At 36.8% G+C, this 144,179-nt stretch overlaps 5 protein-coding genes and 1 long non-coding RNA gene across 18 annotated transcripts; 3 read left to right on the forward strand and 3 right to left on the reverse strand.

Moving 5' to 3' along the window:
- Positions 1 to 10,556: 10,556 nt before the first annotated feature.
- On the reverse strand, positions 10,557 to 103,072 carry LOC116245945 (DNA polymerase delta catalytic subunit). 8 transcript variants are annotated; one of them, XM_031617583.2, is made up of 31 exons: positions 102,694 to 103,065; positions 102,468 to 102,578; positions 100,031 to 100,137; positions 99,780 to 99,939; positions 97,389 to 97,584; positions 97,150 to 97,285; positions 96,704 to 96,841; positions 96,380 to 96,457; positions 96,107 to 96,198; positions 89,308 to 89,374; positions 89,148 to 89,219; positions 85,630 to 85,716; positions 82,006 to 82,125; positions 81,813 to 81,911; positions 81,239 to 81,346; positions 81,065 to 81,160; positions 80,849 to 80,914; positions 80,147 to 80,203; positions 79,917 to 80,004; positions 79,691 to 79,770; positions 79,456 to 79,569; positions 78,367 to 78,481; positions 78,116 to 78,288; positions 77,748 to 77,819; positions 76,414 to 76,488; positions 76,238 to 76,327; positions 75,987 to 76,147; positions 74,880 to 74,953; positions 74,716 to 74,803; positions 74,548 to 74,639; positions 74,054 to 74,409 (listed from the first exon to the last, which is right to left on the reverse strand). In XM_031617583.2, exons 1-30 carry the CDS (start codon positions 102,977 to 102,979, stop codon positions 74,552 to 74,554), a joined length of 3,294 nt encoding a protein of 1,097 aa, XP_031473443.1. In that variant the 5' UTR covers positions 102,980 to 103,065; the 3' UTR covers positions 74,054 to 74,409; positions 74,548 to 74,551. The 8 variants fall into 8 exon arrangements, 3 of the variants coding, with proteins under 3 accessions (XP_049931623.1, XP_031473443.1, XP_031473442.1); XM_031617582.2 differs by having other exon boundaries at positions 74,506 to 74,639; positions 102,694 to 103,064; XM_050075666.1 differs by lacking the exons at positions 74,054 to 74,409; positions 74,548 to 74,639 and adding an exon at positions 10,557 to 10,659 and having other exon boundaries at positions 102,694 to 103,066.
- On the reverse strand, positions 15,578 to 16,026 carry LOC116267956 (uncharacterized). Its single transcript, XR_007572336.1, has 3 exons — positions 15,938 to 16,026; positions 15,712 to 15,791; positions 15,578 to 15,592 (listed from the first exon to the last, which is right to left on the reverse strand). It is a non-coding gene; the product is annotated as an uncharacterized LOC116267956 (long non-coding RNA).
- LOC116245948 (uncharacterized) lies at positions 58,120 to 58,710 on the forward strand. The gene has a single exon (XM_031617585.2). The coding sequence runs from the start codon at positions 58,144 to 58,146 to the stop codon at positions 58,399 to 58,401; it is 258 nt and encodes an 85-aa protein (XP_031473445.1). The 5' UTR covers positions 58,120 to 58,143; the 3' UTR covers positions 58,402 to 58,710.
- A 5,123-nt stretch (positions 103,073 to 108,195) lies between the features above and the next one.
- Positions 108,196 to 110,976, forward strand: LOC116249513 (uncharacterized). Of its 6 annotated transcripts, none has more exons than XM_031622904.2 (3): positions 108,210 to 108,305; positions 109,678 to 109,732; positions 109,820 to 110,976. In XM_031622904.2, exon 3 carries the CDS (start codon positions 109,845 to 109,847, stop codon positions 110,691 to 110,693), a length of 849 nt encoding a protein of 282 aa, XP_031478764.1. In that variant the 5' UTR covers positions 108,210 to 108,305; positions 109,678 to 109,732; positions 109,820 to 109,844; the 3' UTR covers positions 110,694 to 110,976. The 6 variants fall into 6 exon arrangements, with proteins under 6 accessions (XP_031478848.1, XP_031478522.1, XP_031478764.1 ...); XM_031623057.2 differs by lacking the exon at positions 108,210 to 108,305 and adding an exon at positions 108,342 to 108,491; XM_031622988.2 differs by lacking the exon at positions 109,678 to 109,732 and having other exon boundaries at positions 108,196 to 108,305.
- A 13,204-nt stretch (positions 110,977 to 124,180) lies between these two features.
- Positions 124,181 to 127,522, forward strand: LOC116257919 (GATA transcription factor 4-like). Its single transcript, XM_031634944.2, has 3 exons — positions 124,181 to 124,420; positions 126,717 to 126,919; positions 127,012 to 127,522. The coding sequence occupies exons 2-3, from the start codon at positions 126,722 to 126,724 to the stop codon at positions 127,513 to 127,515; spliced, it is 702 nt and encodes a 233-aa protein (XP_031490804.1). The 5' UTR covers positions 124,181 to 124,420; positions 126,717 to 126,721; the 3' UTR covers positions 127,516 to 127,522.
- A 932-nt stretch (positions 127,523 to 128,454) lies between these two features.
- On the reverse strand, positions 128,455 to 133,409 carry LOC116257926 (uncharacterized). The gene is made up of 5 exons (XM_031634950.2): positions 133,122 to 133,409; positions 132,414 to 132,552; positions 129,996 to 130,027; positions 128,901 to 128,987; positions 128,455 to 128,716 (listed from the first exon to the last, which is right to left on the reverse strand). The coding sequence occupies exons 1-5, from the start codon at positions 133,335 to 133,337 to the stop codon at positions 128,564 to 128,566; spliced, it is 627 nt and encodes a 208-aa protein (XP_031490810.1). The 5' UTR covers positions 133,338 to 133,409; the 3' UTR covers positions 128,455 to 128,563.
- Between the last annotated feature and the right edge of the window lie 10,770 nt (positions 133,410 to 144,179).

Genomic DNA, 144,179 nt, shown 5'->3' on the forward strand with positions numbered 1-144,179 from the left:
TGATGTGGACGTGATATGGGATGCTTTTGCTAAGGATCTTAGGTCAGACATTACTGTTTGAAGAGGAGGGTGGGTTGGATTTTAAATCTTACTGTTTTCAAATCCTTATTAAGGAACATGGCTTTTGGGTGTGCGAGACATTCTTTCTCCATTAATTTTATTTTCTCTTTTCTTCTTCTTCTTCTTCTTCTTCTTCTCTTTTTAGTTAATGTGTCCGTAGTACCAAGTAACCAGTCGCGGAGCTACTTGTTGGTTGGTGTGGGCAATTGCCCACATGAACCCCACAAAAATCTTATTGTAGCGTATCAAGATCACATTGTCATGACTCGATAATTACACGTTATGCCCACCCCAAACTTGTGTCGCCAACTCAAGTGCCCCTTACCAAAAAAAATCTGGCTCTGTCACTGCAAGCAGCTGATAAGTTTGACACATGACGGCTAAGCCAATCAGTTACAATACGGCAGATCAGAACAGATATATATATATATATATATATGAATGGTGACTCGATATCAGCTTACTTATGAGGGTCATGTGGTTCATGGTGACAATGAACAGTTAAGAGAAAAATGCGATAAATATTTTTATCATTTAGTATTAGCTCATACTTTTTGTCCTTGTTTTTCTTTTGACCATCTATTACGATGGATCGGATGACCCTCATTGGATGATGTTAGATATCCAAAATAACGATTCACACTCGCCACACACACACATGGGGGTAGTCAATCTTTTCTCTCACTTGTACATTCAAAATATTGAAATTTGATTAAAAAATTCATGAAATTCATATGTATCTATGAACTAAATTTTATAATGTTTCAAAAATAAATGGTTTCTGATTCTTCTGCTCAACACATTTTCTAGAGATATGATTTTCATGATTTTTATGTCATGTACTTCTCATTCGTATATATGGTTAGGAACTAGACAAATTAAAAACAACTTTAAATTAAACGACAAGAAGCACGCATAGCTAAGCAGCGTACGTGTGGAGGCATAACCCAGAGACCCTTATATATGTATTTTGAATTAAACATTTATACATGAATGTTGCCTATCCCTTTCCATTTCATTTGTTATAAGCTAAAAACAATGGAGCAAAGAATAATGGTGTGTTCGGTAGGCTTCAGATTTCAGATTTGAAGTTGATCTAATAGGAATCAAAGTGTCAAAAAAAAAATACCGGATTTTCATATCCTCATCTTATAACCAAAATTTCTGATATAACATAAGATCTGCGAATTTGTGACTTTCAATAATTTAAAACCATATTGAATTTCAAATCTGCGGCTATTAAATGCCCACTCACTTGAAAGCAGCCATAATTGCCAAAAGTTAACTGGCCGCCAACAGTTTTGATATAATCCGCTTGCATTGAGCAGTTTTGACCAACAAAAGAATGACAATGTGAACACGAGAAAAAAAACTTTGAAATTGACCAACTAATTGCCTTTGAAGATCTACGGCTTTGAGAATCTATAAAATTGGAAGATTGTTCAAAAGCATTCAGTTTTGTCCCCTGCAACTTGTCCAAAGTCGGTCCAAAATCGTGTAAATGTGCTGCAGTCTTTTATACTGTCAAGATATATCTATCAAACATGTCAAACTGAAAATGCCACAAACGTGTGGAACTGTATGCAATAAATAGATATTATCGTGCATATATATGTTCATGAGGGGAAAAAGTATCCGCTCTTCTCTTGTTAAGCAAATCTGGATCCTGCCCATCATGCGCAGATCCAAGATCAGAAGCCCAACTGTATCAAACTTTTTCATGCTCTATTTGCCCTCCCAATCATTTAACTTTCACTAAAGCTAAAAAGTTCATTCTTGTGGATGCATTTTTCTGCCAAGATCAAAAGCCCAACTGTATAAAACTTTTTCATGCTCTATTTGGCCTCCCAATCATTTAACTTTCACTAAGCTAAAAAGTTCATTCTTGTGGATGCATTTTATTTCAAAAAAGGGAGGGATCGATGATGGAAATTGCTTTGGTTCACCAAAAAAACAAAAACAACCAAGTCTAGAGATAATTGGGTTGACATCTGATCTGGTGCAGATAAAAATGTCAAAGACTTCGGCGTCAGATTCCGGCACTTCTGCACCCAAGAGGTGATAAGGACGTTCTCATAAGAAGCGTGGTCTGCAAGGAGTAGCGTGTTGTTCCTTTTCTTCTTCTACTTTTCTTTTCAGCAGGTAGTCAGCCACTTGTTAGTTTTTCACACTGTTCTTATCTTAAAGAATGAGAAGGAGACTTATCTTATACCTCCATCTGTTCACAGTCGTGGGATTCGTTTTGTGCCATTTGGATTTGGATCCAGCTCTTTATCATTTTTATGATTTATATGACTATTTGTGTATTGTTATAAACACTCATTAAGTATTAGAGCATTTACTGTAACCGTTTCAATTAGGACAATAACATTTATTAATGTTAAACACCACAGCCATTCCATCAATTGGATGTGTGATTTTTAGGCATATGTGAAGACAGTAAGGACAAGAATGGAATAGTTTGGAATTTCCTTCAGTATAGAGGAGTCCTATCAACAATGTAGAGATGTCAATAGATCATATTCAAATGAGATATATGCTTCATATTATTCATTTTTTGGATATTCACATATTAGGATTCGAATTCAGTTTAGGATATAAACAAAGAAAAATTATATCTGAATCCGAATCTGAAATCCAATTTTACAATGCAGAACTGTTTTTTACATTCATATCCAAATTTTGAACTGAATTTGGTGATTTTCAAAATGTAAACTTTTTATATATAAGATATTTATTTAAAGGTAAATTTGATCAGAATCTGAATCTGATCATGTGTGTGTGTGTGTGTATCCAATAGATGTCATGTTTTGAATTTGAATCTGGTCTAATTTCTTAATTGAATATTAAATTTTTTTCCCATATCTCATACTTTCGAAGTTGCTTCGCTCGAATATCCAATCCAAATCGAATATATTGAAATCCCTACTCCAATGGTACTTTTTCAAGTATCTCAAAATCCTTTTTACTGCATGAAACCCAAGAGATTACCTTAGACTTTTGACTTGTAAGATCTATCAATTTAGCAAACTTTTCACAAGGTGGACTCTCCCAATAGGTAGAATTTCAACAAGTTTATGCATGATTTGCCTTCTACCAAAGAACAGATTGATGAGCTGTTTGATTACCTCTTATTTACTCTGGTCTAACTCATTCAAAGTTTCAAATTCATAAACTCTCTTCTTATTTCGACTATGAATCTTAAGACCGACTAAGATTTTATTTGATGAACCTTTGATGTTTAGTGGATACATTTAAACCCATGTTCATTAACAAGTAAATTGAACTTCATTTTTTTATAGTGTAAGAGCGTTGAAAAGCACTTTGAACACTAGCAAGTATATTCAACTTCATCTTTTTCTGGTTTAGGTGCGTTGAAAAGCAACTTCCAGGGAAATGGCAACAAAAGTGCAACGCTAATTGCCAAGAGTTAACTCGCTGCAACAGTTTTGATATAAGCCGCTTATATTTGAGAGGTTTTGGTCAATAAAGTAATGACAATGTGAACACGAACTTCAAAATCTACAAAAACTGGAACAATAATTCATGTGGTTTCAGTTTTCTTCCCTCTTAAAATATGTTGATGTTGGAGCAAGAATATATATATATATATATATATATATATATATATATATATATATATATATATATATATATATATCAAACATGCCAACTGAAAATGTCATCAACGTGCAATTGCACAGCCCAATATGTTGTTGAGGGGAGATATCTGAAGAGGTCGAAGCCCTTCTAACTTTTTCCCCACCTTTGGGTCACTTGAATCGTATTACTTAAAGTGCTTAATGCTTTCCAAAGATTTTACTTCTACAATTGGTAGGTCATATGAAGGAAGCTATATTTTTTTTGGTGGGGGCACTTATTTAATACTTTTAATTTTTTTGAGGCACTTATATGTATAACAATCAAATATATCAAAACATTAACATATATATTAAACTAATTTTGTGAGATTGATGTGGGCAGCATGTTGTGTGGAGACTTAATTGGATAATTGAACACATATAAATAAGAGAGAAACCAGGATTTTTTTCAAGGGCGGGCCAAACAGTCTGACACATCGAGCCAAGAGAAGCGACGGGTCGGGCCAAACTAAAAAAAAATGGACTTTTTCAATATAAAAAAAAATTCTGCACTCACAAGTTACAGTACAGTGAATAACCAGTTTGAGGAAAGATCTTGCTTATATTCATGTGCCTTCTATTTTGGAGAAGTAATGTCTTTAAGGGCAAAGATAAGTGAGGTTTTCATGGGGCCTATGCCCCATAAAGCCTACTTTTTGGAAGCTTAATTCAATAGTTAGATCTGGGTAAACTTAGGTCCAGTTATAAGAGGCAGTCCTTTAAGACCTAAGTCATTGACCCATCATCGCTCATTAAAAATTTGTTAATTATATATTTAGTGTCTCACAAAAAACAAAAATTCTAGCTCTAAATGGCTTTTCTCTTGTTAATATATATATATATATATATATATAAAAAGCTCCAACAGTATAAAACTTTTTTTATGCTCTATTTGGCCTCCCAATTATTTAACTTTCACTAAGCTAAAAACTTTATTCATGGGGATGCATTTTATTTCAAAGAAGAGAGGGATCGGTGATGAAAATAGATTGGGTTCACGAAAAAAAAAAGTCAAAAACTGCGGCGCTGAAGCAACACTTTTTGCATCTAACTGATGAAAAGTGGTCCGCAAGGAGTAGAATGTTGCTTCTATTCTTCTTTTTCCTTTTCTTTTCGGCAGTAGTCAGCCATTTGTTAGCTTTTCACACACATTGATATCTTATCTCAAAGAATGCAAAGGGAAATTTGTGGATAGTCCAGGTTCATCAGGGTACACTTCCATCTGTTCAGAGTCGTGGGGTTTGTTTGTGCCATTTGGATCTGGATCCAGTTCTTTATCATTTGTATGATTTATATGATTATTTTTGTGTATTGTTATAAACACCCATTAAGTATAAGGGCATTTACTGTGACAGTTTCAATTAGGACAATACCATTTGTTAATATTAAACATCACAGCCATCCCCTCATGTGGATGTATGACTTTTAGGCATCTGCGTAGACGGTGAGGCCGAGACTGAAATGGTTTGGAATTTTCTCAAATATATAAATTTTATCAGATGTTAACGAATCAGACAATCCTTAATTGTATCAATTTTTTAGGATATTCACATATTAGAATTCGAACTCATACCTGAGCCCAAAATCTTATTTCACAGTCTGAATCTAATGCAAAACAAATCTTTATATTCATATTTGAATCTGAATCCAAATTTTGAACCGAATTTGGCTATTTTTCGAAATGTAAAAGTATTGGATGTATGATATTTATTTAAAATTAAATTCTACCCAAAATCCGAATCCGATTGAACAATTATATATACGTGAATCGATTGGTTGTCATTTCTTAAATCTGAATCCAATTCAAATTTTTAATCATTTTTTCATATGTGATGCTTTTCAAATGGTTCGATTAGATATTGGATCCAAATTGGATATATTCACATCTCTATAATGATAGTTTTTCAAGTATCTCAAAGTCTTTTTTTACTCATGAAACCCAAGAGATTACCTTAGACTTTCTACTTGTAAGATCTATGAATTTAGTAAAATTTTCACAAGTCGACTATAATGAAATGTAGAATTTCTACAAGTTTTTGCATGATTTGCCTTCTACAAAATGAACAAATTGATGAGCTGTTTGATTACCTCTTATTTTACTCCGATCTAACATATTCAGGATCTCAAATTCATAAGCTTTCTTCTTTACTCAATGAGAATCTTAAATCCGACCTAAGATTTTATTTGATGAACCATTGATTCTAGTGTCGATCTTTGGATACGTTTAGATCCATGAACTTAAGGTCAAAGATACTCGCACACTATGATGCATTTGATGGTACTCTACAAATCCTTTTTCGATTCAAAGCTAATCCAAATATGTTTAGGATTTTCCATGCCAAGCCTGCATGAGTTATTTTGAGTCTTTTTTACATTTTTTAATTAGGACAGTATTTTTTTATTGTTGCATATTGTATTAAATATTTAATTTATTTCGTCAATAACGGTTTTTGATGATCATTTTTTTTAGTTAGTTATTTTTTAAGATTATATTTTATGGTATCTTGTATTTAAATAGTTTTTAACTAGTCTAATTTTGAGCATATTAGGGGCTTTATCATGAGTTAAGTTAATTTTTGTTTTCTTTCCCCTCCTTTCTCTTCCCTTCATTAATTTTTTTTCTTTTTCTTCCCTTCCTTTCCTTTCATTAAATCCTATCCTTTCCAATGCTTTCTTTTCCATTGGTTCAAACGTTTTGAACAGGTGCAAAGGGAAGTTGCGTACGCGATCAAATTTCCTCTCAGCGTATGCCAAAACCACTCTGCTGCCAATGGTTTTGTGTTAAGCGGTTTTGGCCAATTAGAAGAAGTGGTAATGACCCAACCACAAAATATACTTCGAATTACAATATGCAGCTAATTTAGAACGCATAAATCTGTTTCATTCAATTGATGAAAGTTTTAGATGGGGGCCGGGGCTCTGGTTTGTCATAGTAATTGCAAAACAGAGGCTGTAAAATGATCTGCACCATCTTATAAACGTCTGATTCTTTTGAGTTTTCTCCTACTTTCTCTTAATGTCTCAAAGTAGATAGATAGAGATACAGAACTCAATATTTTAAATTCTTTGACACAGATCTAAAGTAATGATAAGACTTTTGTGTTGAGCAGATCTGCAAAGAGAGGTAATTGGGTGTTCTGCACTGCTTAGAACAAGGCACGGTAAAAATGCAGTGGCCAAGTTAGCAAGTTTAGCATGGTTTTCATAATTAAGAAAGAAATATTTATATGCATTAGTCGTTGAGCTTAATTTAGCTAAATTGAACTCAAGATAATGGCCAATTCGAAAGTTTGTGTTTTCTTTTGCAGTTTCAGGACCTGCATCAGGAAAACCAAAGATGTGAAACCCTTTTCTAGTTTTAGGTTCATAATGTTGGTCCTTGATGAATGTTGAAAGTCTCGCTATGTAAAATAATTTCCTGTCCCTGATTCTAAACGATGACTTCGTACCGAAGGATGGAATGTCTATTACTCCAACTGTGCCTATAAAGCGAAGAAGCAAGCTCAGTCAGTTGCGACTCTCAGCTTTCACTCTGCACACTTCTTAGACTTCCGACTCTCAGCTTTCACTCTGCACACTTCTTAGACTTCTGTCACACCAGGCATCACCGCATTACCATGGACAGATTTCAGAACGTAAACAGAGGTTTAGAAGCTCCCCTCCAGTCCAGTCCACCAAAGAGGGGAAAAGTAAAGGCAAACATTTGGAAGAAGCTCAAGGCAGCAGTTTGCGGCAAGAAGGTTCATGCTGCAAAGTATTCTGGGTTGCCATCGTCCTCTTTGAAGGGTAAAAGTTGACAGATATTAAAAGAAAAACTCTCAAATACTATGTCCTTTATTTTTTCTTTTGAATGCATGTCTATATGGAATCTTAGTGAAAATTTGGTGATCCAACAAGAATTGTGTGGCGCGTGCTTCTGTACTGCGGATTCTTGTAGAAAGGGTATGACTCTGTTCAAATCTTAGCAGATCATTGTATACAGTTCTATAGCTTAAGCATAAAATTGGGAAACTGGTCGAGTGAACTTTCTTTAAACGAACTGCCATGGCAAGTTTTGACAGATCAACAGGCTTTTCCGTATCTCATTTATCATCTTCCATTTGAAAGTGACAGGATTTCTTGAGAATAGAGAACAGGGACAAAATGTTGCAAGAATTTTCTCTGTTATCCATCTTTTCTGGAAGAAAACCTATGAAGAAAATTTCCTGGCTTAGAAGGTTGACCATTGGGGTAAAAGGCCAACCTCCCCGTGTAGCTAATGGAGATCTAAGTCATAAGACATATCAAGAAGCAACTCATAGGTTTTGAACTTGCGATGATTCACCGACTTGGCTACCTTAACATAAAACTGCCTCCATCAAAAGACGCGAGTGGTTGAGGAATTTCCTTCCTCTGCAGAAACAGGACAAAAGGAATTATCACAGAAGCAATCGAATCAATCGATGATGAAAGTCCTGAATGTAGTTTGATGCACAGCTGATAGTGGCAAAACTTAGAGACTGTTATTAAGCAGATTGCAGAAAATTTTAGAGTCAGAACATCCTTGCAAGTAAACATGACAAGCTGACTCTGAGAATGAACTTTAAAAGATGGCATCTGTTCTCATTCTCAGACAAAATCTAGTCATTAGATTTTAAAATTGTCCGTGTCTCACTTTCCGAAATGAGGACTTAGTATGTTTATGAACGATTTCTTGAATAATGGAAAAAACAGATGTGTGCCCTCCGGTGATGAAACAGTCCAGGATTTGATGATTCAAACTAAAGGTGGTCTTTGTAAGCTGGCTGCGTCTAATTTGGAGGCGGGATGATAATTATGTGGTTGACAGTGACTCCCTGCTTTTCAGTATCTTTGGTTATAGCTTATCGTCTTCTCACGTGTAACACAATAAGCTGATCGCCAGCAACAATGGATGGAACTGTCACTGCAGCCACCACCGTAGGTTCCCATGAAAGCTTTAGATGCAAGTGGATTCATATATACATATATATATATATATATATATATATATATATATATATGAGAGAGAGATTATAACTCCAAACCTCGTCCAACCATTGATTTTCTAAGAGTCATTCCCTGCCAATTAGGGTTGGAGTAGTAGAAATAGTTAAGTGTTCAAGTAGTAGAAAGCAGTGTTGTCAAGGTCCGCATGAATAAGCCGGATTGGTGGCAAATCAATTCAATACACCTATCCTCACGTGATACACTATTCATTTTAAAATATTTCATGTTTTTTTTTTTTTGTAGATCTTTTCATTTTTGTAATAATATACTTGGCAATTCTTAGCCGTTCAGCTAAATCACATCTTTTACTATTCGTCTTTTACTATTTGTAAAATATTTTAAAACTTTTTGTTTAAAAAATTATTTTGCCAACATTTTTCCTTCATTTGTTTGAATAGATAATATATTTGGTAATTCATAGCCGCCTCGGTTGCAAAATGGTCAACAGTCCACCATCCAGTCTGTCTCCACTCTGTTGGCATAATCTCATAAGAATCTGATTCACCATAGAATTTCTATATTTCCAACCAAGCTAGAATGCCTATATTTACTTTCGGAAAAAAATGATTGTAATAACGTTCAAGGCGCTAAGAGCCGAATGTCAACGATGCCAAGGTGAATATTTGCGCCCTGAATTTTACCATTATTTTGTAAATATGACATTCCCAATAGTGTAATTAATTTTCTATTTCTATTTTTTTTATCATAAACATGATAAAAACACAAGTCTTTCAAATCTTCAATGATGTAAACTGTACTGTTCTCTGACCACGGGCAATCAATGGCGTGTTCTTGAATGGTGACCAGCTTATAGGAAAACGTAAATTTTTTCTTTCATATGTAAACATGTCGAATAAGTTTGAAAATTTTCGAAAAAACGTGTTCAAAAGTTAGGTTGGAACGAACGTAAACTTTGGAATTGCCTAACTTATGGGCGAACAATATATGAAACAAATTCAAACATAAATGTGTTGTTAGTATAGCACCAAAAGTTGGGTACGCTTTTGTAAGATTTTACAGAAAAGCTTCTCCGAGAAGCAACGAAAAGGAGCAATGAATGAAACATTTTAAAAAAATGAACAGGACCACAAGCCTATCTAAAAGCCCTACGGGATAATGCGCATGCTTTGAACTCATTTTAACTCTTTATGCTGGGACTCCAAGCTTCTTATTAATTATTTTATAGTATCTTTCTGGTATTTGATTTGAGAATCATGTCAATTTTAAATTTCTAATGTACTGGATCAACATTCCAATCCTACCTGTAATGCATTTTTGCTGTCCCAGATCCAATACATTTGCAACCCATTCTCTCTCTCTCTCCCTCTCTCTCTGTCACAAGATCGGATGGACATCAGTTATCTGGATTTGTAACAAGAGCAGGAATGCAAAACTTGTGCCCAGTATGATCCATTATTACAAGGCTTTTCAATCAGCTCATGTTCATCCCTTTTCTCGGTACACCATTAGCAGCATTTGCTTCTCCCTCTCTGACCAGCTTGCATGTCAAAGAGGCCTGCTCCACGAAGCAAATGATAAAATAAAGGATCAAAACAGGAACCTGCTTCCTTCATAACTCCAGCTGATCCCTTCAGGAGGTGAGCTTGCCCACCCCAGAAACTAGCTTGAGTTTAGCAGCCAGGGATGCCAACTCTGTGCCAATCTCAGAAAGAGGGACCAGTGCTTATCAACAAACACCCATTTACGCCACAGACTGGCTCCCTGATGCAAACAGCAAAGGCATCAACATGAGATCAACACTACAGTTCAAGTAAATTGATGGTTCCACTTTGACAGCATGAAAGGAACTATTTGCACGAACCTCCTTGGCAGAAAAGTTCCATAAGCAAAAAGATTACCATCTCAAAGCTTCCACCTATGTAATTGCAATTCAGCTTCTGCCAAGTCCTTCTGGGCTTTCTTCCTCCGATAAAATATAGGACAATCACGACTGTGAAAAGGAGATGCCATAATTAGCAATAATGATCATGTTTAGACTTTAGACATACATGAGAAAATGATGCAGACCTTGTACAAAGAACATCTTGGTGTAGAGATCCTTGGCATATTTGACACTCTGTCCATAGTCTACCAAACTGTACCTCTAACTCTCTCACTGCAAAGCCAAAGCCAAATATAAAAGTAAAAAAAAGCTGGAGGTGAACACAAGTCATAGTTCTCTCGCAGTAGGTACCGTTGGAAACTGTTTTACTGTACAGCTCAACTTCTCTTACCTTGCAGTGTATGCAAATTGTTTGCTCTGCATTACTGCCAATATAGAAAAGAGAAAAGGCTCATCAGCTGCATATCAACGCCGCATGAATGGTTGCTATTCAATAGAGTCAACAGAAAACAATACTACAAAGGCAAATCATGAAGACATAATGTCTAAGAAAAAAATTGCCTATAACACTTAAAAAAATTATGTAGATTCAGCCTAAATGCACCAAAGGTATGTGAGAAAATCGCATTCCTGCAACTTCATATGAACATGAGAAACCATGTAATCTACGTCGCATGGCACTTTAGTACGGTCCCCATTCCAGTGTTGCCATAACAACACAGCAAACAGGGTCCTTGGACACACCTCAGTAATTTTTGGATAGAAACCGATCCAAATTGGTTACTTTAACTAGATTTAGCTTGTCTCTAACTCAGTTTTCATTCTGTTTTTGTGAGTTATTGGTCATTAACATGTAGTGTTTGAGGTATTATATATATATATATATATATATATATATATGAGGAGGTGAAATCCTCCAGCCATCCAGATCTTCATCCAATCATGTCCCTCGATGCAATGCATCGAGCAGATGTGCTTAAACACACAGCTTGATGAAGTGCATCAGGCAGTATGCTGTTAGAGGCTGGAGGATTTCTCCGTCCAAACCCAAACAAAGAAATCTAAGAACCCTATACATATATATATATATATATATATATATGCACACACACAAACACACCCCCATACCCACATCTCCGTACGAGTACCCAAACCCCAACCATGTAACTTAGCATGTAATGCTTAACCAACAAAGTTACAGACCAATCAACTCGAAATGCATGTGGTTTGACCTACAACAACATAGAAGAAATTTCATAGCAGGCAAGCTGCTCAAACATCATCATCTCATTATAAGTACCAGTCACTTGTACATCACCACTAAGCAGAATGTCAGACTCTGGTGCTTCATTTCAGGGCAAATTAAAGTGTGCAACATCAAAAATTTATTTGCACTGCAACAAAAAACCAGTCAGCTACCTGATTGGAGTCTTGCAGCCAATACAGCTAAGTTGCTTCTTTGCAAATTTCATTATACCACTATTTGAAGGAGTTGAGATGGAAATAGCTCTTGTGTGACTGCCATGAAGAAGCTCCTCTTCTGCATTCTTCAAAATTGGCTCGAATATTCTCAAGAGAGGCTGCAAGACAAGAATAAAAGGTGCGTGAACTTTTGAGAACAGAGCATGCGAACGCGAGAGAGAGAGAGAGAGAGAGAGAGAGAGAGAGAGAGAGAGAGAGATTGACCTTACTAATTTGATTCTCAAGATAGTATTGATGATCTATAGGAATATTATTCTCCAACACAAATATAGGATCCTCTGATTTTTCATAGGCCTGTTTAGCACCAGAGCAGTGTTCCCAAATGAATCAGATCTTTCACATCTATCAGATAGTTCTCAAGTCCATCAGACTAAAATCTACCTTAGCACCTTTAGCAGCTTTAATAATTACATAAGGAACCCGATCACCAACATTTGGTGCAGTTGCAGCATCTCTCTATCATCAGAACCAAAGTGTCAGATGCAACTAATCATGTCCCCAAAGCACAAAAACAACCAGCATGATTGAACACCTTACCATGGAACCACTATGAAACAAATTGAAAAGTACAGACTATTTACAATCAAATCCCAAGGCTACAATATCAAAGAGATCACTTTTAGATTAGGGTACTCTATCACAACCAATAACTGAATAAAGTAGTTCAGACTATGGTAATCAGGCAAGCCATAAGGCAGTTGCATAAACAACACAAAGTAGCTGCTAGCTTGAAAATTTAAAGTACCAGAAGGACACAGACAGTATAACCCCATGCTGCACGCAAGCAAAAAGGAGGGAGAAAGAGAGTCCATGCGGATTTGGTCAATGGATGCAACAACAATTTCCTTAGCCATTAGGTTTATCAAATCCCTGTCTAGATCCATGAAGGTGTTTGCAATTTATTTAGCTCCAAAAAGATGTATCTCAACTTTCACCCATGCGCTTTTGCCCTTTAACCATTATGGTTTAGGGTTTAGAGCACTTAAGAATAATAAACAGAAATTTCCAGAAAGTGGATTTTTGTTCTGGAAAACTCCTAATTTAATTTGTAAAAGCAAGAAAACGCCCATGATCAAACCATCAATATTTGAACCTAAGTCCATCGAGGTTTCCAGAGTTACTATCAGTGTCCTACAGCTGTAGAACACTAAAAGTTAACATCAGTATTTGCGAAAGAGACTTCAAGATGTTCAATATATTCTGCCCTTAATTTCAATCAAGTAACAAATTCCTCCTGAGATCTTGTTAACTCATCAGAAGAAATTGTTAGGCATGATCCACTAGGTTTCAGTTTACGCAAGAATCAGATAACCATCTTAAGCACGTCATGCCAAAAAATTATTGTACGAACGGCATGACTTGCACTGTGCTAATAAAAAGGAGAAAAAAATACAGCAAAAAGGCTTTGTTCTGAGACTTTGAGACCCATTAGGAAATTGACATAGAAAGGAGACAGATTATTTCACATGAACAAGAAAACCAAAAGATTAAACTAATAACCATAGAATCACCTAACCCCCATGCTCATCACTAGCACCCCTTGTAAGCCTCTTGTTGTTTAATAAAAAACCATAGAGTTGCTAAAATTGTGTGCTGAACTAGATTTAATTTGAAAAGACAAAATTTAAGGAGACATATCTTCTGGGAACATGTGAAAAATGATTGAAAGAAGAAGGTGCTACAGAAGTTTCAACCAAAATTCAGAACATAACTTTTGGTAATTTACCTTGCGCATGCGTTCAGCAAGTTCAACATGTGCAGCCTTCACCGCATAGGCATCTCCAGTTTTTGTCAAGCCCTATTAGCCATCATATTTAACCCCTAAAAACTATTAAATCATCCAGACCAAAAAATTCACACGAGTTTATTGTGACAGCAAATAAAGCATATGATACTGGTTGGCAGTTATTAGTAGCCACCAGCCACACAGGTAATTCACAATTAGCTGTGTCTCAAATTGCCCAGTCTAACAACTGCAGAGGAGAGGATCTCTGAAGTAGAAAACCACCACTAAACCAGAGACACTAGTTCCCGTGCCCATATACCTCATAGTGAGACATAGATTTTAGACGCCAGTTAAAATAAGAAAAAGCACTAACCTTTGTTATCACCAAAAGAGACAAATCCATGCGATTCAATAGAAGATCAGCTATTGTGTTTTTAACATACTTAACAGCAGCTGGAATGTCCCGTTCAATCAGTATTTTATGAAGGCATCCATTCACCAGGTTCTTTACCAGAAGACAGTTGTCTCTTCTAACTGTTTCAATGCCTGCTCCATGCAACTTGGCAAAATTAATAAGGAAAATAGAGGAAAATAGTAAGTCTAAAATATCCAGATCAAACCCACCCTTTGTGTCCATCTTATCATATTTTTCTGGTTTTGTCCACAGAAGTCCTGCATACCTCTTCTTACTGATAAGAAGATATGGATAATACACTTACTTTCTCAAACTCCAGCTTGATGGGCTAATAGTCAACGCAAACACAAAAATGCCATCCATCAAATTTCTATATTGCGATTGTAATATAAACTTGGTATAAGTAATTGACAATATAGTAGAGATGAGGATAATCATTGTGCTTATATAGACCAAGATCCACTTTAAAATAGTTATCTAGTCTCACTTTACACAATTTTATGCTCTTCAAAACACATCAGTTAATTCATAACCAAGGAGTTGTTTATTTATATATATATATATAATTTTCACTGAATTGCAAAGGGACGTCAGTCAAAGTTTTATCCAGTTTTTTGTTATGAAGTACACACAGTTTCCATGCTGGGCACCAAGTTAATCATGGAAAAAAAGGACGTTCAACACAGATAAACTTATGAAGAAATATCTGGGATCCACTCTTCTGAAACAATTAACATTGAAAGCTAAAAGACGAACAAAATTTTTAGACAAAGGTTTTCCTCCTTGAAGAGATAATCAATTTTTCAACAAAATCAGCCCTTCTGGAAAAAGTATTCCCAGGCCAAAATGTAGCTATGTTCAAGTTATGTGAAAACAAAAAGGAAACACATCTATCATGTACTTTTTTGCAATAGAAAGTAAAATTTCTCCTACAGCACCTACAAAGTTAAAAACTGAACCAAGCTGCTGATTAAGCTACCAAGTTTAGCATTAAGGCATCCAATTTCTTAGTTCTTAGTTGGCAAAGAAAATAAAAATATTACTCCATGTAGTAGTTTCAAGATAACCACATACAGAGGGTTATCCAAAATTGATAGAGGAAGTGGAAAATATAACAGGTTCGGGCATTCAGGGTAGTTTTCTTCTGAGTACTTATGAACCCTATAGACCATATCTGTAGGTGGTCAAAGACTCTAAAACAACTCCCTGGGATATCCTGCACTTGGGAACAAGGGGAAAATGAACCTGGTGATACTTCTGTTTTTCACCTCCACCAATAAAAATAGGAAGCTAATGCCATGCATACCTTCGTGAATGTGTCGCTGATATACTCAGCCCTCTCTACCTAATTTCATTGCAGCATCTACAGTTGGTACTCCAAACTGTACCATGACTGAATCGGTGTCTCCATATACAACCTGACATTAAAGGGTTTGTTCCTCAAAAAGTTTCAGATATTTACTTGTACATCTGACTCTAAAAAGAATAACATTTTAGCCAGCATATGTAGCAGTCAAGAAAGCGGAAGAAAAGGTACCTCAGCATTATGCTCATAGCCACCTTTAGTAGTAAATCGTGCCTCAACTAGCTTCTTGGTTTCCTCTATCATCTGACGACCTCTGTGATGTTCAGAACACTATTCCGTGAGGCTAATGAGTTACATCAATGAATGCTTTACACGTCCATTTAATTGCAGAAAATAGACAAATCTTGCACATTCACAAGTAGGACATAGACAGTATGAAATTGATCTCACATATTACCATAGCTGGTCACACTAGAAGATATTTCTAGACAAGGCAGCTGCCCAACAGTAGCTCCAGTAAATCCATAGACAGAGTTTGCACTGACCCAGAATTTCCGGTTTCATAGTGTCAAACAATATGAAGCATTACAAGATCATCAAGACCCTTCTAAAAATTATCTTGCACTATATACATTTAAAATTTTAAAAAAATAAGGAATCTGAAAAAAGGAAATTTCCAAGCAATACCTTTAAAGCCAGCTGGCGACCATCCAACACAGCCCTCTCAAATGGATCTTTGGCTTCCTGAAACATAGTGTAAGATACTGTAAGGGACAAAGAACTAGATTGCCTTGTGAAATTCATTACATAGTACCACATGAACATATGAAAGAAAGACAGCATATGTCAACTATCAAACCTAATATTTCTTTTACTTTGTTCGTTAACAAGATATCTGCAGCCAAGTTTGTGGTTTTCTAAAGATTTCCCTTTGAATGGGGAAACAGCTCCCATGGTTGAGATTTGAGAGCGTTAACAAGATATATGCAAAAAATTCATTTGCCGAAGAAAACAGGAAAATTCGTGTTTCTTTAAAAAAAGGAAAACATGAAAAAGACACAAAAAAAATGCATTCTTCTTGTGTATTTTTTTATGCGTACATGTTTTTTGGAATTCGGTGGCATAACTTCTAATATTTGAAAATCATAATGGCTTTGAAACTTAGTTGTCAGGCGACGCCTAGGCATGGACTAGTCGTCTGTCTACATCCCATGCCAAAGTCCATCACTTAGGCATGGGGGTTGGGTTTGGCATTTAAGCTGGACTAGGCATGCTGGCGCCTATTTGGGTGACTTCCTCTAATACTTTATTTGTTTTGCTTTCCAAGACCTGTTATCCCTTGAGTTTAGTTTAATTTTACTGTAGGGAGTCTGATTGACCCAGTGATTGCAAAATTTATGTTGAAAACAAAGAATTTTTGCTACAAGTAACTCAGAAAATTACAATTTGTGCAGAAATTAGATTGCTTACAATGTATATCATTTACCTGAATTGATTGAGTTAGTAGACAACTTAAGTCAAAGTCATGTAGGCGTCTTTCACAGTCTTCCAAATTTGTTCATATTCAGTTGCCATCTACCATAGGTACAGTTTAAAGAGCACTGATTTCAAAGTAAGTATTATTTTGATTATTTTATGTTTCATGTATGATGTATATTGTTTAGAGCTCAGTTTCAGTTCTCCAATAAGAAGTCTATCATCTGGTTTATTCTTCACTAAGCTTTTTCCTCTCCTGTTTTACAAGTTGATTTTGACTAATCCTAACTTACTAACATGGTAGCTTAACACATAAAACATAAAGCTAACATTTTAGAATTAAAAATAACTAAACAAAATTGCAACAACTTTTGGACACCTTTTTAGGGTAGGCACACCTAGGCAGCGCCTAGCCACCTTGACAACTAAGCTTTAAAGTAAAAAAACGTTAAAAAAAAGGTCGACTTCATCGATCATGCCTGAATCGATTTATTTGGGGAGGAAGGAGCTGGTGCGTTCTTGGGTTTTGGAGAAGACAAGTTATGCCGTGGGAGTTGGAGAAAACAACTTCTGCTCACTCAGTCCATTGAGGTAGGCAACAGATTTCATTCTTGATTTTCTTTCTCCGGTCTTATCCAAAGTTTAAATCTCCTCTTCCCCATCTCTCTTTCTGTTTGTTCTCCTCCCATCTCTCTCGATTTATGTCCATTCTTTTCCTCACCTCTCGGTTTCTGCCATTGCTCTGCTGGGTTTCCAGTTTCCACACAACCAGTGCGTCTCTCAGTCTCTCTCACTCCTTGTTATGTACAGTATTCTTTTCTAGTTTTTAATCTCCCACGTTCTTATGCTGATGGGATACATGTTCAATGGACTGCACACATCGTGTTGAAGCATGTCCATTAATTTTACTGCATATTTTGAACTTCACCGTGATTACTAGGTTTGTCACATGGGTGCTCACCACGCTGCAAATTTTCTGCTACACAAGAAATCAGGTGCACACTGGGTGTGCAATGCTGTTGATAATTGATGGTTATTGTGGGTCAGAAACACAATTACTGGCAAAGAAGCAGATGAAATGTGCTTTATTTTCCTAGTGGGACCAAGAGAACTTTCTAAATTATACAGGAAGGCAGTGTTTAATAGAAAAATGAACTTCAAATTTCTATAATAATTTGCCGGACAAACTTGAAGATGTTCAGGACTACAAAGAAGCTATTGATGAATCAAAGATACAAAGTGAATGGCAGCAACAATTCTAGGTAGCATTTCAAGGTAAGAGGAAAAATGCATGCCTTCAGGCAGTACACTGCAAGCCGCCTCCTTGTCTCTGCGTTCCCGTTTTGAAGATCAGAAATTATTGAGTGGTGAACATCCTCTTTCTGTTTCCAGTGAAAAGTAAAATCATATGCATAGATATTCTCAACCATAAGATGACAAAATGGAAAATTTGAAGTTCAGATGTGTTCACATACTAGAATATGTGTAATTAAATAACTAAATCATGCATATCTTATAACAAAATGTAAACAAAAGAAAAAGAAGTCATTGAATGAATGCCCATCTATGTGTGTGCATTCAAGTGGTATATGGTTGAGAACAATGTTGTAAAAGGTGTGGTGTAATGCCTATCAATTGGGCTGACCTGTACACTATATCATAACGTACTATAAGTCTATAATGTATGGTAAATGTATCATAAAATTGATTTTTTTAATTCATGAAAAACTAAGAAAAAAACAAGAACAATTATGAAAAAAGTGTTCCATATAAAAAATTCATTACACGTAATGACCATGTTACATCATTCATAAGCCAGATATGTTAATAACACATTAAGAAAATAAAATAATATGTTCATAAAAAAATGGTAAACTTTAGAAAAAAAATAAAAATATATGTAAATTTTAAAGTTGAGAAATTGTATATGGAGAAAAAACAAAAAACGCCAAAGCCCTCTTTTCCAAACACGAATGGGTTTTCCACCAGTGATTTTCCTTCAAATCGATGATTAATTTGGCAATTTCTCTCTAAAACCAGGAAAAAAAAACTCCCTCCTAGAGCGCTTAGAAGTGTTAGCAACGGAGGGAAAGAGGCGGTTTTGAAAAAAAAAATGATCAAATGGGGAGTCAAGTCCCTTTTTTAAAAAATTACACCATATCGTAAGGTACCAGTCTATATACCTACATAAAAATGTGTATCGTAGGTGTATCGTACAGATTTTTCCGACCTATATGTTATTATGTATCCGTATCATGTGATATGGATAACACTGGTTGAGAGTACTTAAGCTCAATGGCAAAAAACCAGTTTTCCGGCAAGCCTAGTCAATACGTAAGAAAGACTAAAAAGGAAAATAAAAAGCAAAGCACTTAAGCACATGTATTTATGGCTATAATAATAAAAAAATTTGGAAATCTTGTAAACCATGATAACAAAAGATATGAAACAATTAAAAGAAACGAAAGGAACAAAGAGAAGGAAAATGGCATTCCTATCAAGAAACAGACGAAACCACTGCTAAAAAATATCTGCTCGTGTTTGCACTTTGCACACACCACAAACCTTAGTTGTTAAGGCATGGACTAGCCCACGTCTAGGCGTGAGTCCACACCCGTGGCGCCTAGGCTGGACTAGGTGCTAGCACGCCTAGTCAGGGCAAGGTGAAAAGTCACCTTCCCTTCAAATTAGGTCCTGTAATTTTATTATACATTGTTATACCGTATATACTTATATTATATAAAGGTAGATTATCTGTTCTACAGTTTGTTGTACGTTAATTACATATTCTATATCAACTCATGAAGTGGAAGTTCCAGCCATATGTTAAGTACATATTCTATAAAACCAATGAATTTCTGTATATATCTTATGTTCTCTAAAACATATTTTGTGCAACCGATCCCAGCCTTCTTACCCATGTTAAAACCTAGGTTTATGGTAAAAAGACCACCAGTTTCTCTTGTTTAATGCATGTCTAGTAAAAAGAGAAATACGTGAAGACCTCATTTTTGCAACCTGAATACGGATTTATTTTCTCATTTGTGAGGGTGTTTTGTATTACATGTATATTATATGTTATATGTACAATCTGCTGTAAACTTGTAATGTATATGGTACGTATTGATTTGATATGATTTTTGTTTGAAATGATTCAAATGAAATAGTTTATAAGGTCTATAACTGAAATAGTCTATAAGAAATGCAAACATTGTCCTGTATGTAAATAAGAATGATGTGTTTTCTTTTGTGTATCGAATTAAGGCATCAGTTGGAACAGAACAGCACAGTTTTTCAGTATGTCAACAAGCTGGAAATGTACTGTTAATCTGTCAAGTAAACAAGAACAGAGCAGTCCTTTATGTTTTACTTTTTGGCTTTACTTTCGAAGTATAATCATTCAATTAAAAACAGAACAGAACAATTTTTCAAGTTTTACTTGGAATAGAATCTTACAGTTCAGTCAGTAAGTACATAATTTTATTATGTAATGGTTAACATAACTAAAAAAACAAGAGCCTAGGCGCGCCTATTCTCGCTTAACAGCAAAGCCACAAACACTTTGAAAAGCAAACCAGAAAATCAAATAAAAATTTATTTGTTACAATTGCCATTAAGTTCGACATATAAACTCAACTGTCCCAAATTGAAGAGATTTGAGAAGGAGCAATGGTGGTCAAGAAAATCAAACAAATTGAATATAATGTATCAATGTTGTAAAGCGTAAACTGTCCATGAAATCAGTATGACTTAGACTGATAATTAAATACATAACATAACATATAGTAATGTACAAAACATGAAGTCAAGTTTTGGAGTTTTAAGCCTATAGTTTTGTTGGCTGATTGCAGTTTCCAACCATAGTTCAGGTGGAGGAGCAGAAAAGCAAATATATCTGAAAACTATTGGGAGGAGAATTGGTGGCCTTACTGTGTTTTCTATGTGTTCTGTATTCTTATTTATCCTTTAATCTGTTTTGTTTACGTTGATATACTGGATGTGTTAAATATATTCAACAGAAATTTATATTGGTTCTGTCTTTCCAATATATATATATATATATATATATATATATATATATATATATATATATATATTGTTCTGGAACTTTTCTCTTTACTTGCGAAGGATAAATGTTTTACAGGTTATTTGTTCTTATTCTCCTTACTATTTACATTGTAATAAGTATGTTTTATGTGAACAATGGTTGTAGTTTGTGTCATTACTGTATGAACTAATTCAGATTTAATTTCTGTTTTATTCTTTTAAATTTTAACTACAAAGGTTTAAGTTTATAATTTTTTAAGTTTGCAGTTTGCACACCATATTCTGCTCTGTCAGACTGCTTGTTTCTGTTTTCCCAATTTTTATTTTGTTGCTTATGTGGTTACCTTTTTTTATGTTATCTTATTAGTTTATCATTTATTTATTTTTTCCTATTTTCTAAGATTTTTTAAATTTTTAAAAAATTTGCTGTTGTTCCCATTCTTTTCCCAAAAAAACAAGGTTGCCGTATTATACCCATACAAAATTGCATCATTTAAAAGCCAAAAACGCTATTTGTGGCTATGCTCCAAATATGCACATTGTTTACTACAAGATTTGAATCTTTAAAAAGACTTACAATGAGCTTACCATCTCATCCTGCTATACTTTCATGTTGTAAAAGAAATTGGAGAAGATATCCTCAAATGCACAATATCAAAAGTGGCAAGCATGCAGAGGATTTCGATTTTGTGTATTAATTTCTTCATGTTTGATTTTTTGCAGTAAATTGGATTATGCTCTTATAGTTATTATTCAATTTTCCAATTTTTATGTTGCAATTACATGCGATTGTGGGTCATCCAAATTTTGGGATGTAGATCCAAAAGAATTTCGCTCTGTAGGAGGGAATGACTTCCACATTCTTAATGTGGATTTAGATCCAGTTATTCCTTCTTTTGATGATTATGAGAACATTGAATGCATGGAAGATATTGATGAAACGACAAAAAGGTCATGACTATGATTCTCATGAAGTATGAACTAAGAATAACATTACTTGATTATGTAACAATTTGTTGGTTTTCCATGAAATCATTGATAGAATAATAGCTTGCTAATTGTAAACTGATAATTTTTGTTATTTGTAAACAATTTTTGTATTTCAAAATCGCCGCACCTGAACCCCAAACCTGTGACATAGTGTGTGACCAGTCAACAAACTAGTTATGCAATCAAACCCAGGCATATAATTAATTAGGCCTCCCTAATCCACTCAATGTCAACTACTCCAGTTGACCTGGCCGAGGACTAATTAGAGGTTGAATAGAGTTCATCAGAGTGCATTGTTTTTAGAGATTGAATAGAGTTTATCAGAATGCACCCACTCATATTCACTAAAATCTAAGTGAATCAAGTAGGAATCGCTACCATGATTAAGTCATATTGCGACAAAAAATTGAGCACCTCACTTATTTTGACGCAGAAACACAAAATTTTCAACATAGTTATAAAACACAACATAAGAAATCAATTTCAAAATGATTCCATTGGATTTTTCTCAAAATCAAACCGATTTTCAAATCCAAAAATCTACTCAAGCAAATTTTCATAACCTTGAATAACATTCAAAGAAAAAATCAAAATTTCAATTTTTTCCAATCAAGAAAATTCTCCTAAAACTAGACTTGGACTCTCAATTTCCAATTTTCTAATCCCATTTCAAGATCAAATCCAACCAAATCAAATCAAATCTCTCAAAATACCAAAACTGGATTCAAATATCAAAATATTAAGCCCAAAGATGTTTTCAAAAATTTTGAATTGGTCGAGCTCCAACCATTCCAAACCCAAAATTTCAATCTCAAAGATCTGAATCTCAGAAATTTCAGCTGGAATTCAATCCAATTTTCCCAAATTCAATTTTGGCTTCCAAATTGAATTCAGGTTCCAAGGCTTCCAAGAATTTTCAAGTCACATTTCAAATCCCAAAATCCAAACTATCTTTGAAATTCTAAAGTCTAGCCCAAACTATCAATTTTCAATTCCAAGATCCTAGTTTCAAGAACAAAGCTTCAAATTTACCCAATCTCTAATTTGATTCAAAATCCAATATTCTGATTGTCAATTTCCAATTTTAAATTTTAAACTTTGGGATCAACTCAAGGTTGAATTGCTAAAAATCCATGATTAATTAAAAATTCTTTTTCAAGGATGAACTCCCAATCTTCAAAATTTTGAAATGCAGAAATATTTTCAAACAAATCCAAGTCTTTGCTTAAAATGAAGTTTAAAATCCGAATTCCAATCTTCACACATGGTGCAGAGAAAAAAAAAAACTTGTCAAGCTACAGAAAACTCAGATATTGGATCGATTACCCCTATTTATGGTGGCAGGGGCAGTTCCCTTTCTCTTAAAATCTATTTTCAAGCAAAACTTGATGTTTGCTGCTTCGTGCAAACTTCCCAGCCCACACGGCTGGAAGTGGGGTGCGAACATAAAATCATAGATATGTTCAACCAAAATTTTGTTGTTAAAAAAGGCCAAAATTTTAAACATATTTTTAAGATGTAAAAGTTATGTTTTTTTAACTCATCAATCTTTTATGCATTGCGATCTCTTGAATTTGTTTGCGAATTTTGAAATGGTTTTTATACATTGGGACAGTGAAGAATGGACGAAGAACATACTTGCTTTCAGCCATCGGCTCTGTCTCGATCAGCTTTGTTTTCATCCAATTGTAATAACCAATCAATATAAACTCAGCAGATAGGAGTAAAAATCAATTGCAACCAGGAAAAAGAACACCAAGTCTGATTGCAATCACAAAAGCCATTGGTAGGAGTAACCAAATACAGAAATAGAAATTTATGGAAGAAATGAAGAAAATTATTCCAAAAATTTCACAGGAGAATTGAATCAATGAAGACAACCACAAAGAAATGAAGAGTCTCAAGATGATTGGAGAAGGCAATAAAGAAGGGAAGCCAAAAAACGAAAAATCCACAACTCTCTTCCTTGTCTGGAATTCAACACAAGGAAATCCACCAGCTGAAGGCAAACTTACCAATCCGAATCGCAAGTCGCCCAAGTCAGTTAGGATCATCCCTTTATTGCAAGTCGAAGCCGCCGAGTTAGCTGGGATTGTCAACTAAGTTCGTTTCCTTTTTTTATTGTGCATTGGTTAATACTGAAGTTTGTATTTTTTGAGTTGTGAAATATAGTATACTTTATTACGTATACAAACATACTCATATTATATGTCATTCACTTTTATTTGATGATAAAATCAAATATGAAGTCTCAACAGACTTACCACTTTCATTTATTAATTATTCCAATGATATAACTTAGCCGAGTTGCCGAGCCACTCTCTCTAACCCCATAACCCAGTCTTCAACCAATCCGAGTCTGAGTCATGAGTTTACCAACTATGTGCTCTCCTTTTAGTTCCCACTGAAGGTAAGAGGAAAAAAAATTGGTTTTTAGCTTAGAAAAGGAGCAATGAAAAGTTTGTATCCACCTGGTTGAATTGCTCTTACGGGTATAGGCTGAATTTTTATGAAACAAAAAGAAGCAAAATCTCAAAACCATAAGGGTATTTGGTTAGTTTGCATTTTAATTTATATATACATGATGTGGTAAATGTTTGTTGGTTTGAGCATTTCTTGATATGACAAAAGATCCACATCAATAAATATAGTTCATCAAACTAAGGATCTTAAATCAAACAAATATATGTACAATTGAGATCCTCATTTTACTTCTTGCATTAGCAAAAGACTTGATCTAATTAAGATTGGTGAGAAAGCTCCCATACTAAATCTATGGACCTCAAATCCTGAGGGTCTTCCCCCACATTCACTTCTTTGAAACTCGAGGCACAGGATCGCTGATTTTCCAACGAGTCCAAGTTGAACAAGTCTTCCCCGATTTTATGATCTCCAATCACTGGTATTTAGACCTCAAAAAAAAAAGACAAATTACATGTAAATTTTTACAAAAATTTCTGATGTAAAAAAAAAAAAAAAAATATGTTTGCTGTTGTTAAAGATTTTGAAACTATATTTTGGCCCTTAATGAAAAATTCCTTACTCTACCCTGCTTGTATCTTCAGTGGCAACAAAGAAATAAGGAAAAGACAAATGAGAGAGGAAAAAAAAACACGGTCGATAAAGTCACGTAGAGGGAGAGAGCATGAGAAGCTAAAAGTGAAAAGGCGAGACCATGCGCAGTGGGTACTTAAAAGGGCGTAGTTGATTAAAAGTATGTACCATTGAATAACTTTACCGATATAGATCTGTCTTTTACGTATAGTTTGATCCTTTGGAAACCTTTAACTGTAAATTGTTTCAAGGAATCACTGGAATGGAAACTGTTGTCCCCGTTTTAGTTATGAGGCATGTGTGATCAGGGGTAGAACCAGAAATTTTTTGTCGCAAGGGCCAAACTATAGTTTTAAAATTTTAACATAGGCCAAAATAGAAAATTTCAAATTTTTTATATATATTAAACTACAATTTTTTAGATTTACATATAAATTTTTAAAATCTGAGGGTGGGTCAAGGACCTTGCAGGCCCCTCCTTCCCTCCACCTCTGTGTGTGATGGAATGGAATGAAGATTTAAAAATTTATATATATTACTTCAAATGTAGATGAGTGTTCTCATGTTTGATGAAAAGAAATGGGCTTGGTGTTGGTGCTGGGCGGACATTCACCCAAATCCACGCCCACCACCCCCCCCCCCCCCCCCCCCCGTCACCCCTCAAAACACAAGACCAAGAACATCTTAGCGAAAAAGCCTATGGTTAAGCGAGAAGATATATTCATGCCCATCTGCAAATAGGCAAACAAAAACATGCAGAAATTAGCGTCCATCGTCACGTCCATCGTGTTGGCCATACAACAAGAGTTGCTGACCTGCATCCACTGAAGGAAGGTGTTCATGTACACTGATTCTATCATAACACTTTCTGAAAAGGACCCATCTTAATGAAATGGTTCTGCGCCCTTCAATCGTGGCTCGCATTCTTCGTTTCCAGTCGTTGTTAGTGGATATGATTGTAAGGCGTCCTGAGCTGTTCATCATCTTACCTAACCAAAACTCCAATAGGTGCATTTCAGTAGTATCCCCCCCACTGTGGGCCATTCTACTGACCGACTTGTAACCTCCAGCATCCCTGTCCCACCATACTGCAGCCACCATTAGCCTTGATTTAATTCTACTATGTACAATTTGAAGAGTATGATCATCCTTATGTATTTCTTCTCTTTTACTACAAAAAATACCAGTGGACCACCAAAGTTGGATCAGTTGCCAGTCTTCCTCCTGTGAAAAATTTGCCTCAGCCACCCTCTGACCTATCTTCCAAATCCTATTCGTGATGCTACGAATGGATGGATGCTGCCAATTATCATGGGCAGCTTGGTTGCGAGTCCACCAGAGTTGCCATACTACAATATGGAACATAACATGCCAATACTTACTGATCCATTTATGTGGAAACTTAACCTCGTACCAGTATTTAAGCTCCTCATTAATGTTCCTCCAAGGGGTTCTCCTTCGATTGAATTTACTCACTGCCCAGCTCCACACATTCCTGGCCACTGGGCAGGAAAATAAAATATGATGATTACTCTCTTCCTCAGATTTACAAAGGAAGCATCTATTAACTAAGGGCAGACCCATATGCTTCAAATGGTCAGTAGTCAGCAGCCGATGTTTGGAGGCTAAGTAAACAAACCAATTGGCGCGCGCCGGGACATTAGCATCCCAAACCAGCTTCTTCCAAGTCTCCTTGTTTCCTTTGTTTCTCACCATGTTCCAAACAAGTGAGCTAGTGATTTCTTGGTTAGCATTAGTTTTGAAAACCAGTCTGTCATCCCCGTTAGAGAGATGAGTATCTTTGATATCATTCAGCAAGAAGGAGAAAGAATTCTCATCAATTCTGTAGTCGTTAATGGCATCCATCAGAGAGAGGTGACGGTCGTGCTTGACCTTCTCATAGAGTTCTCCTTGAACTCTATGTAAGAGGATACCATGACTCCAATCATCCACCCAGAATCTGATCATTTTTCCGTTGCCAGCTTTCCAAAAAACGAGATTTTCTATCAGTATCCATCCCCAGCCAAGGCTGACCCATGCCCAAGAACCTTTCCATGGCTTCTTAGCAGACTAGAAGCTCCTAATATTCCTGAGATACCGCATTCGAAACCACAAAGCTAACAAAGAATTGCCCTCTAAACTTTTGCAGCATCTAATAGCCATGAGTGTTGCATTCCACTCCACAAGGGCCCGAAGTCCTACACCACCCTCCTCCTTAGGCTTACACAAATCTTTCCAAGCAATTAGATGGATGGCCCTGGAGGCACTATTGTGAGCCCAAAGGAAGTGCGCCATTGTCCTTTTGATAGTGATCAGAGTTTTTTTTGGCAATCTAAAACCTTGCATCCAGTAGACCCCCAAAATCGCAAGATTATGTTTGACTAGGCACAAGCGCTCTGCAGAGGAGAGGAAATTAGTTTGCCATGCTGTCATTTTTTTTTCAAGTCTACCAATTAGATCAGTACAATGATCTCCTTTATTTTGCCAACAAAAAGAGGCAGACCAAGATACTTGGAGGGAAGCTTATCAGTTTTCCATTCCAATACAGGGGACAGGAGGATGGCTTTGCTATTGCTGACTCCAAACATGAAAATGGATGATTTCCTCCCATTGATCTTGAGGCCTGCGCATCTCTCCAGTTGACCAAGGAAAGAGGCAATTTTGGATAGAGATCTGCGAGTAGCTCTGCAGAAAAGCAATACGTCATCTGCAAAAAGGAGAGAGTGGATGTTAGGCAAAGAGTGCGGCATTTTGGGGAGCTTGATGATTCCCCTATTCAACCGATTTTGAAGGCCACGGCCAAACAACTCCATGACTATTATGAATAGGTAGGGGGAGAGAGGATCTCCCTGTCGAAGTCCCTTTCTGCACTCAAAGAATCTACCTTCTTCCCCATTAAGAAGGATGGAGAAGGTCACTGTCGACACACATGTCATGATACGAGTCACCCATGTGGGGTGAAAACCAAGCCTTAGCGTGCTATTTTTGAGGAAATTCCATGAAACTCGGTCATATGCTTTGGAGAGGTCCATCTTGAGCATAATTGCTTCACTCTTCCGTTTGTGAAGAAAGTCCACCAAATCATTAGCTAGAGCGACTTGATCATGAATAATTCTCCCCTTAAGAAAAGCTCCTTGATTGAGGCAAGTAATGCGGTTCAAGATATTTTGCATACGGTTAACCGTCACTTTAGAGATGATTTTGTAGAGGCTGTTACAAAGAGCAATAGGCCGGAAGTCCTCAACTCGAGTGGCCCCGCGAAACTTGGGAATGAGCATTAAGTTGGTACGATTGATGCTTTTGACGAACTTCCCACAATTTAAAAAGATACTGATAGCTAGGTGGATGTGGTGCTGGATGGTAGACCACATAATTTGATAAAAATCATTCGCAAAACCATCAGGACCTGCGGCGCTGTCCTCATCTAGACCAAAGACTGCCTTTTTTACTTCCTCCAAGGTCGACCTCATCCGGGAGAATTCCGTTTGCTGGTACGGTTACGTGAGGAAGAAGAATTGTGGCTTCTAACACGAGTTGGTGAAGATCGGGTGGAAACCAAATTATCCTACCGAGTGAAGTGCAATAAGCAAAAACAGAGGAGATGGCAATGGTAATCGATGCATTTGCAGAAACAGCCATATCTATTCTAATGGGGGTTTGTTGGAACCAAAAGGAAAAAACACTTGAATTTGATCAAGACAAACTTCTGGGTCAAAATCAGGAGCATCTGACCCAACTATGTGTTGTAAACTACCGCTGCCTCTAGATGGTCCTACAGCCTTTCAACCTTCACTGCCTCCACTGATTTGTAGCCCAAGCCCTCATTTGTTTTTCACCACCGTCTCTGCCTGACCAATAGTTGTTCCTTATAATTACCTCATCTCGGTTGCTCATAATTAACAAGTATCACAATACAATAAAACATCATTTTGCATTTTATAATCCATATTTTTCGTTAGTTTTTATGTGGTTTTAAAAAAGCAAATAGACGAACATTAAATTACGAAAAAAAAATATATGAAAAACATGTCCCTAAACTGAAGAAAATTAAATATAACTATAACGTTATTGCAATTTTAAATATAAACTAAGTTTAAGGATTACAGTAAAATAAGGTTCTTCACAATGATAAGAAAATCGAAAACATGAATATTTTTTTCATTATTTAATGCTATCAATCTTAAAACTTCATTTTTTTCCAAATTTAAAAGAATTAAGTGAAAAGAATTCAGTATAGGAAAGAACCAATGAATTTTCTAGCTAGGTACCATCGAGTATTTACTTTGTTTTTTTTATTAATAAAAAATCAGGTTAAGTACAATATTTTTTAGAAATAGACAGGTAGCACTATTGAATCAGTTCATGTAATCAAATACTCTTACTTAGATAATAAGTTCAAATATTAAGGGCATTATTGTAAATCAATTCAAATTATCTCTTTTCCTTCCATTTATATCCAAACAAGGTTTGCTTTTAAAATAATATATTTTTTCTTCCTGACATGCGATCTGTTTTCTTGTGTAGGCTGCCGACATGGATGAAGCATTGAGAACAAGATCTACTTGGAGGTCTAAATGAAATTTTGGATTTTGAAAAAGAAAAAGAATCATGCATCCAAATTTTTTAAGATAATACAACGAGAAATCCGACAAACGTCAGAAAAAGGAAGTGCGGGTGATGTAAAGTTTGTGGTTTGGGAAATTTGCAGGATTTATTTAGCATCAATCATGGACCTTGCCAGCCTGTAGAGCACATGGGCAGGATGCATCTATCCTTAGCTTTTTGCCTTTATCATTACTTCTTTGCCTTTCTTCCCCTCCCTTGAAAATTGCTCCTCTTCCTCTTCCTCTTCTGCCTACTAAGAAATCGAGCATGGCAATAGTAATCGATGCACTTGCAGAAGCAGCCATTTCTAATCTGTTCCGGTCTGTAACGAGTTTGTTGAAAGACAAGGTCGACCTCATCCGGGATGCCAAAGTCCAACTCCAGAAGCTCCAGGAGAAGCTGGAACGCTTGCAGAATGCCATCAAAGTCGTAGAGCGAAAACCATTTTTCAGCAATGAGCGCAACAGAGATCTGGAGGCACAGCTGAAGGATGTTTTCTATGATGCCCAGGACTTCATTGAAAGATACCAAACCACAATTGCACTTTGCCAAAGGGACAAGCATTCTACAACTTCATGGAACAAGGTAAGCAAGCCCTGGATCACTTTGTGCTCTTGCTTTAAACAACATGTATCTGCTTCTTACCAACTTGGGAATGAAATTAAAAAGATCAACCAAAAGCTTAATGAAATAGAACAACGTAAGGAAATGGTGGATTTGCTCAACCCAACACCAAAAGTTAAGAGTGAGGATCCTATTGATGGTGAACATGACAATCCTCGAGAGACAACCCATCTCATAAGTACTGCACAACCACCCATGGGAAGGGCAGATGATAAAGAGAAAGTAAAAGAACTCTTGTTTGATGGCTTTACAAAGAGTAGTGCGCTAGGAAAAGATGGTGTTTCTATTATATCCATTGTAGGTCAAGGTGGGATTGGGAAAACAACTCTTGCAAAAATGGTTTTTAATGAAGTTGAAGAACAATTCGGGAACCGCAGGTGGTGGGTTTGTGTTTCAGAGAAACCAAATCGTATGGGTTTGCTGCAAAAGATACTAAAGGAGGTATGCAAGGAATCAAAAGGAGAACCCCTTAAGGGCAGTACTTCCTTCCCTGATTTGTGCACACAATTACAGGGTGAGCTGTCAAAGAGCAAGTTCTTATTAGTCTTAGATGATGTATGGGAATTAGATGGGTGGTGGGGAGACGTAGAAGGGATCCTGTTGGGAGGTGCAATGGAAAGCAAGATTTTGATCACTAGTAGAAATGCAGAAGTCTGCCAAGGGATTGGTGCTAGAATGCATAAATTGCCAAAAATGTCATTGGATGAAAGTTGGAGTTTGTTTCTACGTGTGGCGAAGAAACAAGAACATGAATTGGTGACTCACAATTTGAAAGGTATTGGGGAGAAAATAGTGGCAAAGTGTGGTGGGTTGCCACTTGTTGTCCAGACGGTAGGATCCTTAATGCGTACAAAAGGGATGACGAAAGACGACTGGGAAAGCGTTGAGAAGAGTGAGATCTGGAAATGGAAGATGCCTGCCTCATCATCATCCTCTGAAATATCCGGTAGCATTCTTCCTGGTCTCATCCTGAGCTATGATGACTTGCCACATTATTTGAAGAGTTGTTTTGTATATTGTTGCATTTATCCCAAAGACTATGAGATAGAAAGAGATACATTGGTCATGCAATGGATGGCGCATGGACTGATTGACCAAGATAAAGGCATTGATGTGGAAGTGAGTGCTGACCAATGGATTAATGATTTGATAAATCGATTTATGATTGAAGAAACTGAATATAAGAAACTCAAATTGCACGACATTTTGCATGACCTTGCCTTATATATATGTGGAAAGGAATGTAGTCATGACTCTGCTACTAAGCACACCCGCCATCTGTCATTATTTGGTGCCGACGATGCAGAAGTACACAAACGTAATGCCTCGGGAGCAGTAAATAAGTTGCGCACATTGTTGGGCGATTCTGATTCCAATTCCGATTCCAAGTCAGACTTGTCTTTGATTTATATTAAACACTTCAACAATTTCAAGTGGTTGAGGGTGTTGTCATTGAGAGGATGTCAAATGGATGAGTTGCCAAAGTCCATTGAAGACCTTTCACTTCTAAAATATCTAGATCTTAGCAGTTCTCATGTGAAACGGTTGCCCAATTCAATCAGCAGACTCTGTAACTTGCAAACATTGGATTTAAGTTATACTAGCATTGAAGAGTTGCCCAAGGAAATGGGCGAACTGTGCAACTTGAGGTATCTTGGCCTATACAAGACAGTGTCATTGAAATTTGTAGCCGAAGGTCTGGGGAAGCTTACTAATTTACGGACCTTGCATAGCTTTGTGGTATGCGATGACAAAGGGGAGACAAGAGGTTGCAATATTAATGAACTGAAAGACTTGAAGAAACTAAAGGGGGAATTGTCAATTGAAGGTTTGCGTGGGGGAAGGGTGAAAGTGAAGGATGCAAAGAAGGTATTTCTTAAGGATAGGCATGAGCTAAATAGGGTGGAATTTCATTTCAAGGGGCAAGAGGATGATAGAGCGGATAATGCTTCTGAAGAGAGGGGTTTGCTGGAGGCTTTGGAACCTCCACATGGCATAGAGAGCTTGGAAATTTGGAATTATAAAGGAGATAGGCCTGCGTGGTATTTGGACAGCAATTATGTGAAGCTGCGGACACTACGGCTGTACTCTTGCCCATTGTGGGCAGCAGTGATGGGAATTAAATCATTGGAAAAATTGGAGGTGAGAGAATGCCCAACATTTGGTGCATTGCCGAGCATGCCTTTGTTGAAGTGGTTGGAGATTTTGAAGTGTGATGGGCTCAACAGGATTGGTGACTTGCCTGCATTGGAGTCATTGGATATTAGGGACTGTGATGGGCTCAACAGGATTGGTGACTTGCCTGCATTGGAGTCATTGGAGGTTTCGGAGTGTGATGGGCTCAACACGATTGGTGACATGCCAGCTGTAAAGGAGTTGAGGTTGTTTGATTTGCCCAACTGGGAATCAAGATTTACTTCTATGCCATGCTTAAGAGAGGCCTTTATTTCGAATTGTCCAAAGACGCAGATGGAAGGTTTGAGTGATGAGTTGGCAGGGCTGGAATCGCTGACAGTGTGGAATTGCCCAAGTGCAAGATTGGGATGGAAATTGTTGGAGCAACTGCCTAACCTCATTTGGTTGTCATTGGATTCAGAATCAGCAGTAGTAGTGCCATCGCCATTGCCATCACAGGTATCCACATTTCTACCCTCCCTCAAGGGTCTGTGCTTGATAGACAACACGAATGGTGATGAGGAGGTCAAATGGAGAAGGGTGCCTGAGTGGGTGTGGGGTCTCTCCCAACTGGAGGAATTGTACCTACACTCTTTCTCCGAGGAGATCAGCTTGGGAGGCCACTGGCAATGCCTCCCCAAACTGAAATATCTAACACTTGCTGAATTCCCCAATCTGAAGTCTGTGGTGGAGGTGGATAATACTATTACTGCCCAACAACAACAACAAAATGGAACCATCATTTGTTCCTCCGATGCACAGCAACAACAGATCGCCTGCCTCTCCAACCTTCAAGAGTTGAGCATTTCCTCATGTCCAGCACTCGATCTGGCGCAGGAGTTAAGGGACCATCTTGGGAAAAGATTACAGATATATTGATAATGTTACTCAAAATCGATGGCAAATTGTAATTAATTATTGTGGTTAAATATGTGTGTTTCCATTTCATTGCCCCTTTTTTCTCTCTTTCTCTCTCTCCCTCTCCCTCTCCCTCTCCCTCTTGTTTGATTTGGGTCCTGTAATTGTAGTGTTGTTGAAATGAACTGGCATACCTTTTATGCATCAACATGTTCTCATGGCATATTTAATATATTATGTTTTCATCAAAATGAAAAGTCTTAGGGAGAGAAAATACTTGAATGGAAAGAAAAATGGGGCAAAAAAGCTGCACCATAAATAAGAATATATAAAAAATTCATAATATTGTTCTATTTTGTTATTAAAATAATATTATTCAGGTATCATTATTAGGTTATTATTTTTTATATTTTAAATTATTACCATCATCATCGTCATTTGCTTCTTGAATACCCTACTGATTTTCTTATTGAAGATTTGGATATAAAGAATATATCTAGGCTCGGCCCAGCAATCAAGATCCAAGTCCATGTTTGGCGCAGCTTGCAGCTTGGCTTGACTAGTAATGAAATTAAAAGAACATATGTAACCTGACCTGATTTGACTGTAATAAAAACATGTATATATATATATATATATAATTTCGCTGGGTTGGGCCGTGCAGGCAGCGACCAGATGGGTCCACCTTACAAGTTAAGATTTCTCAAGGGCAATAAACAAATCTCAATCGGACCCAATTCCAGATCCTTTGATCACTTTTTTTTGAAAAGCATCCAATTAGGAAGCTTTCCTCTCTTCTTTGGTTCCAATTTCTACAACTGTCCAGCAAGCAGAGACGTCCAACTCAAGGGAAGGGGAGTGGAGAGCTTAACAAATAGAATTTGTTTACATTAAATTTACTTATATATGTCACCTGTTGCATGTGCTCTCTACCCATGGCAATGCACAATTACCAGGTATGTGGTAGACCTCAATATATCCAATTTAAATCAGATATCGGATCCATTTGTTCCGAAATAATTAGATATGAAAAAAAAAATTGAATAAACATCCTATATCCTATGCTCTTACACTTTGATATTTGAAAATCAGTTACACTAATTGGATTTAGATTCGGATATGAATGTAAAAATCAGATCCGATCAGACTCGGATCATGAAATCAGATTTTGGATTCAGATTCAGATTCGGAAATTTTTTTATTCGTAGTCGAATTTGAATGTGAATGTCAATATGTGAATGAAGGGATGTAGAATAGTCCCAAAGGACCGTAGCATAGCGGCTTCGCAAACACACGTGTAGAATGCATGTCGCATGTTCAATTCTTATGGGTGCTACTTTAAAAAATGTCAAGTTGAAGGGTATATCATACTCCACCCAGGTTCCAATGTGGCCCAAGACCCTAAGGTAGAGGGAATGTGGAAGTCTGAGCGGTTGGTTATTGGTGGCTGCTTTGCATCCCATCTGTCGAGGGAGTAAACAAACCATGTTGAAAAAAACACCGGTTAAGCGGTTGGTCATTGGTGGCTGCTTTGCATCCCATCTGTCGAGGGAGTAAACAAACCATGTTGAAAAAAACACCGGGTTAACTTTAGTCATCGTCACAAAAAATTATCTTTTCAAAAAAAAAAGTGCCCCATAATAAAAACGTCAAAATAATTTAAACAGGAAAAGACACTTTTTTTTACTTCAAAATAATTTTTTTTTGCATTTTTATCATGTTTTCCCATTATTTTTGTTTTTACTTTTAAAACTTTAAGTTAAACTACTTGTATTTGTTTTTATCATTACTATAAGATTATTTTATCAAGTTATATTTTATGTTTTCTTGCTAATTTTTGCATTTATTTCACTTTTTCATAACTTGTAAGGTTTTCTCTTTTATAAAAAAATGCCAATTTTTTTTAAATTTTCAACTTCGCCCAAAAATACTCAAAACAACTTCACCGTTTAAAACCGATTAACGATATTTATGACCATCATCGAAGTGAGATTTTCTGATCTGTCGTTTCATTTGACTCTTGTAAATAATTTTTGAGGGGCAAGGTTTTCACCCATTTTGTGTTACAGCCTTCTACGGATTTAATTTGTACATATACATATGCAACATCTGGATCTTTTGATTGGATCAAATTAAATGAGGTCTACAAATGAAACTACTGAATCGATATATATATATATATATAGAATCGGTAGAATGTAAGCATGCACATTATCGCTTGACATATGTGAGGTAAGTTTGTCAGTATATCATATTCGAATTGCATATTAGACAGAACCGTTTCCAAAAGTCAGAAGCTCAAAAAAATTAATATCCGACTACGAAACCGGATCGAATTGCGATTCAGATTATATATATATATAGATTGGATTGTGAGATTCGATTTCAAATTTCAAATCAGAGATTACTTTTATTTGTTTCTATCGATCCGAACGTATGAGTATAGACATCCCCATTAGTTTGCAGGAATTTGACTAATTGGCAGTGGTGTGTGGGACTATTACCTACTAGAAGACTGCCAAACCAATATATAGCTCTCCTGATCAAATAAATATGCTTCTTATTTAAAACCAGAAAAACTGATAAGTAGATAACCTCCTATTTTGCTTGCCCCGCATAACAAGACATGTATGTTAAGATTCATGAGTCATCGGTCTCGCCCAACCATTTGATTTACCTCATACCTTTCCATTACTAGGGATCTACACGAGCCGAGTCAAGCTCACTCGAACTCCACTCATATCTTGTTCAGCCCGAGCTCCAGTTGAGTTGTACTAGGTTAGCTCGAGGTCAACCCGAGTAGACCACCCAGCTAGAAATGAAAATGATAACATAGATTAAACAAACTTACTTGAGCTTAGGGATGTTAATATATTGGATTTGAATCAAATATCTGTTCGCACCCATAAAAATCAGATGTGAAAAAAAAAAATATCTGATTAAGAAATCAGGTCCGATTTAAGAAATGACATCCGACCTGATTCAGATTCGGATATACATAAATACCCAATCGGATTCGGACCAGATTTATTTTTTTATGGGTTCAAATTTTGGATTTCGGATATGAATATAAAAATCTGATTGCAAATTCAAATTCAGATATGATTTTTTTTTGTTTTTATTTGAATCTGAATATGTGAATATCCAAAAAAGTGGATATGGTTAAGGATGTATCTAATTTGCGTTGACATCCCCAGCGAGTTTAATAGAGTCAAGTTCCTGTTAGAAGGTTAATGGAATCAGGTTCACTAGTTAGAGTCACGACTCAATGTCCTGCCCAAGATCATTAGTTATCCTAATTGGATTTAAGTGCACCGGTAGCTAGGGAACCTCAATTTGGTTAAACGCAAGATCTCTATAAATTTAGATTTTGGAAAACCTGATTCGACAACATATTATGTTAATGTGTATCCGGAAATCATCATAACCATTAACTGCTAACCGTTGTCACATATCTCATTCTTTGCTTTTTATGGGCAACGCTTTTCTGGGGTACTAAAAAAAATTGTTTTCCTTGAAAGATCTCAAAAATTCAGAATATGTAAAAATATATAAAACTTACGAAATCTCGAGTTTTTTTTACTTTTTAATGTGTTACAAACATTAATAAAAGTTTAAAACAGTTATTAAGAAGGTAAATAAACCAAGAAAAACTAAAATATGATCATATTTTTTAGGGAATATTGCAAAAAAAAGAAAAAAAAATGCAATGCTTTTGATCCTTCCAAAATATCATGACATTATTTCGCCTTTTCTTATTTCCTTTTCTCTTCTGTTTTTAACACAAACAAGCCTATAATCAGACAGTATATATCTCATGCAGATCCTCTTCGAAAGTAAATTTGTGAATATATCCTCAATTAATGTGAATTAACAGTTAGGAATGTTAATCAAAAGTCGAGCCAACTCGGGCTCCATTCGAACTGGCTCAGTTAAGCTAGACTCGAACTCTACTGATATGCTAAACGAGTCGAGTTTGAGCTTAAACGATAACTCAAGTTTGTAAATGAGTCGAGTTCGAGTTGGATGAACTCGATTCAATTAAACTTGTTTTAACAATCAATTAAATTTGTTTAACACTAATACTTATTTTTGTAATTTCAAAAACATTAAATTGAATATATATGAAATTCTTCTTATTATTTACTTCCACCAGTGACTAACCTCTCCTCCTCCCCCACATGTATCTACTTTACCGACCCCTACATTCTTTTTCTAGATTTTGTGTACAACAAAATGATCAAACTATTCTTTACTTACCAAAAAAGAAAAGAACCACCCGGCTGACCCCTTGCCATAAAACAGAAACAGATTTTAGACCAAAGATATTGGGAATTAAAAGTTTAGACTTTGAGAGATAGAAAATAGGAGGGAGAGAGAGGAAGAGAGAATTAAAAATATATGTTTAAAAGAGAGAGAGGGAGAGGGAGAGAGAAGGAGATAGAGATTTTAAAAAGGAGAGAGATTCGTTGATAAAAGAGAGAGAGAGAGAGAGAGAGTTTCAGAAGAAATCAAAGAAAGGAACAAAGAGAAATCAAAGATAAAGTAAGAGAGGAAGAGACATTTTAAGAGAGTGATCAAAGAGAGACAGAGAAAGTGAGACAAATTGAAGAGAGTGTGTGACAAATAAAAGAGAGAAAAAAAAATTGTAAAAGAGAGAAATCAAATATATATATATATATATATATATATATATATATATATATATATCTGTGTGTGTGTGACTAATAGAAGAGAGAGAGAGAAAAAATTGTAAAAGAGAAATCAAATATATATATATATTAATAAAAGGGAGAAAGTTCTTAAGAGAAAAGTCAAGAGAGATAAAGAGAGACATAGAGATTTTAAGTGAAATGGAACAGAGATATTAATAAAAGAGAGAAAAGAAGATATATAAAGAGAAATGGAAAAGAGAGATGGCGGAGAGAGTTTTAAAAAAGTAGGTAGATTGAAGACAAAGAGGGAGGGAAAATAAAGCAATAAAGAAAGGGATTTTCTAAAGAGACAGATAATAATAAAAAAAGAAAGAAGTTTTAAGAGAAAAATACTATAGAGGGGAAGAGAGAAAAAAAGATGAGGAGAGAGATATTAATAAAAGAGAAAAAAATTAACAGAGAAATCAAAGCGGGAGAGATAGAAAAAGGTAACAATAAATATAAGAACAAGAGTGATTTTAAGAAATCTAGAAATCAAAGAGAGAGAGATTATAAAAGAAGGAAGATAGAAAAAGAGAGATTTAAAAGAGAGATAAGTTGAAAAGGGAGGGAAAGAGATTAATAAAAGAGAGAAAAATAGAATTTAAGAGAGAAATCAAAGAAAGAGAGAGGAGTTAATAAAAAGAAATGGAAAGAGAGACTTTAAGTGAAAAATAGAAGAGAGAGAGAGAGAGAGAGGCCAAAGTACTAAACAACAAACTTTAACATAGATGGTTGGGAGGAAAACCACCAAAGAGGCTGAAAAGTTTCCCATGGCCCCTCCTAGGGTCCAAGACTACTTTCTAATCTTGGTGCACTTGCAGTTACTTCCTATAATTTGAAAGTGGTATCTGCCATTATTTGCAGTTTAAAAGGTAGAAATCAAATTAATGACGAAGCTTTTGGGTTTCACAAAAGGTAGAAAAAGACCATAGCAACAATGACTCTCAAGATTAATGAAAACAGGAAACAAGTGGCCACAAAAATTAGGTCGTATTAGGCATTCAATATAGTAATGAGTTATCTAACAACTTACTTGCTGCTCACATGCACCACAACTCTGTGGGCCCAAAAGCATGTGATTCTTAAAAAAGAGGTAATGTTGGTTGGACATTAGTGGCTTCTTTGCGCCCCATCTGCCAAGGGAGTTAACAAACCATGTTGGAAAAAGGCACCGAGTTAACTGCAATCATAGTCACAAAAAAAATTGTCTTTAAAATAAAAAATGACCCCATGATAAAAACGTCAAATAATAAAAATAGGAAAATTCAGTTTTTTTTTTACTTTAAAATAAATTTTTGGCAGTTTTATCATGTTTTTCCATGATTTTGTTTTAAATTTTAAAACTTAAATTAAACTACTTTTATTTGTTTCTATCATTACTATAAGATTATTTTTATTATTTGATCAAGTTATTTTTTATGTTTTCTCACTAATTTTTTTATTTATTTTACTTTTTTATAACTTGTAACGTTTTCTCTTTTATAAAAAATGCCATTTTTTGTTAAATTTTGACTTCAACCAAAAATACTCAAAATTACCTCACGATTTAAAACCAATTCTCTTATCTGTCGTCTCATTTGAGTCTTGTAAATTATGCCTTCAGATTTAGTTTATACATACACATATGCGACATCTGATCTTTTGATTGGATCAAATTAAATGAGGTCTACATATGAAACTAGTGATCAAATGGATAAATGTATATATATATATATATATATATATATATATATATATATATATTATCGTTGGGCATCACATTGTGATGTATGTTTGTCAATATATCATATTTGAATTGCATATTAGAACAAAACTGTTCAAAAGTCAGATGCAAAATATATATATATATATATATATATATCCGACTAAGAAACCAGATCTGATTCAGATTCAAATCAAATTTAGTTACCACAATAGGAAGCTAAATTCAGTCATTATACATTGCATGTAATTGAAGCCCGATTTAGCTTCCCAGTAATAGAATTTTTGAAGAGAGAGAGAGTGGATTTAGCTTCCCTGTAATAGAATTTTTGAAGGAAATGGGCACCACAGCTGGATGCTTGTGCTTACACGTGGACAAATCTCGGACCAAAGAAACACAATGGAGTTATCCTAATGTATGGGGCACACTTAAGAATGTCAAGGGATATCTGCTTTTTTGGATATTTATATATTCATATCTGAATTTGAAATCCAATTTCACAATCTGAATCCAGTCCAAAATTGATTTTTACATTCATATCCGAATCCAAATTTTGGACTGAATGGGGCTTATTTTCAAAATGCAAGAGCATTGCATTTAAGACATTTATGAAAACTAAATTCAATTTGAATCTGAATCTCCAAATCAGATCTAATATCATTATTTATTGCATCTGTTTATATGTGTGAGAGGTTGAAGGCATGTGCATTTATTTATAAGAGTTCAAATGTATATAATGTCGGATGTTGCGCTGATACCAAGTCAGAGCTTACCTTGTTTGCTAAGTAAATATGATCACATCACTTGGTGACTGGGTTTGGATTCGATTAGATTTCCAAACCATTTTGGACTTGAATTAGGGTTTTTTAGATATTGTGACAATATGCAACTGTTATTGATATACCAAACCCTAGAAATCAGATTCAGTTGAATGGGTATTCAAGGATTGTGTCTAGATAAACCCTAAATGGACTTATGTACATGGAGGAACTGGATCAGGATTTGCATTAGGGATGCAAGACAGTAAAACATACCAGAGTTTTGTATTATTCAATTGACGGGGGAAGCTCTGACTTAAACAAAAGAATTAGATTATGTTTGAAGCTTTAGTGAATTGGATGGATATGTGAGTTCTGATATATAACAAAACTACCCAGATAGCTATGTCAACCAAGTGAACCTGATTAACACAGTTTAGTAAATGCTGCAACTTCTGATCCAATTCTACTTCATGTGAAAGATCTTGTTGGGCAAGACAGATCCAATTGTAATGCATTGGATCCACATTAAGTTCTCCATCCTTTGTTTCTCTATGATGTTTTTGACATGCAAAAGAAGAGTAGGGACCAATTGCCTCGAATCTGATCCGACATTATGGACTTGAGATCCACACAATTAACTGGATCGAAGTCAAGAGTTATCAACTTGGACTTTTTGGCTGTATTCCAAACCCTTGTACTAAATAATTGTTGTAGTGGGATTTAATTGGATTCCAACCCATCATCTTGGTTCCTAAATAGTTGCACTTGGAATTTAAGGTGTGCAGCTTGTGAACAGCAGTAGGGACAAAGTGTAGCCCTCTTGTTGGGCTGCCATCCTAATGCTTTGCTCTCTTAACTTTGCGCACTCTAGAAATGTTGGAATAACATGCCATGCACCCTATGTTTCTCACTCTCTCTCTTTGCAGATTGTTTTTGTACCTTTGAAACTTTTTGTTCCCAAATTTTGTTATGCATACTCATTTTATTCTCTCTTTCTCTTATTTGAGAATTACACAGTTTCTGGATATCTCTACTTCACAGAGATTTAAAAGTTTCATTGCTTAATTGAATATATGATGAAAGAGGACGAATTAGAGGAGAAAAGGCAAACAAGTGAAAACTATATTTTTTAGAAAAATTTCAGAAATTTTTATCTGAAGGCTGATTTTTTTTGTTGTAATTCGAAAAAGAAGAACTGCGACTTGTGATTTTCTTATTAAGAGCATCAGTTTTTATGAAAACTGTAAAATAAGGGTCTGAAGTCACAAAATTTGAATAACTTGAGAAGCAAACCAAATCTTTTTTCAACGTCGCCAGCCTTCCTTCTACCACTAATTTAATTACAAGTTCAGCGTTTTAGGTGAAGTTATCTAAGGTCAGCACAGATGTACTTCAAACCATCATTTGGTGGTTTTTATGAAAAGTATGGTTCTTATCAGAAAGTTGCATAGATCTCTTTTTGAATTTAGAGGTAAAGCTGAAAGAGGTAATTTTCATTTCCATCAAGTTTTAACCAGTATGCGTGTTTTTCTTTTTCTTAACGTCTTGGATGCAAGATTCTCCCTATCGATTTAAAAGTTAAAAAATATGGTTCTTAAGCATTGTTTGAATGTGCCACCAAAGTAGACATCAACAAATTGGATTTGAATTGGATATGCCCTTAGCTGTATCTGATTTTTCTGATACTCACATATTCGGGTTCGACTTCATATTCAATACAAACAAAGAAAAGTCATATCCAAATCTGAATTCAAAATCTGATTTTACAATCTAAATCCGATATAAATATGATTTTTACATTCATATCTGTATCTGAATCCAAACTTGACCAATTTTCATATGTAAGAGCATTAGCTGTAGGATATTTGTTTAAAAAATAAATCCAATCTGGATCCATATCCAAATCCGATCAGATATTTATGTCCATCCTAATTCAAATCCAATCGAAACTCATTAAATCCAAATCAGATCTGATTTCTTGATTGGATTTTTTTTTTTTTCGTATCAGATTTTTTCGAAAGGTTTGGTCAGAGTAGGTTCTTTTGTATGAACGATGTTCAACTAAATTAGTGTCATTGCACCCTTAAATTAATGTGAAAGAATGAGGGCAGTTGTGAGTGTGTAATATTATAAGCACATAAACCAATGTTTCATGCAGTCTTGCGCTGGTCCGCATATATACGTACTAAGGTTGCAAGTGGTTCAAACCACTCTAGTTTGAGGATATTGTCAATTTCTGATGTACAAAAACCAATTCGGCCTCCAGTATGCATTTTATTTGCCCCATATTCGATCCGTTAGCAACACTATGATGCACACATGCACAGTCATTGAATGAAAATTCATGGGTTTCTTCTCCAAGTTCGCAAAATCATGGTAATTTTATAATGGCAATTTTCGAGATGCTATAGATCTTCTTCCCATGTTGAACTGGGTCGCGTAGTTTTGTATTTGAACCACATGTAGTGATTCACATCTATAATTGGAGTCAAATATGATCAAAACATGTAAACCTTATAGGATCATTTTCTTCTTCTTGCTATCAATTTGTAGGTTATAAGTTCTTGGCATGAGTCTTCTTCTTCTTCTCTTGTTAATTAATGTGTCTGCAGTGCCGAGCAGCTCATAACTTCTGACAGACACGCCTCCATAATTCCTTTAGAAAGATGCTCCTTTTCTTTCATTTTAAGCCAATCAGTTACATAGTTCTGCAAACAAATGTGACAGATCACGACCGGCTGAGATGCTTCCAAAGAAAGTGCTCTTATTTTTTTTAAGTTTACACTTTTCCTTTTTTTATGGAATATATATATAAGTACATATGAATCATGATTCTACTTTTACCTATACATCTACGGACATCAATTCAGAACCGTTTATCTAAAATCGAATGGTTCAGATTTTGAAGCTCATTCTCCCTTCCTTTCCTCCCTTCCCCAATCTCTCTCGTCTCCAATCCTCAGCTCTGTGTCGGAATTATGTATGGATTTTGGATCTGTGTCTACATAACAGGACCAAATCAAAATCAGAACATTATGTGCGACTTAACTAATTTTTTTAAAGCCTAAACAAAACTAAACACAACAAGAAGGTAATGCAGGAATGATTTGAGTAGAAACCAGGCAGGATTTGTATCGAATCAGATGATGGGTCAGTGCAGGTTTGAATCAGTTCAGATCCAAATGAGTGCTGAAACACGTTCGACTGTCAACAAGACAAGGCAGTAAAGGATTGGATTCACTTATATTGCATGCAAAAACCTATCTCACAGAACTATGCTTTCAGAGTAGATTTGGATTTCAGAATATCTATATCTACACAGGATCAGATCACCTTTGATATGCCAAATTTACGGGATTCTAAAACAGCTTATAAACCCAGTTTTAAACTTTCATCAATCTTTCTTTTTCCATTTCTAGCAACAAGAAACCACACTTGACCCCACGCACCATAAATGTATAGGGGAGACATTAAACCACATTCGGCCTCAATCGAATGGTTCAGATTGAGGTCTACCCGGATCTAATCATTAAAAATAAGGTTTTATAGTTTGCTCTATAAAAGATAAGCCCCACAAAAACCCTACATATCTCCGCCCCTGGTTTCTAATCATATTGAGATTCAGGCTACTAAATGCCCTAAAGTCCCTCTTGTTCGTTGGCAATCAAATTCATTTTCTTATAGTTTAGGAGCGTTGAAAATCACCTTCCAAGGAAATGGCAGCAACTTTTTTTCGCCTGTTTGATTTCCCATACCTACTCACTTAAAAAATCAACCACAATTGCCAAAAGTTGACTGGCCGCCAACAGTTTTGATACAATCGGCTTGTGTTGAGTGGTTCGACCAACAAAAGAACGCCAATGTGAACACGAAGAAGAAAACTTTCGAAATTGTCACACTAATTGTCTTTGATAGCCTATGGACTTGCAGGAAACATTCTAAAATGTCATACGGAGATGGAAGTGATAACAAAAGAGATGAACTCAATTTTAACATGGTTCGGTACTCTGTACCTACATCCACAGTAGCTCTCAAAAGTATGAGAGACACACTATGTGCATCGTTTTAAATACAAGATGTATGACAAGGAGATTTACAATTAACGTTGATCTCCTTGATTTCAGCCTTGGAGGTTACAGTATCTATCTCCTTGATTTCAGCCTTGGAGGTTACAATGTTAATCTCCTTGATTCTAGCATTGGAGATTTCAGTATCGTGAGTGATTTCAGCAATAGCCGTTTCATCTACGCCAGCATGCTCGGTGGTGATTTTGGCAACTTCATTATCATCAACACTTTCCACATATTTGATTCTTGCCTTATTGTTGACATTGCCCCTCAAACTGGTGGTGGATGCAGTCCATACGCCAAGTTTGTTGTGTAAGTTTTCAAGTTGAAGTCTAGGCAACGGCTTGGTAAATATGTCAGCAATTTGCTTAGGGGAAGGAATGTATTTGGTGATGAGAGAGCCAATCACAACTTCCTCACGAAGAAAATGATAATCAATATCGACGTGCTTCATTCTTGAATGTAACGCTGGTTTGATGGAGACTTGAAGGGCTGAGATATTGTTACAATATAGTGTTGGAGGTTGCGAAATACAAATCCCAATATCCCGCAATATGTAGGTGAGCCAGATGAGTTCAGCGGTGGCAGATGCCATAGATCTATATTCTGCTTTTGTACTGGAGTGAGCAACGGAATTTTACTTTTTCGCACTCCAAGAGATAGGATTAACTCCAAGAAAGGTGCAAAATCCTGATGTTGAACGTTTGGTGAGGGGACATCCTGTCCAGTCCGCATCTGAGTAGGCTGATAGGTCAATAGCGGACATCTTCATAAGTCGAATCTCATAATCAAGAGTTCCATTGACATATCTCAATATTCTTTTCACCAAAGAAAAATGAAAAGTATTTGGATTTTGCATAAATTGGCTCACATAATTCACACTATATGGTATACCAGGCCTTGTGATAGTGAGATATTGCAAACCTCCTACCAAACTTCTATATATGGTGGCATCAATTTTTGTTGGTTCCTATGCTGAAGACGGGCGAAAGTTTGTGAGCATGGGCGTGGGAACATCTTTGGCGTTCAATAAATGGGCTTTGTCAAGTAGCTCGTAGGCATATTTCCTTTGACTGAGAATAAGATATTGGTCATGAAAATGAGCCTCTATTCCAAGGAAATAATGAAGAAATCCTAAATCCTTCATGGTGAATTCTGAGCTTACTTGTGAAATAAAATCTTGCATCAGCTTTGTGTTATTCCCGGTAAGAATGATGTCATCAACATATAGTAGTAGAATAAGAATTCCATGTTTGTTTTGGCACACAAAAAGAGATGGATCAGCAACACTTGCAAAGAATCCCAATGAGAGAAGAAATGTACCAAATCGATCATACCAAGCTCGAGGAGCTTGTTTTAAACCATAAAGAGCTCGCTTGAGCTTACATACATAATCTGGCTTGAGATTCGGAATCCAGGAGGTTGCTCTAGATAAACTGGTTCTTGTAAAAGACCATGTAAAAAGACATTTTTGACATCAAGTTGACGAATATCCCAAGCATAATGAAGAGCAATAGATAAGACAATTCTAATAGTAGCGGGTTTTACTACTGGTGAAAATGTCTCAAGAAAATGTATTCCAAGAATTTGAGAGAATCCTTTAGCAACAAGTCGAGCCTTGAGGCGTTCGACTGTTCCATCGCTTCGGAGTTTAGTTTTGAAGACCCACTTGCTGCCTATAACATGCATGTCCTTGGAATATGGAACTAGATCCCATGTGTAATTAACATGAAGAGATTTTATTTCTTCCTGCATAGCTGTCGTCCAGTTTGGATCTTTGAGAGCCTCTTTGATTGTGCGAGGCTCTTGAGGAATCGAGCAAGCAAGGAGATATTTAGGATTAGGTTTCACGATCCCATCCTTAGAACGAGTTACCATGGAATGAGAGTTGGTTGCTCCACTGGTGGTGATGTCGTCATGAATAACTTGCATATTCATATCTTCAGCTCTATCAAAGGTGTTATCATTGTTTGACATATTTTCTTCTCCTTGATCATAGGTCGTAACACCATTCAGCCCCTGTAATGTATGAGCACTTGTTGTAGCTGCATTCATATTTCCAGCATTGGTGTCATTATTGTTTGACATGTTTTCTTCTGCGTGAACATGAGTGAGATGATCATTTTGTCCAGCTAAGGTAGTGCCCATGGTGGCTGCATCATTAGGAGCATTTAGCAAAAGAGAACCATGAGAGTTATGATTGTCATAGGACGTGAGCCTTCGTGGATCGTTATTGAACTCTGAGCACGTGGTTTGTGCACCTGCACTTTCAGTAAAACTTGTTACCTCTTGAGTCGAATCCATGGGAAGAAACAATTTGCTTGACCGTTTGTATGGAAAGGTTTTCTCATCAAATACAACATGACGTGAGATGAATATTCTTCGAGTTGGTGGGTATAGGCACCAATATCCTTTGTGTTGCTCCAAGTAGCCAAGAAAAATACATGGTAAGCTTTTTGGTTCAAACTTGTTCTTGGCATAGCTACCAAGAAAAGGAAAACACTTGCATCCAAAGCTGCGAAATATGGAATAATCAGCCTGTTTGTGAAATAATTTCTCATAAGGAGATGCCATGTCAAGTGTAGGCGAGGGAAGTCTATTTATTAACCAAGCTGCAGTAGAGAACGCTTCTACCCAAAATTGCATAGGAAGAGAACTATGAAACAAAAGAGTGAGGCCAAGTTCAGTAATAGAACAATGACACCTTTCTGCCATCCCATTGTGTTCAGGCGTTTTTGGGCATGCTTTATAGTGAGTAATGCCATTGACCTTCAAGTATGATGCTAAGTTTGCACCATTAAATTCCCCTCCTTCATCTGTTTGGAAGATTTTAATCTTCCCATCAAACTGATTTTTCATCACAGCATGAAGTTCACAAAAAGTCTTGAATAATTCTGATTTGTTTTTCAAGGGATAGAACCATATAAATATTGTGCATTCATCTACAAAAACAGCATAATAATGGAACTTTTGATGAGAAATAATCGGTGTTGGGCCCCACAAATCACAATGAATTCTTTCAAAAGGCACTTGAGAATGTTCTTCGATATCAAGAAAAGGAAGTCGACTCATTTTCCCTAATTGATAACTCTCACAAATATGCATGACAGCATTCTTTGAGGACACATGAATCTTATTTTGTTTCTCTAAGAAACTTATTACTTGAGAATGAGTATGGCCAAGTCGCTCATGCCACGTACTTCTATCTGCAGACTTGAATTGGGTGGAAAAGAGAGCTGAATGTTCATCTTGCTGGAGTCCATAGAGGTCACCAACTCTAGTTCCCGTTGCCACCGTTTTGTTGCTCACTTGATCCTTTATCATAAAACCGTTAGCATCAAACATAACAGAATATGGCATATCAGTTGTCAATTGACTAACGGAAAGAAGATTCTTCTTTATTTCAGGAATAACCAAAACGTTATTTAGAGTAAGCATTTGACGACTAGTAGGGATCTTGGTCATTCCAGTATGAGTAATAGACAGTTTCCATTGCCAACCATCACTTTTTCATTTCCATAATACTTTTGTATGGAATAGAGGTTACCTGGATTATCGGTGATATGGTTTGATGCGCCTGTGTCTATGAACCAGGTTTCATCTTGTCCATCTGAAATTTTTAAGGCAGCAAGGGCCTTTGGAACATCTTCAGCTTGGAAAGCTTGATTAAATCTATGCCAGCAATTCAACGCCACATGATTTGGTTTATTGCAGATTTGACACATCATTCCTTTATAGGGATTTGAGGGCTGTTTCTCCTTCTTTGGATCACCTTTGTTTTGAAAATTTGTGCTCATATTATTACTAGCTTGAGTGAAGCCTCTTCCAACTGAATTAAACTGATGCCTATTATGTTTGTTGTAGGTGCGTGGCTGCAGACTTTGTTGTGCGACAAAAGCTAAGTGATGATGTATTCCAGCTTCTTCAGCATGAAGTGCTCGCATGGTTTCATGCTCCTGCAATAGGGCAACTACTTTTATATATTGCATGGTGGGAGGTCGAGTGAGCATAGAGGTGACAAAGGCCTCATAGCCACTGCCTAAACCATTTAACAACCAAAATACTTTGTATTGATCATAAATAGGCTTGCCTATGGCAGCCAACTCATCACAAATAGCCTTGAGCTCTCTTATATACTGAGCAACAGATAAATCTTTTTTTCGATGGAGCTGTAAACGCTGGGTTAACAAGAATTCACGTTATCTGGATTCATGAGCAAAAGCAGTAATCAAGGCATCCCAGACTTCTTTGGAAGTCTCCAAGCCAACGACTAAACCAAGAACCTCTTCTGAGAGTGTTCCGGTGATCCATCCTCTTAGGAGACAATCTGATTTCTTCCATTCAAGAAAATCAACATTTGCAACAATTTCATTATTTCTAGTTATAAACTCAGCAGACATGGAGTGATTCCCATTAATAAAACCACGCATGTTTTAACTCTCAATAAGGCCAAGAAGTTGAGTTTTTCATAGAAGAAAGTTGGACTGAGTCAGCTTTAAGGAAACAAAAGTTGCGACATTGAGATTATAGGGGTAAGGGTACTTAGCTTCTCTGGAGGCTTCCATGAGATGCAACAATAATAACACGTCCGCCCTTAAAACCAGAACTCAGTTTCTGTAGATGGTGGTGCTTGCAATAGAAGAGACGGACAGAAATCTGGTGATAGTGGCCGGCTCAAGTCACCAATCCAATCGAGCTTATAGTCGTTGAATTGGTAATAGATCAATGATCCCCTCTGTAAATTTTTACACAGAGAGAGCAATCGTGAAGACCAGGGCAGATGATAGAACACAGCGATAGAAATCTGTAAGGCCCTGCAGCAAAAGACCAGTTGCAGGGAACTCCTCAGAACAGTTGGTACTCAAAAATTCGTAGCGCCCTGATACCAACTCCAAAAATTCTGAAATTTGGAGGGAAGATTGCTAAGAAGAAGACGATTCGGACGGATCTTTGCTCGACCAAAATGGTGGCCGGGGTAATCAACGCCTGCATCCAAAGTTGAGGCAGATTCTGGTTTTGTCGTCGACTGAGAAGGCTGAAGTTGAGGCAGAACTTCTGTTTGTTGTTTGTTGAATAAGCAAATCACATTCAAATTGAGTGAAACTTAGACACAATGAAGCTCAAATCTATACGAACCAAATGATAAATGTCCCGTCCTCAAATGACTGGCGAGTCGCCGGATTCCAGCGTCGGAACTGGCCGGACTGTTACAGCAGATAGAAACAGAATAGGTTCAGACGTGCTTCCAAGAATTTGGGATTTTGCACCGCTTTGATCACCAAATTGGTCAATCTTAGAGCCGCTGGATCTGTAACACAGAGAAGATCCTCCCTGTAAAAGCTCAGTTCAAAAGTTTGTCTGTGCAGAAGACGCTGGTCAATGAGGTGAGGGGCGACAACAACGTTCCCTGTTCCTTTTCTTCTTGACTGGGGCACTCAAAATCCAAGCGGTCCCTCCTTGATACTTCAATTTTCTGCAAAGATTCTGGAAAAATCTCCAGAGGTTTAGGAGTCATTTGCTCCTGTGCCACAGCTATATGGATCGGCGGAAGTCGTTGCTGTGAACAGATGGAATGTGATCTGTTTCTTCCTCTGTTTTATGCCTACTTCAAAGAAGCTCTGATACCATGATAACAAAAGAGATGAACTCAATTTTAACGTGGTTGGGTACTCTGTACCTACATCCACGGTAGCTCTCAAAAGTATGAGAGACACACTATGTGCATCGTTTTAAATACAAGATGTATGACAAGGAGATTTACAATTAACGTTTATCTCCTTGATTTCAGCCTTGGAGGTCACAGTATCTATCTCCTTGATTTCAGCCTTGGAGGTTACAATGTTAATCTCCTTGATTTTAGCATTGAAGATTTCAGTATCGTGAGTGATTTCAGCAACAGCCGTTTCATCTACGCCAGCATGCTCGGTGGTGATTTTGGCAACTTCATTATCATCAACACTTTCCACATATTTGATTCTTGCCTTATTGTTGACAGGAAGGGGATCTTGGACAGTTGGAAGAAGGTTAACCACTCAATTCAATGGCAGGTGAGTAACGGTAACAAGACGGAAGTTTGGTTTGAGAGCTGGGATGGGGAGTTTTATTTTCATAAGCAAAACTAGTCGTACTAAATGTGAAGATCATTTCTTGAAGTTGTCTGTCCAAAAAATAATACTCATTTTCAGTAATAGTGAGCTGTCTCCCTCTGGTTCTCCATGGATTTCTCATGTTGTGACTACAAGTAGATTGTCGGAAGTCGACGATATTCTGACATGGGATTCTAGGAATGTAAAGGATATGAAAGTTGTGGACTTTTATGTGAATACAAGAACAAAATTCCCTTGCATGGAGTGGAAAAAATCTTTATGGAGCAGTAAAGCTCTCCCTTGTGTCATTTGGTGTTGTTTCCTTGCTCTTGAAGGGAGGCTCTTGATGCAGGACAGACTTAAATCTTTTGGTCTTTTCATGCCCAGAAAATGTGTGCTTTGTGAGAAGAAAGAAGAATCTCCGCCACATTTGCTTGGAAAATGTGAGTGCGTTACTTTCGTAAAGAAATCTGTGGCTAAAAAATTCACTGTTCGCATCCCCTCCTTCAACTCTGTAAAGGATGAATTTGATTGGTGAAGATTGACAAGGTTTGGTAGCAGCTGGATTAAACGATGCTGGTATCTTTTCTTTCCAATGATTATCTTGACAATATGGAAAGAAAGAAACCAGCGGGTACATTCAGGTCTTAAAAAGTCTAAAAAATGTGTTTTTCTTAATCTTTGGAGAGATTTTTGTTTGTTGGTCGTTTCTGCGGGTTGGATGTAAAAGAGAGATGGGTCTTTGGTTTTGCTTTCGTATTCACCCTAATCCATACAGAAAGTGCATTTCAATTGTTGACTTCGTGGTCGAATCTATCTCCTCTTTTCAGAATGTCTCTCAACGAGTGGCTATTGCTGTCAGTTTCAAAGATCAAGAACACACCTAGATGGGATTACGCCATTCAACCTGTCATCTTGCTTGGACTGCTGAAGATTTTGTGGATCGTATTTTCAATCATATTTCATCCTCTAGCCAATGAATCTGTTTCATTTCCATTCCTCTTGGGTGGAGAAACAAGGTTGGGAAAGCCATTAAATGCAATAAAGTTGAAGGTGAGGGAGCTTTTTCAGGATAGAATAAGGATAGGATTGCTATTTGTAGAGATGGCAATCCCATTGGGTTCTTTAGCTGTAAATTTAAAATCTCCTTCCTTTTCTACCTGTAAATTCTTTTTGCTGGTGGATTGCTTAACTGATTTCCTGGTTCTTAGTTTTGGGGATTCCTGTCACTTTTTGTAGGGTTTTTTAAGGCAGTCCTGTTGCTTTTGATCTGTTTGGTTCATTCTTGATTCTTTGTTAATAAAAGGGAGGGGATCATACACCCCAGCCTATTTGCATTGGAAGCAAGACCACTTTTCCACAGCCCAGCCCAATGTACAATTAAGAGAAGATACCTTTAAGAGGCTGAAGCCCCTCTCCTTTTCCATGTCGATGAGGAGAAGAACACTGGCACCCACTTTTTATGGTTCAGTCGAATAACTACTTCGATGAAAGTACAATAAATAGATAAAGATATTGCATATGTTCATGTGGGGAAGCAACGGCTCTTGCCTTGTCAAGCAAATCGGGTTCATGCAGATCCAAGATCAAAAGCCCAACAGTATAAAACTTTTTAATGCTCTATTTGGCCTCCCAATTAATTAACTTTTTCTAAGCTAAAAACTTTGCTCTTGTGGATGCATTTTATTTCAAAGAAGAGAGGGATCGATGATGAAAATAGCTTGGGTTCACCAAAAAACAAAAACAACAAAATCTAGAGATAATTGTCTTGATATCTGATCTGGTACAGCTAAAAATGTCAAAAACTTCTGCGCCAAATCCAGCACTTCTGCATCCAACAGATGAGAAGGGCGTTCTAAAAAGAAGCGTGGTCTGCAAGGAGTCGCATGTTGCTCCTTTTCTTCTTCTTCTTTTCTTTTCAGAAAAGAAAAGGTGGTCAGCCACTTGTTAGCTTTTCACACTGTTCTTATCTCAAAGACTGAGAAGGACACTTTCGGAGTAGACCGGTCTATCAGGTTCTACTTCCGTCTGTTCACAGTCGTGAGATTTGTTTTGTGCCATTTTGGATTTGGATCCAGCTGTTTATCATTTTTATGATTTATATAATTATTTGCATATTGTTATAAACTCTCATGAAGGGGTAAGCCGGCCAGAGACCGGGCGACAACGTTGCCCTCCGAGAGCTGCCACAACTCTCTTATCTCTTTCTCTCTGTCTCATTATTCAGGCATCATTATTAGGTTACTTTTTTTATATTTTAAATTAATACCATCATCACCATCATCATCAAATTTGCTTCTTAAATACCCTATGGATTTTCTTATTAAAGATTTTGATATTAAGCATGTTTCGTTTAATTAATTTGATCGAATAACAATCTCAGATCCAATTGGATTCAACCAATTCGCAGAATCATAAGCCTTCGGATTTGATTCAAGAACGATTTTATGATACCGATTTAACCAACTAGGCTTCACGTAAAAAAAAAAAACATGTCAACTTAGTACACCATACTTTGAGTGAGAAAATTATTTGCTAGTGTAATTGGTAATAAAATTGAATAGTAGCGGCCCAAGAAATGAGGATTATATCTCGAACTCGGCCAAGCCATCAAGACTAAAGCCTCTAGGCTCGGTCCTTTGCCATAAAAAAGAAATAGATTTTAGACCAAAGATAGTGGGAATTTAAAATTTAGACTTTCAGAGATAGAAAAAAAGAAGAGGGAGAGAGAATTAAAGGGATATGTTTAAAGAGAGAGAGAGAGAGAGCAAACAAGATAGAGATTTAAAAAGGGGCAGAGTGTGGTTGATAAAAGAGAGGGAGGGAGATAGTTTCAGCAGAAATCAAAGAAAGCAACAAAGAGAAATCAAACATAAAGAAAGAGAGGAAGAGACATTTTAAGAGAGAGATCAAAGAGAGAGAAAAAAAGACAAATTGAAGAGAGTGTGTGACTAATAAAAGAAAGAGAAAAAAATTGTAAAAGAGAAATTGAAAAGAGAGAAACCAAAGTAATAAAAGAAAGAGAAAGATCTAAGAGAAAAAACAAGAGAGATAAAGGATCTTATGAAAAAGGATACGAAATTTTGAACAAGTATAATTTCTCAAGGACAATAAACAAATCTCAATGGGGCACAAATCCAGATCCGTCAATATATCCATTTTGAATCGGATCGATTTATTCCGAAATGATTGGAAATGGAAAAAAATTTTAAATAAACATCCTATATCATATGCTCTTACACTTTGAAAATCAGTCACATTTGGTTCAATAATTGGATTTAGATTCAGATATGAATGTAAAATTAGGATCTGATCGGACTTAGATAATGAAATCAGCTTTTTTATTCAGATTCAGATTCAGATGTGACTTTTTTTTATTTGTAGCTGAATTTGATTCTGAACGTCAGTATGTGAATATTTGAAAAAATTGATATGGTTAAGAATATATCTGATTCAAATCTGATCCATTGACATCTCTACCTGGAAGTCAGCAATACGTGCACACCTCAACGAGATAAAGTGGTTGAGAGTATCGCCAACAAAGGGATGTAAAATAGTCTCAATGACCGTAGCATAGCGGCTTGGCAAATGCACGTCGCATGTACAATTCTCATGGGTGTTACTCTAAAAAATAAGTTTGTGATGCTTAAGTTAAAGGGTATATACTATACTTCACCCAGGCTTCAATGCAGCCCAAGACCCTAAGATAGAGGGAATGGGGAGGTCTCCTTCTTGTAACCTTTAATTTAAAGGGTATACTATATTCCACCCAGGCTCCAATGCAACCCAAGAACCTAAGGTAGAGGGAATGGAGAGGACTCCCTCTTGTAGCTTCAGCGGTTGGTCATTAGTGGCTGTTTTGCCCCCTATCTACCAAGAAAGTTAACAAACCATGTTGCAAAACTGCAGTCATAGTCACAAAAAATTGTCTTTAAAAAAAAAAATGACCCCGTGATAAAAAAAGGCCAAAATAATATAAATAGGAAAGTTTAACTAGTGCTCATCAAATTGTGGCTACAACCTATACTGACTGCTTTGTAATTTTTTACTGACGCATTCCTCCCAAGGTAAAACTATTGTTTTTTTTTTTTTGTAGTGTTAATCAGGTTTTCCATTGAAAAGAAAACAAGGAAAAGAATAAAACTGAACCATTAAGCCGCCATCTTAGACATTTCAGAACTGAAAAATAAACATAAAAGATCAAATCGTGAGCCACTTAACTTTGGAACGATAAACAAACAAAAAGATTTGTTGACGAAACATAAAAGATCAAATCTATAAGCTCTATTGAATGTAAAAGAAGGAAATATGTACAAATAAAAGCAAAATAAGTACAAATGAAAGCAAAATAAATTTAGGGTTTCCAATTAATTATAGTCTTCACCCACTCCAAATGAACTGCCCGTTCATTTAAATAGAGCTTCCTAACTAATTGGATCTTGGATCCATTCTAAGATCCCATCCGTGTGAACGTGCCTCATTGATCCATTCTACAATCATTTCTAAATGCAGTGCTGTTGTCACTCACTCTCTCTCTCTCTCTTTCTACACACACGCAAAGAAATATATATATATATATATATATATATCAGGAAAGTTGGTAAAAAGCAGACCACTTGGTAAGAGAAAAAAACTAGACCTATTAAAATATTTTTTGGGCAATCTAACCTCATAGATATGATCTTAAGAGTAATTTGATAGAAACATATATTCAGTTAGTCATTTTTTATTTAAATAAATTTTTTAATAATAAAAATATAACCGACTCTTATAACATAAGATTTTGACTTTGAAGTGGGGCAGAATGGTTTCAAAGTATTGTCACAAAAAACTCCGTTTTTTTAAAAAAAATGCGTTATTTAACGTCAAAAATACTTCTTTCGTATAATACCCGTATTATTCTCGTTTTTTTTAAAAAACATCAAAAAACAAAAAACACGTATAATACCCATTTTTTGCAGTTATTTTCCAGTTTTTTGCCATTTTTTTATTAATTATTAATTTTTATAATTTTTAAGATGTATTAAATGTTTAATTTTAAAAAAAAATTTATCAAACTTTTCTCGTTTTATTCTCGAGATATAAAACTTTATCGTATTATACCCGTTTTTTTCTCGCCGTTTAATACCCGTATACGTTTATTGTGACAATGCAGTAAAAGGTATAGTTTGTTAACTGTTTTGGATGGAATTCTAATATATTTCATTCATGAACCGTGTAGCCATGAGTTAACCTCGACAGTTTTTTTTTTAACATATAAAACGATAAAGTTGAAAAGCCATTTAAAATTGTTGAGATTTATTTCCGAACATATGAAACCTAGTTGTCTTTAGGAGCGGTATGCAAAATATGGTTAATTATAAAAATAAAATGAATAAAGAATTTTCATCGAACCAACCTTGGAAACATGATACACCAACACGCGTTAACAGCTTTCCGAACTACTGAACTTGAATCTTGAATAATCTCAACTAAAATTGATATGGAATGGTATAGACGCTCGATACTCCACAGGGCTTACATGAAGACGCGCACACACAATATATATATATATATATATAACCACTGACAGGGTAAATGAATTTTATTAGATGGTTAAAATTTAAAAATTTGTTCTTACACACAAATATTAACGTGCGGGAGTAGGTGTGGGTGTTGCCCATATAAGTCTACAAAAAATATTTTATTTTCAGAATGAAACTTCACTTCATTTTTTCTCATTCACGCCTTTAAAATTTAAAATTACATAATTCATGCCCCTTTACCAAAATTCTCTGGTTCTGCAGTCCACAGTTTATGATTGACTTTATTGATGAATTTTTAAAGCTACCTGGCATCTATTGATTTTTCATATATATATATATATATATATATATATATATATATATATATATATATATATATATATATCACGCCATAACTACCTCATCTTTGCATAGGCCCCAAGCATTAAAGTTCGGCTTTGGCTTGCACATTAACCATTGATGCGTGATTGCGAGTGTGACGACATGGTTCCTACCATATTAACTCTTTCATTTATTTCAACCTGAAGGCCTTGAATTGAATCTCTAGCTAACTGCGCATAGTTCTTGCTAAACACGTGCTAATAACACACACCAAACTAATAACTTTAAGTATCTTCAATACACCATATACTATAGACTTCCAGGCGTAAAAAAATCAACAATTACATTATTAGCTGAGTAGACGATAATATATTCGGGATATATATATGTGTATATATATATATATATATATATATATATATATATATATATAGAGAGAGAGAGAGAGAGAGATTATTTTTCCAAGTTCAATTATGGAAAAATATATATAAATGCAAACTACATGTCTAAAACGTAAAGGCTTAAAAACCATGGTTTTCAAAAATGTATGACCAATTAAAATAAAAAACCAGCCTCGTTTTAATTTTTATGTAATATTATCTACCCATTTCAAATATGGGATTTTTAACCCCACCGAATTTTAAATGCAAAGACCACGTCCTTGAAGTAGATCGCAAAAAAAAGGAAAAAAACAGTGGAATTGTTCAAAATGAATATGGTACATCACATATATGTTGTGTATACTACTAGATTTTGTCTTAAGGTTACATCACATATCTGTTGTGTATACTACTATAACCATGGCAATTAATGTTATCTCTTGATTTAATGAGTGCTGGAATAATTTCAATTATCGTAGGCCTAGTGCTTATGTGTATATACAAAAAGTATAAATACAACTTACTTTTGCTAGATCTTAGGCCCCAGACAAATTAGTAAAAGCGCCGTGGTCGATCGAAAGTACTAGATGTGTCCTTCCATTACAAAGAAGTAATTTTTTTTTTCCCTTGATCACAGCGGGATTTGAGCCATGTTAATCTGCACAGAAAATATCAAGCATTGAAAATAATCTAACAAACGACTAAGAAATCCAAATTTTTAAACGAAAAGCACTAAAACTTTTCTTTTCTGCGTCCAAACTATCAAGACTCGCACATGAAATATGCAACGAATCCTCCATTATTGATCCAGAATATGCATAAAATGGTGGCTTCAATGCTTCGTTGTTAAAAATTTCAAGGTATATGTTCTGCCATTACTGAGGAGGCAAAGTATCGAATGAAAAATGAAACCCCTCTCCTTTCTGACATCACCACATCATCATCGTATTCCAAACAGAATCCGAACGGTGCTCTCTATTTTTAAGGCCATTAAAGGAATTTGAAAAGGCCTGCATGATCCTATTTTTCCCCGTTCCAGTAGAGAGAGAGAGAGAGAGAGAGAGAGAGGCATCCCTTACTTTTTCTTCCTTCACTGAGTAAATCCGTCAATTAAATTTAATTTTGGTTCATCAAAACGCGTTAACAGCTTTCTACGGTGGAGCATGGCACGTGTTAGGACATGCAACCACACACAGGCAGAAACAGGAGACAGAGCAAAAACGACCTATAAAGCCACGGCGAGCTCCATTTCCCCTCCGTCAGAGGCACGGGGTAGTCGACTCACCTGGGGAACAATGGCGAGCAAGGATCAGCATCCTAAACAGCAGCAGCAACTCAGGCGGCCGGAACAGGCAGCCGGGCAGGAGGAACTTCCGCTGGAAAGCAGCCCCTACGTGAAGCACAACCTAGAGGAGTACAAGCAGGAGGCCTACGGGACGCAGGGCCACATGCAGCCGGTGGACAGGGGCGCCGGCAGCACGGACGCGCCCACTCCATCAGGCGGCACGTTGCCGGAGAGCAAACTAGGCGCCGTCAGGCGTGCTGCTCCTTAGACCTAGTGGGTCTTTCCCCCCATATTTATATGTTTCACGCCTTAATTTCCTTCCTTCTTTCTTTTGTTCCAGAGAGAAGAACAAATAGCAAATAGGAGAGATGCATAAGTCGAGCATTAATGGCAGCACTTCAATGATGTGGTGGCGTTTCACCTGCCATAAGAATCGACTTTGCTTCTTCATCTGCTTTTTTGTGAAGTTGCCATTGACGTACTTATTTCTGCTTTACAAACTGTGCATAGATTCAGGCTAAATCATCCCCTCATGACATGCATGGCTCTAGCTCTATAAATATTGACCAATTCACGCTAGATCATTGGCTCAGGCATTTAAAATTAGGTCCTAAACCTTCATATGTTGATAATTTTTTTTTTTTAGAAAAATGACGTACATACGCCTGGAAAAAATTGTTCTGTAGTTCAAGAAAAATGACTAAATCCTTTGTTGTATTGGACATGCAACCGTATGATTGAAGTTATAATTGCTAAAGATGATTTTTTTTTAAGTAGGAAACTAAAAAAATGATGCCAACAAAGAGAAATCAAGTGTACACATAGAAATCAAGAGGCCAGCCAAAAAAAAAAAAAGCAGAACACCATTCAAAAGCGGAGCTGCTCAAGTACTTCCACTTATTACCATAAGCATCAAACACCTTCCAGATCTTAGTTTTGTTAATTAATCCATATCACAAGAATGGCATTTTTGAGAGCGGTCTGAAACCGTTGCTAAAAGGTTGGGCGACCGTTCCTAAAGGTAATTAGGAAAGGTCAACCTTGACCTCCCTTCCTACTGCTGGTCAAGACTTTGATGGGTGTCGAGTCTGTCTCTCTCTCCCTTTCCGCAACTGAATTGGATGGTAATCTTCCCCGTTCATACCATACCGACCATCACCCGAGTCACCATCACTTCCGTTGGACAGTGGGTTTCCTTTTTATTGTGTTCCTTGTATACTTTGTACACTTCTAAAAATGAATGTTAAGGATGTTATTGTAAAATAATATAAATTCTATCATTTCCTTACCTTTCTATCCAAACAAGCTTTATAATCACATCTTTTCTTTTCTCTCCTTTCCTTTTCCTTCCTTTCTCATTCTCTTTCCCTCCCTTTCTTTTCCTTATCTTTTCACTCCTCCCTTTCCTTTCATTTCCTTTCCCTCCATCCAGACAAAGTGTAAAGAAAAGAAATTAAGTCATGTTATCTTAGTATATATGCAAGTTTGTATTTAAGATTATCATCAAATTTAATACAACAAGAACCAAGTTTATCCATATTATGGATGCTACGAAAAAATTACATGACCTAATTTAAGATGTTAGATGATTGAAAGCCAACTATATGAGTAAAAGAAATAATATTACACTCATTTTGAACATGTCACTAGTGGAAAACCATTGCTTATAAAAGTTTTTCTTAGTTATAGAAACAATTAAAACCATTTCAAAACTTGAATGCTACAAATTTAAGTTCTTTCAAAATTTTAGTGCAAAATGAATCTGGATTTGAAATTGGTTGTCGCACTCCCTTTGTTTTACACTTATCTTGCAGAAGAAGAAGCTCACATAAAAAGAGATTATTTCCTTCCTCCCCTACATTATAGGACTTAAAACGGATTTTTTGACATAAGGTACTATGGCTTTTGTGCATAGATATTTGTCCTTATTTATAGGCTAGCAACCATGAAGCTTTGAGAAACGGTGACAAGTTTTTTTTCAAGTCAGTGGACCTCAAATCAGTCTCGTCTTTGCAGCTCCTTATGTAATTCTCTTTTATCAAATCACAAACATTTGGTTTATGTCATTTCTTTTCTGCGGTGTAGGATTTCAACCTTTTATTTCTAAAATTTTTCCCTTCTCTGTTTGAAACCAGATTCACTTTCAGATTGATTTCTTTAAGACTTAAAATTAGATTTACTCCACTTTATTGTTTACCTGAAACTGACACACACATTTAATGTTAGACAGTTGAATACTAAACAGATAATGAATAACTCTCACCCTCAATCTTTTACAAATCCACACAGAGAAAAAGGTAGTTGGGCTTTTTTGTCAGTGTTAGTCCACACCTTTGTTTTTTGTTTTTCTCTCCATCGTCGATCTGAAAAGCAAGGGTTAAAATTGTTCCTTAGTCATCTATGATCTAAATTTCTAAAACCTAGCAGTCTCTCTCTCTCTCCGTACATAAGAGTTCAACACTGCCGTGTGCCCATGTTTTTAACAGCTAAAATTTAAAAATTTGTCACACGAGAAGACAACCACTGAATTGGTATTAGCCATGATTTGTGATGTAAAGATTGTATGCATTGGCTTTAGTGACAATTTATTGTCTTCTTAGCGTTGAATTTTAAATTTTGTCCATTTGGCGACTACCCATCACCCAGCAGAATTCACCGCTCCCATATATGAGAACTTAAATCTACCTAGAAGCACTGCAAACCATCGATAAGCATCATGAACCGTTGCTAGACTATAAACCATCGCTAATTTTAACTACAAATTTTTTTATTTTTAGCAATTTGCCATCGTCCAACATCCAATAGGTTTGAATTCCCATATAAACAAGGTATTAAGCATAGAGGTAAGTTCAAAGGTGGCCTTCATTAAAATTTCTGTCACCTCAGTTATGATTTAAACCAAAATTAAATTTAATTGACGGATTTTGATAAGGCAGGCAACCTTTCAAAAAATAATATTGAACGGACACATTTTCACAAAAAACTTATGAAGAGTCATGACTTTTATAAAGTCAGCCGCTTTTTCATGACAGGCGGTCTTCGTAAAGTTTAAAAATGTAAAGGCATGTATCTTTAGAATTAATATATTGTGACCAATATTCTTAATTTTTAAAAATGATAATATTTTCATTACTGTGTTTTAACGCCCGTGTATGCAAGTGGTGGAAGACCACATACAAGACAAGGCAAAGATTGTATGAGGGTATGGCCATGCTACTAGGTTTAGAGTTATTCATATTAAATTCACCAATTACAATCGAATCCAGAATGAATTTTTTTAACCATTTAAAACAACTCTGTGCTCACACCCATATTGACAGGTACACACCCCTCATGTTCGTGAAGGATCGCGGCTCATTCTTCACCATTGCAAAAAATGGAAACTACTTCAACTGATTCAACATTTCCAGTTAGCTTGCTACCAAAGCATGCCAACAAAACTATGATATTGAGCTTTTGACCTCAAATCCAACTCTCTAGCCAAACAGGTGGTGGTCAACACAATATATTAAACACATCCACATGCTCAGAAGCGCTCCATACTTCAAACTGAGCAGGCCGCCTTAAAAGAATTCCAAGTAAAAATTAGTCCCCGTTTAATAACAAACGTTCCTATACTGTAGAAACAGCAAGATAACTGAATGATTAAGGCATTTATGCTTGAGGAAAAACCAGAATATGCATCGTCAGCATGTTTAGGATAATAAAATCCAACAAGCTCATATGAATAAAGAAATTGATTGTTTATGTCACACACTTGTGGAAAAACCAGAATATGTATCACGAACTTGAAATTTTCCACTATGCGTCTATGCCCCTCAGATTGTCCTTGCTGAGATCTTGAACTTGATACAGTCATTGCTTGTATGTATAATGTATTCCAAAAATTGTTGACAATTTGAACATAATTAATGTCAGGTGGTTTTATATATCTTTTTGATGAAACTTTTAGCAGTAATACAATTGGTTTGATTCAGTAAACGAGTTAAACGAGTCGAGCTCGACTATTAGTTTAATTCTTAAACGTTAAACGAGTTAAACGAGTCAAGCTCGACTAAACGAGTTAAACGAGTTGAGCTCGACTATTAAACAATTAAACATTAAACGAGTTAAACGAGCCGAGCTCGAGCTCGACTATGTATAGTCGAGTCGAGTTCGAGCTCGTGTTAGGAACTCGACTCGAGTTCGAGTTCGAGTTCGAGCTCAAGTATTTTGAGCCGAGTCGAGTTCGAGCTGGGCGAGCTCGAGCTCGACTCGGCTCGTGTGCAGCCCTAAGGCCTGGTACCCGGCCCGGCCTGGCCCGACAATATTATCGGGCGGGCCCGGGCTTTAGGCCCAGCCCGATGCCCACCCCTAAAACGACACATAGAATTCATAGACATATAAAGGTTTACTTTCAAAAGAGCAATGAACAATATACCACAAAATGCACATCAAAAGTCCAGTCAGTTTGAGTCAAGAAAGTATTATTCTACTTTGGGTTTGCTCTTCACAACTTAGTAAAACTTTAAATGAGAGTCAACAATGCATATTACAAATACAATACAATGAACTCATTAAAGGTTCAATTTGCCTAAACAATTACAAAAAGTTCAATGAAAATTAAAGCAGCCAACAACCCACTGCCTCGAGCCAAGCCCAAAATCTAAACCCAAACTCTGTCCAAGTGTACAAGGGATGCCAACCTCCACACATGCATGGTTTGACATTTTATGCATATCTAGCATTAGTTCATTTGGTTCACGTCTTTCATCTTCAAACAATAAGAGTGTGCTTGACAATTAATCTCAGATTTCAATTCCAAAGCAGATCTAGCTAAGATCCCTTTTATGTGGGATGCACCGTGGAAACAAACACTGGATTTTACTACTATGTAGAAAAAAAATGATTTGTTTCCCATGCACTTATGGCAAAAGCATCAGATTTGAGGTTGAATGGAATGAGATCTGTCATCAAATTCATGAATCTGAGATTCTAGTGATCTCAAATCTGAGGTTACCAAACGCTCCATAAAGGACTTCACTTATTGTCAAACAGAAGTTTTTGTTCATTACACAAACAACATGCAAGTAATACACAAAGTAGAAACAATGAAGCACTTTACCTCTTATTAGTTTGACCTAACCTACCTCAAGAAGCACTTAAATGTTTTTTGAATTTCCAGATCAGAATACAAGGAATTCGACTGCCTTTGTGTTCAAAAATTGACTGGTATGTTGAGTGCTATAATTAAAAATAAGTTCTTGCTGCATTGATTCCTTGACTTGAACAAACTCAACAAATTGCATACGGTCAAATCAAGTGTGCCACTCTTAATTTCATACTCTAAGTGTGATATTAGGCAATGAAATTGATAAAGTTGAGATTAATGATATGTTAATTGAAATTAAACACTTAATGGAGTTGGTAATGGCTGACTTAGCCATTACCTAGTGATGGCCTTGATCAATCTAGGCAACTCAGGTGGCCAGTCCATTTCTACCAAGTTCATGGTGTGCAGTCGGGTATGTGGTGGCCAACTATGTCTAGCAGTCACCGGGTTCGTGTTGGTGGACTTAGTTGAGGTTGGTCAGACAGGCTTATCTGGTTGGGGATTTAAATTGTTACTTCACCCAGATTTTCTTCTAGCCTATGTACTTCTGAATTGTCCATGTTTGCATGTTGTATTTGGAGATGTATTAAGTTCTTAGAGGACATTTGTTTGACTTGATCTAAAATCCCCAGGATTTAATAACTATGGACTTAAAATCAGTCAGACTTTCCTTATTCTGATCTTAAATTTGACATCTTCTTAATGTAGAAAAAAGGTGAAGGATTTGAGGATCCTTAGTTTCATGAATGATCAGTTGTACCATAGATGTTTTGTCACATCAGTCAAAAAACATGTCATATCAGATTTATATCAAATAGTCCAAATTTGAAGGAATCAAGTGACTTCTGAGAATTCACCCATTGCAATTGATTTATAAAGGAACGGGTTAGGTGTTAAACACCTATAAATTTGTTGTCAATTATGACATGTATTTTCTTCTTATTCAACTTTTACTGACATCTTACTCCCATTTATTTTTATGTCATACGTAGGTTAGTAGATTTGGTGGATCTAATTTTTACAATTGTGGAAAAACTTTATATTGGTGGATCTAGTTATTTATATATATTTTCTGGAAAACTTTATATGTTGGTTATCAAGATAGCTAGTTGTTGATAGAAAACGATCTTTATATATATATATATGTGTGTGTGTGTGTGTGTGTATTACATTTTGAATAAAAGACAAATTTACATGTGAAAAATATGGTCCATCTTTTTGTTTTTATGGGTCATGTCACATATTCTCCTGTCTTGCCCTAATGTAGGTCATGCACTTTAACCATTTTTCGTGATAAGTAGTGCAACCGGTTAGGTTGAATGTGATATTGTAGTTATATTAGTAATTCAAATCTTGGAAGGTGCTATTCACCCTTATAGATGTTCTTGTCTCTCTCTCTTCGTTTTTAGAATACAGAAAATAAACAACCAAGCATCTAAAACAAGCTCACCATCACCATCATTTTATTTATCAATCTCAATAATAACATTGAGCGCTAGAAGTTTTTTATTAATCAAATGAATAAAACATGGAAATATGACTGGTAAGACACATAGAAAATAAAGATAGCCCATGCTTGCTACCTGCCTTTTACTTTAACAGGCCAAAGGAGACAAACCATATTACCCTAAAAAATAAGGGAAAAAAAAAAACTCGTTCAAGAACTCATTCCAAGTGTCGGGCAGCCCGTGCAGGCACCAACAGATACAGTTAGCATAAGTCTTGGGGTCGGCCTTCTGCTCGGGGTTCAGAAGCTTGCCTTACCGGATTGTGTAAACCAATGTATGTGCGTCTTTCCGGTACTTGGACAGGGTCACCAGGTTTACGAAAAACACTGGAACCTTCATTGAGGAGCTCAAGTTCTCGCCACCACTAAGAGTCGCTGGTCCATTCCCACCTCCAAGTGTGAGATGTTTTTCGGGATCGGCGTGGTATCCAACGAGTTCGGGTTGAACGAGTCCATGCCCCTACAACATCCAACATTATTATTAAGGGGAAAAGTTGCTGGCAATGCCGGCCGTGCCCCTTCTACCTGACCAATCTTCTTTACAAATTAGTTTTCAAGAATATGTTACATTTTGGCGACAAAAACAGTTTGTTGCAATTTGTTCTAAAGTTAGTGTATTTATGTAAAACATTGTAATACAATATTTTATGAGTCCGCTTCATTCTTTAAAACAAATTTATGAAGCCATCGGGAGTAGAAAAATGAGTGCTTAGGCCTTCAACACTTTTTAGCATATTTCATTTGGTTTAGTAACAAATGAAGTTTTAATTTGCAACGTAAGTCTTACAATAATAAATCAGAGAAGTCCTTATGGACAGGGGCAAAGCAAAGGAGCCCCCTTAAGATTTTTGAAAAATAAGATGTTATATGTTGGAGAGAATTTACATGACACTTCAAAACCAGGTTTTTTGGAATATTTACACGCTCAAAACCTAATTTTGTAAACTAGAGCAGAAAAGCTGGTAAAAATTCATATAAACTAGATTTTGGGTGTTCCACCCAAACAAATAAACAAATTTTGAAAACTCATTAGAAACCTTAGGTTTACATAAAAAACTTTTCAAAATTTGTTTGGAACATGGTGCCATCAGAATGACCCTTTAAAACTATATATATATATATATATATATATATATATATATATATATATATATATAGATATGTGTGTGTGTGTGTGTGTGTGTTTTGTGCCTTATAAAAAAAAGCCCCTAAGGATGTCAATGAATCGGATTCAAATCCGATATATCCCTAATTATATATGCTATTTTGGATATTCATATATTCGGATTCAAATTCAGATTCGAACACGAATAAAGAAAAGTCATATCCAAATCTGAATCTGAATACGAATCTGATTTTTGTATTCATATTCAAATCCGAATCCCAATTTTGAACTGGATTTTATCAAATTTCAAAATATAATAGCATTAGATACAAGATAGCTGTCTAAAAATGAATCAATCCAAATTCATCTCCATATTTGATTGGATATTTTTATATATCCAAATCCGAACCAGATCGAATGCCATTTATTAAATCTGATTCCAATCTGATCCGATTTCTTAATCAAATATTAAACTTTTTCTATATTCAATCGAATATCTGATTCAATTTGACATCGTTAGTGGCCCATGTAAAAATATTTTGAGAATTAAACTCTGTGTTACTATTATAAACATGGATTGAGACATATGTGACCGCGGGGATGTATATTAGTTCATCATGGACCCATCGGGTCAGAAATCTGATCACATTTAGATCCAAAATCTTATTGGTGGACCAGGACCTGCCCCTAGGGAGAATGAGACAAGCTCTGAACTGTCTGATTACGGATCGAACCTGTTGCATTATGGACCCATGCAGACCCGGAACCATGACAGCCGACGCATACAGGATCTCTCTGTCCCCCATTACGTGGATCCCCCTCACTCCCCATGTGCAACATTTTTATTTCTCCTCAGCTAGATATTAGAAAAATGTGATTTTCCACGTAGATCTTAGGTCATCAAGGAAGAAAAAGAATGAAGCGGTACACTAAAATTTTATTATTTTAATATTATAATTTTTTTTAAGGAGATATGGTGCTTCGAGACTCGGGATCTTATGTACCGAAAACCGGATCCATAGATTCCCTTTGTTTTGGTAGAAAATGGTGACAAAGAACAAATTAAGAAAGAGGAATAGAAACGGATTGGGACCCATTGGGACAAAGGGGATTTGACCAAATTTTCAGCATCCTTTCATACGCCACCGGCCTCTCGATCTCGTCATATTCCGTGGAGCCATTCTCTGCCGGTTTCGGCGAGAAAGAGATCAGTAAGAGGAAACAAATATGAGTCACCCCCAGCAGTTCCCTTCCTTATGAACTTCAATCCAAAAGCATAATAACTTACAAAACTTTCTTCTTGAATGTGAATGTGTTCTTCCACCAGATATATGTATTGAAGATCAGGTAACACATATATATATATAATAACGAGCTATGCCCAGTAATGTACTGAATATTGCCAAAGCAACTTATTTTAGAGGATCCTTTTCCGCATTAAATAGTTTACAGCAACAGCTAAAATTTGGCTTCTTTCATGCATATTTGATAAGTATGCACTCTAACGGTACATGTTCTCATGGTATATTTAATATATTATGTTTTCATCAGAATGAAAGGTCTTTAAACAAAAAGAGAGAAAACATATGAATGGAAAGAAAAATGGGGCAAAAAACTTTCCCTATAAATAAGAATATATAAAAAAAATGATGATATTTTTGTATGTTGTTATTAAAATATTATTACTCAGGTATCATTATTAGATTACTATTTTTGATATTATAAATTATTACCATCATCATCATCAGCTAAAATTTGCTTCTTAAATACCCTATTGATTTTCTTATTAAAGATTTTGATATAGAGAATATATCGTTTAATTAATCCGATCCAACAACAATTTCAGTTCCAATTGGATTCAACCAATTCTTAGAATCATGAGCTTTCGGATTTGATTCAAAAATGATTTTGTTGACATTAACGATACCGATTTAACCAGCTAGGAGACATGTCAACTTTCAACTTTGTACACCATACTTTGAGTGAGAAAATTATTTTCTACAATTAGTAGGCCGCACGCCAAGCTTTTTTTTTTTGTATAGTAGGGGTACTCATTCAATACTTTTAATTTCTTTAGAGCACTTATATATATAACAATCAAATATATCAAAACATTACATATATATATATATATATAACTAATTTTGTGAGGTTGATGTCGGCAAGCCAGTGGCGTGTGGAGCTTCAACAAAAAGCAAAAAGCATTACCTACTCTCCAGTCACCACAGCTCTTTTCAGGACTACTTTAAGACCTAATTGGGTAATGGAATACCTATAAAAGAAGCACCGCACGCCCACACTTTACAGTCCAACGAGTTTCAAGAAAGTGCACACAATAGAAAAGTTGTTGCTTATATTCATTTGCCTTCTATTTTGGAGAAGTAATAGCTTCAGGGGCAAAGATAAATCATGGGGCCTATGCCCCATAAAACCTACTTTTTGAAAGCTTAATTCAGTGGTTAGATCTAGGTAGACTTAAGTCCAGTTATGGGGGCAACCCTTCAAGACCTAAGTCACTGCCCCACGACTCATTAAAAATTTCTTAACTATATATTTAGTGTCTCCTAAAAAACAAAAATTGTGGCTCTACACTTGAATGGCTTTTCTCTTGTTAAGTGAATTTGGATCTGCCTATGATGGGCAGATCAATATATATATATATATATATATATATGTATGTATGTATATAAAGCCCCCACAGTATAAAATTTTTTATGCTCTATTTGGCCTCCCAATTATTCCTCCCAATTATTTAACTTTCACTAAGCTAAAAATCTAGTGATAGTTGGGTTGATAATAGATCTTGTACAGCTAAAAATGTCAAAAACTACGGCGCTGAAGCCAACACTTTTGCATCTAACTGATGAAAAGTGGTCCTCAAGGAGTAGAATGTTGCTTCTTTTCTTCTTTTTCCTTTTCTTTTCAGCAGGTGGTCAGCCACTTGTTAGCTTTTCACACAGATTGATATCTTATCTCAAAGAATGCAAAGGAAAATTTGTGAATAGTCCAGGTTCATCAGGGTGTACTTCCATCTGTTCAGAGTCGTGGGGTTTGTTTGTGCCAGTTGGATCTGGATCCAGTTCTTTATCATTTGTATGATTTATATGATTATTTTTTATTATTATAAGCCCCCATTAAGTATAAGTATAAGGCCATTTACTGTTACAGTTTCAATTAGGACAATACCATTTGTTAATATTATACATCATAGCCATCCCCTCATGTGGATGTATGACTTTTAGGCATCTGCGTAGATGGTGAGGCCGAGACTGAAATGGTTTGTAATTTCCTCGAGTATAAAAAAGTTTTATCTCTACATTGATGTTAACGAATCAGACAACCCCTAATTGTATCTATTTTTTCGGATATTCACATTTTAGGATTCAAATTCAGATTCGAATGTGAACAAAGAAAAGCCATACCTGAGCCCAATCACAGTCTGAATCTGATCCTAAACAGATCTTTACATTCATATTTGAATCTGAATCCGAATTTGGCTATTTTCCAAAATGTAAAAAGTATTAGATGTGTGATATTTATTTAAAATTAAATTTGATCCAAAAAATGAATCCAATTGAACAACTATATACTTGAATTGATTGGTTGTCATTTCTTAAATTTGAATCCGATTCAATTTTTTAATCGAACATTAAAAAAAATTTCTTTTCAAATGGTTCGATTAGATATCGGATCCAAATTGGATATATTGACATCTCTAGAATGATAGTTTTTCCAGTATCTCCAAAGTCTCTTTTTACTCATGAAACCCAAGAGATTACCTTAGACTTTCTACTTGTAAGATCTATAAATTTAGTTAAATTTTCACAAATCGACTCTAAAAAAATGTAGAATTTCTACAAGTTTTTGCATGATTTTCCTTCTACAAAGTGAACAGCTTGATGAGCTGTTTGATTACCTCTTATTTTACTCCGATCTAACATATTCAGGATCTCAAATTCATTAACTCTCTTCTTACTCAAGTGAGAATCTTAAATCCGAGCTCAGATTCTAGTGTGCATCTTTGGATATGTTTAGATCCATGATCTTAAGGTCAAAGATACTCGCACAAACGGAGTCTTACATGAACTATGCATTTGGTGGTACTCTACAAATCCTTTTTCACTTTTTCAAAGCTAATTCAAATATTTTAAGGATTTTCCATAACAAGCCTCCACGAGTTGTTTTGAGTCTTTTTACATTTTCCAGTTAGGAAATTATTTTTTGTTATTGTTGCATATTGTATTAAAGATTTAATTTGTTTTGTCAATTACGGTTTTTCTTTGTCATTCTTTTGAGTTAGTTATTTTTTAAGATTATATTTTATGGTATCTTGTATTTAAATAGTTTTTAACTAGTATATATTTGTCTATATTAGGGGCTTTATCATAAATTAAGTTAATTTTTTCGTATCCCTCCGTTCTCTTCCCCTCATTAATTTTTTCTTTCTCTTCCCTTCTTTTTCCTTCCTTCCCTTTCATTAAAATCCTATCCTTTCCATTGATTCAAACATTTTGGCCAATTAGAAGACGTGGTAATGATCCGACCACGAAATATACTTGGAATTACAAGATGCAGCTAATTTCGATCACAGAAATCTGTTTCGTTCAATTGGTGAAAGTTTTAGATGGCCCTCTGGTTTGTCATGGTAATTGCAAAACAAAGGCTGTAAAATGATCTGTATCACCTTACAAACGTCTGATTCTTTTGAGCTTTCTCCTACTTTCACTTAAGTGTCTCAAAATAGATAGATAGAGATACAGAATTCAATATTTTTAGCTCTTTGACACAGATCTGAAGTAATGATAAGACTGCTGTGTTGAGCAGATCTGCAAAGAGAGGTAATTGGGTGTTCTGCACTGCTTAGAACAAGGCACAGTAAAAATGCAGTGGCCAAGTTAGCAAGTTTAGCATGGTTTTCATAATTAAGAAAGAAATATTTATATGCATTAGTCGTTGAGCTTAATTTAGCTAAATTGAACTCAAGATAATGGCCAATTCTAAAGTTGAGCTTTCTTTTGCAGTTTCAGGACCTGCATCAGGAAAACCGAAGATGTGAAGCCCTTTTTCTAGTTTTAGGTACATAATGTTGGTCCTTGATGAATGATCAAAGTCTCGCTCTATAAAATAATTTCTTGTCCCTGCCTCCAATCGATGACTTACTACCGAAGGAAGGAATTTTTATCACTCCAACTGTGCCTATAAAGCGAAAGAAGCAAGCTCAGTCAGTTGCCACTCTCCTCTTTCACTCTGCACACATCTTAGATTTCTGTCACACCAGGCAGTACCACATTACCATGGACAGATTTCAGAACGTAAACAGAGGTTTAGAAGTTCCCCTCCAGTCCTTTCCACCAAAGAGGGGAAAAGTGAAGGCAAACATTTGGAAGAAGCTCAAGGCAGCAGTTTCCTGCAAGAAGGTTCATGACTCCATGGCTGCTGCAAAGTATTCTGGGCTGCCATCGTCATCTTTGAAGGGTAAAAGTTGACAGAGAAAAACTCTCAAATACTATATTCTTTATTTTTTCATTTGAATGCATGTCCATATGGAATTTTAGTGAAAATTTGGTGATAAACCAACAAGAATTATGTAGCGCATGCTTTTGTACTGTGCTTTATACTGTGGATTCTTGTAGAAAGGCTATGACTCCGTTCAAGTCTCAGGGGATCATTGTATACAGTTTTATAGCTTAAGCATAAAATTGGGAAACTGGTCGAATGAACTTTCTTTAAACGAACTGTCATGGCAAGCTTTGACAGATCAACAGGCTTCTCCGTATCTCATTTATCATCTTCCATTTGAAAGTGACAAGATTTCCTGAGAACAGAGAACAGGGACAAAATGTTGCAAGAATTTCCTCTGTTTCCATCTTTTGTGGAAGAAAACCTATGAAAAAAATTTCATGGCTTAGAAGGTTGACCATTGGGGTAAAAGCCCAACCGCCCCGTGTAGCTATTGGAGATCTAAGTCATAAACATCAACAAACAGCAAATCAATGGTTTTGAACTTGTGATGATTCACCAACTTGGTTACCTAATGGTTAAGGACGGATTTTCCTTCCTCTGCAGAAAGACAACAAAAGGGATTCTCACAGAAGCAGATCAAGATGATTTGCATGTTTTCCGCGTTAATTTAATCGAATCAATCGATGATGAAAGTCCTGAATGTAGTTTGATGCACAGCTGATAATGGAAAAACTTAGACTGTTATTGAGCAGATTGCGGAAAATTTTAGAGTCAGAACATCCTTGCAAGTAAACATGACAAGCTGACTCTGAGAATGAACTTTAAGTATTTGCAGATGCCATCTCTTCTCATTCTCAAACAAAATCTAGCCATAGATTTTAAAAATTCTCTTTGTCTCTCTTTCCGAAATGAGGACTTAGTATGTTTATCAACGATTTCTTGAATAATGGAAAAAACAGATGTGTGCCCTGCGGTGATGAAACAGTCCAGGATTTGATGATTCAAACTAAAGGTGGTCTTTGTAAGCTGGCTGGGTCTAATTTGGAGGCGGGCTGTTAATTATGTGGTTGACAGTGACTCCCTGCTTTTCAGTATCTTTGGTTATAACTTATCGTCTTCTCACGTGTATGACATAATAAGCTGATCCCCAACAACGATGGATAGAACTGTCACTGCAGAAACCACTGTAGGTTCCCATGAAAGCTTTAGATGCAAGTGGATTCTCTCTCTCTCTCTCTCTCTCTCTCTCTATCTTTACTTATATATATATATATATATATATATATATATATATATATATATATATATATATATATATATATATAGAGAGAGAGAGAGAGAGAGAGAGAGAGAGAGAAAGAGAGAGAGAGTATAACTCCAAAGCTGGTAAGTTTTAGTCCTACCGTTAATTTTCTAAGAGTCATTCCCTGCCAATTAGAATATGGGCCACCTAGCTAGAGGGTTGGAATAGTCAAGTGTTCAAGTAGTTGAAAGCAGTGTTGTCAAAGTCCGCCTGAATAAGTCGGGTTGGTGGCGAATCGATTCAATTCACAGGCTGATCTGAAGTTGCCTCACGTGATACACTATTCATTTTGAAATATTTCATGTTTTTTAATTTTTTTTTGTTGATCTTTTCATTTTTTTTAATAATATACTTGGCAATTCTTAGCCGTTCAGCTAAATCACAACTTTTACTATTCGTCTTTTACTATTTGGAAAATATTTTAAAACTTTTTGTTTAAAAAATTATTTTGCCAACATTTTTCCTTCATTTGTTTGAATAGATAATATATTTGGTAATTCATAGCCGCCTCGGTTGCAAAATGGTCAACAGTCCACCATCCAGTCTGTCTCCACTCTGTTGGCATAATCTCATAAGAATCTGATTCACCATAGAATTTCTATATTTCCAACCAAGCTAGAATGCCTATATTTACTTTCGGATAAAAATGATTGTAATAACGTTCAAGGCGCTAAGAGCCGAATGTCAACGATGCCAAGGTGAATATTTGCGCCCTGAATTTTACCATTATTTTGTAAATATGACATTCCCAATAGTGTAATTAATTTTCTATTTCTATTTTTTTTATCATAAACATGATAAAAACACAAGTCTTTCAAATCTTCAATGATGTAAACTGTACTGTTCTCTGACCACGGGCAATCAATGGCGTGTTCTTGAATGGTGACCAGCTTATAGGAAAACGTAAATTTTTTCTTTCATATGTAAACATGTCGAATAAGTTTGAAAATTTTCGAAAAAACGTGTTCAAAAGTTAGGTTGGAACGAACGTAAACTTTGGAATTGCCTAACTTATGGGCGAACAATATATGAAACAAATTCAAACATAAATGTGTTGTTAGTATAGCACCAAAAGTTGGGTACGCTTTTGTAAGATTTTACAGAAAAGCTTCTCCGAGAAGCAACGAAAAGGAGCAATGAATGAAACATTTTAAAAAAATGAACAGGACCACAAGCCTATCTAAAAGCCCTACGGGATAATGCGCATGCTTTGAACTCATTTTAACTCTTTATGTTGGGAGTCCAAGTTTCGTATTAATTATTTTATATAGTCTCTTTCTGGTTTGTGATTTGAGAATCTTGTCAATTTTAAATTTCTAATGTACTGGATCGACATTCCAATCCTGCCTGTAATGCATTTTTGCTGTCCCAGATCCAATACATTTGCAACCCATTCTCTATCCCCCGCTCCCTCTCTCTCTCAAGATCGGACGAACATCAGTTATCTGGATTTGTAGCAAGAGCAGGAATGCAAAACTTGTGCTTAGTATGATCCATTATTACAAGGCTTTTCAATCAGCCTATGTTCATCTTTTTTCTCGGTTACACCATTAGCAGCATTTGCTTCTCCATTTCTGACCAGCTTGCATGTCAAAGAGGCTTGCTTCACGAAGCAAATGATAAAATAAAGGATCAAAACAGGAACCTGCTTCCTTCATAACTCCAGCTGATCCCTTTAGCAGGTGAGCTTGCCCACCCCAGAAACTAGCTTGAGTTTAGCAGCCAGGGATGTCAACTCTGTGCCTATCTCAGAAAGAGGGACCAGTGCTTATCAACAAACACCCATTTACGCCACAGCCTGGCTCCCTGATGTAAACAGCAAAGGCATCAACATGAGATCGACACTACAGTTCCAAGTAATGGTTCCACTTTGACAGCATGAAAGGAAGTATTTGCACGAACCTCCTTGGCAGAAAAGTTCCATAAGCAAGCAGAAAAGATTACCATCTCAAAGCTTCCACCTATGTAATTGCAATTCAGCCTCTGCCAAGTCCTTCTGGGCTTTCTTCCTCCGATAAAATATAGGACAATCACGACTGTGAAAAAGAGATGCCATAATTAGCAATATGATCATGTTCAGACTTTAGACATACATGAGAAAATGATGCAGACCTTGTACAAAGAACATCTTGGTGTAGAGATCCTTGGCATCTTTGACACTCTGTCCATAGTCTACCAAACTGCACCTCCAACTCTCTCACTGCAAAGCAAGCCAAATATAAAAGTAAACAAAAGCTGGAGGTGAGCACAAGTCATAGATCTCTTGCAGTAGGTACCATTCGAAACTGTTTTACTGTACAGCTCAACTTCTCTTCCCTTGCAGTGTTTGCAAAGTGTTTGCTCTGCATTACTGCCAATATAGAAAAGAGAACAGGCTCATCAGCTGCATATCAACACCGCATGAAAGGTTGCTATTCAATAGAGTCAACAGAAAACGATACTACAAAGGCATATCATGAAGACATAATGTCTAAGAAAAAAATTTCCTATAACACTTAAAAAAATTAGTTCGATTCAGCCAAAATGCACCAAAGGTATGTGAAAAAATTGCATTCTTGCAACTTCATATGAACATGAGAAACCATGTAATCTACGTCACATGGGCACTTCAGTAAGGTCCCCATACCCGTGTCGCCATAACAACATAGCAAAGTTGCAAACAGGGTCTTTGGACACAGGTGAGTAATTTTTGGATAGAAACCGATCCAAATTACTTACTTTAACTAGATTTAGCTTGTTTCTAACTCAGTTTTCATTCTGTCTTTGTGAGCTTTGGTCATTAGCATGTAGTGTTCGTATTTATATTATTTGTACGCTTAACTGTTGTTTTAATTTTGTAGTTTTTTGAGGAATTATATATATATATATGAGGAGATGAAATCCTCCAGCCATCCAGATCTTCATCCAATCATGTCCCTCGATGCAATGCATCGGGTGGATGTGATTAAACACACAGCTTGATGCAGTGCATCAGGCAGTATGCTGTTAGAGGCTGGAGGATTTCTCCGTCCAAACCTAGACAAACAAATCTAAGAACCCTATATATATACACACACACATACCCACATCTTCTAAAGTTACCATGCCCAGACCCACATCTCCGTACGAGTACCCAAACCCCAACCATATAACTTAGCATGTAATGCATAACCAACAAAGTTACAGACCAATCAACTCGAAATGCATGTGGTTTGACCTACAAGAACATAGAAGAAATTTCATAGCAGGCAAGCAGCTCAAACATCATCATCTCATTATAAGTACCAGTCAGTTGTACATCACCACTAAGCAGAATTTCAGAGTCTGGTGCTTCATTTCAGGGGAAATTAAAGTGTGCAACATCAAAAATTTATTTGCACTGCAACAAAAAACCAGTCAGCTACCTGATTGGAGTCTTGCAGCCAATACAGCTAAGTTGCTTCTTTGCAAATTTCATTATACCACTATTTGAAGGAGTTGAGATGGAAATAGCTCTTGTGTGACTGCCATGAAGAAGCTCCTCTTCTGCATTCTTCAAAATTGGCTCGAATATTCTCAAGAGAGGCTGCAAGACAAGAATAAAAGGTGCGTGAACTTTTGAGAACAGAGCATGCGAACGAGAGAGAGAGAGAGAGAGAGAGAGAGAGAGATTGACCTTACTAATTTGATTCTCAAGATAGTATTGATGATCTATAGGAATATTATTCTCCAACACAAATATAGGATCCTCAGATTTTTCATAGGCCTGTTTAGCACCAGAGCAGTGTTCCCAAATGAATCAGATCTTTCACATCTATCAGATAGTTCTCAAGTCCATCAGACAAAATCTACCTTAGCACCTTTAGCAGCTTTAATAATTACATAAGGAACCCGATCACCAACATTTGGTGCAGTTGCAGCATCTCTCTATCATCAGAACCAAAGTGTCAGATGCAACTAATCATGTCCCCAAAGCACAAAAACAACCAGCAAGATTGAACACCTTACCATGGAACCACTATGAAACAAATTGAAAAGTACAGACTATTTACAATCAAATCCCAAGGCTACAATATCAAAGAGATCACTTTTAGATTAGGGTACTCTATCACAACCAATAACTGAATAAAGTAGCTCAGCCTATGGTAATAAGGCAAGCCATAAGGCAGTTGCATAAACAACACAAAGTAACTGCTAGCTTGAAAATTTAAAGTACCAGAAGGACACAGACAGTATAACCCCATGCTGCACGCAAGAAAAAAAGAGGGAGAAAGAGAGTCCATGCGGATTTGGTCAATGGATGCAACAACAATTTCCTTAGCCATTAGGTTTATCAAATCCCTGTCTAGATCCATGAAGGTGTTTGCAATTTATTTAGCTCCAAAAAAGATGTATCTCAACTTTTACCCATGCGCTTTTGCCCTTTAACCATTATGGTTTAGGGTTTAGAGCAATTAAAAATAATAAACATAAATTTCCAGAAAGTGGATTTTTGTTCTGGAAAACTCCTAATTTAATTTGTAAAAGCAAGAAAACGCCCATGATCAAACCATCAATATTTGAACCAAGTCCATCGAGGTTTCCAGAGTTACTATCAGTGTCCTACACCTGTAGAACACTAAAAGTTAACATAAGTATTTGCCAAAGAAACTTAAAGATGTTCAATATATTCCGCCCTTAATTTCACTCAAGTAACAAATTTCTCCGGAGATCTTGTTAACTCATCAGAAGAAATTGTTAGGCATGATCCACAAGATTTCAGACTTTCAGTTTATGCATGAACCAGATAACCATCTTCAGCACGTCATGCCAAAAAATTATTGTACAAATGGCATGGCCTTGCACTGTGCTAATAAAAAGGAGAAAAAACTACAGCAAAAAGGCTTTGTTCTGAGACTTTGAGACCTATTAGGAAGTTGACAGAATAAGGAAACAGATTATTTCACATGAACAAGAAAACCAAAAGATTAAACTAATAACCATAGAATCACCTAAGCCCCATCCTCATCACTAGCACCCCTTGCATTTATTAAAGCCTCTTGTTGTTTAACAAAAAACCATAAAGTTACTAAAATTGTGTGCTGAACTAGATTTAATTTGAAAAGACAAAATTTAAGGAGATTGAAAGAAGAAGATGCCATCAGTAGTTTCAACCAAAATTGAGAACATAACTTTTGGTAATTTACCTTGCGCATGCGTTCAGCAAGTTCAACATGTGCAGCTTTCACCGCATAGTCATCTCCAGTTTTTGTCAAGCCCTATTAGCCATCATATTTAACCTTAAAAACTATTAAATCATCCAGACCAAAAATTCCACACAAGAGTTTATTGTGACAGCAAATAAAGCATATGATACTGGTTGGCAGTTATTAGTAGCCACCAGCCACACTGGTAATGCAGAATTAGCTGTGTCTCAAATTGCCCAGTCTAACAACTGCAGAGGAGAGGATCTCTGAAGTAGCTCACTAAACCAGAGACACTAGCTCCCGTGCCCATATACCTCATAGTGAGACATAGATTTTAGACGCCAGTTAAACTAAGAAAAAGCACTAACCTTTGTTATCACCAAAAGAGACAAATCCATGCGGTTCAATAGAAGATCAGCAATTGTGTTTTTAACGTACTTAACAGCAGCTGGAATGTCCCGTTCAATCAGTATTTTATGAAGGCATTCATTCACCAGATTCTTTACCAGAAGACAGTTGTCCCTTCTAACTGTTTCAATGCCTGCTCCATGCAACTTGGCAAAATTAAGATGGAAAATAGAGGAAAATATTAAGTCTAAAATATCCAGATCAAACCCACCCTTTGTGTCCATCTTATCATATTTTTCTGGTTTTGTCCACAGAAGTCCTGCATACCTCTTCTTACTGATAAGAAGATATGGATAATACACTTTCTCAAACTCCAGCTTGATGGGCTAATAGTCAACGCAAACACAAAAATGCCATCCATCAAATTTCTATACTGAGATTGTAATATAAACTTCGTATAAGTAATTGACAATATAGTAGAGATGAAGATGATCATTGTGCTTATCTAGACCAAGATCCACTTTAAAATAGCTACCTAGTCTCACTTTACACAATTTTATGCTCTTCAGAACACAACAGTTAATTCATCATCAAGGAGTTGTCTATTTATATATATAATTTTCACTGAATTTGCAAAGGGATGCCAGTCAAAGTTTTATCCAGCTTTTTTCTATGAAGTAGATATTTTCCATGCTGGGCACCAAGTTAATCATGGAAAAAAAGGGATGTTCAACACAGATAAAGTTATGAAGAAATATTTGGGATCCACTCTTTCTGAAACGATTAACATTGAAAGCTAAAAGATGCACAAAATTTTTAGACAAAGGTTTTCCTCCTTGAAGAGATAATCAATTTTTCAACAAAATCAGCCCTTCAGGAAAAAGTATTCCCAGGCCAAAATGTAGCTATGTTCAAGTTATGTGAAAACAAAAAGGAAACACGACTATCATGTACTTTTTGGCAATAGAAAGTAGCATTTCTCCTACAGTACCTACAAAGTTAAAAACTGAACCAAGCTGCTGATTAAGCTACCAAGTTTAGCATTAAAGGCATCCAATTTCTTAGTTTTTAGTTGGTTATTACTTTACAAAAAAAGAAAATAACAGTAGTTTCAAAATAACCACATACAGAGGGTTATCCACAATTGATAGAGGAAGTGGAAAAAACAACACATTTGGGCATTCAGGGTAGTTTTCTTCTGAGTAATTATGAACCCTATAGACCATATCTGTAGGTGGTCAAAGACTCTAAAACAACTCCCTGGGATATCTTGCATTTGGGAACAGGGGGAAAATGAACCTAGTGATACTTTTGTTTTTCACCTCCACCAATAGAAATAGGAAGCTAATGCCATGCATACCTTCGTGAATGTGCCGCTGATATACTCAGCTGCCTCTCTACCTAATTGCATTGCAGCATCTACAGTTGGTACTCCAAACTGTACCATGACTGAATCAGTGTCTCCATATACAACCTGACATTAAAGGGTTTGTTCTCAAAAAGCTTCAGATATTGACATGTACATCTGTCTCCAAAAAGAGTTTAACATTTTAGCCAGCATATGTAGCAATCAAGAAAAGAGGAAGAAAAGGTACCTCAGCATTATGCTCATAGCCACCTTTAGTAGTAAATCGTGCCTCAACTAGCTTCTTGGTTTCCTCTATCATCTGACGACCTGTGTGATGTTCAGAATACTATTCAGTAAGGTTAATGAGTTATATTAATGAATGCTTTTCACGTCCATTTAATTACAGAAAATAGACAAATCTTGCACATTCACAAGTAGGACATAGACAGTATGAAATTGATCTCTCATATTACCATAGCTGGTCACACTAGAAGATATTTCTAGACAAGGCAGCTGCCCAACAGTAGCTCCAGTAAATCCATAGACAGAGTTTGCACTGACCTGGAATTTCCGGTTCCATGGTGTCAAACAATATGAAGCATTACAAGATCATCAAGACCCTTCTAAAAATTATCTTGCACTATATGCATTTAAAATTTTAGAAAATGAACGAATTTGAAAAAAGGAAATTTCCAAGCAATACCTTTAAAGCCAGCTGGCGACCATCCAAAACAGCCCTCTCAAATGGATCTTTGGCTTCCTGAAACATAGTGTAAGATACTGTAAGGGACAAAGAACTAGATTGCCTTGTGAAATTCATTACATAGTACCATATGAACATATGAAAGAAAGACAGCAGGCAACATCTACTGTGTTTTTTTATTTCATATTCACATGATCTAGTATTTCTAGAGATGTCAACTATCAGACAGCAGGCAACATTTACTGTGTTTTTTTTATTTCATATTCACATGATCTAGTATTTCTAGAGATGTCAACTATCAAACCAAATATTTCTTTTACTTTGTGTGTTAACAAGATATCTGCAGCCAACTTTGTGGTTTTCTAAATATTTCACTTTGAATGGGGAAACAGCTCCCATGGTTGAGACTTGAGAGCATATACGAAAACAGCAGCTGCTTTCAGCAAGTAAATGTCCTTATCGTCTCCTACCTCTTTAAATATTTTTTTTATTTTTGCGACTTATTCCACCAAATTTTGCAAAGAAACATAAAAATAGCTAGTTATGCGCTATATTTGAGGCCATAAATCCCATGGAATTGATTTATCCAGTCATCAGCACACACAATAACAAATACTGCAGGATAAACCAGCTGAAATTATGTGAGCTGCTGAACGTTGTCATCTTCTAACTCACAAACATGAAAATCAGGAAAAAAATCACCTTCAAATCTGCCTTAGCTCTTTTACGAGCAGCTAATAGCTCTTCAAGAATCTCTGGAAGTATTCCCTGGAAAAGAAAATGGTGTAGAATTTAATGTGATCAATGACCATAGCCATCTAAAATAGAAGAGGGGAAACTTCATTGGTATATGAGGCATTGATTCATATGCATGCACAGTTAAAAGAAAACAAAATTTATTGACTTCAAGTTGCAAACCTTCTGCAAATTTGACTTCACAAAGGTTTCACCAGATGGTGTTCTGTTAATACATTCAGGTGGCAGGTTTAACTTGCGAACATCCTCAGGCAAAACCTGCATATACTTGAAAATCACTCGATATAGTAATGAAGGAATGGCAGAAACATGAACTAAGAGAAACAGAAGCTTTACCAGCGTGCAGTAGCATAAATTATATGCCATCATAATAGATGGATACAGTGAAGCAAAGTCCAGAGTAGCAATTGGATTTTCATAGAATCCTGATTTGGCTTCTAAAACCTGCACAATATCTACATGAGGTTAACAGAAGATATTAGACAAAAACAGATCCCTTTAAAAATTTCATATATGGACTTAACATGCTGAAGAAAATATTCAAAGAAGCATAGCTACATAGTGCGACCCATATATATGGACCTCGTAGATGTCATGCTATCAGAACTAAGTGACTCTTTTGGGTGATTTGGTTGTGCCTTTGTGCACACTTTGCTTTTGTGATCTCTGAGAGATATCTTATGAGTTAATCAACTTTTCTTGTACTTGGTTCTTGCCAAAATGAAAGCACTTCTAGAAAATCCTTTATTCACATAATCATAGTTTTTACTAAGCATATGCACTAACCATAGCCTGAATACCATTCAACAAATGATTCAAGCTTTCAGCCGCAGCCATACTTTAAAAAAAAACATAAGATTTCAAACAGATAATAGAGGATAATTCAAAACTTTAAGCAGCAAAATCTTACAGTTGCGCCTTCATAAGTGTCCTGCCCAGATCCTTGGCCCTTGGCATTGGGAATAACGAGGTTCTTTTGCTTTGATTTCCTCAAAAGCTGAGAAAGAACCTGGTTTGCAGTTTATACAGCATTAAAAAAAACCAGACGCAAAACATCTGCTTAATATATTCATAAAATTGCCAAAAGTATGTTAATTGTTAACCTTTATGCTCTGCCCTCTGGAAAGCAGAAAGGAGATTGGCACCCCAGTAACTCGAGCCATCTCTACATAATTATATATATACATCAGCTTGTCCAAGAGACGCTGTGGAAGATAAGCATCCTGCAAGCAAAAGAGTTTCTTTAGTTTCACACAAAACCATAAGCATAAGCCATATAGTAATATATACTTGCTAATAAAATTACTCCATTTAAGCTGGTTAAGAGGACAAGTATGATATAGCTTGTGGCCAAGTCAAAATAATTTCTTCAAGGCTCTTGCAAATGAGTATTCAGATACTTGTTTGCACAAATATTTGTTCATACAAGTCCAACTATACGTATACAAGCCCAGCATTTCTTTTTAGATTTGTAGACAACCTCAAACAAGACATTTTTCTTCCAAAAGAATCCTTTTTCAAGTCTAAGTGAACAGCTGATCAAAAATGGAAAATAAGAAAAACATACATGTGGCATCAAAAAACCCAAAATAACTCATGCTTTGTGCTTATACATGTACACACCTACGCTCCCTCTTTAGGTCCAGAAGTAACTTTAAGCTAGAGGTATCTCACTCTAGAAGCTTAATTTGCAAGCCCGTGTGAACACTTTCATATCTATCAAAACAAAAACAAGCTCCAATTATTGCTTTATACATGAACGTGATGTAGGTAATCTCCATGTTTATGTGCATGGACGGACACCAATTAGGTTACTTTTAAGAGATGTGTGCATGCCACATAAGCATGACCAAGCTGGATGTGCTTGTGCTGATGCATAGTACCATAGTCACACAAAAACGCGTTACTTAAAAAAAACGTGAAAAAAAAAGTGAAAAATTAATTTGCAGAAAAAAAAGGAAAAATCATGCTTTTAAAAAAAAGAAAAAAAATGAAAAAGACACAAAAAATGCATTTTTTTCAGTGTATTTTTTGATGCGTACATTTTTTTGGGGTTCAGTGACATAACTTCTAATATTTGGAAATCATAATGCCTTTAAATCTTAGTTGTCAGGCGACGCCTAGGCATGGACTAGTCGTTAGGCCACATCCCACGCCAAAGTCCATCACTTAGGCATGGGGGGTGGGTTTGGCACCTAGGCTAGACTAGGCAGGCTAGCGCTTAGTCCATTTGGGTGTTTGGGTGACTTTAGCCTCTGATATTTGATTTGTTTTGCTTCCCAATACCTGTTATCCCTTGAGATTAGCTTAATTTTATTTCAGGGAGTCTGATTGACCCAGTTATTGCAAAAGCTACATTGAAAACAAAGAATTTTTTGCTATACGTATCTCACAGAATTACAATTTGCGCAGACATTAAATTGCTTGCAATGTATATCTTTTACTTGAATTGATTGAGTTAGGATTGTAGGTGTGATTTGAGTTCTACTAATGTATGCAGTATGCACTAGACAGCTTAAGTCAGAGTCGTGTAGGTGTCTTTCACGATCGTCCAAATTTGTTCATATTCAGTTGCCATCTACCATAGGTCCAGTCCAGAGAGCCAGTGTTGTACGTATCGTACGTATCATACGATGCATGGCCATACCGTACAATATGTACCGTCTCGTTTTAAATTTACGATACAATACACCACCTATATTGCAAACAGGTGGTGTATCGTACGTGTATTGCATGTATTGTACGATACAAGGCGATACACCCCGTATCGCACGATACATGTCTATTTTGAAAAATATGGTGTTAAACTACCCTTTTTCAGAATAATTTTTTAAACTTGACTCCCTCTTCATTTATGAACATATCTAATAGTTGAAGAAGGGGGAGATTGTGGCAATTTTCAAAAGGAATATAACTTGCCTCCCTCTTAGTTCATGTTGTGTTGCTATATGATATTATGACCACTCATTAATGTTTGAGAAGTAACTTCATACCTAAAATAAGCATGCCATTATGTATAACATGTTTTTTCATTAAAAAAACATATTTTTATTTTTCTTGATTTATCTGATTTTGCTCTATTTTTTCTATTTTTTAAATTAAAAAAATAAATTTTGACACTTTACAGTACGGTGTATCTATTGGCCTGACTAATACGGCTTACGATATGTTTTTTACAACATTGTAGAGAGCACAGATTTCAAAGTATGTATTATTTTGAATTTTTGATTATTTTCTGTTTCATGTATATTGTTTAGAGCTCAGTTTCAGTTCTACAATAAGAAGTCTATCATCTGGTTTATTCTTCACTAAACTTTTCCTCTGCTGTTTTACAAGTTGATTTTGACTAATCCTAACTTGCTAACTTAACACATAAAACATAAAGCTAACACTTTAGAATTAAAAACAACTAAGCAAAATTGCAACAACTTTTGGACACCTTTTTAGGCTAGGTGAGCCTAGCCCCTTTGACAGCTAAGGTTTAAATTAAACAAACGTTAAAAAAAAAGTCGACTTCATCGATCATACCTGAATTGATTTCTTTGGGGAGGAAGGAGCTGGCGTTCTAGGGTTTTTGGAGAAGACAAGTTATGCCATGGGAGTTGGAGAAAACAACTACCACTCATTCAGTCCATTTTGGCAGGCAACAGATTCCATTCTTGATTTTCTTTCTCCGGTCTTACCCAAAGTTTATATCTCCTCTTAGCAATCTCTCTCTTATTACATGTTCGTGTAGGTTAAAGGACTCCAAATGGACTGCACACATCGTGTTGAAGCATGTCCATTAATTTTTCTGCATATTTTGAACTTCACCGTGATTACTAGGTTTGTCACATGGGTGCTGACCATGATGTAAATTTGCTGCTACACCAGAAATCAGGTGCACACTGGGTGCACAGTGCTGGTTGATGGTTATTGTGTTGATGTTATATTTATGATTATAATGATATAATATACAAATATGAAAACTCATACATGTATTGACTTATTAGTTTTTTTATTTATTTTATATTTCCCTAATTTTTAGGATTTTTTAAATTTTTTAAAAATTTACCATACTTTTCCCGTCTTTTCAAGTTCGCCGTATGATACCGAAGAAAAAACCTTGCCATTTAAAACTCAAAAACATTATTTGTGACTATGATGCATACACATGCATACATGTATATGCATTATAATGGATGTTCATTTATAATGTATATACAATTATACATGCAAACGTCCACGCACATACAGCATGAGTCCACAAGCAGACATGGTTTTTCATCCTTCATGGATCAAACTTTCGTCCCACTCCAAATACTACTCTAATCATGAGAACTGAAAATTTTTTGATATTTTCAACAATTTAACTGCAGCATTTATTATTTACAAAAGTCAATTACTAACAAACTACATGCTTTCTTTTGCTTCTTGTGGGTTTTCAATGCATGTTGTTTCTATCACAGGTTAAGAGATCTGATAAATGTCAATGGTAGGAACCACAATTACTGGCAAAGAAGCTGATGAAATGTGCTTTATTTTCCTACTGGGACCAAGAGAACTTTCTAAATTATACTGGAAAGCAGTGTTTAATAGAAAAATAAACTTCAGATTTCTATAATAATTTGCCAGACAAACTTGAAGATGTTCAGGACTACAAAGAAGCTATTGATGAATCAAAAATACAAAGTGAATGACAGCAACAATTCTAGGTAGCAATTCAAGGTAAGAGGAAAAGTACATGCCTTCAGACAGTACACCGCAAGCCGCCTCCTTGTCTCTGCATTCCCATTTTGAAGATCAGAAATTATTGAGTGGTGAACATCCTCTTTCTGTTTCCAGTGAAAAGTAAAATCATATGCATAGATATTCTAAACCATAAGATAAAAAAATGGAAAATTTGAAGTTCAGATCTGCGCACATACTAGCATATATGTAATTAAATAACTGCATCATGTATATCTTATAAAAAATGTAAACAAAAGAAAAAGAAATCATTGAGTGAATGCCCATGTGTGTGTGTGCATTCAAGTGGAATATGGTTGAGAACAATGTAGTAAAAGGTGTAGCGTAATGCCTATCGATTGGGCTGACCTATACACCATATTATAACGTACTATAATGTATGGTAAACTTATCATAAAATTATTTTTTTAATTCATGAAAAACTAAGAAAATTAAAAAAAAAAACAAGAACAATCATGAAAAAAAGTGTTCTATATAAAAAATTCATCACACGTAATGACCATGATTCATCATTCATAAGCCAGAATATGTTAATAACACATTAAGAAAATAAAACAAATATGTTCATAAAATACATAGAGACCTATCGTAAACTTTAGAAAAAAAATAAAAATATATGTAAAATTTGAAATTGAGAAATTGTATATGGAGAAAAATAAATACCAAAGCCCTCTTTTTCCAAACACGAATGGGTTTTCCACTAGCAAATCTCCTTTAAACCAGTGATTGTCCTTCAAATCGATGATCAATTTGGCAATTTCTCTCCAAAACCAGCAAAAAAAACTCCCTTCCAGAGCTCTTAGAAGTGTTAGCAATGGAGGAAAAGAGGCGGTTTTGAAAAAAAAAAAAAAGGGAACGATCAAAAGGAGAATCATGCCCCTTTTGTAAAAATTACACCATATCGTAAGGTAGCAGTCTATACGCCTACACAAAAATGTGTAGGGCAGGTGTATCGTACAGATTTTGCCAACCTATACATTCTGTATTTGTATCATGCGATACAGATAACACTGGTTGAGAGTACTTAAGCTCAACAGCCAAAAACCAATTTTTCCGGTAAGCCTAGTCAATACGTAAGAAAGACTAAAAAGGAAAATAAAAAGACAAAGCATTTAAGCACATTTACTTATAGCTATAATAATGAAAAATTTTGGAAACCTTGTAAACCATGATAATAAAAGATATGAAACAATTAAAAGAAATGAAAGGAAAAAAGAGAAGGAAAATGGCATTCCTATCAAGAAATAGACAAAACCACTGCTAAAAAATTTCTACTCTTGTGTTTGCACTTTGCACACACCACAAATCTTAGGTGTTAAGGCATGGACTAGTCCACGCCTAGGTGTGAGTCCACACCTGTCGCCTATGTCCATCACTTAGGCGACCGGTGTTAGGCTGGCGCCTAGTCCATAGAAAGGTGAAAAGTCACCTTCCCTTCAAATTAGATCCTGTAATTTTATTATACGCTGTTATACCATATATATTTATATTATATAAAGGTATATCATCTGTTCTTTAAGTACAGTTTGTTGTACGTTAATTACATATTCTATATCAACTCATCAAGTGGAAGTTCCAGCCATATGCTAAGTACACATTCTATAAAACCAATGAATTTCTGTACATATCTTATGTGCTCTAAAACATATTTTGTGGAACCTATCCCAGCCTCCTTACCCATGTTAAAATATGGTAAAAAGGCCACCCAGTTTTTCTTGTTTAATGCATGTCTAGTAAAAAGAAAAAATAAGTGAAGACCTCACTTTTGCAACCTGAATACAGATTTATTTTCTCATGTGTGAGGGTGTTTCATGTGTTATATTATATTATATGTTATATGTACGATCTGTTGTAAACTTGTAATGTATATTATATGTACTGATTTGATATGATTTTCGTTTGAAATGATTCAAATGAAATAGTCTATAAGAAATGCAAGCATTGTGCAGTATGTAAATAAGAATGATGTGTTTTCTTTTGTGTATCGAATTAAGGCATCAGTTAGAACAGAACAGCACAGTTTTCCAGTATGTAAACAAGCTGGAAATGTACTGTTAATCTGTCATGTAAACAAGAACAGAACAGTTTTTTATGTTTTACTTTTTGGCGTTACTTACGAAGTATAATCATTCAATTAAAACAGAACAGAACAACTTTTCAAGTTTTACTTGGAATAGAAGCTTACAGTTCAGTCTGTAAGTACATAACTTTATAATGTAATGGCTAACATAACTAAAAAACCAAAAGAGAAAAAAAAAAAGTTGCTGTTTTTGGCTAGGCAAGCCTTGTCTCGCTTAACAACTAAACCAAAAACATTTTGAAAAGCAAACCAGAAAATCAAATAAAAAATTATTTGTTACAATTGCCATTAAGTTTGACATATAAAATCAACTTTCCCAAATTGAAGAGATTTGAGAAGGAGCAATGGTGGTCAAGGAACAGGAACAGTTCTATATGATCCATGTCTTTCTCCCAATTTGTAGAAGCTCTACAACCTCAACTGGTCAATGTTCTTGAACTTCTACTTAAAGGAAGCACCTCCACCATGGGCACCATTGTTGCCTCAACTGCTCCCGGTATGTTCAATTGACTCTTAGAATCAGGACCATTTTTCATATGACCCCTAATGAGGCCTTCCATGCAAATGCAAAACTTAATCAAGTCCCTCTTTTGTTCTCACAGTGATTGAAATGTCCTTATCAACTACTATAAATATTGAAATTGTATTTGAAAATTCAAAACTTTTTAAAATTTCAAATGTTAGGTACATCCCAAAATAAAATCTCAACCTATTATCTACTTGTCAAATGATCAATCATGGATTAAATGGTCAGAATTAACTAGACCGGCTAATTTTTTACCCAATAATGTTAGGTTACTTGGAAGTTCTCAAGTCCAAACACAGCGGAAACATGGACTCTGAAGGAATGCCTTCAGAGTCTAAGTGAATTCAAAGGGAGCTTCGTCATTCAAGCTAACAATTGCAAATGGAAAGGGTGGATTAAAACAGGAGCAAGAGTACGCCTTTCTTTATGAACTGCCGACTTCGGATGATAATTCTTATATACGTAATGATACTTTTATAGATGACCTTTAGCTGACCAGAGAACTAATCACTTCAGAATCTCAGATACTGACTCTCAAACCATACTTAGATCTCATAGATCTACTAGACCCCCTCAATCTGGCCATTGGAAAGCCTCCAACAGCTAGATTTCCTTCTTAAACGGGACCACCTAGTTCTCTCAAGCTATCTGTTGTGAAATATATTTTTTTGTGCCTTAGTGCATTTTTTCTTGTTGCAGCCATACTAAGTGCATGTTGTTAGATTTTGAGCGTAATCAGAATTTATATATATTTTTACAGCCACAAGCAACTGCATAATTTATATTTTCTAGACCAAGTTTAACAATTCAGTAAAGAATAAAACATATACAAAGAGATTGTGCAGGAATATCCAGATGTTCTAAGAAATAAGTGCACATGCACAAAGAATATTAGACACATCTTTGTTCACCTGTTCCGAAAGGAAATGTGCCGACACAGAATTCAGTGAATATGAACTCAATTTGTAATCTCTTTGCATAGCCTGAAAGATATGTTTAATTGGTAAAACTAGCAGAAATTCAATGTTATACAACATGTTAAATGCACAGAAGTTTCAAAATTCATCCAACCTGAAGCAAATCAAATTGCACTCTCCCTTCAATAGCCACTTCTTTACTTTCACGAGTACCATATTGCCTGCACATATAATGCACCGGACACAGTAAGAACAAATGCAATAGCACTATTTGGATTTTTTTTTTATATCCTTCAAAAGAAACACAAAGTACACTTCATCCATCAAATTCATAAGTACAGATAAGCTCCATGAGAAAGTCCAGATGTAAAACAACTGTTTTATGGACCAAAGTTCAACGAGTTCCATAGATGCACAAAGTAGACATAGTTCTTAGAGTTTCTATAGTGCACATTAAACACATTCCTATATAAGTGTTGGCCATGCCAGCAGCAAAGGTCACTAAAAATATAGTAAACACGCAAAAAATAAATAAATTTAAGAACATAAAGGAAAACCTTATTTAAACATAATAAACATGTAAAGAAAAGAAACATATATTTACTACGTTCTGAAATTTTAGAAAAAAATAGGAAAATTCTTTTTCTCCAGCTGCATTCCTCCCAATATAACAATAAGTCCTTATTGGAAAGATTTAATAACCGCACCTGAAAACTGCAAATTGTCTAGATATCTGCCTCCAAGTTTAGAAAGACCACAAACATCAACTGTTAAAAAGAAATCTTAATTTAAAAAAGTTAATTGGTGTATCAATTATTCTTTATGGATGAACAGACACTCAAAGTTGCCCACAAATTAATTTCAGTACCTTGCATGTGATAACGGTTGATGGGTCTACATCAAAGCCACATATGTAGCACTTTTTAAAATATATAAATATATGTATATATATATGATTAAACGTTAAAGAAGACAAAAAAGAAAAAAGGAATGCGAAAAAACATACATTTTTAAAAAAACGGGTGAAAGTAAATATTTCTTGCATTTTTCTGTTTTTTAACACTTTTCTGTTTTTTCACTTTTCTTTTTTTAAATATTAATATCATCAAGGTTTAAACTTCAAACATAGATTAAATTATTTATCACCATTAAACATTATTTTAATCATTTTACATATGTATTTCTTATGTCCTCCTATTAATTTCTCTTTTGTTTTAAGTTTTAACTTTACCTAACGTTTAGGATTTTTCTTCATTTTTTTAAATTGCAAGATTTTCCTGAGTTTTTCCCAAAAAATGTTGCCGAAAATTATTTAAAAAATTTTATCAGTAAAACCTTAGAATGATATTTGTGGGTATGGTCTAAGACTCTAAAGAATATGAAAACGTTGAATTTTTAAGATAGTTGTTTGTAAATATTTTTGTGGTAAATATTTTTTATTGTTTAACTTTCACCTTTAATAAAATGCAGTTGTGGATCATCTCAATATTGAGATGTAAATCCACATGAATTTGAATTCGATAGAGAACGCAATTTATATACTACTAACATGGATTTAGCTGATCCTGTTATTCCTTCTGAGGAGTTTGATGATGATGATATCGCTGAAAGCACTGAAATCAAGATATTGGTGGAACTGGAAGTCTAGAATGCAACTCTGATTGATGATGGATGAGGTATGACTATATGAACTGTGAACTCAAAACTAAAGTATATTTCTTGTTGAACTGATGTTTGATAATGATATCATGATTAGCAAATTGCAATTTTTATTTCGTTATTTGATAATTTTGTGGTTTATAGACAATTTTTTGTCATATATTATATATAATATATATTATAATAATAAATTAATAATAATAATAATAATAAATACCCTGCCACACCGCCGCACCTAAATTTTTTGAGATGTGCCACACTAGCACCCGCACCCCACACCTATGTGACATAGGTCATGACTATGATTCTAAAGAAGTATGAACTATGAACTAAGAACTCCATTACTTGATTATGTAACAATTTGTTGGTTTTCCATGAAATGATTGATAGAATGATACCTTGCTAATTATAAACTGATAATTTTGTTATTTGTGAACAATTTTTGTATTTAAAAGTCACAGCATCCACACCCAAGGTTTTTGAAAATCACCACACCTGAAACCCAAACCTGTGACATAGTGTGCGACCAGTCAACAAACTAGTTATGCAATCAAACCTAGACATATAATTAATTAGGCCTCTCTAATCCACTGAATGTCAACTAATCCAGTTGACCTAGCCAAGGACTAATTAGAGGTTGAATAGAGTTCATCAGCATGCATTGTTTTTAGAGGTTGAATAGAGTTTATCAGCATGCATTGTTTAATTTTTCATTAAGAGGTAAAGGGTTAAAACAGAATATACACATACACACGCACAGACACACAAAGAGAATCTATTCATTGAACAAATTTGGAATCCACATTATTTCACAACCCAGATTCAAGCAATAAAACAGTTAGAAGGAAAAACAAAGGAAACATTTACTCATATACTAACATATTCTGGCAAGCATTCGAACAACAAAACTGTTGATAGATTGTGGGTTTCGGGTCCGGATCCATACCCGACCCGCCTTGTAGCCCGTTTTGGGCTCTACTTAAGTCATGTAACCCTAATCCTTATGAGTTAATGATAATCTTTAGAGAGAGAGAGTCTGGCTGCTAGTGGGCACCAACTCCTCCTCATTCGTGGTTTTTTCTCCCTCGTGTTGAGGGTTTTCCACGTTACATCGTGATCATTGTTTCTCTTCTTCTTCGTCTTGTTCGTATTTCTACATGGTATCAGAGCCGTGAAGTTCCGGCGTTTTTGGTTGTCTTTTGCCCGTGTTAGAGGAGAATCGCCCGACACTGTTCATCGTCTCGCCCGTGCCCGACGCTCGTGCCCGAGCGTCGTCTGTCACCCCGCCGCCGTCTCCGCCCAGCGCCGCCCTGATCAACGCCGATCAGGATTCCGCCGTCTCCGCCTAGCGACAACCGGACCAGCGACGCCCTGGTTAGCGCAGCCGCTTCCGCCCAGCGTCGGCCTGCCCAAACGACGACCTGTCCAGCGGCTGTCTTTTTCCGCCCAACGCCGTGTCCTTTTCCGGCGCCGTGCCGCTCTGCCTGGTCTGTTTCCGCCCAGCGCCGCGCCGACTGCCTGGTCTGTTCCCGCCCAGCGCCGCGCCGCTTTGCCTGGTTCTGTTTCCTGCTCTCTGTCCGTTTTTTGGTGTTGTATCGTGTGATTGCTTCTTGCTGCCCTTGCTGCCTACTGGTCTGTGATTATGGCAGCCTCTTCCTCGTCAACCGTCAACACCAATCCCACTGAAATAGGGGCTTTTAGAACGGAGAATGTTCCCATGCAGGTCATCACTCTTCGCCTCACCAAGGATAATTATTTCTCGTGGTCGCCTGCTATGACCATGGGGATTGCTGGCCGTGGTCGCATGGCCTATATTGATGGGAGCAACCCCGAACCAGCAAGAACAAGTGATGTGTGGCATACTTGGTTTCTTGAGGATAATCAAGTGAAAACTTGGATTGTCAATTCCGTTTCCGCCGATATTCAGCCCCTTATCCTTCGGAAGAAGACTGCTAGAGACATGTGGGTGGTCCTCGAGCAAATGTATGGCCAAAAGAAGACCGCAATTCGTACTTACCAAGTAATGAAGACAGTCTATGGCATTCGACAAGGGACCTCGTCTGTTGCAGAGTACTATGGGGCTTTGAAAGCCAAGTGGGAAGAGCTTGACTATCATTCTGATATTCCTTGGCATTGTCCCCATGATCAGGCGCTCTATGTTGCTCATGAATGGGAAAACAGGGTGTTCCTATTTTTAGCAGGTTTAAATGATGAGTTTGAAGGTGTTCGAAGTCAGATTTTGAATTCAGGGGAGGTGTCCAGTATTGAAGATGTGTACTCCTGTGTTGAAGCGGAAGAACAGCGAAGGCTTGTTACAAAAGAAGGGAAGAGGGAACTTGTGCCCTATAACGAGAGATCTGCTCTCGTGAGTCGTGGTCCTGGCGGCCCATCTAGGTCTCTTCGCCGGTGCACTCACTGCAAGAAGACAGGTCACACTGTGGATTATTGCTGGGATCTTCATCCAGAAAAGAAGGGGAACAGAGGGAGATCTTTGACTGGGAGAACGTCCGTGTCTGAGGTGCAAGCCTCTAGTGGAGAAAAAGTCTCCATTTCTGCTGACCAGCTTCGTGAACTAAGGGCTTATTTGGGCAGGCTCGAGGTCAACAAGACTGAGACCTCAGAGGGAACTACAGCTAATCATGCTCTTGCAGCTATTGGCAATCAAGGTAACTCTTCTGTGGGGGAATGGATTGTCGATAGTGGTGCTACTCATCACATGACAGGTAACCCAAAATTGTTTCATGAGTATAAGTTGTCCTCGGGAAGGGAACGTGTTTCTCTTGCAGATGGTTCCTCTACCTGTGTGGCAGGCGAAGGCACTCTGTCCTTGTTGGACAAATTTCATGTGCAGGGCGCTTTACATGTTCCCCAGTTTCCTTTAAATCTCTTATCAGTCAGTAGACTTACTAAAGAATTGAATTGTGAACTTATATTCTCTGCCGATCGTTGTGTTTTGCAGGACTTGGTGACAGGGAAGAGGATTGGGATTGGTTTAGCTTCTGATGGATTATATCGTCTTCCCATACGTGTGGCTACTGCTCTGTTGACAGCGATCCGCAAGACAGATAAGAGAAGAGAAGATTGTCTTCAGTCTTTTATGTACTGGCATGAACGTTTTGGGCATTTACCTTTTGGGATTTTGAAACATTTGTTTCCAGACTTGTGTTCCTCCTTTGATGTGTCTTCCATTTCTTGTGATGTTTGTCAGTTTGCCAAACATGTGAGGGCTTCGTACCCTCTTTCTTCTAGTTGTGCTAATGAAGCTTTTTCTCTGATTCACTCTGATGTATGGGGACCTTCGGGCATTCATACCCGTCAAGGTTTCCAGTATTTTATCACTTTCATTGATGATTTCTCTCGTGCTACATTTATATACTTGTTAAAAGACCGCAGCGAGGTTCCTCGAATCATCGAGACATTTATTCTTCTTGTGCATACCCAGTATGGTGCGAATGTTAAAACTTTCAGGTCCGATAATGCCCGTGAGTACATGTGTCGGCCTGTTGAGGAGTTTCTTAGACAACGGGGGATTGTTCACGAGACATCCTGTAGTTACACCCCCCCTCAAAATGGGGTAGCTGAAAGGAAAAATCGTCAACTTCTTAATGTCACCAGGGCTCTTTTGTTTCAGAGAAATCTTCCTAAACACTATTGGGGTGATGCAGTTCTTACTAGTGCCTATCTTATTAACCGCATGCCCAGTCGTGTTTTGAATGGTAGGACTCCCCACTCGTTGCTTCCTGGCAGTCGTCCACCATTTCCTCTTCCTCCTCGTGTTTTTGGTTGTGTATGTTTTCTCCATGATCACAGTCCAAATGTCAAGAAACTTGATCCTAGGTCTATCAAAGGTGTCTTTGTTGGATACTCCCCTACGCAAAAAGGATACAAACAAGGAAATGGAGATCACACTCTGTTTGTGAAGAAGAAGGAGAGCAAGGTTACTCTCCTGCTCGTCTACGTAGATGACATGATTGTTACTGGAGATGATGAGGAAGAGATTATCAAGCTAAAAGGGTTACTGGCTACAGAATTCGACCTCAAAGATCTTGGAAAACTAAGGTATTTTCTTGGTATGGAGGTTGCTAGGTCTAGTACTGGTCTTGTACTAAACCAAAGGAAATATACATTAGACCTGCTGGAAGAAACTGGTAAATTGGGATGTAGACCTACTCCTACCCCTTTTGACACTGGGCACAAGTTGAGTCTCAGAGATGGAGAGCCTCTCTGTGAAGAAGACAAGGGAAGATATCAACGTTTGGTTGGGAAGCTAATTTATCTTACCCTCACGAGACCTGTTATCACCTTTGTGGTGAATGTCTTGAGCCAATTCATGCATGCGCCAACCGATGCACATCTGAAGGCTGTGGACAGAGTGCTATGCTACCTGAAGAAAAATCCTGGTAAGGGACTCCTGTATGTGAAACAAGAGACTGTGGAAATCGAGGGCTATTCTGATGCGGATTGGGCAGGTTGTGGTGATACCAGACGATCCACTACAGGGTACTGTGTCTACTTGGGAGGAAACCTTGTTGTATGGAGGAGCAAGAGACAGGATGTTTGCTCTAGATCCAGTGCAGAGGCAGAATATAGGGCAGTTGCTATGGGAGTGTCAGAGTTATTATGGTTGAAGATATTGTTGACTGACATTGGAATAGAGATTGAAGGACCTATGAAGATGTATTGTGATAACAAGTCTGCAATCAACTTAGCCAACAATCCTGTACTTCACGACAGAACAAAACATGTTGAAATTGATCGTCACTTCATTCGGGAAAGGATTGATGCGAAAGAGTTGATCTTACCTTACATGAAGTCTGAAGACCAAACTGCTGATGTTCTGACGAAAGCTCTTCCTTCAGCTTCATTTGAGAGGAATGTATCCAAGTTGGGCATGTTTGATATGTACGCCCAACTTGAGGGGGAGTGTTGATAGATTGTGGGTTTCGGGTCCGGATCCATACCCGACCCGCCTTGTAGCCCGTTTTGGGCTCTACTTAAGTCATGTAACCCTAATCCTTATGAGTTAATGATAATCTTTAGAGAGAGAGAGTCTGGCTGCTAGTGGGCACCAACTCCTCCTCATTCGTGGTTTTTTCTCCCTCGTGTTGAGGGTTTTCCACGTTACATCGTGATCATTGTTTCTCTTCTTCTTCGTCTTGTTCGTATTTCTACAAAAACATTCAGATGTTTTCCCAAAACTTTGAAAGAAATAGTTTTAGATATCTAACCCAGTGTTTAGTACAGACCAAAGAGTGAGCACAAGCACGAATTCCACCAAGTTGATTATATCTAACCTTGAGGAGAAGGTAGTGTCCTTCATACGAACTCTACTATTTCTGATGCGGCCCAGAATAGGAAATTCAGCAATCTTCAAGGCGTCTGCCCTCTATACAATTAATTATTAACAACCTGGGTAAGTTCTTGCATGCTGAGGACATCAATGAAGGCACATAATACTAGTTTTAATCAATTGAACTTATATGTTCCTTCTGAGTGTGGTAGTTTGCTAGATCAAACTAGTGGGTGGGGTGGTGGTTGGAGATAGAGAGACAGAGACAGAGACAGACCTCAATGAGGTAAGGCAGATCAAACTTGCAGATGTTATATCCAATTATAATGTCAGGATCAACTTCACGAACAAAATCCTGCCAATTTATTTTCCAAATCAAATGGACCAAAAGACAAATCAGACTAAGAACGACAACAGTGCATATATATACGAGTTTCTTTTTGTCCATAAATATTGCAGAACACTGTAGATCTTGTAGCTGCTCATTAATCAGCAGTTGCCTTCATTTAGACTTTAAAGTAGGCATTTCCATTGCAGCAGAAAGTTTAAAAAACAACAAAAACTTGGCCAACTACTCACATTCAGAAAAGGTAACACTTACCCTCCAAGCTAACAATACTTCTCTTTCTGTGTCAAACGACATTACATCAACCCCAACTATTGGAGAACATGACTTAAGAGTCATCACATTACGTATAAAAGGATGATCTTCACCTTGCAGCGTGACTAGATTTGCCACCTTAAAAATTAATACCAAGTAAATGTAAGTACCATAGAATAAGAAAACTACTAGGAAGCAGGCTTGTTAAAATAAAACTTGTTTCTAAGATGGGGAAGAATTCAAAATCGAAGTTATAAAACCTTGGCTTTGGTTTATCTGTTTCCAATTTAAGCATTCAGGAACAGTTTCTTAAGTTATTAACTAGTGATGCTCACATTTCCACCTTTTTATCAAACGATTCAAAGCCATCAAAGAAAATAAATGGAATGTACAGAAAAGTCAGGATTCAAAAATGACGCAATAACTACTAACAGATGAAACTAAACCTGAATAACTGGATCATGAGTAGGCTCCGGGAAGAGTCCCTTGCGACCTGCACACTCAATATCCACACTTAAAATCCTAAATGGAGCCATTTTGGAGAATTCCCCTTCTGGAGCATGGCTGATCAATTCAGAATACCTATGATTAAATATTAAGGAAGCAAAATGTTATTTGACAATAAAGCAACTTTATATAGAAAACCCTTATGCTAAAAATATAAATCACTTTCTGATGAGGATACAGGCAGTGAACTTCAAGCTGACAGTATGTCATACATCGCACACTTCTTCTGTACCTCCCAGGAGGGACTTCAATCCAGTTACCACCAACAATGTTACAGTCAATCATAAATCGAAGGGCAAAAAGCACATTACTTTCATAAGTGGTGAAGCTTTTTAAACCAAGTCCATCAACTTGTATGCCCCTCTCCAAGATACCTGTTGAATATGATGCAAGTTAGCCCAAAGCCAAAATGATTTATTTATTTGCTACCAGAAAAAGAAAAAGGAGAAACTGAAAATTGAAAAAGAAAACAAGAAATTCAAGAGATTACCTAGAAAACTCAAAAGGTATCTAAAAAAGAAATCACCACTGATATAATTGATATGGTTACCATATGATGCAACTTAGTTCCCAACCAGAAGAAAATATAAAATCCTGAAATGCTTCTAGGTGCAGGGGTTACTTATCAGCTATCTACTAAAAATAGCAGGGTAAGGATTTCTTCAACTTTGTTAAAAAACTAAGTCCATGGAGAGTACATAGCACCACTGATAACAATCAGTTCAGAATTCATAAGCAGGAAAATTCAGGATGTCACAACTCACAAGCAAGAAAAATTTTACTTTAAGTGCCAAAAGAAATTGTAATAAGCAGAGAAATTCAAGATATCACAAACAGGTAAATTTTGGCTCCAGCATGTCAGAAAGAAAATGCTTATGAAATTCCCTGTTTCACACTTCCACTAGGAAAGGAAAAATAAAAATGCTTATCAGCATTCACATGCAGGTCGACACGCCCTTCTACAAATTACAGATCGTACTTGTCTTCTAGCAAATCAGATAAGATGAACACGTGCAATGTCTCTAGAAATTAATGTTTGCAGATCATACCTTTGCATGCCAATCCAAAAGTCTGGTTGATGTAACTGTTAGGTTTCATGACTTTACTAATGTGTCTGTCCTTCATAAAATGCATCATTAATTTATTTCTAGAATTTTTTATCTTTGAATTACATAAATACAAAATTAACAATTGTTCAATCTCTACATAAATTAAGCAGAACAAGTTGACAAGCCATTTAATACCTTAGATTACAAAACCAAGACAAAGGTCTGAAAGATGCAACATCTCAGCTTTATGTCACATAGATGACGAGATTTTAATGTTTAATCTATCTTATCGGGCATGTTCCTAGTTCCTACATGTGGATCATATCAATGTGATGCAGCCAACTGGCTCCAAAAACATAGAAAAACCATTTGTCATCGTGTAAAGGAGGTTCATCATCATTAATTTTATGTAAGTTCATAAAGTAGCATGGCCAGGAATTATGACATGATGACATTGTCCATGCGGAGATCATAGTAATTGGGTTGTTTTGCCCCAACATAAAGAATAAATACTAACCAATTTAATATATATAAGACCACATATCTGATGAAGCTAGCTTGCAAATTCTCTTAAAAGGGAACTAAACACAAGAGATCACTATGATTATCATTAGAGCCGGATTCCAAACAACTGTATCATGTTGATATGAATGTGCCCTGAAGTACAATGCAGATAGGCTTTACAGCAAGAAAAGAGTGTCCCTTTAACACTTGATGAAACACATAAAGTCCAGAATATAGATAACAATCTGCCACAAGCTATCCCTTACCAGCTCCTCTGATGCCTACATCTCAGGTGAATTCTCAATAGAGTTTTCAAACGCCAACCATTAGAAGTACAGGAGAACTTCCTTCAGCCATCGTTTAAATTTCTGTTCAGTTCAATCCACTCACTAAAAGATCAACAGAGTCAAAAGGGGACAAGTTTCATGTGCACTCAACAAGCAGTTCTTCACAGGCTTCTCCTTAGCTCTGAATGAAGTAACCATTGTTTTGTTTGAGCTAATAGATCTAATTACAAGGCTATTATAAAAGACTAACTTAATCTTGTAGCAATCAAGAACAACTGGCTAAGATTACAGGGACTAAGAAAATGTCACTTAGTAAACCACAAGACACCTGCACCAAATGCATCATGTTATCTCTCATCTCATGTTGGCTGCTTTCATCAAAACCTCAATTAGACAAGCCCCTTAAGTAACCTTTAGCACAATCAGGAACTTCACGAAGACATGAACTTGAATAAAGCACCCATGAATGCTCCAGATTCTGGCCTTCTCTACATCTTGGGACGGCACATCCTTTAGAAAGGACACACCATACCTTAACGAGCCACAATTTGTACTCAATATTTTAGGACATTTACCAGGTTATTCAGGTAGAGGGATTTTCAAATGATATACAAAATACAGATTTCAATAACTTAAGTAACACTCCTAGATATTTATCCAAGGGAGACAAGAATATCAGCCCAACAAACTAAGGAAGTACGGACAAGACTCACTATTTCGGAAACTTACCACGGCAGCTAGCAACAATGGTTGGTAATGCAACAACAATTTTGAGGAAAGCATGAGATTTCTGCTCTTGGTAATACATTATGCTCCTCTTCTGTACAATCTCTATACGCATAATGAATCTTGGCACCTTACTGTTTCTATTAGCTTCTTTCATTCTTCCCTGTAGCAAGACAGCAGTTATATTAAACCACCCTGAATTAATCTAGAGGTAGAACTATAATAAAATGCTATAGCAGAAAAACGGAAATTACTTCCAGGATCTGGTGAAACTTAGAGATGTCATCAGGGCCCATTCCATCGGGACAGCTTATGTAGAAATATGGCTCAAATCCATGAACATGACAACAAACACTGTGACCTGCGTCAAGCATAAGTAGATCACTAACACATTCGATTTGTATCAAAATAGAAAGGAAAAAATTAGGAGGTCGGATCCAACAAAAAATTCCTCCAGCTATACCTCAAGAGAAATGTCATAAACCACTTTGATAATAATATGGGCTAAAGCATACACCAGATTCTGGAAAATCAAGTACAAGAAACCATCTCTTCACAGAATTCAGCACATACAAATCCTTGTGTGGGTGTGTGTACACATATATACTGCCCTAGATGCTATCACCCAGATAATGTTTATGTGCATCGTCCTAAAAACTTAATGCAGGCATCTAAAAGAGGTATGGCAGCAGGACTGCTAAGAATCTTGTGCAACAGGGCCAGGCTTTTAAATGGCTGGGTAAAATGTAAAGACTTGGCACTTAGTTTTGATGTGGTGAAAATGCATGTTGCTAATACGAGATCTCACTCTAGCAACATTTCATTGGGTTAACTAAAGCTTTCTAACTATGTCACACAGGTACAGGATGCAGTGCAGACAAAGCAATTTTCAAACAAATTTAGGTGTGGGTACGGCAATGTGTGTGTGTGTGTGTGTATAGAGAGAGAGAGAGAGGAAAGTTGGTAAAAAGTAAAAGCCATACCACTTGGGTAAGAGACAAAAACAAACCTATTAAAAAAAAATTTTTTTTTTTTTGCAATCCAACCTTATGGATATGATCTTAAGAGTGATTTGATGAAAAATATATATTAAGTTAGTCATTTTCTTACTTAAATAATGTTTTTTTAATAGTAAAAAAACTAACGGCTCTTATAACATCAAAATTTTGATAGTATAAAAATCAATTATGTTTGCAAAAAATGGCTTGAATTAATGCATGATTTATATTAAATTAGTGTTTATAAACACATTAGAAGGTTCACATCTTATTTAAAACACTTTTTAATAGGAATTTAAGAAGTCTGGTTTTTATCCCTTACCCAAGTGGTCTGGTTATATATATATATATATATATATATATATATATATATATAACTGTTAACTAAGATAAGACATATAACTAACTGTTTAATAGTCTTCTTTATCTATATTTACATTTTAGTCACTATAAAGTATAAACATTTGTCCTAGGGCTAATTTAGTTAGGTTTGCATCTAAAATGGTCAGTTTTGGCCTAGTTCAGCTGACCACAGCGGACATGCTACATCAGAGCTGCACCAGCACCCGAGTCGTGTCGACGTAGGTGCAGCAGATCTTTAGAAGCACCGATGTGATATAGCTTTGTAACTGGAAAGAGACCCTATAATGAACAACCTCCGTTTCTCTAGAAGAATAAACCTCCACATTAGTTTCCTTCCCTTAATAATATATACGTTAGTAAGTACCAGTACAGGTCCGTGTAATCCTACTTTGCCAACTAAAAAAGGAGTTTAATATATGCACATGTGTTGCATACTTGTACACATAGACAGAATAAGTGTGTGTGTGTGCACTGTGACTTATGGTTATACAAACTTGATTACAATTTTGCCTTCAAAAGATTGCAAACACGGAAATATACATGCATATGTTTCTACAGATAGATCTGTAACACGTGGTCCAATGCCCTTCATTGATACAACTCAGGCCTTCAAAAGAGAAATCAGCATTCAGTCATATTTTGCAGTAGTTGTTTCCTATTATGCATGCATATACATGGGCACACATTCTTCGCTTCAACGAGTGTTTGTTTTTGCACTAAAGAAGGGAAAAAACTGCTATCACATGCACTTATCTTCTAAAATTTGCAATTATCTTACTGCTGTAACAATGCATGGAAAGAATAAATTAGTCACCCGATTCAAATCACAGAAAGTTGGCTTTGTTTAGTTACTAATAATTTTGAGAAAAATAAACAGAATACCTAACAACTGACGAAGTTTTCCATAAATAAACAAATACGCAAAATTCCAGCTCCCGATTGCAATAAACACGATTGCAAGCAGTTGCCATCTTGTTGTTCTGGAAAATCGACATTGAAATGGAGGAGGTTCAGCTTCCATGACAACTAAAAGGAGAAGTAAGTAAACAAGATAGACAATCTAAATTAGTGCACGCTATGCTTCAAAATTTGCCTGTTTTAGTAAATGATTCGAAAAATAACCTCAGTCAGATCAACAAACAAAAAAAAAGCATCAAACGACACAAACGCAGCTTCATGTCCCTTACTACAAACAATGACATCATTTAGAAGAGGTCAACTGAAACAAACAAATAGATACTACAGCAACAAAACCATGAACTAAAGTAACTTGAACTAAAACTCGTACCAATTGGAAGCAAATAATAAATCAAATGAAAGGAAACCCAACCTTCTCTCGTGACCCCAAAAATCCGAAGCACGGCAGCCGGGCCAACAGAATTCGGCAGAAGCTCCTTGTCATTCTCCCCAATGATGTAATCAATCTCCAGCTGCTGAAACACTGGAACGCAAAGCCCCAAGCCAAAGAAACAACAAATTAAGATCACATACACCTCAAATGGCTAATCCTTTAAATCCTCTTGCCAGAAAACGAAGCGAAAAGGTACCAAACATACCGATGCTCTTGTTGGTGGAGAGGAAGTCAGGGTCGAGAGGAGGGCGGTTCCACTTGGCAAGGCGAGCAGCAAGACCCTCGACGCCGGATTCCTGAAGCTCCTCGTCCCGGATTAGGGTTTCCTCGAGGAACACGTCCTCGTCAGCCATTTCCTCGTCCTCCGTCACCGGTGGAGGGGGCGCCCCTCCCCCCACTCCCATCCCTCCCCCTCTGGGATCGAAGGGCTTCTTCGATGTAGGGTTCTGAGGTGCCCCCGAGAACGTCGGCCGTTTCTTGTTCTTCTCCATCGTTCCTCCTCCCTTTCTTCCTTCTTCGCCTTGGTTGGTTCCCCACTCCAACTGGTACTGGTACAGGGAGAGGGAGAGATTTCCCGCCAAATATCGCCGTTTTATAGCGTGGCCTTTGCGGACAAGGGCTCTTTTCGATGCGTTTCGGCGGGGTGATGACCTCATGGGTGGCAACGGGTCGGGCCACGTCTTCCCCGAATATAGACCCGAACCCACCCGACGGACTCGATCGTGAACCCGTCCTGGATCCGACCGGTTTGTAAGCGGGCCTACCTTAGACCCTGCTCTTTCGGCCTGACTAAATGCCCCGTCTAATCCAGACTTGACCCGTTTGACTCATACCCGAACCGGTCATTCACTAAAGCTCAAGCACAATACTTACATGAGAATCGGTGGACCCGGACTTGAATCCATAATTCAGAAGGAACCCAAGACTGATACGGGTTTTGAGTCAACAATTATATCAATCCAATCTCAAATAAGGTTGGACATTGGGCCTGGCAGCCGCCGGTACCGGTACTTAGCCCAACTCTACGTGGGCTTGAAAAAAAGGGACCTGAGCCGGCCGATAATTTATCGGGCCAGCCTGCTCGGGCTCGGATTTTTCAAGTCGGGCTGGGCCCAGAACCTATTTTTGGATGTCAAGCCAACTTGGGCCCGATTGGTTATCGAGTCGGCCCGATGGCCAGGCTTAATCTGAAAGTTTCCAGCCGCCTGGTGCCGGTAGGGTACATGGACATCCGACAGCTACCCAACTCCATGATTGGCTTGTAGGAGAAATATTCGAATTCTAGAGAAGATGGAGAAAGCAAATGGCTCATTGCACACTCCTAGTTGAGGCAAGGGTGTGGGTCTGACCCATTGGATCGAACTTATTTTCATTGGACTTAATCGGGTTTAGATTGAAATTTGTATCTGATCTTTTGGATTAAAGATTACAGAATGGTGTATCATAATTGAGCAAATAAATTACCACCCAACTTTTAAAGTTGAAGAACATGCACTCAAACTTTGACACGTTTTCTCAACTCATATGGTAGCACCAAATTGCAGTTTTCCTGTATGATTTGTCATTCATGGACGACATCAAACCCCATTTCGTTGGGGTTTGACGAACTTGGTCTATCGATCTTGGGTTTCTCGTCTAGCGGATCTCAACTCGTCTACTTAGCAATTCTTGTTGTAACTTTTCATATATTTTAAACTGATCGCAATCATTATAGCTAGTTCTCATTATAAATTTTGAAGAGGTTGTTTGGTGCTAGTAACAATTTGTTTTCGTCAAGTGAAAGTGTCCCAAAATTGAGGTAGATTCATGGAACCTTATAACATAGTGTTTCATGAATCTATCGACCTGGCCAAGGATTTGAAGAAACGACGGGGATGCATGCCTCTGGCCAATTTTGAAACAAAATCAGTGGACAAAAACAACCTGTTATGGATGCCAAACGGCACTTAAAGGTTTCAAACGGTCTTCAACACAAGACAAAACTTTGAAAAATATGGTGTTACAAAAACAAAATGTATGAGCCAATCTGCACAGACTTTAAAGAACATTATGGTGAATTAACTTGGGTCAGATTTGCCTATTCAAAATCAAAACATGCACAAAGCATGGAAAGAAGTAGGGGTGGGCATTGGGCCGGGGCGGTCCATTTAAAAATATTTTTTTATCATAAAATAATGTTTTTAAATATAAAATATATTTATTAATAATAAATATATATTATTAAAAAATATATAATATATATATATATTTTATACTTAAACCCGGCCCAAAAAGAAGGCAACTTGGCTTTTGTCTCTTGTTTGGCTTGTAAATAGCTAGTGGTCGAAAGCAATCATGAGATGGAGCTATGATCTGAATTTGTTCTTATTTATGATAAATATTTAAATTATCACATTAGCACAAAGAGGACGTGACTTTTTTTTTTCAAATGGCTATTGGCTTGTTTTTTGATAACTATGTTTCTATGTTGTGAACGAGTCAGACCTCATATAGCACAAACGATTTTGTCAAAAAGAATCATAATTATGGATATCATTTGTTCAGAAACTTATTAAGATCCAAGTCATGTTTTTCATATGTATATTTAGGACTTCAGCATAATAAGTTTATAACCTGTAGGGGTTTATTATAGCTGGTCAGGCTATTAGCTAGATGAGAGTCCGTCCCTTATTCAATTATTGTGGGCGCTAAGTTTCTATGATGCAAATTAGGATGAAGAAATACGCAAGTTCACTTGCAACATAGGTACATCCCGGAGACATCCAAGCAAGCATGGATCTTGAAGGTGGAGGAAAGGGAGGTACTTTGGCTATCACTGGGTTTGTTACGCTGGAAATTAAAATGTGAATTAGAAAGACCAGGAAATATATTTATAGAAATATATTTTCAATTCCAGATTTCCAGGCCATCAAACCGGCCCCTTAGTGTCTTATATTTTGTTTTCTATTGTTTTTGTTTGTTAGGTTGTTTGATTGATTTCAGAACAGAGTGAAGCAGGGTTCACAGAGCTCCGGATTCTCTCTCTCTCTCTCTCTCCCTCTTCCTCTCTCTCTTGTACTTTTTCTTCAGATTTTGATGATGTGTTATGGCCTTCTTGTGACTTTCGGGATTTCAGTAAAAATGAATGAATAAAGCATAAATTTTGCTCGTTTTAGATCGGTCTATTGTCTGCCACCATTTGATTTTTGTTCGAATGAAGTGGTCCTGCAATGTTGTTGATGATTTTTCCATATATTTGAGGATGCTTCTTAAGGGCTTCTGTTATATTGGGGTTTCAGGATGGATGGAACTCTATGTCACAAAGGTATCAGTACGATAAGGGTACGGATACGCGGACACGACAATTTTCAAAATTTTAGGATACGCGGACATGGTGAATTTTTTATTCTAAAAAATTAAAAAAGATAATAAAATAAAAAAACATTAAATTAATAATCCACTCTTACAATCTCATAAGTCATAAGAAAGAAAGTCTCAGATTCTCAAACAAAACATTGTTCATCACCAATCTCATAAGTCATAAAAGAAAGTCTCAAACAAAAAAAAAATGTCGGGTTAATAAAATGGTTTGGTCATACCCAATCCAAAACGTATCTTGGCGTCTCCAAGTGTCGGTATCCAGGTGTCGGAGTGTCACACCGGTACGTGGTCTCATGCAGTTTTTGTTTACGTGGAATACCATTGCACTAATAATTACGTTTGAAATTAATTTTGATTAATGTCTCTTCTGGGACTAAGGTTAGACAACCTATTCATCAAAATAAGAGGAATAATTCAAGTAAGTTTCTTAAAATGACAATTTGATAACGAATATCCAATATTAATTGGATAAATATTGTGTTTCTTCCACCCTTGTGTGTAAGACCAGAAACTGGATGGAAAATTGACGAATTGTAGTTCTTTTAATCTATCAACTGTAATGATCTCTTGGCCTTCTGCTACTACATTTGACGAGTGTATTAATATATTTTGCATCTGAAAACAATACATAAATTCTTTTTTGACTATTGAATGACCTGATTTCTAGTTTCCCATGGAAAGGAATGTTCTGTAGTATTTTCTTTTGTATTTATTAATTTCATTGCCCATGTTTTTTTTTTTTTTTCTGCTCGATTGCTTGCACTCTCTTCCATATTCCATCTAGTTCCTGCTCCACCATTCTAGAAAAAAAATGCAAGACACTTTGAAATCTTTAGAGCCTTTCAATCATGATACAGTCCATCTGGGATTCAGGATACTTCTCCATCATTTCTGGGGCACTACTTTAAGTAAAGTTTTAGCTTCCTTTGATAATGCCTGTTCTGAATCATTAGATTCTCTTACCAATTGTCTCAGTATAAAGCGGACATATATGTGCCTGGCGCCTTGGATCTGTTTGGGTTCAGCTGCAACCCATTTTTGTCAGATTGTTTGTTGAAATGGTTGAATAGTGTGGTTTTGATGTGTTGATGGATCTTGATGTATGGGTTCGGGTCTGGACCTGATCCAGTATGTCCTGAGTTACCCTAATCTTGTGGTTAATGAAGTTTTCTAAGAGAGAGAGAGTTTGGAGGCTAGTGGGCACCAGACCTCATCACCTGTGGTTTTTTCCCTTTAGTTGAGGGTTTTCCACGTTACATTTCTGTTCGATCTTTGTTTCTTGTGCGTCTATTATTTCTACATGATGTTTTAGACATTTGCAATGAGCATGTACTTCAATTCATTTAGAAGGTAATTTTCTGTACTTAGCTCCATTGGGGACTTCTTTTTGGAAAATTGGGTGAGAATTAAGGAAGTAGGAGGCACCACTCGAGTCGCATCGAGTCGGGTGCGCACCAGACATGGTTACGGCTCCGACTCACACTCAGGCCCAGTTAGAATGTCGTATTACAAAATTACTTATATAATATATATAATAAATTAATAATAATAATAATAATAAAATACCATTAGCGCACCATTGCACCTAATTTTTTTGGAATGTGCTGCTCCGACATGTGCATTCGCACCCGCACCCGGCACTCAGGTGACATAGCTTTTCCCTTCTTAATGTTGTTCTTTTGTCTCTTTCTTATTATTCCATTTCAAATAGTTTGATATCCAATTACTTATTCTACTAAGTACTTTTTATGTCTGTGATGGTAAGCAAGAACAATCACAGGGCATAAGAGAACTGCTGATATTAATCCTTAGCAGATGTCATTAGCACACTAATTCGTTATTTATCACCTAAATGGTGTTCCCTTAGGATTCTATCAATAAGGTGTATGATATCGTAGAATATCTTAAATTGCTTCTTTGGTTATCTAATTCCAGATTCTCATCGAACTGGGTTTTAAGCTTCACATAATTTTCCTTGCCTACCTTGAATTCAAGTAATTGAAAGTTAAAACCAGTGTTAGAGATATCAGTATATATCAGAAGATTTTTATATTTCTTGCAATATTTACAAGAAAATCAAATAAAACAGTAATTGTTAAACGCTCAATTTTAGAAATTATAATATTCAGTGTAATTGTACAAATATCAGCACTATTGTTGCCTTGATCAGTTTTTCGTAACAAGATCAATATATAGTTTCTCATCATTTTTTATTTCTTCTAAATATATGTACAATTACCAAAAACATTGTCAGTATGCATTTTATGAAAATTCAAAATGCCGCCTAAAGGTCGGATAATAAACAAGCACTGCCCAAAATTTGGATAATTAGGAACCGCTGCTGGGGCAAAAAACTAATGCCCAGCATGTAGAAGGCGGAGCAGTCACGCAGCGGCTACTTTCGCCAGTCTCTCTCTCTCACCGTTTCATTTTCGCACCGGCCGACCGTACTTGCAGGTATATCTCTTTCTCGATTGAGGGCCGGCGTCGCTCTCTTCGTCTGTCTCTTTGTATCTCTCTCCGGCCAGGAAGTCCATCCGACTTGCCCTCTCTCTCTCCCCCTCTCTTTTACCGTCGAGGAAGGGCAGCGCCTTCCCCCACTCTCTCGCTTGCTTTATCTTGTTCTCTCTGATGCAAACAGGGGTGCTGCTCCTCCCTTTTCCTTTCAGTTTCTCCTGGAGCATGTGTTTCACTTATTTATTATTTTTGAAATGTGCTTTTGTTTTCTCTTTTGTTAAGTCTTGAGTTAGTAGGCTGCTCTCCTTTGTTGGTCTTGTAGGTGATTCAACGAGATGTTAAAGTGTAGAGGAATTTGTTTAGAATAGTGCTTTCATTTTAAATAAAATCTATTTTTGCGAGTATAATTAGAAATTGCTAATCTCTTTTTAAGTCAGAATTTGTTTAAACAAAATCTGTTTGGGTTAGTCCTTCGGAGTTTGCTAATTCTTTCCGTGTAGACATTGCTAGTCATGGCACCAAATTTGTTGACTAGCTAGTAACTGGTCATGGTAATGGGTTCTCCCAGCACTTCCACCTGCATGACTTTCTATTTTCGGCTGAATATGGTGCTCAACATAGATATTCATGTCTAGTATTTCCTAGCTTCAATTGAGATTTTAGTCCATGAATTAAGTGATAGTTTTTCGTATTATTTAAGTGTTCTCCGATAACATACTGTTATAGGATGTTGGCATGCATGTTTGCATATGATCATGTCAGCTCTTCGATAAGATGTGTTATTACAATGGCACAGCCAAATTATGCATGAAACTACATTTACTGGCTGTGCGTGCAACTGCAGCTTCATTGAAGCCAATTTAGGTATCCATTGGGCATTGGAATATCACCAGAAACAGGCCCTTAAGAACTGTTAAAAAGTGTTGCAGTGTTTCAGAAACCAATAAGGAGGTACTTTTGCTTGGTTACCTAGGTTGATTTCAAGTTTTTAATGTTTAGCTGCTGATATAGTTGCCAAAACATTTGGTGCTGTGGTCATGGATTGGTTGTGCTATTGAACTACATATAGAAGGCATTGCTAAGACAGGATGCTAGGACAAAAGATTTTTTGCATATAGAAGGTATTCCTAACTAATCCTAATTCCTAAGATATGTCGGTTTGTGGATAACCTCACATTTGTTTGGATTGTTTTTCAATCTGTTTTCTTGATTGTGGATATAACTTTGCATGTGAATACAACTTGGCTGCGGTTTACATTGGACTATGTGTATAAGATGATTAATATGAGATAAATGTGCTTTTTATATTGTTGTCTACTTAAATATTTGTTGTTTTAGTGGGTTTTTTATTTTTTTTTCATTCTTTTTACAGATATCATAAAATTTACTATCTTGATCCTGAAGCTTACACTTCAATGCCTTAAGCTGTATGCGTCGCTTCCTGATAAATTCAATGCTTTAACAACATTGGTCATTGCTGACAGCAACCTCACACTGCATCACTGTCCCTGCAGCTCTTAGTCATTGGTCACAGGTTCAATGGGCCATGTTACGGGTCAGGTTGTATCATCAGAAACCGTCTCTCTTTCGTTGGTTTCCTCCATCTTCAAACGATTCCTCTCCGCTGACAATGGCACTAGTGCTGAGGTCTTCGCTTGCCTCAAACGGTCGTCTGCTGCTGTCGATGAGCTCATTCAGGTCAAATCTAAAGGTGGTGCTGAAGGAGACCAATGCACTGGTCATGAGACCTTAGAGAAGAAGGCATCTCGTGATGGGCATGGTGGGAGTGAATCCAAAAAGCAACTAGGCCTTGAGGGAGACATTGTAGATGCCAAAAGGGGCAGTAAGTCTGACAAGCTCGGGAAGGTAGTTTGGAGAGAACATGCAGGACACCAGCAAAGTGTAGATGGGGATAAGAGACCAAGATCAAAGCACTCGCAAAGCGAAGTGGTGGGCTTGGATGATCCTATGAAGGGCCATAGGCATAAGAAACGTGAGAAAAACCTAGAAAGCTTAGATGGGAGTCACCAGCCAGATTCCCTAGGGAGGGATTCTGGCAAAGAGCAAAAGGAAAGGGAGGATGAGGCTCCGGAGAACGAACGTGGGGAGAAGCACAAGATGCGCCATAAAGTTCACCATGTCATGGATCACAACATGCCAACAAATGAGCTTGAGAAAGAGCTGAGGCAAAAGCACGTGAAAGAACCTAGTAAAAGGGACAACAGATACCAACAAGTTCAAGAAGTTGCACAATTTGGAGATCCAACAGCAGGTATTGTCAATGGTGAGACAGAAAAGAAAAAGAAGAGGAAGAAAGAGATTGGAGAAGGGGAAGATGGAGGGCAGGAGAATGAGCTGCATAGGGACAAGAAAAAAAGAAGGAAATAAAACCAGGAGCTTCAACACTGATGACCCTTTTTCATGGTTCCACCTCTCTGAGAGGTTTCCAGTACTCGTTTTTATTTTCCCTTCTGAGTTTCTGGTTTACCAAAGAAAATACAAGGTTGATATTAACTTCATGTATTACAATTCTAAGGTGCAAAGTGGCTCTCAGTTATGATTTTTATAATTATGAATGGCAGTTATGTCTTCTGCTGTTACCAGATAAACAATTACTTGTTTGTAATTTCCCCTTGCTATGTTATTGACTTATTGGCCTGTTTTGCTGCCAGATTGCCTGATATCAAACTTGTGCAATTCTTTTGTCAGTTACAGGTGAAACTGGCTCATTCCACACCCATTTTGCTGCCAAGTTTGTTCCATCAGACAAAGCCACTGTTTTACATGTAAGATGGAATTGATTGGAACCTAAAACATGGCAGCCTACTTGTACTAATTTCTTGGTGGTGGCATTTGATTCATGGTGTTTGAATGAGAAATGCTCTACATATAGTTCTAAATTTCTAAGTTCGACGATCTGGCCCTTGAGTAGAAAAAGGAAAAAAGAGTAGTATATTTTTTTTGACTTGGGACATTCACAAAATGTTCTAATGCCAAAAAACCCATAAAGGTGTAAAACTTGCTTTTGGTACCTTAGAGTGATGTTTATGTTTTAACTTGCATATTGATCTGCCTTTTTAGCAACATAAGAAGTCAACGTAACAGGAGCTCAATACAAAGACTGGCCGCTTGCGAGCCTCTACCTCTCTGTTGTGCTTGTTAAGGGTAAAGATCAAGTTTCAATTTTAAAAGTTTTTTATTCCATAGAAATGACAGGCATAACTTAAGGAGATGCACATTGCCATCAATTTTGATTTCATTCTCTTTTCTGTATTTAATGTTGATGTATCCTTTATTTGAGGAATGTTTATCTTTCCTACATATGTAAAAGCCTTTGTAACATTTTGTAAAGTTAATCTTTTGATAAATACAACAACGAAGCTCGAATTAGGTGTGCCAGTCTCTTTTCAGTTTTCATTTTGTCTTTGATCCAAACCACTTCATGGTATGAGAGTCATTGAAGCTCTAACGCAGATCGGTTATTCAATTTGTCATGTGTGTGTTCTGAAGTTATGACAATCAATTCCAGCACTCAATAGTATTCTGCTCAATGGAATGCTGCATCAGTCTAATTTCGGTGAAGCTAGAAAAAACAATGTACCTACTCTGGTGAAACCACATCCAATCCATGTGAGGTCTCAAGGGTTGCTGAAGTTTGTCGATGGCACAAGTTCAGCACCATCTCAGTTTATTGAGAAAGAAAACAATAAGTGAGAAATTCCATCCTATAAAGAATGAGAGCGACTATTTCTGAGCAAGTCTTGGGCCAGATTCTTCATGTTGCAACACCCCGAGAAGCATGGGAAGACCTGGAACAATCTTACGACACACAATATCCTTTGCGCATTCATGTTTCTCAAGCAAGTAAGAAGCTAAACTTCATATAAAAAGAGTCTTCTTATATGATTACCTACCTATATTGAATCAAGTCCATTGCCAACCCATTAGCAGTTGTGGATCATAAAGTGCCAAATTCTAATCTTGTTCAGATTACTCTGAATGATATGTCAGAAGAGTATGAAGGCTTTATATCATAAAGTGCCAAATTCTTTGGTGGAGAAACTCACGTTCTCCAATCTATATGGTATTCTCTCGAACAAAGAAAAGAGAGTACAGTTATTGAATCTGGAGGCCATAGTGGCTTCTAAAAACACGCAAGTAACCTTTGTAACTTACAAAGGTTGTGGGCGAGGCAACTTCTAAGAAGGACATGGTGGTCGATTTCAATCACATGCAAAGCCTAACATCAGCTGAGGAAAAACGTCAAAAGAGGGTCCAAATAAGAACACTCAAGGCAATTTGTTGTATGTCAGTATTGTGTGTGAGAAAGACACACAGCAAGGTCATGTTGGGATATTCCACAAGCATCTTCTGCAATGACTCTTGATGAAGTAAAGGATGAGGTGTGGAACCGTAATAAGGGTGCAACAAATCATATCACAAATGATAGATATCAGCTCATGAACAAACCATATGATCTCGGTGGTGAAGGTATAGTCATTGGTAATTAATGACAATAAAACTCCTACTTCTCAAGTTGGCTCGATATCCTTTCATTATGGATCTTCAACTTTTAGTCTAATCCAAGTCTTGCAAGCGCATGAATCACCAAAAATGAAACAAAAATCATGGTTAGATGCATTTTAGACTGCTGTTTATATTATAATTAGACTGTCAAGGAAATGTGCCTTGTTTGTATTTCATCAAAAACCAAGTTATGATCATTTCTGTGTGTTTGGGTCAAATATGATATCTAGTTTTGACTGCTTATAACTCCAACAAGTTTGAACCAAGAACTAAACCGAGTTTCTTTATTGGGTATGGAGTGAAACACAAGAATTATCTTTGTTATGAACCTAATTCAAAGAAATTATTATTTGTCATGTATTCTTTAATGAAAATCGTTTTCGATCGGATCAAGATAGGTCAACTCAAAACCGTTTGGATGTCATTGAGCCAACATAGTGGGGAATTTTGCTTCCCACCTTAATGAATAGCAGCACTCATGAACATCAATGCGAACCTCAAAATGCATTCGCAAATGCAACTGATTGCCCATCTCTTAACCTACCTCATAGCCCTCAACCCTCTATTACATCATTTAGGTCACCTAAAACCGGGAGCCGAGGGAAGGGGGGGCCGCCTAGGCCATGGCCCCACCCCAGCCAATGATTTTTTTTTTTATATTGAAAAAAATAATATTTTTAATTGCGTAATGTATTTTTTGTATTAGAATTTAGTTTGGTCCTACCCGGATCCAGAGGTCAGACTGCCGGCCGGCCGCCCCTGAAGAAAATCCTGGCTCTGCCCCTGCCTAAAACCAACCACCATAGTGTCACCAAGTCTACCATCACCATCCACCTCAAATGAGAGTATCTCATCACAAGCCACCTCACAGGAACCTATACTAGCTGAAGCCTCTATGAAGTATCTTGACATCCACCATGTTTCCTTACACAACCCACCACCACCTAACCATGTATATATAAAATGGTGACCCAGTCCATGAACAGGTCCCTTAAACTTAAGATTTTTGTTGCTGAAATATCTGCCTTAGACCTCAAAAATAGTGAATCGACCTCATACATGGAAGCTACCTAGGTTCATGAGTGGTGAGCAATAATGGATAAGAAATTTCATGCTCTATAGAAAAATGGAACCAGGAAATTAGTTGCTCCTCAGCCTCACTTCAATGTGATCCCCTCTAAATGGGTCTATAAACTCAAGTATAATAATTCAGATGGATCCATCTCTAGACACAAGGAAGGTTTGGTCGCTCGGGATTTCTCAAGAAGCTGGAGTGGACTTCCTATAGGCTTTTAGCCAAGTTGTTAAAGGGACCTCTATTTGAATTATCTTTTCTTTGGCAGGCCAATATAAATGGGATATTTGGCAGCTAGATTTTGATAGTGCATTTTGCAAGGCGGACATCTATATGCTTTAGCCAAAGGGATATGTTGATAAGTAATTTCCTTCTTATGTCTGTAAACTTGACAAAGCCCTCTATGGGTTGAAATAGGCTCCAAGATCTTGGTATATGCAGTTAAGTGTGAGTTTCTTCTTAACCATAGATTTCATATATTTCAGTTGATGTTTCACAAATATCACATTTACATGATAGTGTATGTTGACGATATCATCATCACAGGAGCCTCTAGTTCAACCTTCAGAGTATAATATGTGAGCTGAAAAAAATGCTTTTCGATCAAAGACATTGGATGCATCTCTTACTCTCTAGGGTTAGAAGTTCTATATCATGAAGATGAGATCTTGCTATGTTAGACAAATGATCTTAGAAATATTTTTACGCGAATCAAAATGGACAATGCAAATGAAGAAATCAGTCCCACAAGGTCATCCAATTGCACAAAGAAGGTGAGTAGATGAATAAAAATCAACTGGTGGGTGTAGAATTTTGTTGGGAGATAATGTTGTCACTTGGTGTTCCAGGAAGCAAAAAGACAGTTGCTTTGTCCTGGAGGGGCTGTTGAACTTATTTGGATTCAATCTCTACTACTCAAGGAGCTAGGATTTCATACATTTTCAGCCCTCGTATTATGGTGTGATACTTAGGAGCATTGTATTTGGTGTCAAATCTAGTTTTTTCAGCACAAACAAAACATCTTTCATTGATTTCCATTTTGTCTTAGATCGCGTCCATAAAGGTAATGTTTTTGTGGAGTTTAATAGGACATCTGACCAGTTTAGATGTAACCTGAGCATTGTTGACATCATTGTCACAAAAATGTGTATCATTAAAAAAAAATGCATATTAGACATAAAACGGCAATTAGACATGTCTTTTTGAAAAAAATGCCAGAAAATAAAGAACGTGAAAAAATGCATATTATACTTGTTTTTTAAAAAATTTGCTGAGATTTTCTTGAGATATACAACTTTGTCATATTAAACCCGAGAAATTCTTCGTCGTATAATACCTGTACATGATATATGTGACAATGGTTGACACTATGCCCAGATTGAAGGGGAAGGATAAGGATGAAGTTTCAATTTTAACGGATTTTTATTCTATAAAAATGTTAGGCATAACCTAAGGAGATACACATTCCATCAGTTTTGTTTCCTTCCTTTTGCGATGCAACTTGAGAGGGCAAAAGGCCCCCCAACCCTTTTTATTGATCCAAAAAGTAGATGGGATAGATACAAAAAGGGATATACAGACAAGAATGTGGCAGCAAGGGGCAAGAAGAACAAACCAAAGTCTTGCAGGTGGTGCCCTACATCATCCCATCAAGTCAAAATTCCTACAGCTTGAACTGAAGCATCTCCTAAGAAGGGTTGTGTCGGAGAAAAAAAAAGCCAAAGGAGTTAGGGGCGGAGGGTGGGGGGCTCACCTGGGTCATGGCCCCGCCCCATCGATTTTTTTTTAAAAAATACATTGAAAAAATTGAAAATTTTTAGTTGCGCAATATATTGTTTGGATTCAAGTTCAGATGTTGGAGTATTTGGTTGGCCCCTGAAAAAAATCCTTGCTCCGCCCCCTGAAAGCAGTGAGCCTGAAGCAAAAAGAAGCCGAAACCATATATCATACCTTTGATGTTTTATTGTTGTAAACTCTTATCATCTATATGAGGAATGTTTATCTTTCAATCATCTGTAAAAATCTTTGTAATACTCTGTGAAGTTAATCTCTTGATAAATAGAGCAATAAAGCTAGTTGAGGTATGTGAGTCCCTTTTCAGTTTTCATTTTGTCTCTGATCCAAAACTCTTTAGCACCAACCCCTTCAGGGATAATCTAATTTCAGCTAACTGGCACCATTGATCATAAAAGGAAAAAAAAATCAATCATAAAACATTCACATATAAATAAAAATTGTGAGTGTCATTTTTGGTATTTATAAGATAATCAGTTTAATTGGAAAAAGAAACAACTTATTAACATTCCACCCATGAATTTTAAAATTAAGTAAATTAAAGAAATGAAATTGAAAAAAAGAATCCTTGGGGAGATAGAGTGGGAGAGAAAATTTTAGTTATAAATAAATAAGAGAGACTAATCAATTGTAAGAACAATTAAGACATGTTTAATTGCATAAGTAGATGATTCTCGCGCAGGAAAACAACAAAAAATGATAATTATTTTGAATATTCTGTTTTCTATTTCTCATCAGTAGTTATTTACACATCAAAATAAAACTGATTTTGTGAGCTTTTTCCAGCAAATTTTGAACTAAGAAAAAATGTTTATATTGATTAATAAATCCATAAAAACATATTGCTAAAAACTGTTTTGTTTTAGACCAATTTGACAACACGACAGGCATTAAGAGTTAATTGTTACTGTTTATAAAAAATATTTACAAAGCTACCATGTAATTGAGTAAACAAAAAAATAAATATCATGTACCAAATGTCTGTATTGTAGTTCAGATTTGTTTTAAATGCCGGACTCAAATCCAGATGTTAATCGAAAAGTCAGATTGAAGGAAACGAAGAAGAAGCAGATATTTGTTTAGTGAACTAATGAGTGCTTATTTGTTTCTCTCCTTCATGCTAAGTCACTGTGCAAGGGTTGTGGGTGCGGGTGCCAGTGCTGGTGTTGGCACGACACATTTAAAAAAATTTAGGTGCAGCAGTGTGGCGAGAGTATGTATTATTATATATTAACTTATTATTATAGTATATTAATAATATCAAATTTATTAAAAAAACGCAAAAAATAGACTGAAATGAATAAAGTGCGGTTTAGATTCGAATCTAGGCCACACCCGCACCCGCTTCGACGTACCCGACGTGGGTGCGGCACCAGGTTTGCCGCACCCTGGTGACAGAGCCTTCATGTTTGTTTCTAGAAAGAGATTCAAATTCTTCTTATCATTGAACTAATGAGTGCTTCTTTTCAATCTAACAAGTTCGTTACCTAATCTTGGTGTCATCGGAACTTGAAATTTGTTTTTTATAATGCTAGTGTGAAAGGAAAGACGTTCTTATTAATTTGTTTGGGACATCGACACACGTAGTTTGGTATGGATCTTGATTCAATAATAACGGTAAGCTACGTGTTGAGTTCAAACTAGTCTCGATTAAAGCTCAACTCGTTTGAATAAAATTAATATTCATCGTTACATGTTGAGCTCGAGCTTAACTCTATTAAGGCTCGACAAACTTGTAAACTCATTTGAATATATTGACTTGATTAACGCTCAACAAACTCGATTAAAGCTCGACCACCCGGCAGTTACGTGTTGAGCTCGATTGAACGAGTCAACTCATGAACTCGAGTTTGACTCGTCAAGCAAATGACTCGGCTCAAACTCATTTACGAGCTGAGCTTTAACGTGTCGAGCTCGTTGTTCACCCATAACATCGAATTTGAGCTCATTAATGTTACTAGGCAAGAGTGGCAAAAGTTTGACCCTTAGGCCCATCCAAAACCTAGGCCTATTCTCAACATGTCTACTTAATAGGCTAAGTTTGGTTGGCACTTGCCCTGCCCTGCCCGTCTTGATGCTCAGTTCGGTTATAATAAAAAATAATTTTAAATATAATTTTTTTAAATATAAAATATTTTTAATAATAAATTATATATTTTTAATAAAATAAAAACATTTATTATTTATTATTGGGTCAAGTACCGGGTACCCAACTTGGATGCTCGCTCTAGGCATCTGTTGCTTAGTTTGATCTAGTGGTCTCATCCATGGTGGCTGCTTCTCCAACGACACAACCACAATTATTATTATCACTACTACTATTACTACTATTTTTTATATTTTATTTTCCCTCATTTTTTTCTTTTTTAGTTATTATTATTATTATTATTTATTTGTTATTTTTTTCAATATAGCAGACTGGGGGGAGTTTAACTGTTCATACATGAAACACGAGCTGGACAAGGATTCTCTGCCCTCTCTACAATTCACTTATTGTTGTATTATACATTTATTTATTTGGTTTGTTTCATGTTACCGCAGTGGCGGAGCCTTAAATTTTTTTGGCGGAAGGACATTATTTCAAAGATTTTCATTTTCTACAAGATACTAATATATATACAAAAAAATATTTAAAGGCACCTGTATGCAATAAAAGAAATTGGAATTGGTGTTGCCCACATCAACCAATAATATGTAGCTCTGCCACTGGCCCACAGTGACTGAGGATGGTTGCAGGGCGCACGCCCGAGCGCAGCCTGCTCTGTTTGGGGCTGGAGTCAGGCCCAACCTTTTTTAGCCCGTGAGCTGCAACTGCTGCTCGGCCCGATGCTCAGTCCCAATTAAATCACTAAAGCCCCAACCAGGGTTAGTTTGAAAATTAGGAATGAAATAAAGTTATGAGTTTACATGTAACTGACTCTGCCGACAAAGTTAGCCCGTAACCCAACCTGTATTTTACTGGGGCCAAGAGGGCCCATAACGGACGGCTTGGCCTTGATGTGCTAGTTACCGGCTGACCTGACTTGATCAATGGCTAGTGACCAATGGCAGAACTACATGTAGGCTTTGTGTGGGAAGTTGCTCATAATTTTACAATTCATTTATTTATATATTGGTTGACCTACTAAGAACTTAAGAGCATGTTTTAGTGCTGTGCATGAAACCTTTCATTCGCCTAAAGTGCAGAGCTTACTTTCGGTGTCTCGAGGTGCTGCCCTTACCATGCTTCAACTTATATGTTAGTGTCCTCCCTTTATTCTTTTTGTTGAACTGGAAGAGTATATCATCCTATCACCCTCAAAAGAGTCAAAACACTTGTCTAACATTTCATTCGCCTAAAGTGCAGAGCTTACTTTCGGTGTCTCGAGGTGCTGCCCTTACCATGCTTCAACTTATATGTTAGTGTCCTTCCTTTAAAATACAAAGAGTTGATATTCTGATAACATGCTTCAACTTGCATATTTATTATTTATATATAACTTTATTCAATCATTTAAATATATATTTGAATTGTGCTCAAAGTCCCTAATAAGGTTGGTTCAATGGTCAAGTAGTTGCCGTTTCGAATTATCAGAATATCAACTCTTTGTACTTTAAAGGGAGGACACTAACATATAAGTTGAAGCATGGTAAGGGCAGCACCTCGAGACACCGAAAGTAAGCTCTGCACTTTAGGCGAATGAAAGGTTAGACAAGTGTTTTGACTCTTTTGAGGGTGATAGGATGAAATACTCTTCCAGTTCAACAAAAAGAAAGAAGTATTTTATATAAAAATGAAGCTTTGTACTAATTTTTGAAAATTAGTGTAATTGAGTGTCACACCTAATCAATCATTTAAATATATATTTGAAGGACTTAGATTGTGCTTGAAATCCTTGAAGGGGTTGGTGCAATGGTCAGGACGGAGGTTGATAGACAACTAGTTACCGTTTCGAATCCTTAAACATCAACTCTGTATGTAGTAAAGAGAAGTCACTGATATGCAAGTTAAAGCATGGTGGGGCCAGCACCGCAAAGCACTAAAAGCAGCCCTTGCACTTTAAGTGGACGAAGGGTTGGACAGATATTTCGACTCTGTTCAGGATAGTAAGATGAAATATTCTTTCTGTTCACCTAAAAAAAAAAGGTCATTTATATAAGACTAAAGTTTTGTTAAAACTTACTTTTTAACTCATTTTTTAAAATTAGTCAGTGTAATTTTGTGTTGCATCCAATGACAGCATTGTCCATGAAAAAACTAAAAGGATAAAGTTATTTACTCCTTTTTGAAGATATAGTTTTGTCAAAACTGGTTTTTTCATAACTTTCAGCTAAATGTGCCCAAACAATATTTTGAAGGGAAAATAGTGTTTTACATACAAAACTCTATTTTAAGATGCCATCCAAACACACCCTATTGTTTTTAAAATTTATGCTTCTTAAGCAAACATTTATAATTTTACAATTCCACCTTGATAGCAGCACATTTTTTTTGTCACATGATTTCTCTAAATGGATTTGGATTTTATTGCTGTGCATGAACCCAGACATGCATAGTGGACCTTCATCTGAGGCATAAGTAAGTCTTCATTAGATTTACTAAAATATCCAACTGATGTTGGGGTTGTTTGACAATAGTAGCACATTATTACGGTCTTATAAATAGTAAGAGATCATTATTATCTTATAAATGTGTACAAAAAAATGTAACAGATTCATATAATACCAACTTTTCATGAATTTACTCTATTTTTTGATAAATATTCATATAATGTGTTCTTATTGCCAAACGACTTCTAAAGGAATATTCATTTATTTGCAACAAATTCACGAGACTCTCATAAGAGAACACATGTTTATATTTGGGTTATGGAGAAGGATTGAAAAGCCTTGGGCGATGGCAAACTTGAAATAAAAGGTTCATTGTGAAGATAAAATAGGAAAAAAAAAGTAGAAAAGTGATTCCAAAACTTGGAGAAAAGAATAAAAATGGGAAAGAGGAGCACATGGTTCCTCTTCACCAGGGCTGAGCACCAAACCTTGTCTTAAACCACAACTAGTGGAGTCCAATCTGTCTTGATGCAGTGACCAATCAAAGAGTGCCACGTGTCAGATATTTTTTTATTTTACATATATGTTTAAATAAAATAGGATATAACTTTAGTATATTTCATTTTTCAGGTGTTTACATATTTAGGTATAAATTTTGGCTGCAAATAAAGATGAAAATAAAGAGAAGCCTATATCGTATCAAAATTCAAATTTTAAGTTTCAATCTGAATCCCATTTTTATTGTCACATCTGAATTCACTTTTAAATACGTAGGAATTCCGGCCACATCATGATATGTTAACAACAGACTGATATTGGGCATGACATATTTATTTGAAACTGAATTAAGAACTGGGATTCGATTGGATATTAGAATTGAATATGAGTATGATCAAATATCAATTATTATGTCTAAAATTCAATCTGATTTCCCACATATATATACCATTTTGATAAGAGACAAGAAATAAACCCACTGGAAATAATTATAAAAATGATATTTGTGGTAATTTAACCTTAAAAATGTGATTTTAGTAGCCATTTGATGAGGAACATGTAATAAGTTAGCCATTCTTTTACTTTAATAATGTTTAAAGAAGGAACGGCTCTTATAGCACCATAATTGTAGTGGTAGAAAAGAAAATCAAATTTTTAAAAGATAACTTTAACTACGACATGATCCATACTAAACTAATGCTTACGATCACAATGAAATGTTCTAATTTTGTTTAAAATAATTTTCAACGGTCTGATTTTTATTTCTTATACAATGGGCCCGGTATTACCATTTTTTTTCACTCTTTATATATATAATATATAAAAGAGTTATCTCCTCCGTCCCTTTTTCTCTTCCCCTCTCACTGCCCTTGGCCCTCCCGCCGTCGCCCCCCGATGGCCGCTAGGTTGTGGCACCCACCCAAGCCCCGACGGGGCTCGCTGGCCATGGGCCATGGCAGGGATGGTTGGAGAAAGCCTCTACTCAACGTGGGTGGAGGGAAGCGGGTGAAGAGCCGCGACAAGCTTCCCGGCATGCTGGTAGAATCTCCTACCTTCGTCTAGTGACGGAGCCAGAAAAATTGATTGGAGGAAAACTTGTTTAAACAAACTCAAATTTGGTGGAGCATATTTAAGATTTCTATTTAAAAATAAAAAAGCTTTTGAGAGGCTGGGGTGGGCAACTGCCCACATCAGTCACAATCTGCCTTCGTTGGCGGGCCGACTGGGGCTCCGCGGAGCTGGTGATAGGATGGAATATTCGTCGAGTTTCTCCGTTACGTCCGTTTGATCTCCGACCGGTTTGCTGGTAGTGGTGAGAGATGAGAAACATAGTAAAAACATATCAATATACGAGCTTGAATTAGTACTCAAACTTGACTTTGTTCAACAAGTTACAAGGAGACTCTAAAGCCAAGTTTGAATTGGTTGAGCACATCTTTAGACGTATACGTATTTGAAAAATGTTCACCTTCGATAGTCTCGTTGGCTAATAAAACATTTTGATCAATGTGTGTGGAGCTTTTTCCTATTTTATTTAAAAATATATTCATAAATATTTTGAAATGGTTAAATTTCAAACCCTCTTGGTATCCATAAAACTATATACTGTTGAGGTCGGTAGACTCGTATATGAACAACATTGACGGCCAACCTAATCCCGAGCATCGAGTTAATCAGGAACAACGTAACTGAATGAAAAGTTGCGAGGGCCGGCCCGGCAGAACGTGACTGCAACCCACCTTTGGCTCGGCTTCATCGAAATAAAGTGTATTTTTAATACAATTTAATATTATATATAATTAACTATATATATATATATATATATATATATATATATATATATATATATAAAACTAAAATAGTCTTAAAAATAACTTTTAGAGCTAACGCCAACCCAATGCCCAATTTTAAGGTGCAAGTACCAGGTGTTCCTGAGTTACCAACTACTTAAATCTAGGGGTGAACAACGTGTCAAGCTACTCAAGCTTTACTTGTTAGTCGAGTCATTTGCTTAACGAGTCGAGCTCGAGCTCATGAGTCAACTTGTTAAAATAATCGAGTTGAGTTCGAACTCAACATGAACTGCCGAGTCGAGCTCGAGCCTTAATCGTGTTTGTCGACCCTTAATCGAGCCTATATATTCAAACAAGTTTACGAGTGTGTCAAGCATTAATCGAGCTCGAGTACGCACTCAACACATAACGATGAATATCAATTTTATTTAAACGAGTTTGTGGAACTTTAATCGAGTTGAGCTCTAGCTCAACACGTAATGATGAATATCAATTCTATTCGAATCGAGCTCGAGCTACTTCCGTTGAGCTATTCTGGAGCTCAAAGTTTCATTAGTAGAGCCGAGCTCGAACTGATTGAAGTCGGGCTCGACTCGGGCTCTCGTGTGCACCCCTAACTGAACCCCGTCCTAAGTGGACCAGTTTATGGACCGAGCTCGGGTCCAAAATCCCAAACCGCTTCGTGATCGAATCGGAAAACTGACATAATGGGAAAAATCCGAGTCGCCTCCTTCCGGATGACAGTGCGTCCGACACTCCACGCGGAGCTGAAAAATCAGCCACCAACTGCACGCCACGTGTTAGAAATGCCCAATTGAATTCCGCCACGTAAGCAAAGCCACGTTGCCGTTCATATATAGCTCGACATCTTGCCAGCTGGCACCTGAAGGGTCGTCATCCGTCCCGCAACGTCCTGCGCTCCCAGCGGTAGGGGGAATGTCGTAAAAGGCTCCCAAACATCCAACAAATGACAAACACGGCCTGGACACCCAAAAAATTTCATTATTACTCTTAAATAAAAATTAATGGGAGACTTTATTTTCTCTCGTTATCAGTTTTAATTAAACAAAATTAATCAGCACCATCAATCTATTCCGGAATTGAAACTTGGGGAATATAACATTAGTTCATTAGCATCTGCACCATAGGTGGCGGCGGTGGCGGCGGCAACAGTACCTAACTAATTAGGACATATAGAACCATAACCTTTGGTCATCTACTTAAACATAATATGAGTCACCATCCTTTCCTGATCTATCACGCCTCTGTCTTTTTCGTTAACAAAGAGCTAAAAAGTCTGCCAAGTTGCTTAATCCCGACGAATTTAGGTCATGTGATTGCTTAGGGGATTAATTTTTTGCTAATCACATGTACATTTTTTTTTTCTAATAAGATCAAAGACTGAAATTGGCCTCTTTAAATTAATTGGGTTGTGCAGAAAAGCAAGGCAATGAAGTCATTTTATGAAGCCTTTAAGGGCATTGAAAGAACACCCAATAAACATGCCACATGGGTTGTCAAAAGAGTTAGGCATGTTCTCTCCTTTCTCTCTCTTCTTAAATCGAAAAATTGACTCTCGGGGGCCCTCATTTTTTTTTTCTAAGAGCAATAATAGAAGCCACCAAACCCTAATTGGGGAAGGCAGAGAGAAGGGGGTCAGTATTGGCACCAAAGAGAAAAAAAAGAAATATTGAATGGAGAGAGAGAGAAGGAACAGTTGTTTAGGAAGAGTTCCACTTTTCCTTGCCTCTCCTCCTTTTCTTTCCAAAGTTTCCTTCTTCCTTAACACCTACCCATTTATAACTATTCTCTCATTTCTCACCTCCTACACCCCTCTTTAGATAGAAGACCCTAAAAGCACCATTCTAACTTGGGTCTCCCTCCTTCCTCCTTCTCAGGTATGAGCCACCCTTCTTCTTTCTCTTTGCTTTTCATGGTCCTTATTTTCTTATAGTTTTCCAAGTTTCAGACTTGTAACTGGTCCAACGCCTCCTATTATATATATCGAGAGAGGAAGAGAAAGAGAGAGGAGGGGGGCCATGTGTAAACATTTCTGTTTCTGTTCTTAAATACTTTGATGGTGTCTTGTGCATGTTGTTATGGTTTGTGTGGGAGCATCTGCCCTTGTGTTTGTTTGGTGTGTTGGGCGACAAGTTGCAGAGGGATATGTCCATAAAGAAAGAGCTTAGGTAGATAGCCCGCTGCTAAAATAAGAAATCTGTTGAGAAAGAGGATGCCCATGTGAAGAGGATGCTGCTGTTGAGGAGGGAAGAAGAAGAACCCACTTTCTGGTGGTAGGAAGGAGGAAAGCAGCTCCGTCACATGCAATTTCTGGGGTCGCCATTATTTTTTGGGGGGTGGTCTGTTGCAGAAAAGAGAGAGAGAGAGAAGCCTTGGATCCCCTTTACGCCAACTCTGTCTTCTGCCCTCTTCTCCCAACCCTTTCTGCCACGAATATAAAAAAAAAAAGTTTTCGTACTGAGTGGCTCGTATTCCTAGTTTTTTGACTCGATCATATTACGGACCTCGATAATATATATATACATATATATATAATTTTATTCTTTATTAAGAAATTGCTTTGGCCCTTCAAATTTAAACTTGTAAAGTGTGCATATTTACTTTTCGGAAAATGTGTTCGCCTTTTCTGCAGTTGTCAAAAGCGAAGCTTACTTTTAAAAGCAACTGTATCTTTTTTAAAGTTGCATTTTTTTTTTCAAAAATGTTCTTTTATGTATATATATATAAAGAAAAAAAAAGAAAAAAACCAATCCTGAGTAAAATTGCGTAATTGGGGGTGGCTAAGACTGGCTATCTCAGATAGTTTGGCCATTAGCTCCACGCACACAGAGATTTAAAGTGAGGAAAATGACTCCAAATTCAAGAAATAGCAGCTCACCGACATTACATGGTCTTTTCCATCTAATTCTCTCATTGGAGTTGGTGAAAGTTGTCTCTTTAGCTAAAATCCACACACCAGTTTTTCTTGGGACTTGATAAACAAAACCAAATAATATTTTTCCTCAACCTGGGGGATGTATTTAGTGCACCCAATATCCCAAGATAGAGAGATAACTTGGGGCAAACTGGCTTCTCAAAGTTCAAGCACACAGTACCTTCTTCTTCTTCTGCATAAGTAGGTGCACTCAGACACTACCTTGGTATACAGCAAGATATATGTTTTTTTAATACTACTGTTCAGTCTTGGAAGACAGAAGACATGGCATTCATGTCAATAGGACCTGCAAGAAAAAAGTATGAGTCGCCATCAAATAGAGCAAGTGTGAACACAGTGTTACTGTATGCTGCATAATTATTTAACAAAATATGTATTGTTTATTTCTACAGTTCAATCTTATGTCACGATCTCTTTTAAGTTTAAATTTCAAACATATTAGGTAGTAAGTAGATGGTTAGGTGGCACTATCACAATCAAGGTCCAAAGTGGTCAAAATCAGCCTGAATCTGCTGATTTGGATTGAATAGTAGCAAATAGATTCGATTCACCACCCATCCAAAGGTGCAACATGCGCTGCATTATTTTTCTGTAATTATTTTTAGCCTTTTTAAGTTCTTATTTATATATGTAGATACAAAATGTTAATATCAACTTTTATTCATTTTTTGATTTACATGACACTGGTACGGTTCAAACTTCAAACATATGGTAACACTGGTGTGAAGGACAGAAAGCCAAGGATGCTCACCTTTTACTGTCCTTGGAGAAATATTTACTTCTTTTTGTTTGAGTTGCAGAGCCATGCCACCATACAACAAAACGTTTCCTCTTTTGATAATGGAAATCTTGTCACAGTCCCAAAAACAAATGACCTGTTCACATGTCAAATTGATGAAAATGATATAAATTTGACAATGAAACATGACAGCTGTCTCCTGCCACTTGTGAAGTTAACAGAAACTCTGTGTCTGAAACCTCCCCCACCTTTGCACATAAGTCCACTGCTGCCCCTTATTCTGTACAACTGGCAGCATGAGATGCTAGCCATTGGATTCTATTCTGGGTAGATTACCATATCACCACTCTTGGCTCTATCTTGGATAGATTGCCTTCTCTTCCCAGAAGTAGCTGTAGCAGGGTCTCTCTCTCTCTCTCTCTCTCTCTCTCTCTCTCTCTCTTTTTCTGTCCTTCTGTTTATGCATTGCAATAACAAGAAAAATGTGTGGCCATGGCAGAAAAGATGGCACTAGATCACATTGACAGCAGAAGCTCCCTGAAAGAAGATTGGAAGCCCTTTTACTCCCACAACATGGAAAGCTTCTTTGACTTCTCCTTGGATGAGATTGAAGAGCTAAACATGGAAAACGAAGATTGTGGCACAGATCTTCAGCTAGATGCTGCAGAGGGCGACCTACCAATTGAGAAGTACTGCATTCCTGTGAGTTTGTCCTTAAGAGTCTCCCGAATGCACTCTCTTTTATCATCCCAACCCACATTATTCCACTGGCAGGGGTCTTGGTCTTTTTGCAGATGGACTCGCTCACTGAGCTAGGATGGGACCTCCATAAGGACTCTCAGCTGCAATGGGGCACCCCAGGAGCCACTGAGCATGTACCCAGATCAACATTTGTTCACAATTTTCAAGCTCCGGTCAAGGCAAGGAGCAAGGGACTGCAGACGGGGCGGAGGGTGTGGTCACTGAACGTCTCGTTCGGCAACTCATGGCAAGTGGTATCCGACGATAGAGACAAACCTGCCATCGGGAAGGAGAACTTGGAAAGCAGCTTTCCAGCGGCAGCAGCTCAACAGGGAGGAGCACGCAGGTGCAGCCACTGCCTCTCAGAGAAAACTCCACAGTGGAGAATGGGGCCACTAGGACCCAAGACGCTCTGCAATGCCTGCGGCGTGCGCTACAAATCGGGCCGGTTGCTGCCGGAATATCGACCTGCTGCGAGCCCTACTTTTGTATCGACTGTGCACTCCAATAGTCATAGAAAAGTGATGGAAATGAGGAGAAAGAAGGGATCATTTTGAATATTTATTCCCAATTTTGGTAGAATATCTCTACTGACGGTTTACAAATCAAGTACAGATAGGTTAAATACATTTTTTCCCTAGTTATGCACAAACCCACAATGGCTATCTCCTTCAGCGCCAGAAAAGAGTCTGCACTAGATACTTCACTTGCTGGCATGCCATTAAACCTTCCTAGACTAAGAATGTGAAGGTAGCAGCACCTAGGGACGGAAGCTTGGAAAAAGTCTCCTGTGGAAGACAACAGTCTTTCTCTCTTTCTTTCTCGCTGTGGAATAGACCAACACAGATTTCAATAAAATGCTAAAAACGGAGTGCAGCAAAGACATGCTACTGTAAGGATTCTCAACAGGTTGACCATCGCCATCTGTTTCTCCATCTACAAGAGCTAGTAGCTCAGATTGCACATAATGCTGTTTCCTCTACCATAGTGTCTGATTACAAGGTGTTCCAGAAAAAAAGCAGCATAAATGTTGAAGCTCCAAGTCCAGCATGGAACTCGAATTTTGGCCATGAAAATGCGTTCCAAATCTATAAAATAAAGTCCAAATTAGAATAAGCCCGTCGGTTTTGCTTACTGCCAGAGTAGCCTGTCGTAGCTAAACAGTCGAGGAAACAAAAGAAGCGGTGAGCAGCTTCTAATGCACTTTTTTGTCCCAGATCCAAGCCATTTCGGGCATTAATTCTGACCAAACAAAGCGGGGTCAGCCGGCCACCTTAAATGTCCATATTCGTGCAAATCTTGTTGCCGTCTCTGGTGCATTTTGCTCTTGATGCTAACAGCAGCTGAAAAACAACTTTGAAACCGGCGTAAAGGACAACATAAACATATTTTTGGTACAATGTGCAAGAGTTATTCATACGAGGGAAGCATTCCTGTCGCATTAAACTGGCTTTCACAATTTGAAAAGAAAAGTAGCCAGTGGAACCATACTCTCATAAGCAAGAAATCATTGAAACCATTCTATTTGATAATACAAATTGATTCTACAATCTACAGGGTAAGCTGAAAGGTTCGGTTCTCTTATATCAACAATCTTTACACCCTTTAATCTCCAAGTGGTGCCTCTTGGTTTTCATCCTTATCCTTGACAGTATAGCGATGACCAACAACATCTGAACCAGCAACCTGAAGCAGTTTTCTCTTTTTAACATGGTGCAATGCAGTTTGTCTGTCAGACTCTGCTTCCTCTAGATCTGGCTATAAACACAATAAAAGATCCAAATTCAATAAAACAAATAGCGAAACAAAGTAAGAAGAATAAAATTATTTCAAATCAGTGAGTAACCACACTAGCGGACTGTGGATCCACTTGAAATCTCAATACTGTTGATCACTAAACCAATGAACACGCTTGAATTGCAAGATGAAAACTCATGCCAACCTTGATGGACAAAGCCTTGTCAAAGCTTTCAATGGATGCTTCAGGCTCACCAAAATTTAGTTGTGCTCTGCCAAGTGTCACCCAGGCCTAGATAACAAATTATCACATCATATAAGACTTAACTTCTAAAGAGTATGACCACCACAAACTTCAGACTATGACAATGCAACATGGCATGCCTTCACGGATGACACAGTGGTAGGTGGAACTTGGAAACCAGATTTGCTTTCAGAAAGCTTATAAGAAAATGATTTCAGCCGAAGGAACAGATAAATTATACAACACCCGCATGCTGGGCCATTTGAAGAACCCATGACACATCAAATACTTTGCTAAGAAATATGTATATATTCAAAATCTAAACGTTTCCAATTTAGTTTTCCTTTCTGGTTTTTGTGCCATTTGTTGCTAATGTCTTCCTCAGGATAAATACTTAACAATCTAATTATCATAAATGCAAACCCCTAACACTCTGTGGGTGAATATGCTCTTTTTGAATCCCTTGGAGAAGAAAAACAAACTAGTAAGATTATTATTCAGCAAATACAGGAGAGGGATGAATTAGTTGAAGCAGAAAAAAGAAATCCACCAACCATTTATAGAACAAGCTACAAAAAAGTTCATGTAAGGACCAGCAGGGTAGTCTGAAGTGTTTTTTTCCACTGCAGGTAGTGTAAAGTGCTACCCAGAGGCCAGAACCTTTAAAGCACCGAGCTACCAAAGAAGGGTCCAAACTGGCAGGTAGTTCCAGTCAAGGAGGATCGCTACATTCTAATAAGATGAACCAAAAATTAAGAAAGGATTGCAGAGGCCTGAAGACTCTGCACGGTACAGTCATGTTGCTCAAAAAGATCTCTGGTCCATCCCAGAGAATGGAAACGGTAGGTTAGCAACTAAGTTTGTAGCTATAACTTCTGGAGGTGACCACAATGGAAATAAGTGGGGAGAAAGAAAGAGAGAGAGAGAGAGAGAGAGAGATAGAGAGATAGAGAGAAGAATTAAGTGGATTGACATAAAACTTCTCCTGACATCTATGAAGAAAATGGAACTTCCAGTAGATAACTAACAAAGGGAAAATGAAGAATCAGTACAAACCTCTGCCCATAATGGCTCAAGCTCCGTGGCTCCTGAAAAATGAATCAGCAAGAGAGTAAAAACATGTGCAACTCTAAAGCAACAAGGCTATAACCAGGCACGAGCTAAGAAGAAAGAGACAGAAATCACACAAGAACATGAAGATGATTGATAGTGAACAACAAATATTCCTGGCGAAAATGAAAAAAGGAATGCCATTTACAGGCCGGCAGCAAATTTAAACCAAAATCAATCAAGAAATTCAAACAAATGAATGTAGTGAATTGTGTTGCAACTTAGATTCAAAGACTTTTAACAAGTTGAAGACGAATATCCAAATCACGAAAAAATGCATTTTACTGCTTCTAGAGATACTACCCCAAAGCCTCAAAATCCATGCACAAAGATAAGGTCTTGGACTTGGAAGATGATGTGGTATAACTTTCAAATTGTCTTACATATAGAAGCAAAGCTATAGCAATCAAACCAAAAAATTGAAATAAACTGTAGATAAGGTGCTTGACATAAAGTGTAAGCTCAAGTATGATAGCAGGTTCTGAACTAAAGAAGGTTCAAAATACAGTCTCAAATATTGCTGATATTTTGAAGCTATTCTGATATTATCAGCATTTTGAATCTGACTGTCATATCAGCAAATTATCCTGATGTTTTCACGATGGGACCAAAAGCAAAATATCACGATGTTACCCAAAGGTACTGCCGATATTTTTCCTGAAATTTTTCAAAAGTCTATTTCTTCGTACCTTTAAGCATGCGATTTTTTTTTCATTTTTTCATTTTTATGCTTTCAAAAAGGCTTGTACTTGTTTCTTCATATTTTTGGAAGAAAAATAGTCGAAAATTATTATCTCATGTCTTTCCATTTTACATTTTATAATTTTCAAGCTTTAAAACTTCAAAGACTTTCGTATTGCAAAAACCACAACCTGAAAATAAATCCCGAGAAAAAACTTGATGAGAAATTGCCAAAAATGGAAAACGATATTGGTGTCCGTGGTTCCAAACTATCTTTAAAACAATGAAACCTTTAAAAATAAAGTCTATATGGATACTTTTTTTCCCTTAAAATTCAGTCAAATCCAAATCCCCAGATTATGGGCAGCGCATAGTGTAACATAATTTTTTTCTAATAAAAAAATCACTTTATGTTTTTACTAAACACCAAAACACCATAGATCTTACGTGTCAGGGAATAGCGCTGTTGCTTTCAGATTCCACCCACAGCCTCCTTACCATTACTTTCAAAAAGCATAAAATTTTTTGGCTAGGGCTTGATGCATGGTTTGTTTTTTCACTAATTTACATGCAGGAAATTGGTGCCTGCTCGGAATAGTACTGTGAATATGCAAGAAAAGACTTGGTTGTAGCTTGCCGGTGGATGGTTGTATGAATTTTCAGCATCATGGGCATTTTGTAAAGTGAACACCATAACAGTATATACACTAGGAACATATGAAGCAATCTTAAGATGCTTTACCTTAGTAGACATGATAAGATTTTCCCCATAACATATCTATGACTTTGCCTCCCAAGCTTCTTTATGATAGCAAATGAAAACCTGATCTATAGACAATATGCATGGTGGGACGGTAAAAGGCAGCAGTTCAAACTTCTAAGACACCTTACACGGTTTCCACTTGCAGAAACAAAAAATATGAACTTGTTAACATCCATGGACCATGATACCTTCAAGTTTTCATACATGCAGGAGAGTTGGAAACACTATGTAGCAGTTTGGTTTCAGATGTTTTAATGCAGGGTGCAAGAAATCTGTGTAACGATAAAATTTGACCTTCACGATTTCTTTCCTCTGATGAAGCAATCAGATTACAGAATTACAAAATTTAGATGGTGTGGGAGCTTACTGCCAGCCCCAGGGAAGCTAGCATAAGATGCACTTGTAAGCGGACCCTAGGAAACAGAAGCCAAATATATTTCATAAATATGATTCACATATTCTTATGCAAAGAACTGAACCAGCTTTTCATTCTTCACAAATCACAATGCACATATTCTAACATTGGCAACTTTCCATGTCAAAGTTGGTTTTTCAATATTTGTTGAATTGCTTAGCTAAACTAATGACTATTTAGACTAGCATGATGATTGCACATCCTCGTCCTAGCTATACATAGTAGTTATGACAAACGCCACAAAACAGCAGTCAAGAGGTTTTACATTGCGAAGCTACTGATAGGTAAACAAAGTTTTGCTTTCTTTCGTTATGCTTTCCTTTTTCTATGTGCATAAGCACAGGTATCACAATGACAAATTCGGGCTATTGATGCACACCATTCATGGGTGCAGGAAGACAGAGTGCTAAAACAGGGTGGTTGACCATAAAATGTCCATGATGCAGCTGAACCACATTAGCCATGATATATCTCAAAAGTCAATTTTAAAGAAAATAGAAAGTACTTGTTGCAGCTTTTAGGGCTTTCCAAGCTTCTCCTATCTCAAGCAAAACTTGCGCTTTTTCTTCATGTAAAATTGCTCTATCTGGCATAAGAGTGAGTGCAGCCTCCCACTTACTCAAAGCTTCATGATACCTGCCATTCTTCAAATAAAAGGCAAACTTTACTCAAATACCCTTTCATCCGTAAAAAGGGCATCAAAGCCAAACGCTTTGATCTCTTATGTTTCACCAGCTGCACAAACCCAAACTTTTAACTAGACAACAATGTATTTTCAACAGTCTTCCCAAACCACAATGAATTGAAAGATCCAATATAAAAAAGAATTCCGGTCTCTAGCACCAGAGGCCGTTTGATTGAAGGGGGTTGCCGCTTCTGTTTTGCCTATGATGTAAAAGACCAACCTCTAGTAGAAAGGATGACAAGCGAGCTTATTCCCTAATGAGAGAATACCCAGTTTCCCCATCGGTGCAGCCAGAGGGGAGGTAACTAGAAACTATGCAGCACGCTTCACCACATTAGGAAGCAAAAGGGGGCAAGTAGGGGATTTGAAAGGGCGGCAATAAATTGTTTGTTGAAATGCCAAAAAGAACAGCACGAAAAAACGGCTCCCCGCCAGGTTCAACTCAGAGTTAAGAAATGCCATTGCCGGTGCCATAATGAAGGAAAGATAAAACAGCAGGAAGCATTAGGGGTCGGTCAGTTGGTTTACCTCCGCGAGCTTGTTGCCTTCTGATTCGAAGGATTCTGCGATTCTCGACTCGTCAGGTTCGGATTTCGGGATTTGGTTTTGGGCGTCCGTCTGGGAAGAGGAAGAACAGGCGTCGCCGTCGCCGCCTTCGTCTGCTCGATCGAAAGGGAGACTTGCAGGTGTTGGCTTTACAGGGGCCGCCCGCTTCTTATCGTTCTTCTTCCATACCATCTTCATCCTCTCTCCCTCTCTCTCTCCCCCCTCTGCACAATTGCGAATCCCCACTGGCACAAAGCTCAGATGGTTGGCGGCAATATGGAAAATGAGAAATAACTGCGTTTTAATGTCGTTATTAACGTAATTCTAGCTTTATATATATATTTATAGTGCCAGTAGTCGCATTAATTTAAATGTCTGAAAAGGATTGAAGCATGTTGTTCCAGAGTTTGAACGTGAAATATTTATGAATTCTCCTCTTAAACTTATAAAATAATTTACAAACACATGTTTCATGAATAAATTAAAAATATTGTAGTGAAAACAAGTTAACGCTTAGCCAAAAAAAAAAAAAAAAATCTGTTTAAACAACTAGTTCTATACTGCTTCATTTTTTTCGCTAGCATTTTATGGTTTTCACCTTTTTGTGTGCTTGTGAAGATAAAAACCAGAAGGGAGACGACAAACTATGGAGATTGACCTGAAAACTGTAATTTGTGAAATTATTTTGAAAACGATCTTCTAGATTAGAGGTATAAAATATCATTTCAAATATGTTTAATAATTATCATTTGCGAAATTCAGATGATTATCTATAATTTCATAATATTAAGTCTTCTTTATAAAGACATCAAACATTAAGCAATTATTTGTAAAATTTTCTTTGTGTTTTTTTGTTTATCCTTTCATCAAAGTCGAGTAGCAGTCTTACTTACAGTCGACCCTGTTAGGTGGCAATGCAGCGGAGCTCCCGTGTGTTTTTTTCTCGTCTCATATTATATTTATACCTGCATGAAACCTACTGAATTTCAGCAGCAAGCGAGCGACAAGATGTGTTTCGAGGGGTTTAATATAGCTACTCAGCTAAAAAAAAGTTAATGAGAATGTGGCTGTCAGTTTGATTCTCGCAAAAAAAAAAAAGAATAGTAGTGCACGTCATTTTAGTTGACAATTTTGAGGAGCAATATAATTGGTCAGTGGTAGAGTTAAGATTTTTTTGTCCTACGAGTCAAACTATAATTTCAAAATTTTAATAAAGAGCAAATAAAAATTTTCAAATTTTTTATACATATTAATAAAATTTTTTACATTTACATTTAATTTTTTAAAATCTCAAGGGGACCAAGGCCCCTGCCGACCCCTCCTTTTCCCTCTGCCCATGTAGCTGGTTATATTGAAACAATAAGCTTCGTTGGTTTGAGAGGTTAATTGAAAAGAAAACTTTCACAATTACATAAAGAATTTTATAAAATCTTAGATAGTTAAATGACAAAAATACGAATGAGCTTACATTTATAGTCGCCAGCAAGATCAATAATGAAGTTTAAGTATGTTAAAAGATAAAAAGTCATTTTTGCATGCATGTATTTAGGTAAGTGGGAGGAAGTGAGAGGCCCAAGCATTTATATGTCCAGTTTGCCATTCGGCTAAGGCGCCGTGGTTCGTCTGCTGTTAGGTGACGGTGCTGCTCCTTCTTTTCTCTCTATTCACACCTTTCTTATTTTACTGTGCATTGTATTGTATATTTTCATCTTTTTGCTTTTGTTTTTGCGGTTTGCTTTTGTATGTAGGGGACTTCTTGTCCCCCAATTTTGTTATATATTTCTCATTTTATCGGCTCTCTCTCTCTCATCCTTAAAGCATTTTATATATGTAAAATATTTTGATAAATTGAAAGACTCTTATACTTGCTGGTAACGAATCCATGTTATTTAGAAGAATGAAACGTTGTCACACCTAGACTCTTTTACTCATCATTAACCACTATGATAGTTTGTTTTTTAAAAGATGCATCTCTTTTCAACAGGTGCTTTTTAAAAGATGCATCTTGGCCACACCAGCCCACTAAATTTGCTTTGTTTGTATAATTATATGATACTTTATTATTATTATTATTATTATTATATGAGTGCTCTTTAAAGCTTGAAATTTAAAATAATAGTGTCCATGTATCATAAGTTTCTGGCTCCACCACTGTTCAATAATACATCATTTCTTCAATAGGTGTGTCTATTTAGTGAACCTTTTTTAATGGAAAGCCAAACGTCAGAGAAAAAATGTCATGAATAATTTAGTGGGTGTGTGCTTCTATTCACAAGCCCATATAAGAAACCAAGTGCCCTCAAGTTATCCAGTCTAACTAGACTGTCCATCAATGGCGAAGGCACCTGTATGCTAGTGTGTGCAATTGCCCACACCAGCCCACAAAAATAGCTTTATTTCTGTATTTAATACCACCCCAACTTTTTATTTGTTTTCATATGAGTGCCCCTTAAAGATTAAAAAACTAGAAATTTTTGTCTCTGCTACTACTGCGCAGCAGGGGGGGTGGGCGCCCGGGCCATGGCCCAAGTGAGCCCAGGAAATTTTTTTTACATTGAAAAAATCAAAATTTTTTAGTTTGGCCCAGCCCGACCATAAAAAAAATCCTGGCTCCACCCCTGCTGCCCAGTGCATTTTCTCGTCAAATTGGAAAGTTGTTCTCGGCCCAAAAAATCCCAACAGGTGCCCCATTGTTTATGCTATATATAATTAATACACATCAGCTCATACAAGCCCATATTAGCTTTCTTCTTTTCTTTCATGATTTTGGAAAACAATTTAAATATTTTAAATTTAATTTAAAACCAAAATATTATATGTATTTAAACTTGGGTGTCTAGCCATCTATGAACTTATGTCTTTGTGCTTCTCTCATTTGAATTTCTGCCTTCGCCACTAGCATCAAAGATATCTCATATAAAAGAAAGTGTAAACATGTTTCACTGTCTCTGTCGCAGCTCCATGAATGAGAAAGAAATCAAGGAAATTCTGCTTAAAACTGGACACATCCCCAAATAAATCTGTTTCTGAAATTGAATCGATGATCATAAACCAGTTTTTTTTTTTTAATGAATAAAAAGGCCGAAGGCCAATCCTCCAGCAGGTTTTGATTAAAAATTTTGATTCATTATCTACTATTAAATCTTACGTTATTTTTGCATAAATAATTCTTCCGACCCGCGTTTGATCCCTTCACATTTTCCCAGATCGATCTGAGGCTTCATCAGCAATCTGAAACTTGAGTCCTCTCAGTTGAATATTTTTTTTATCTTTTAACTGCCATCATCTTGTTTATGATTGCCAATATAGGTTTTCTTAATTTATCATCTTTTTTTTTCATTCTTTTGTCTTTTGATTCTCTAGTTGAAAGTGTACAGCTTGGTTTGTTTACATATCTAAAAGCAAAGTTGTTTCAGAATTGTTCTCGTTGATTCCTTGAATCGTTTAGAAAATCAATTCAATTGAGAAGGGGGATTTTAACAAGATCGATCGTAATAAGAGTTTGGTGAGTTCACATCGAACTAAGATTCTCAATTTTGAGATCGAAGAGGGAAGGAGGTAGCAAACCGCATGTTTGAGAACTATGAATTTAAGATTTTTCATTTTCTCAATTCATAAGTTTCAAGTAAGAACAGAAGAATGCCTAACTAACTTGAGATTTATACAAGCATACAAATTCAGAATGCAATCCATATTAAAAACCAAATATTTGAAATCTTGGGATCTACAAATACAAGAGCTCAAATCATCACCAATCTTAGATTCCAAGGCAGCCAATGTTGGTGAAACAAAAATTTTAAGCATGAGCTGCTATAATTGAAACGATCAGAACATTGCAGAATTTCATGGGAAAATGAGAAAAAAAATGATCGCAACAATCATTGGAAAAATAAAAAATAATGCATATGAAACACAACTTATCAAAAATAAGGCATCATCCACTAAAAGAGTAAGCGAATCGTCACGATGGTAGCAACAAGAAGTGCAATATACGGTGCATAATTGCAGTACAGGAGACATCACAGAGAAAAAGAACAATCCGAATCTACAGCTTTTATTTGATATATATATTCAAGACCATAGGGATGAATACAAAAAAATGATGTTCAGTTGCTTATAGTCTTTCGTTCTATGTAGAGAAAAAAAAAATCCTGTAATCAAAACCATATCCACAAGAATCACACAAATATGAAACAGTCTAGTGAAATATGGGGATCGTTGATGTCAATTGCAGAAGCAAGGGAGTCACTAGATGTGTCTCCATCAACATCATCTTCAAAGCTAATTGGGTGCACAGCTTTCTCACTCTTCTTCCTCTTCAGCAGCCTGCTGCTCCCCTCCTTGATGCCAACAACACTTTCCCTGACTTCATGTCTGCAGATCTCTTTCCTTCTTAACAACAGACTGCTGCTGCTACTACTGCTGCAGTTGCTGTTGCTAACTCCTGAACCATTACAATCTACGCTACTGCTACCACTACCACTAGAAGGCTTGCTAACTTTTCTGCCGCTGCTGCTGGTGCCGGCACGGTATCTTCTGCTTCCGGCCGGCAACGTGACGGCGGTGGCGCAACTGCTGGAAGAGGAAGAAGGGACTGAAACTCTTTCTACTTCATGGATCTTACAATTATGCCTAGTACTGATGTTTCTGCTGCAAATGGTACTAGCAAAATTGCTAGCACAGCTGGTGCTTGTGGTGTACCTCCGGCTGACGGAGGGCGAGGCCGGGAGGTGCCGGTCCGGGCAAGAAGGGAAGAACAGGACCTTTTCTGGGCCCATCAGCACCGCCGACTGGGGAGAAGAACGCCCACGCTTGGCAAGCTGAGAATTTGGCGCCAAACTGTGTGAAGCTTGATCTGTACAACCCTTTGATCGGGATGCATAGGCCGGCTTAGGGGTGGGCACGAACTGGGTGGTCAGGTGGAAGTTGTTCTTCATGCAGGCGATCAAGAACTCATCGGAGAACACGTTTTTCCGGCCGGCAGGCGGCCGGGGAGCAGCGGAGGGGAGCTCGGAGATGACAAGCTTGTCTTCAATTGGGCCTGATTTTGGGGGCCTGCAGCAGATGTTGGGCCGCTTGGGCATGCATTTGCTGATGCAAGTGCCCATGCTGTCGAACAATGGGGACATGCAATTGCCCATGAAACGATTGAAATTTGAAGAGAGATTCAGTTGGAAGATGTTATATAGAAGAAGGAATTCAGAGATACGGAAGAAAGTGATTCATTCCTTTTTCTTCTTTTCTGTTGAAAATTTTGAATCTAAACAAGCGGGCGGTCCGTTGGGCAACGGCTAATTGATCAAAGCAAGGGAAAAGTTAGGCTTTTGGATTGCCAAAAACAGAATGCTGCTATGATCGGATCAGGAAGTTGAAGAGTAAGATCTGGATCGGTTGGTTCGATGCAGAATATGGATCCTCGATACGTCGTTCTTGGATTAAGATTAAAAGTCGAGATTTGGATGGAAGACTGTAGAGATATGGATCTGGGAACTAAGCTGCTCCTTCTCTATGAGTTCTACCTCAATCCGGGTGGCCTTCCATTAAATACAGAGTATGTTCGCTTTCTTGTCTTGAGAATGCCACTAACAGGATGTTCTATTTGCCTAGTGTTTTTGGTTTACTGTTCTGGACCACAAACTTTGGGATAGTGACACTCAAGCTGAATGGTGTATTGTACTCACTTAATACCACTTAGAACCTCAAAGGCAAAAGGAATGGGAGGGCGGATAGAGGTAAACACGAGCCAAGTCGAGCCCGAACTCAGTGAGCTTAAGATCAGCTTGACTCGACTCGAGTTTGAGAATAGCTCGATAGGAGCAGCTCGAGCTCGAGCTCGACAGTTACATGTTGAGCTCGAGCTCGACTCGGTTAAGGCTCGACAAACTCGTTTGAATAGAATTGATATTTATGGTTATGTGTTGAGCTCGAACTTGACTCGATCAAGGCTCGACAAACTCGTTTGAATAGAATTGATATTCATTGTTACGTGTTGAGCTCAAGCTTGACTTGATTAAGGCTCGACAAACTCGTAAACTCATTTGAATATATCGACTTGATTAGGACTCAACAAACTTGATTAAGGCTCGAGCACGACTCGGCTGTTGAGCTCGAACTCAATTCGATTAATTAACTCATAAACTCGAGCTCAACTCGTTAAGCAAATGACATGACTCGAATTTGTTCACGAGCCAAGTTTTAACAAGTCAAGCTCGAGTAACTTGACTCGTTGTTCACCCCTACCTTGGGCCTCACTCTAGGTGGTGGGCTTGGGCCTTCTCTGGCCTTGTGAAATTGGCATGGCTCAAGGTTCCAAACGTGGCCCATGTAAGTGCACTACCCAGTAGCGGAGCCAGCGTGGGTGCCTGCCCAGAATAGCTCCATGTTTTTGCCTGCTTTATTTCAAGTTTGTTCGTGCATGTACTGGCTTCGGCTTCTATTTTCCTTTTCATAAAATTAAAATTATGGACATTCCACATGCATGAGAAAGAAACTCAACTGCTTATAGCAGTAGCGGAGCCCGCGTAGGGCTCTCATGGGAGCTCCCACGCCAGCCTAAGACAGCCACATAGTGCCCCATAGCCAAAAATTTCTGACTCCGCCACTAGCACTACCTGGCTCAACTATGTCTGTCTCGGTCTGCTCTTGGCTTGGTTCAAGGTCCTAACCCGGGTTGGGAGCAACGTCCTCAAATTTGGGTAACTCAAAATTTTGAAAGTTTGAAATTTGAAGTCTAAAGATGCGATTATTCATGTGGTTCCCACGCAAATATGCATTGATTTTGCAAATGATTATGTCCTCCATGACTTTTGTATTTGTATTCCACCGATTGGCCGTCTTCTTTTTTTCTTTCTTCTCTTTCTAATATGGTTTGCGCCAACATGGGTCCATTGAGGCCCCATAAAGTCTTATCTCCAAATCGACATTCAAACCCTTTAATGCTCGTGTTTGAATTTCTTTCATTTAATTTGTCTGCATCATAAACAATGAACACCTATTGAACGAATAAAGTCAAACTTAGCACAATTTTGCTATATATATATATATATATATATAAAATTTTTGAAATATATAAATTGAGTCAATATGAGGGCTAGGGATTGGGTGGGCCTAACCATAGTCAGCCAACTCCATTTGATATGAAGTCGGGTTTGAACAGGGTTATAGATCAGGCCCAGCCTCCCAACTTGACTGTCAGCAACTTGGCTTTTGTATATATATATATATATATATATATATATATATATATATATATATATATATATATATATATGTATATCATACGCGTTAGACACATACGTGCATGCTATGATTGAACTGAACCTGTAACGGATCTTATTTGGATCCATTCTCAGTTCGAGATCTAAAAGAGATGCTTTTGGAAATGAGTTTGGACTTAACCTGATCTGATCCATAAGCGTCCCCTTTTCACCCCTTCATCTGGAGCAGCCTGATCTTTTAATATTCTACTATCATGCTCTTAAGGTATTTTTGTCGCTTGGATAGCAGGTCCGACAAACTGAGAGGCTCTTTCAAACACGTCCAGAAAAATTCTGGATACGCTCTTCTGGTTTAACGCATAAGGAAAAAGCTTCTCCTGAATTTTCAGTCCGACCGGCGTGGGCCGTTCCAACTGAAAATATTGAAATATTCTTGCATCCGCATTTTTCAAATAAAAATTAAAATAAAATAGCTAATTAGAACTTAAAATTTTAATATTTTCAAAATAAATCAATTTAAAATAAAAATTCTTACAAATTTTAAAAAATGGCTAAAAGTTTATAGCAAATTGACACCGATTTGATTAGGATTCGATTCAACAACTCGGTCAAATTTATTGACAGCAAGAGCTAAACAACGGTGTCGTAAAGAACTCGATCAAATTTCTGGCCTACACTCTTGTCATAAAGATTTTGAACAACTCGAGCTTGACTCGAACTCACTCTCTTAAGCTCCATTCTAAGCAAGTTGAGCTTGAACTTAAATTAAAATTCAAATTTATGACCTAGTAAAGTTCTTGTTACACAAATTTGACTCGATTAAACTCGACCATATTGGAGTAACTCATTTAGTCTACCATGTTCTATGCAATTTTAAATTTTAATGTATACAAATTTATATTTCCCTCCTTCATACATTTTTTCGGAACTTCAAAACCACATTAAACTTGATAGAAACCGATCTGCAGATGTTAGTCAAAGTGAACATATATCTCTCTAAGATATATTAATTAGTTGAAAACAAGTTAGTTACATGCATGTTATTTGTTTGAACTTTGCTTTAAACGAGTCAAGTTCGAGCCTTGACATAGTTAATGGAGTTGAGCTCAAGCTGACCTTGTAAAACATCACTCGAGCTTCAGCAAAACAATATACAAGTCGAGGCAAGCTTGAGCTCGACTTGACTCATGTACAGCTCTAAAACATAATGTATGAACTACAACAAGATTTATGGCATTCAAAAAGCGCCACTGAACATCTTTTGTGAGGCATATATAACAAACGCCACGAAAAAGGCCAATGAATGCCCTGGCACTGTTATTATTTTGTGGCATAGCAAAGAAACACAATAAATGGATCATGTTGTGCCATTTTATTAGTTCTGTGAAGAGTTTTCAGTGACGCTGGGCTCATGTCATGGTTGAACATTTTTAACATGGGGATGAAAGTCATTGAAGGAGCTTTTAGTGGCGCTTTTTAATACTGCAACAAGCTACCATGGCACACCAAAAATACTAGTTGTTAGCTTTTTATGGCAAACTTGCCGGGCCACTGAAGGTTTTGCATGCCATTATTGACATATTATGCCATTGCTAAACAGGTTTAATGACATATATCAATATAAAAAGTTAATGTCATTAAAATAAGGTTTTGGCACAATAAGAACAATGACATAGTGCATATAGATTTTATTTTTTTGAAAATCCAAAGCATATTCGTATGTATATATTTACAAAATTGGGCTAAGTTGAAAGAGGACAAATATTAAGCGGACAAAAAATGGAAAATAAGAATAAATAGAAAATGCTTAAATTGGTCAGCAGTAGATGTTCCAATTCCCTGCTTCTCCAACTTATTCCATTTAATCAAACACTCTCTTCAGCTAAAAGTGAAAATGCCCCATTACATCACAAAACAGTAAAGAAAAGAACAGAACTTCGATTCAATCGTTCAAGCAGTGAGCGACTTAGAAAGACAGTCATGCTTTAGTTCAATGAAATTAAAAGATAACGTACACAAAATGAAATGTCTGTAATGTATACATTAGTGTCTACTTAAATGAAATATCTGTAGTGTACACTTTACTCAGTGCATACTTACGGTGAGCAAAGAACACTACTCAGAAGCTAAACCTGCAGAAACATGAAAGTATCATCAGAAGTTCTGCTTCAAAATCAACATCTTAAAATAGGTCAGCAGAAAAAGCAAGGCACCTGTATAGACTATATTCATGGCTGTGAAATTTTAAGATCGAAACCGGCCATGCCATTGTAAGCAATGGACGCGTAGATCAAGGGATCATCGTAGCTCATGCACCTGTTCTCCATTGATTTCTAAGACATGCTTCAGAAGCGCATTTTTAAATGGAAACTAGTTATGACACCCCACATCCAAATGACAGAAGCAAGTAGGGGTGAGTAGCGTACTGGGCGGCAAGGTGGTCCAGCTCTTGTGAGGACTCGTATTCGAATATGGGAGTGGTCACTGTCATGTCCTAGTGTGATCTACCTTTGGACCATCAAAAGGTCCCGAAGCATACTCTGTGAACCCAGAAGAGCGGGCACAATGGAGGGCTAGTGGTCTCTCTTAGGGGCGGTAGAATGAACCACTCACTATTAAAAAAAGAAGAAAAAAACATGGCACCCCATGGTATATATTGCCATAGAAGTGCTTTCTTCAGTAACGTGGCATCAATGGCACGCCATTGAATGCCATAATCATGTAGTATTAAAATATGCTGTTTCTGAATTAAACAATTGAACATTAAACACAACTGTATCGTGTTTCTTGAGACGATAATATATGATGATTTTGAAACATATGTTATAGTAACATGGGTTTCAAGAACATAATGTTTTTCTTATCAAATACCCCGTTAAGTCTAGTTCTCCATTATCTATAGAGTCCAAGTCGAATAAAACTTCACTTGTCCAAGTAACAGTTTGAACCCAAACTTTAGAAGTGCACAAACCTTCTAAAAGTTCAAGTTGTAGGGGTTTTTGGGTAGAACTTGGTTTGAGAAAAACCTGGTTTTGACAAAACTTGTTTCCATAAAAGAGAGTAAAATAAACTAAGTTCATGAAACTCTTTAAAAAAACTTGGTTTTCTTAAAACTAAGTTTTCGTAAAACTGGATTCGTCCAAACACCCTGGGAGGTTTTATTTTCCTAAAAGTTATCGATGCAGATTTAAATCTAAAAATCAGCTTCAAAGAGGACTATTTTGATGTCTGTAAAACAAAGTTAAATGCAATTATTTTGGAGGTTCAATCATTGTAGTTAAAGTCAGTTTTTAGGTGTCCATATATGGCCTCAATTATGCATTTCCCTCAGTATTTAAATGACATTTATCGTCATAGACTTTAGTAGAAGTAACCTTTAAAGACCAATGCATCGAAATCCACAGATTTGGCAATACTCAGAACGGTAGTTGACATATACAACCACTTTAAGAAGATCATCTACAATGGATATTTGTTAGATACTGTTACTAATAATGCATCTTCATTCATCGATCACTCCATCCAAAGAGTGATGAAGTTGGTGCATTGAAATTTTCCAAACAAAGATAGAAGCTTAACCAAACAAAGAAATCTCTCTCTCTTTCTCTCTCTCTCTCATGCACTATATTCTAACATAATGATTTCTTGCATTCGAAGTTGCACACTCTTGTACTCATGAATGCATTTTGATTCTTCAATCACTTCGTCCAAAGGGTACTAAAGTTGGTGTATTGAATTTTTCCTACCAAAGATAGTGAATTGTCTCTACGGTGCTCAACCAACTCTCTCTCTCTCTCTCCCTCTTTCTCTCTCTCTCTCTCTC

The sequence above is a fragment of the Nymphaea colorata genome, chromosome 1 (genome assembly GCF_008831285.2).
Source record: "Nymphaea colorata isolate Beijing-Zhang1983 chromosome 1, ASM883128v2, whole genome shotgun sequence".
Taxonomy (NCBI): domain Eukaryota; kingdom Viridiplantae; phylum Streptophyta; class Magnoliopsida; order Nymphaeales; family Nymphaeaceae; genus Nymphaea; species Nymphaea colorata.

Excerpts from the sequence above, each read along its gene's own strand:
- LOC116257926 (XM_031634950.2), bottom strand. The coding sequence starts at position 133,337 with ATGAAGATGGTATGGAAGAAGAACGATAAGAAGCGGGCGGCCCCTGTA. Across the intron at positions 130,028-132,413 it reads AGCCCTAAAAGCTGCAACAA|GAGCCACGGAGCTTGAGCCA; the intron begins GTACTTTCTATT and ends TTCATTTTTCAG. Across the intron at positions 128,988-129,995 it reads TTGAGCCATTATGGGCAGAG|GCCTGGGTGACACTTGGCAG; the intron begins GTTTGTACTGAT and ends TTTGTTATCTAG.
- LOC116245948 (XM_031617585.2), top strand. The coding sequence starts at position 58,144 with ATGGCGAGCAAGGATCAGCATCCTAAACAGCAGCAGCAACTCAGGCGG.
- LOC116249513 (XM_031622988.2), top strand. The coding sequence starts at position 109,845 with ATGGGCCATGTTACGGGTCAGGTTGTATCATCAGAAACCGTCTCTCTT.
- LOC116257919 (XM_031634944.2), top strand. The coding sequence starts at position 126,722 with ATGGCACTAGATCACATTGACAGCAGAAGCTCCCTGAAAGAAGATTGG. Across the intron at positions 126,920-127,011 it reads TTGAGAAGTACTGCATTCCT|ATGGACTCGCTCACTGAGCT; the intron begins GTGAGTTTGTCC and ends GTCTTTTTGCAG.
- LOC116245945 (XM_050075666.1), bottom strand. The coding sequence starts at position 102,979 with ATGGAGAAGAACAAGAAACGGCCGACGTTCTCGGGGGCACCTCAGAAC. Across the intron at positions 80,005-80,146 it reads GTCGCCAGCTGGCTTTAAAG|GTCAGTGCAAACTCTGTCTA; the intron begins GTATTGCTTGGA and ends CGGAAATTCCAG. Across the intron at positions 77,820-78,115 it reads CTCTTTTGGTGATAACAAAG|GGCTTGACAAAAACTGGAGA; the intron begins GTTAGTGCTTTT and ends GATGGCTAATAG.